The sequence below is a fragment of the Balaenoptera physalus genome (genome assembly GCF_965194825.1).
Source record: "Balaenoptera physalus genome assembly, chromosome: 16".
Taxonomy (NCBI): Eukaryota; Metazoa; Chordata; class Mammalia; order Artiodactyla; family Balaenopteridae; genus Balaenoptera; species Balaenoptera physalus.
The window spans coordinates 51,888,060-52,028,370 of NC_138898.1; the positions used below are offsets into that span (position 1 = coordinate 51,888,060).

General features: G+C 55.7%; 3 protein-coding genes across 3 annotated transcripts; 1 reads left to right on the forward strand and 2 right to left on the reverse strand.

Moving 5' to 3' along the window:
* Nucleotides 1-708: 708 nt before the first annotated feature.
* Nucleotides 709-83,510, reverse strand: LMF1 (lipase maturation factor 1). Its single transcript, XM_082431792.1, has 11 exons — nt 83,303-83,510; nt 71,959-72,268; nt 59,964-59,974; nt 37,167-37,315; nt 18,188-18,253; nt 15,217-15,384; nt 2,891-3,074; nt 2,451-2,604; nt 2,116-2,299; nt 1,319-1,431; nt 709-928 (listed from the first exon to the last, which is right to left on the reverse strand). The coding sequence occupies exons 1-11, from the start codon at nt 83,493-83,495 to the stop codon at nt 754-756; spliced, it is 1,707 nt and encodes a 568-aa protein (XP_082287918.1). The 5' UTR covers nt 83,496-83,510; the 3' UTR covers nt 709-753.
* A 2,624-nt stretch (nt 83,511-86,134) lies between these two features.
* On the reverse strand, nt 86,135-95,112 carry LOC309646011 (uncharacterized protein). Its single transcript, XM_082431936.1, has 4 exons — nt 94,957-95,112; nt 91,027-91,138; nt 88,528-88,665; nt 86,135-88,038 (listed from the first exon to the last, which is right to left on the reverse strand). Exons 2-4 carry the CDS (start codon nt 91,094-91,096, stop codon nt 87,845-87,847), a joined length of 402 nt encoding a protein of 133 aa, XP_082288062.1. The 5' UTR covers nt 91,097-91,138; nt 94,957-95,112; the 3' UTR covers nt 86,135-87,844.
* Nucleotides 95,113-95,262: 150 nt separating this feature from the next.
* On the forward strand, nt 95,263-100,366 carry SOX8 (SRY-box transcription factor 8). Its single transcript, XM_082429774.1, has 3 exons — nt 95,263-95,865; nt 97,197-97,426; nt 98,134-100,366. The coding sequence occupies exons 1-3, from the start codon at nt 95,444-95,446 to the stop codon at nt 98,871-98,873; spliced, it is 1,392 nt and encodes a 463-aa protein (XP_082285900.1). The 5' UTR covers nt 95,263-95,443; the 3' UTR covers nt 98,874-100,366.
* Nucleotides 100,367-140,311: the final 39,945 nt, after the last annotated feature.

Below are 140,311 nucleotides of genomic sequence, written 5' to 3' on the forward strand. Positions count from 1 at the left end.
TGGGCCACAGCCCAGTAGGGTTGCCAAGCAACACACCATTAATCCAGTTCAACCTACAGTGACTGGGCCTCAGAATCGCTGCCCTGGGGACCCCAGCGCCCAGGCTGGGGCTGACTGCTCTGCTGTCCCGTCCTCCCACCCTAGGTCAGGGAGCAGGAGGCTCCAGGTGTGAGACTGGGCAACGTGGTCACAAAGGAGGGGAGGAGGCGCCTCACTCAGGGCTGGGGGGGGTGGCCCACCCAAGGAGGACAGAGGCCCTCTGTCCACATCTTCGGGTGCTGGTCACTGTGGAGAAGAGCACGTGTGGGCGCACATGGGTTCTGAGAGGGAGCCCTGACTACTTCCTCACGCAGGACCCTCCTGGACGTGGTGGGGACCCGCTTGGGGGAGCAGAGAGGAGAGGCAGGCTTTCCTCTTGGCTGCACAGGCAGGTGGTCCTGGGATAGACCAGAGCTGGGTGCAACATCGGGATGCTGGTGTCTGGGGGGTGGGCCTGGTGACAAGGGGCGTGATCTGGGTGGAGCAGGGCTGGGGGCTTTCTGGGGATTCCTCTGACAAACCCAGAGCCAAGAGACTTGGGAACCATGGGGACTGACTGTGGGGAGACAGGAAAGCACAGACAACCACCCAGGACCCTGGCAGCCCCTCCTCTCTGGGTCGGCTTCCCTGGATGTCCTTGTGGAGACCCCACCCAGAGCAGCCAGCCCGCAGTCTTCCCACTTTATTTCTTGGGGCACAAGCCCTGGGCCACCTCTATTCGGGTTTGGGGTACGGCCACTCCCGTGACCTGAAGTAGCCCTTCAGGTCCTGGAAGCTGAGCGGGGGGAAGTAGGGGCCGAGCCTCTTCCGGATCCACCACTTGCCCTCAGCAGCGTGCGTGCCCCCAGGGCGGCTGAACTTGTACCTGTAGTGCTCTCCCCGGACCCACCTGCAGAGCGAGGGCAGCACAGTCAGCCTCCGCCCCCAAGACAGCACTGGAGTCCTCAGAGGGAGAGGCCACCCAGGGGAAGCCAGAGAGCCCCAAGGAGTCCCCGGCACAACCAGGCCCCTGACCAGATGATGGCGGGGCGGGCGGGGCTCTGGAGCTGGGAGGACCGAGCGCTCAGAGCCAATCGGGCTGAGCCCTGCATCCTTTCAGCAGGTGAGTGGTACCTGAGGTTCGCAGACCGTTGTGTCTGGGCATGTTTCCAGGAGGTGGGCCCAGCCCCCAGAGCAGACCCCTGCATTTGGGGAGAAGCCCTGAAAGGCAGCTGAGGCTGCAGTTGGCAGGGGTGGGGTGGGGTGGGGTGTGTGTTCCTTTCTGGGAGGGGAATCTTACCTGGGGGGTGCCTTGCCTGCGAAGGGGTTAAGGGCCAGCAGGGATAGGGCCTGGGCGTCGTTGGCCAGGAGCTTGCCCGCCAGGTGGATGATCCACTCGTTGTGCTCGTAGGTCTGGGGGTGAGAAGAGGACAGGGCGCAGATAGCTAGGTGCCTGCACCGCCACCGGGCCCTTGGAGAGCCCCGTGGATGTGTGCTTTCCGCCCCCTCCCTCGTGACGGTCACCCGGCCTTCAGGCTGTTGTCCTGGGGGCATCTGACTCCAGTGTGGCTGGCGGCCAGCCTCTCTTGGGCGGGGGCTGCCCTGGGGGCCTATGCTGCAGTTCTTTTGTTTGGGACCACCTCCTTCCTGTTCTTGCAGGGCCCCCGGTCCTGCTTGCTCTCCTGGGCGCCATCGCCACTGCTGTCTGCGGGGACCTGGATGGAGCGGGGCTGGGCCTGGCTATCCCAGTTCACCTGTCAGCTTTGTCACCTGCCGGGCCAGGGATTTCGGGCAAGTGACCGAGCCCCCCGGAGGCTATCTTCCTGGGCAAGGTGGGATGGCGACAGTGCTGCAGCCTCGCTCTGGCCTGAGCAAAGATTCTGTGGACACTGGCTGCCCCAGCGTTGGCCATGCATGCCTCGGCCCCTCTGGTGGAAGCGCTCTGAGAAGCTGGTTGTGAGGCCCAGCCCTGGGCACCCACAGATCCTTGTGCAAGGGCCGTGCTGGGAGCCTGGGAAGGTTCCCCACGGGCTGTGCCCCAGCACAGGATTCCCGGGCCTTGCCGTGTCAGCGGGGCCTCCCCACCGAGGGCCTCACCTGGAAGGCGGCGAACCACATAAGCCAGTCCAGGCGGTGGTGGTATGGGGAGATGAGGCATGGCCGCCGCCTCAGGTCACCAGGCTTGCACTTGAATTCGTAGTCCTCCCACTTGGCGTCTGGCGCGCTGGCATTGGGGCTGGCGGTGCCCTGCAGGATGACCTCTGTGCGCTCCTTGGTGATGCTGGGCATGGGGGAGACCAGTCAGGGCTGCACCTCCCCACCCTGACCCCACCCCCCAACCTGAGCAGACCAGGACGAGGCTGGGGGGCTGCAGGTTGGGGCTGGCCTCACCCGCATGTCTCCCCCCTGGGGCCATGGTGGCCCTGAGTTACCTGCCGAAGGCCCCATATGTGTTGACGATCCGGAGAGGGTTGAAGGAGCTGTTCATGACCTGCCGGGGGCTCAGCAAGTTGAGGACCACGGGGACGCTGAGCCAGGCGACCAGGACGCCCAGCGCCAGGTTGACCGTGTGCCGTGCCACGCTGCCTGCCGGGAGGGGGGATAGCGGGTGGGCTCCTGCCCCCAGGCCTGGCCTCTGTTCGGCCCCTTGGGCCCACAGAAGCTCCCTCTTAGGCCCCCCAGCTGAGGTCACCGGGCCTCCCTTCCTGAGGACCAGGACACACCGTCCATACCAAGCAGACAAGAGTGACCCTGACCAGGCATGGAGATGCTGCCTTGTCTCCCAGGCCACTGGTGTGGGCACAGGGCTGGGTGCCATCAACTCGAGACCACCCACGCTGCCCGGCCACATTTGCCTTCAGGTGTCACCCACCGCGTGTCCGTGGGGCCCTGGCCCCTCGAGCTTCCTCTTCCTGCATCCTCAGGACTTGGTCCTTGAGGCAGCCGGGCCCCGAGGGAAACAGGAAGCCCAGAGTGGCGTCATCGAAGCAGGCGAGGCTGGGCACGATGGTCAGCCAGTTCAGGAAGCTCAGATTCCCGCTGATGATGAGGACCATCTGGGGGTGGAGAGAGAGATCCCTCCAGCCACCGCACTTCACGTGCTCCACAGTGATGCGTGGAGTCCACACCAGAGGCATGGGGGCTGGGGGTCCTGTCCTTCCCAGCAGCCTGTGCTGACCCCCAGGTGCCCGGAAGGCCGTGGCCCAGGCCCCACGCCCCCCCCAGGCCACTTGCCCGGCCTCCCTCAGACCAACCCTGCAATGTCTACATCCTAAATGATCTCAGAGGCAGACGCTACCCAGTGCCTCTGGTGAGGACCCCACCTGCTGACACTGTGATTCCGGCCTCTAACCCTGCTTGGAGGCCACTGGAGTTACACAACTGGGAGGTGACAAGTTTGTGTTTGTGGCAACTGTCACAGTGTTAATCAACAGGCCCGGGGTAGCCCCAGGACTCCAGCCGACTGCTCAGTGGTCCACCCAGGTGTCGGGGCCAGGACCAGCCCCACGGCACCTGTGGTGTGTGTCCCTCACAGGGGTGGGGGGCGCTTAGGACAGGCTTATAAGTTGTTTTAGTGACTTGAAAATGGCACCTTCTGCCTGATTTTGACCCTGTTGTCAAGGATGCGGGCAGGAGTAGGGAGTGGGTGGTCTTCACTTGAGGGGAGGAGAAGCTGCAGGGTTCACATCCCGCCCTCCCCACCAGGCGCCAGGCTCTCCTAGAGCAAAGGTGGAACAGAGCAGCCCCGCTTGCCCCCTAGGCAGACGCCTCTGATTGTGGAGCCCCAGGGACCCCAGTGCCAGCTGCACGCAGAGCTTCCTGTGGGCTGCACAAACGCGGGTGAGGAGATTCCAGGTGACCACAGTGGGAGGGCAGGCTGGAGGTTGTGGAGGGCAAGAGGCAGAGCCGAGGGCTTCTGGGGTGCAGCCCAGGACACCCCCATGCCTTACTGAGTTGGAAGTCCTAGCAGAACCCGGAGCCAGTCCTCCGTCAGATGTACAACTGCCAGCTGCGGCCTTTTCATTACGCAGTTTTCAAAGAGGTGAAGTTACGTTTTTAGGAAGTCCAAGTTGTTATCAATTTAAAAAAACTTTACAATTCTGCTTTTTGTGTCCCATCTAAGAAATCTTTTCCTCCTCCAAAGATGTAAAGATCTTCTAAAAGTTTTACAGGTCTGGCTATTATGTTTAGGTCTCGGATCCATTTCAAATTAGTTTTTTATGAAAGGTGTGATGTAAGGTTCACACCAGCCGGCTCTGCTCTGGTCCAGGCTCTGCCCCTGGCTGGGGAGGCGGGGTTAAGACTTGGGAGGGAGCAGGGCCTCTGGGATGACCAGGGTGTCGGGTGCTGGGAGGTGAGAGCACACGGGTCCACGGCGGACGTGTCTACAGGGAGACAAACTGCCTCAAGCAAGTGCCTCAGAAAAGGGGAAACAAGACACCAGGAGCCACAGGTCAGCAAAGCAGAAGGAAATGGGGACCAGCACCACCAGCAAATAAACCCACAGTGAAAATGGTGCAGTCGCCACAGTGACAAGAGAAATAAGGAGATTTTCAACTGTCCAACCAAATGGACACATTTCTGCAAAAAATAAGACCTGAATGAGCAGATAGCCCCCAAGTAGCAGAACGGCCATGTCCCTGTCCAGGTCACTCACGCGCATCTGCCGGGGCCCTGTGGGCCTCCCTGCACAGGAGCCAACGGGTCGGAGCCACGTGGGGGCATCGAGGAAGGACGTGAGACCAAAGACCCAGGCCGGGGGTCCCATGGCTGGACGAGACTCAGCTGACACCCAGCTCCTCAATTTCTGATTTGTAGGTCTTGATCCTAGTGACTGGGGAGAATGTGAGGTCACAGATGCCGGCCTCAAAAGGGTCTGGAGAGAGAGGAGCTAGGCTTTCAATAGGTCAGTTTTATGGATCACGATAGGGTCTTACAGTGTGTGACGGGAGATGGTGTGGATTCACAGCTCTTCCTGGATTAATTTGGAAAACCAGTTTTCCTGGTTCTGAGCCCTAAAATAATTATTTCTTATTCTTCACTGTCTAGGATGTTAACAAACCCCTGTGCCCAAAATGCACCCGCCCTGGGCTGGTGGTCTCTCCTGCAGCCCTGCCTGGCCTGTCGGGGTCCCTGGGCCTCTGGTCTCGAGCTGCTTTGGGCCGACTGGGCTTCGCCCTGGAGTTTGCTGAAACCTGCTGGCTCCTGACGGTCTGGGTTTGTGGTGCCGCCAGGCCCTCTTCCACTGCAGGGGACAGCGGGGGTCCCGTGGCCTGGGCCCAGCTCCCCCGTGGACAGCACTGGAGGGGCCCGACCTTCAATTCTCATCTCCCAGACCAGCGAGACCTCAGATGCTCCACTAGCTCCTCCACTGCGTCAGCAAGGGGCTTAAGGGGAACGGTCCCTGTGCCCCTCCTGACACCTCCTGACAAATGCATTTTGCTTTGGGGTGGGCTGGTCAGCTGCATGGGGGTCCCCTTTTCTCCATGGCTCAGCTGTGCGGCTAAGGCCACCAGGAGTGGTGATCAAGGGTGAGAACAGGCCGCTTTCCCGAGGGCCTGCCATCCTGGTGCAGCTGTCAGGGCCACACGGGTGACAAGAGCCCTCTACTGCCTAATTCTCGGATGAGACGGCGGCCAAAGCTGGGAGAAGCACCCGGCGCATGGCAGCCTCCAGCTAGAAGACACCTCCGCACCTAGCCTGGGGGCTCCTGCCTATGTCGCACGGCCCTTGGGAAGGCATGCGGGGAACAGCCCGCCTTGTTCGCCCATCACACCGCCCCTCAGGGCTGGTCCACACTCAAACCCGGCAGGCAACTGATGGGCAGCCGTGTCCTCTGCAGCCACCAGCCCAAGCCATCAGCACTCACCTCTCCACTGACACTCAAACTGCTGGGAGACATGGCCACCATAACGCTGCAAAGCAGGGCAGCCGGGGGCTTCCTGGGGGGCCCACCTGCCCGAGTTCACCCCAGACGGCCTACTCACCAACCTCTCCAGGTGTAGCTGGTGCAGCGTACACCCTCGCTGAGGCACAGCCTCGCTTTGTGGCCACTCGGGGCTCCCGAGACCCCAGAGGCGTCCAGAGAAACCCAGACAAGACACTGCTGATTTGAAGGACCCCGATCAGTAAACGGCATCTATTCGTCTACGCCCTCATGTGTAACACGCACAACGTTAAAACCCTAACAGGTGAAAAGCAGAATGAATGATGCTGAAGTCTGAATCAGTGATTTAGAAGACTGATTTGAGAAATTCTTCCAGAATGTGGTGCAGAAATGGGAGAACCTTTGAGGGCAACAATACAGATTCAGCAGAGTCAACGGCTACACAATTGACCTTCCCGGATGAGAATGATATAAAAATAGACTCGGCACTCTCGAGGTGGAAGGAGGCCTGGGCCTCGGGGGATGAGGGGTGCAGGACTAGTTACCGGAGCAGGACCTGGGCCCACACATGTTCTGGCCATTTCTCGTTTCCAAGGATGAGTCATAAGTAAAACAGTATAAGCATTTAGACTAAAAAATATAAAAAATGAGAAGGAAAGAAAAGTGAGGAAGGTGGCCCAAGGATGTGGGACCTTTGGAGTAGTCACCACTCACCTCCACGAACAAGAGAAGTAGGCGGGCAGCAGCGGGAACATAAAGGACAACCAGAATGGAGCCGCTGGGCCTGGCCCCAACTGAGAGCTGAGCACAAGGCCCGGTGTCACCCTAGGACCCACTGCCCTGACCAAGGACGAGGCCCAGGGACAACCTGCCAGGCGCCCATTTCCTCCTGCGTCTCCCCCTCCCAGGCATGCACTTCCTCTTGCTCCACTGAGCTGAGTTTCCCAAGACCCAACCTGCCCCCACCGCCGCCTCCTTTACCCTGGAGAAACAGGGCTACCCCTCGGGGCCCAGGTCCACGTCCAAGGCTAAAACTCCACCAGCGACTCCTGCTTCAGGCCAAGAGGGAGGTAGCGGTGCTGGACCCTCAAAGCGACTGTCTGAGATGCAGGCCTGGGCACTGAGGGAGGGCAGGGCAGGGGGCAGAGCCTGAAGCCAGGGGAGCTCGAGGGGCTGGCTTGCCACATGCCACATGGGCGCAGCAGCCAGGAGCTGTGGGTCCTGCCTGGGTACCCGCGGCCGCTGAGCTCGCAGGGTGGGGACTCCGTGAGGACAGGGAAAGCACACGACCAAGGCTGTGCCATCGCTGAGCTCACGTGGGTCTAGAGGACCTTCCAGTCCTGCGAACCCGAGCCAGGCCGAGGCCCTGTCCTGTGGAACTAGGCTGGCCCTACAGGGAAGGCACATTCAGACCTGCCCAGGAGGCTCTGAAACTGATTTGCAAGTCAATTAGCTGCTGTCAGGAGAGAATCAACAACACCAGCGTCCAGCACCCAATCAAAAGTTAACAGACTCCAGGTTGGTAGTTACTAGCCTGCAAGGCAAGAGCAGAGACAAAACAGGCTGGGGGCAGAGTCAGAAACCAGAGACGGTCTGAAGCCAGTAGATAAGAATGTGAAAACAGCTACTATCAAAAATTAAGGGGTTTAAAAGAAAACATAGTCATAAGTAAGAGAAATATGAAAATGCCAAAGAATAACCAGATGATAATTTGAGAGTTTAAAAGGTAATACAGGGACTTCCCTGGTGGTGCAGTGGTTAAGAATCTGCCTGCCAATGCAGGGGACACAGGTTCGATCCCCGGTCTGGGAAGATCCCACATGCCACGGAGCAACTAAGCCTGTGCGCCACAACTACTGAGCCTGCGCTCTAGAGCCCAAGAGCCACAACTACTGAAGCCTGCACACTCTAGGGCCCATATGCCACAACTACTGAGCCCACGTGCTGCAACTACTGAAGCCCGCACACCTAGAGCCCATGCTCCGCAACGAGAAGCCACTGCAATGAGAAGCCCGCGCACCGCAACGAAGAGTGGGCCCCGCTCGCTGCAACTAGAGAAAGCCCGCGCACAGCAACGAAGACCCAATGCAGCCAAAAAAGAAAAAAAAAAAAAGGTAATACAGTCAGTCCCCTACATATGAACCTTCAAGTTGTGAACTTTCAAAGATGCGAACATGTGTTCACATGTCCAATCACGTAAGTTAGTTCACGTGTCTGGCATACATTGACATGTGCGTGCATCCTCTACAAATGGTGTGCTTCTGTGTACTTTACAGTGCTGTATAGAGTACAGTATTACAGTAGCTTTATTTCAAGTCCAGGATGTCTGGAAGCAAGTGTAAAAGTGGTGATGTAGCTTGTACTGCTAAGAAGCACCAAGCACCAAGAAAGGATGAAGAGAGACAAGAGGAAGAAAAAGTAACTGAAGAACCGAAGAGATTCACGGACGATGCAGAAAATGGCAAGGGGATTTTCTTTATTTGAGGAGGCACTGTTAGTTTTTGAGGCACAGGACCCGAATGTAGAATGGTACATGAAGGTTGCAGCAGCCGTTCAGAATGCAATCCAGTGCTACCGTGTCATCTGTGATGAGAAAAAAAGAGCTACTACCCAGACATCACTTATCGTTTTTTCAAGAGGGTAGGTAGAATTGAATCCAGCCAGGAACCAGAATCTGTGCCATCAACGTAAGGCGAGAGTGAAATTGCAGCTTGCCCTCCATCTCCTATTGCTGACGATCCTTCGGCTCTACCACCTCCCACCTCCTCTCCCTCCTCCAGTCAGTAACTCTTCTTGCCTGTTCACTCGATGCCAGCCCCTGTGTGCCTGCTGTTGTACTGTACTATTGTACTTTTCAAGGTACTGTAAGATTAAAATTGTTTTATTTTTTGTTTGTTTTTTAAGTATTATTTGTGTGAAAAGTATTATAAAGCTATTACAGTACAGTACTATATAGCCGATTGTGGTAGTTGGGTACCTAGGCTAACTTTGTTGGACTTACAAATTGGACTTATGAACGTGCTCTTGAAACGGAACTTGTTCGTATGTAGGGGACTTACTGTATACAAAACAGATAATTTACTGGATAGGCTTTTGACAAAACTGACACTGTAAAGGAAAACGTCAGTGAATATGAGCTCAGAACAACAGGAACTTTGCAAAGTGAAGCACAGGGAGAAGCAAAGCTGAGCAGAGCCTGGGCAGCCCCTCAGGGCCTAGGGGACAGCACCCACTGGCCTGACAGACGTGTGATTTAAGCCCCAGGAAGGGAAGGGGGCAGACACAACATGAAGAAAATTCTCCTCATTGAAGAGAACTATAAATGCACAGGTCACAGAAGCCTAAGAAATCTCAAACAGGATAAACTCAGAGAAAGCCACACCTAAGGCACGTCAAACCAAATTGTTGAAAAACTGAAAAAGGGAAAAATCGTAGAAGCAGTCAGAGGGGAAAAGTTGCAGACAGAGGAGCGGGGCTAAGGGTCCCGCAGACTCCCCAGCAGAGACGCTGCGGGCAGAGACCATGGACAGCTGAAGGGAAGACATCCACCAGCAAACTCTGCTAAGAAATGTTAGAAAACCGAATGAAACATCCCTCAGGCAGAAGGAAAATGACCGGGATGCACACGCAGGAGGGCAGGGGGCTGGAAACTGTAAGCCCGTGGGCGATTGTTAAACACAGAAAACCAGCTGTTTAAATGAAGAGTCACACATCGTGGTTGTAGTTGTTGGAATGATGGCTGCAAAGATTTAACAGTGAGTGAGAATACGTAGTTGTGGCTGGGCACACGCTCTCGTGGAGGGAAGACCCCACACATGACCAGCAGGGACCCATGGGGGTCCTTTCCTTCCCTTGTTTCTGTTCCAAACCATAGTTACTTTCCATTCAAAATGAGTGCCATCGGGGGCACTCTTCGTGCCTCTGGACCCGTGAGGGCCACACCCCAGGGGTGCGGGTGCAAGGCCTCGGCCAGCATGGCTCCCACAGCGGTGACGCTGCACAGGCTTCCCCTGGCATTGGTTTGGGACCCTGTCGTCCTGCTGGCTGTAGTCCAAGCCCTCCTGCAGGGACAGACGCCCAGGCCACCCCTGGTGGACCACAATCCCGCCTACCCACCCACAGCGAACGGGGCGGCAGACCTGATGGGGCCACTGGGGACCGAGGAAGAGCCCTAGGGGAGGGGCCCAGCGGCTCAGCACTGTCAGGGCTGGGACCTGCGCAGTCAGCTCGGGGACCTGTGCCTTCCTGAGAGGGCAGCGTCCCCACCTCTGTAAAGGAAAATGGAAAAAGCAGCACCCCGCACCCCCCCCCAACCCCACCGAGTGTGAGCACCGGAGAGAGGCCATCACCCTGTAGCCCTGGGGCCACGTGAGCGAGGACACGGCACAGCCTGAGTCAACCTTCTGAGGTCGGGCGCGATGCTGTCCACTTGGCACAGTGACCTTGGCGGGCGGGGCCTTTGAGTTCTGCTTCCTGAGGAGGCTGTGCTGGTGCGGCCTCAGCCTTTTGCCCAGTGACCCCAGTGACCTTCAGCCCTGGCTGCAGACTCAGGTGCAGAAGCAGCGTGGGGCCAGCCCCAGGGAAGATCATTTCTCCAAACAGCTACAGGAGGGCCAGGCTCACGAGCTGCCCCCACTGCGGGTCAGCGTCTAGCCAGGCTGCCCTTGGCGCTGTCCTCTAGCTCCTGGCTCGGGCTCCCCCACTTTTGAGCTGAGGATGCATCCTCCTGGCACGGCCACCTGAGCGGCCCAGACCCCCTGCATGCGGCAGGAAGAGCTCACGTTGGGATGGGGCTGAGGCCCCTGATGCCTGGTCCACACGCCATGACCTGGAATGTTCTGGCACAACAGGATTCTCAAGGCCCAGCAGTTCTATCCCGGTGAGAACTCAGGAGCCTTTGTCTGAAGGCCACCAAGTGGCTGTGGGGCCCTAATGACCTCTGAGTGATGCCCGGCTTCCCTACACCACCCTGGTCCACTGGGGCCCAAAGACACCCCTCCCCAGTCACTCCACCCTGAGACCAGCTAGGGGGCCCTGACTCAGAGACTAGGGTTCACCAGAGCAGTTTCGGAGATGGAACCCTGTTTCTAATAAAGCCGCAGGAGGCCTGAGGATTCATAATGCCATCTTCGTGCCCTTGTCTGGCACACACTGGCTGTGACCCCATGGTGGGGGCCGGGTGGGAAGACGAGCTGGGAGGTGGGACCCCGGGCCCAGGAGACACCCCTGAAGCAAGGGGCTTGGTGTCTGGGACTCCCCTGTTGGGCTCTGGACTCCCACGGCCTACCAGAGGACATGTGTGCTTGCAGATGATGTTCTGCAGCCAGGAGCCCTGGGACAGTTATGCTGTGACCCCAGCTCCGGGTGGGTCACTCAGGGGCTGGTGGGGGCAGCTCTCTGCGCCCGAAGCCGTAGTGATGTTCCCCACAGCGATGTCCCCTGGTCTGTGGCCGACGTTACAGAGATTAGAAAGAGCAGGACATGGTGGGAGGCTGGGGAGGAGTCTGGAATCTGAGACGCGTCTTTGCACTGACTAGGAGCCACTAGCCTGGTGAGTGCCCGCTCCACGCCAGGATGGGAGGTCCAGCCTGGCCCACAGCGGAAGCCGAGCACTGCCCCTCCAGCGTCTCTCCTTGGCATTAGAGTGGGGGTCTGTAGCGGGGGTGGTGCGCCTCTCCAAGTAGACAACAGGCTGCCTCTGGAGGCCTTGCAGAACCTTCCGGAACAGCTGTGCAAACTGAGCGTGGGAGGAGGTGCATGTGTGCTCACATCCTCAACCCTCTCCCGGGGAACGAACGGAAACAAACAGAACCAGGGACCCTCGGGGTTGCGGGCGCGGAGATGGGAGCAACGTGCAAATCCAGGGGTGGCCAGCGCTGTGGCCTGCAGAGGGCCACGCGCCCCCATGAGACTGCCCTGCACGCCCCACGCTGCCTGCGAGGCTGGACACGTGCAGCTGGGCCAGGGGGCCATTTGTCCTCTTTTCTCTGGACAGCTGAGGCCTGGCCCCTGGGGGGCATCAGACCAGGCCTCAGAGAAGAGCCACAGCCCTGCGCCATGTCCCACCTTGTCCTGGGCATGGTGTGGGTGGGGGAGAATGACGCTGGGGACACACCTGGACTGAGGCTCCCAAGGCCTTGGGGGACAGAAGGCGAGTGCATGGCCTGCCTTTGGGAATAACGTCCAGGGCCGCAGGTTGGCGGCAAGGCCATTCAAGGTCCCGTTCTGGCCCTCCCCCGCCCAGTGTCCCTGTGCCACCGCTGTCCACCCGGGCACCAGACCCAGAATCAGGTGGAGACCCAGCCATGTGGCCTGAGCTGCTGGGAGCCATCTTATACCTGAGTCCCCCCAGCTCGCCCCCGGTCTGCACAGTCCCCCATGGTGGAGGCGCCGGTGCCCCAGGCTGGGACACAGACTCAGCTGGGCTGCGTCCAGTTAGCGGGTCCTCGTCCTGAAGCACCACGAGACTCATGCCAAGTGAACAAACAAGGGCATTTTGAGGCTGCTGGGTCAAAGGTCAATGTAAATATCTTCCCAAATCCTATTTTCAAGTAGCTGAACCCTTTCACCTGCACAGTAAATCAAACTTCCTTCAAATGTGTTTTTTAAGTGATATGACAATTTGCTTTTCTTTACTGCTTGCCAAAGGTGGGCTTCAGATTATCTGGAGAGAAACTGGTAGGTGGTCAGTACAGCCTGAGGGATGTCTGGAGGGTCCCTATAGGCCCAGTAGAGTTTACAGCCCTGAAAGGGTCCCAGTGGTCCCAGGCTTGTAAAAGTGGCTGAAGCAGCAACTAATTAACGCCCCACAGCCTTGAGAGTGATTCTTGGTCACCATGGTGACCACACAGCCTAAGCAGACCTGGATTCCTGCTGAGATTGTGTGCCAGGCAGGTCCTCCGAGTTGCCTCGGGGACTGGACCCATGTTCTCCATCAGCAGAGGAAGGTGGGAGCCTATGGCTGGGCATCCTTTGACAATGGAGGAAAGTCCAGCATGAGGCAGTGTCCACGCTCGTGGACACTCACAAGGATGCTTGAGCCTCTGTTTGGAGCCTCGTCCCACAGCTCAGGATGATGGAGCCACTGGGCTGAAGTGTGCACGGGGCAGGGACAGTGCAGAGCACTCCTGACCTCCTGGGGGTGTCCCTCACTGGAGACTGTTGGGAGCAAGGGTCACCCGCCAGCCAGGATTTTGCCCTCCAGCCAAGTCCGGATAGTTTACGGATAAACTGTGGTGCATCCAGACAGTGGAATATCATTCAGCAATAAAAAACGCGCTCTCAACGCACGGAAAGACACGAGGAACCTCAAATGCATATTACTAAGGAAAAAAGCCAGTCTGAAAAGGCTATATCCTGGATGATTCCAACTATATGACGTTCTGGAAAAGGCAAAACTATGGAGACAGTGAAAGGATCAGTGGTTGCCAGGGGTTAGGGGCGGGAGAAGGATGAATCCAGGGAGCACAGAGGATTTTTAGGGCAGTGAAATGAGTCTGTATGATACTATGATGGATACATGTCATTTTACATTTGTCCAAACCCATAGAATGCACAACACCAAGAGTGAACCCCAATGTAAGCTGTGGACTTTAGTTAACAATAAAGTATCAATATTGGTTCCTTAGTTCTAATAAATGTATCACACTAACTAATGCAAGATGTTCCTGATGGGGAAACTGTGGGCGGGGGGATATGGGAACTCTATACTCTCTGCTCAGTTTTTCTGTGAATCTAAAATTGTTCTTTAAAAGTCTATTAATTAAAAACAAAACAAAATACAACTTAAAATACTGGCAGCAAAAGCAGGTGAGCAGGTAGGGGGAGACAATCAAAGCATTTCGAGGCCACAGGGCCGTAAGGGCAGTGAGGACAGGGATTAAATTTAGACTTTCAGTTAGTTAAGTGTGTACTTGCCTGAAAGAAACAGAGTGTATGACTTGCTAATTAGGAAAGGGGGAATAATGGAACGAGAAAAACCTCAAAAGAAAGCTAAAAAGGGCAAAAAGAATACACAAAGATGTGGAAATAAAATAAAATACAAATGTACCAGCTGAGATACACGATACTTAAAGAGAATGAGCCTCGTTGGAAAAAGAATCCTGCTCTGTGCTGTCACAGAGGCAACACCGAATTAAAGGACACAAATCCAGACTCTGCAAAACAGGAGATTACTATGACTTGATCCTTGGCCAACACATTTGAAAACAGATGAAATGGACAAATTCCCAGGAAAATGTCTGCCATTAAAATTGCCTCCAGGGACTTCTCTGGTGGTCCAGTGGGTATGACTCTGCGCTCCCAATGCATGGGGCCTGGGTTCGATCCCTGGTCGGGGAACTAGATCCTGCATGCATGCCGCAACTAAGTCTGCAAGCCGCAACTAAGAGTCCGCAAGCCGCAACTAAGAGTCTGCAAGCCGCAACTAAGAAGTCCGCATGCCGCGACTTAGAAGCCTGCATGCTGCGACTTAGAAGCCTGCATGCCGCAACTAAAAGATCCCGCATGCTGCAACTAAGACCTGGTACAGCCAACATAAATAAATAAGTAAATATTAAACAAAACAAAACACAACTGCCTCCAGAAAAAAACAGAGACCCTGCCTGTCTGGCAGCCACGAAAGGGTTGTCAGCGGCCACAAAGACCACCCCCCCAGCCCGGGCCAGGCAGTGATGTAGGAGAACCAACTCTGTCTTGTCTACGAGGGTGAGAGTAAAACCTGGAGCAGAATCAGACAAGGCCAGTGTGGATGGAAAACCACAAACTTCACTCACTGACAACATGAAAAACCCAAACAAAATGGTAGCAAGTTATACCCACTAACATGTTACAGTATACACAGCCCGACTGAGTTGATTTATCCTAGGAAGGTAAAATTGGTTCCATTTTAGCAGTGGTAATGTAATTCACACTAACAAATTAAGGGCAAAAAAGTGATCTTCTCACAACTGGTGGAGAAAAAACCATTTGCTAAACTTCAACACCCATTCATGACTAAAAATACCCCAAACAAAACCTACAGAACTTCCTAGTAAAGAAGAAACAAGAGAACTTGGTAGAAATGGCCACAATAAACAACCAACCAAGCAAGCCACAGGCGGCTCCCCCAGGTGTGGGACGCCCCACTCCTGCTGCTGCCGCACCCATCATCTGGGGTGGCACAGCACATGGGCCCCGGACACCGAGGAACAGAAAGATGGAGGCAAAACTAGCAGAGCAATGAGTATGCTGTAGGTCAAACCTCCATAAACGCGGTGAACAGGACGTGGAAATTTCAGGTTTTCCTTGGGAACTGACAAGCGGCTGCTCACCTGGAACAGGATCTGTAGGGCCCCGTGGAGGATGCACATCTGCCGTCCGAGGAAGACGAAGAAGGGCACCACGAGCTCCAGGAAGTGGTTGCTGAGGGTCTCGAAGCGGTGGAACCACCATGGGGAGTGGTGCAGGAAGTAGGCCACGGGGTTGGGCACCGGCTGCGTCTGTGGGATGAAGGGAGGCCCATGAGCTGCGCCTGGAGGTGGGGACCTGCCCTCCCTGGCCCTGCTCTGTGGTGCCCGCTGGTGGCCTTTTGGGGAAGGGGGGTACATGGGGCCGCCCTGGCCGGGAGAGGCGCGGGGAAGACCGGCGGCGTGGCCCACCCTCCAGCAGCTCACACGTCACCAGGATGGGGAATGGTGGGGCCATGGGTCCCGACCTTCTCTATTCGCCTGGCTTCCTGTAATTCTGACACTGACCCCTTCAAGGGGACCCTGAGGGCCCTGGTAACGCAGGAGCTCAGATGCTGGGGAAGAGTCTGTGGTCAGAGCCCTGAGCAGCATGGGCACCGGCAAGCCCCCCGCGAGGGGACAGAGCACAGGCGCAGAGGCGGGACCATGGGACGCTCACACATGGTGGATTTCCTCTTGGAGGACAGTGGAGGCTGGGGGAGCAGGTCCCGGCCCCACGTGTGTGTTCCTGGGAACGGCCTCCACACGTGTGCGGGGTGGGAGGGCACAGCAGGTCCCTGAGGCCCACGTGTTGACTCAGCCGTGGTGCTGGCCGCCTAGGGCCCAGCTGATGGGCCCTGCGCCTCCAACCACAGGCCCTGTCTTCCCCGCTCACGCGGCCGTCCATGCTCAGAAGGGCCAGCTGTGCTGACACTGTGTGGGGTTGGGGTGGCCCCAGTGTGGACAGCCAGCATCGGTGACAGGTACTGTGTGCAGGTGGCCCTCCACGCTGAGCTGGCTGGGGCAGGACACCAGGCCGCGGCAGCCCCAGACCCGGTGGACCCACAGCACCCACCATAAGGCTAACTGTGCCTCTGCCGTCTGTGGAGAGTGAGTCCGTGAAGGGCGCCGTGTCTGCTGTGAGGACAGGGTTGCTCCTCTCCACTCGCACCCACATGGGTGTGGACACGTGGGCTGTCGTACTTGCTGGGCTGTAACCACCCTGAGCGTCTCCCTGTTATCTGGCTCTAAAGATGCTCAGGGTCACCTGAGCCCCTTCCTGCTCCAGCCCAGGGGCAGCCGCTTCTCCAGGAACCTGGTCCCTCTGGTTGGAGACGGGTGTTAGAAACCTGGTATGGGCATTGCTGTCTCCCTGCCCCGCATCCCTGCTGGCCTGGCTCATAAAACTGCGTTTAACCGTGTTCTCACTCTGTCTTGGCTGCAGAGGTTCCCACCTTGTGAATGTGGAGGGCGATCAGACACAGAGAGGCAGCCCCTTTGGGGAAGGGTGTGCAGGGCTGGGGGGTGGGGGGCTCAGTGGGGGCGGGGCCCTGGGGAGACACGGGGTTGGGGGAGCAGAACTGTCGGGGCCCTTTCCGCTCAAAGGCCTGCGTTTCCTGACGCCAGATTCACCACATGACGGTTAATGCCTGAGTGGAATGAAACCACCACAGTCCTAAAACTGGAGATATTCTGGTGGTTAGCAGCAATTTCACTAACAACACAAAAAGGCAGCAACAAATCAGTTCCAAATGTTTCAGCTTTTTTAAACAACAGAGCGTTTCCTGGATACGGTGTGTACACGCATGTATATGCGAGTGTATGTGGATGTGTGCACGTGAGAGCGAGGCTGCCAGAAGGCGCCGTGGCCCCTGGACAGGTGCGTGCTGTGGACGGGCCACACCGTGCGCAGCACTGGGAACGGTGATTGAGCACAGGAGCAGCCCCTCTGTCACATCTCAGGACCCAGCTCTGGAGGCGGCCCAGCCTCGGGCGGCAGAGGGACATGTGGCCCTGCACGCTCTTCAGGGCTGAAGGCCCCACGTTACCTACAGCCACAGGCAGCTGGGGGGAGCGAGGCCTCGAGGGGAGCCCCCCCTCACCCGCCCCCGACGTTGCCTCTCATCAACACAGGTTACGCCCACCAGACAGAGGGAAAGGGGAGCCAGGGATTCCCTGCACTGCCCCCCCGCCAGAGGCAGGCAGGAGCCCACTGCGTACACTGCATGCCAGTGCCCACCAGCCACTCCAGGTGGGAGGCGAGCCGGCTAGACCTTCCTTCTCTGTTCCCACCCCTTCACAGACCAGCCGAGGTTCCCCACCCACCGGGGGACCCTCTTCGCTCCCCGGGGGCTGAGAGGGCCTGGGTGGCAGCCAGCAGGGAACGCAGACTCAGAGCAGAAGCACTCCCGAAGGATCTCCTGTTCGTCCCCCTGCCCCGCACCGACCCCCAGTGCTGGAGACGCCCAGGTGGGAGAGCCAGGCACCAGTGGGTTGGGACCCCGGTGGCCAGGGATGGGTGGGGTCTCCTGCCCATGAGACCTTTGGCCCTTGTTTTGCCCCTCCTGGGATTTCTGCTGGGCTGAGTCCCCAGACCTCCACCCTGGAACCCAGAAGTGGCTGACACAGGCAAGTGGATGAGGCAGGCACGGGGCAGGGCTCCCTGGCACGGTCACTGGCGTGACGGGGCGGCTGAGGCAGTTGTCGGGGTGCAGCGTTGGCCTCCTCGCTCCGGCTCCCAGCGGGTTCAGGACACAGGCAGGAGAGAAGCGTCTGCAAGGGGCCCTCCCTCCTGCAGGGCCTCTCCAGGAGCCCAAGTGGGATCCCAGTAGGGAAGAGACTGCTGCCCGCTGCCCCGGGGAAGGAAACGAGGAAGAAGACATCCTGCTTGACAGGTGGCGCCCCAGACCCAGCAGGAACGCAGGGCCCCACGTGAGGAAAACAGGTAGTGACAGGCACGCGGAGCAAATACAGATGAGCTGACACCACGAAGCCAAACACCCTCGGGGTGATTCACAGGGAAACGATCCCAGCCTGCACCTGTGCCCCCACATCGCTGCACGGCCGCGCCGCTCACCTCGTAGTGGAAGTCCATGCAGGTGAGGTCCCGCCAGCACTGGTCCCCCCGGATCTTGATCAGGCCCTGCCGAGGAGAGAGAGGAATGTGAGCCACCTCCGGATGGACCTGCGGGAGTGGCAGACCTCATGTGATGCCTGAAGCGACATGAAAGGGAAAATCTGAACAAAGTCCAGGAAAGACATGTTTAGGGTTTCTGAGGACTAAAAGTAGCAAACACAGGGAAAAAGAAACGCTTTTTTAAAAATTAATTAATTAATTAATTGATTGATTAATTTATTTATTTTTGGCTGTGTTGGGTCTTCGTTGCTGTGCGCGGGCTTTTTCTAGTTGCGGAGAGCAGGGGCTACTCTTCATTGTGGTGTGCGGGCTTCTCATTGCAGCGGCTTCTCTTCTTGCGGAGAACAGGCTCTAGGCGTGCAGGCTTCAGTAGTTGTGGCATGTGGGCTCAGTAGCTGTGGCTTGTGGGCTCTAGAGCGCAGGCTCAGTAGCTGTGGTGCACGGGCTTAGTTGCTCTGTGGCATGTGGGATCTTCCTGGACCAGGGCTCGAACCCGTGTCCCCCTGCGTTGGCAGGCGGATTCTTAACCACTGCGCCACCAGGGAAATCCCACTCTTTCCTTTTTATAAAGTCAGTTCCTCCTGTGTTTCTTTAAAACCCAGTTTTTAGACTCTGAGCATCACCATAGTAATGCACCTGTGAGGCTTTAGAAAAGGGCAAATTAGCAAAGCACACGAGCACAACCTGACTTAGACGCCAAGGAAGACGTGGGAGGGACAATGTCCCAACTGCTAAGGTGACGATGATTCAGGAGCTCTGGTGGCCTCGGTGAGAATATCCGCCCACCACAGCATGCGGGAGACCCCGTGCTTAGGCCACAGTACAAGGGAGAACCCAGTACTCAGGCCACAGCACATAGGAGACCCCAGTGCTCAGACCACAGCACGTGGGAGACCCCGGTGCTCAGGCTCGGGAGGGGCTCCAGGGAACTCCCGTGCTGCCCAGTCTGCTGGGAAAGTGGCTGCGGAGAGAGGGCCTCCGCCGTGCAGCCTGTGGGCGAGCTTGTCTGCAGCCCTGCCAGTCTCCCTGCCGGGCAGCGGCCAGCATGGCCAATCCACAGTGGCTAGGAGGACAGTCAGCTCACTGCCTGCTGCACTCCCCCGTTCACTTGCCCTTGGGAATCACAGCTCCACGCGATCCCTTCACGGTCAGAAGCAAACTGCTCACCAACGGGAGTAAAACCGTTGCTGGATGCACAGATTCAGCCCTAACGTCTGTCTCACATGACAGCTGGACTGGAAGGTGAGAAACTGTATCGCCAAGAAAGCAGCCTGGATGGCGGCCTGGCTCTCTTGGCTGGTGGTCTCTGCAGCTGCAGCTGCTTGGGGGCAAGTCCCCTCAGCCCATCCTCGCACCTGCCCAGCCTGTCCCGGGCACCCTTCCTCGCTGGAGCCAACCCACCATGGACTTCAATCACGTCTGCAAAACAGCCTGGCAGTCACGTCGAACTGGGGTTTGGTTGAATACCTGGGGTGGCAGCGCAGCCAGACTCGCACATAAAACTGACCTTCCCATAGGGGAAGAACTTTGGGGCAGTTGAGGGCTCTGAGCCAGGGGTAGGACAGTGTGAGTCAACATGTCCTCTGATGGCCACGCTGCCAGCAAGGCAGGATGGCTGCCCAGGGTGTAAGACGTGTCCCACCCTGGACTTGCCTGGACCGTGGAGCCCACAGGATGGACCGAGGGGGCAGCTGACACCTGGCCCGTGCCCCTGTGGGCGGCACAGACGCAGCGACACCCGAAGGAGCAGGGACAAGAAACAACAGGGAAGCTAGAGCCCATGTGGCGGCCATGCTGGCAGCTTCCACAGTGAGACCGAGTGACCGTGTCCTGGCCGAGCACATGGGCCAGGCATGAGCTAGCTGTGCAGCCCAGCAGAAAGTTTACAAATATGTCCCACGGAGGTCACAATTCTCAGCTGTCCTGGGCCCCATCCACACCCGGTGGCTGTTCCGCACCCACCTCTCCGGGGCCTGGCGCCCTGCAGTGGGGCCGACCCCACGTCAGGGGAGCTCGTGTAGCGGACGTGGAGCCGCGCTCCGAGGACCCGCCTGCTCTGTCTACAGACTCACAGAACTAGTCACCTTGAGAAGCGGTTAGTCAAGTCTCTAGAAACTGGGTTTGCTTAGATCACAGAAGTGCCGGAGACAACTTCCAGTGTGAACTCTGCCATACACGGTCGCATCTGTACAGAAACAGCGCTTCAGAAAGCCTATCGTGTCCTGCCGGCATGGATGAACCGCTGGTTTCTGTGGCAACGTGCCTGCTCGTTCGGCAGGAAAACACAGCCACTGTCACACTTCACTCCCCGTGAGTGCAGGCTCTGCTCCCTACATCCCTTGGAATCTGAGAGGCACTCTTTGGAGATTCAAACCAGGCAAAGAAGAAAAAAAACAAAATAATTAAAATGTCATTCAAATTCTAAGCTGGTATGAGACACTTAAAAATCTGAAACATTCTTTTGGGAGTGGAGGATAATTATATTCCTCCCCATCTATTGATTTCTCTCTACAATGCAGATGTCAGATTTTCCACGGATTTTTTTTTTCTTCCAGAGTAAGTGTCAAAGGAACAAAGCCTTCTTTGAGCCTTTTTCAGCCCAAAATTAATTCCGAAAAAATGGCACAGACAGACCAGTAACACACCGAGTGACCTCCAGCTGTCCATACAACCTCTGCTCTCCCTGGGGAAAGGGTGAGTGCCAGGATGCTGGAATATTCTGGGGCAACCGAGGAGACCTCAGGCCTTATGGGCAGCGGGTGGGGCAGGCGCCCGGGGGATGCACAGGGGCTCCTCTCTAAAGCTCACGGGTCCAAGAACATGCTCCTTAAAATTTCCCATTTGGAAATGGGAAAAAGCAAGGCCTTTTGCCACAGAAAGAACATCAATTTCTGTGACGCTGCACAAGTCCCATCACACCTAACTGGGTGGGGGGCTCCCAGGCCTGCAGCCGGGGGAGGGGAGACGGCCCTCGGGTCCGAGCCAGCACAGAGAGCTCCCTCGGCAGTGCCCCCATTTTGCACGTACACTGCACCCCGTTCTCTCACCGTCAGAGTCTCTGTCTCTCTGGAAATCCTCTTCTCCATCTGCAGACACGGGCGATCAGTCCTACACCTGCTCCTTTCCCACAAAGGAGAAGCATCCTCAACCTGGGTTTGCAGGTAGGGGAAGAGGGGCCGTTCCCTCCCTGGAGCAGGCCTGCTGGTCTGGGATGTGCTCACAGCCATGGGGGGTGGGGGTCGGGACGCCTTGGTTCTGCTCAGACCCGGCAGCACTCTGCATCTCCCCTGGGAGCTGAGCTGGACCCACGGGACCCACGTGCTCTGTGAGCAGGTGGACGACCGCAGCGTGTGAGGCTCATGGCTTAGCGCCCAGATCTCACCTGAGTGTGCACAGGTTGGCCTGGGGTCTCTCAGGACTGACCTGTCTCCACATCTGAAGGGGCCCCAGACTACACAGGGTTGCCACCTAGCCCCTTCTCTCCAGGTCTGGGGCAGTGTCTGCACCTTCAGACTCCAGGGTATGATTAGATGGAAATCCACCCTCTGAATTCACCAGTGCAGTGCATCTACGCAGATGGCAGGCACCGCATCAGCTATGGGGGAACCTCTGAGCCGAATGTGCAGGGAGGGAGAGAAATCGTGGATGCTGTTGGTGGGGGGTCTTGTTGTGCCCCCTCCCCAAACCCCAAGAGCTTGTGAAAACTGCCCAGACCTGCAGGGGCCGTGGAGCGGGTGGAGGGGACAGTTTCGGGTCCTCACAGCTATTGCAGGCCTGGGTATGACCGTCCTCCCGCCGAGGCTGGTCAGAGACAAGTGGCCAAGAGACAGCACAAAGAGGGCGCTGAGCCGCTGGGCAGGGGGCAGCCGTGAGGGGTGTGCAGCTGGGCAGAGGTCAGAGCCCGTGGACGGCGCTCCCCAGAGGTTCCCAGGATGCCTCCACCGGCGGCACCATGGGAAGGAGGACAGAGCAGCCCACACTAATGCAATAAAGCAAATTAGAATAACTGCTCTCATTTTGGAGTGGTGATCCCAGGACCCGGCAGGCTTGTCAAGAAAGTGGCAGCGATATCCAGTTGACTTGGTCTTGGGGGTGAGTCACATTCCAATGTTTATTTCATTACGTTAATAAGATTTTACTGTAGGAACTGACTTCCAGAGAGGCCCCGACCTGAAGGCTCTTTCCTACCGAGCTCCTGCTCTTATTTGCTAACGGGTCTGGTGTCTCGTCTCACTCGCTCACCTTTCAGCGCTGCTGCTGCCACCGTGGGGCCGGAGCATCTCTGGGACCCCACATGGCAACACGTAAACTGCTTCAGATGACCTGCTTCACCCACTCAGAGCAGTCCTGGGCCTCCAGGGAAAGCACGCAGACCCAAGTGCAGACTCGCTGGGTTCCAGGAATCCTCCTTCCCCAGCCAGCGAGGGAAGTGGGAGCTGTGGGCCCAGCGCAGACGCTACAGCAGCGACGGCGTTGCTCGGAGGCGGACACAGAGGGCCGTCACCACACCTGGACTCGCTGCCAGCAAGCTCAGGCAGAAATGTGTGCCATCTGGACGGAAAGGGGTGTGGCTCACTCTCGACGGCGGGCTCTAGGGCGAGGCCCAAGGGCTGCGGTGAGCTGTGACCCCCTAATCTCCAAGGTCTGTGGCTTTAATGGGGTTGCATCTCACAGGGATCCTTGCGTGAAAAAGCAAACTCACGTGGCCTCTTAAGTCAAAGGGTTGAGCTACAATTCACATGAAACAGAATGCACACAGATGAAATGTCCAGTTCAATGTGTCTGACAATTGTACACAATCAGGAATCCACCCAAAACAGGACACAGGCTTCCATCCCACAGAACATTCTTCATGACCACTTTCCAGGCAATTCCACATGCACTGGCCAGGGGGCTGCCTCCGCCTCCGCCTGCCCCCGGGGTTTCACACTTGTAGGGGCTGGTGGCCCGTGGCCCTGGGCTCAGGCTGGCTGTGCTCCTCCAGGGACTTCGGGTCTGTCTGCATCACTGCCCCGGGGGGTTGGTTCCCTCTCCCAGCTGAGCGCTGTCCCTTGTGTGGATGCACCACAGGCTGCCCATCCGTCGATGGACACTGGGCTGGTGCCCAGGTCTGCGGTCATGACGAGCAGGGCTGCTGTAGACATGTGTGGACAGGTTTCCTTTCCTGGCAGCGGAAGGCGGGCTCACAGGCGGGGCCATGTCTTGCCTTGTAGGAAACTGGCCTATGGCTGCTGAGCAAGGCTGCACCACCGCACCCCCTACGAGCCAAGTGACGCTCCCACCAGGAATCCCATGGCCCGCAGACCCTCCGACCTGGGGCGCTGATAGTGCTTTACACCCAGCCCCTCCTGGGTGCAAAATGCCGCCCCACAGTTTTCACGTCCTCATCGCCGTTCCCATCCCTTCGAGGGTGAAGTATGTTCAGGTCCTGCACCCACCTTCCTACTGTGATCTGCAGGTTCCGAATGTTAGATTTCAGCTGGACTTGTACACTGCAGGTGTTTCCCAGGCAGGGCTTGCCTATTCATTTTCGTAATGGTGTATTTTGAAGATGGAGAAATTTAATATCAGTGAAGTATAATTTATCAATATTTTTCTTTAATGGTTAGTGCTTTTTGTGCCCTGTCCAAGAAATCTCTGTCTACCCCAAGGTAACTGTCTATGCTATCTTCAAAAAATTTTTATGATTCTACCTTTTAGGTTTGTTAAAAAAAATTATTTTTTCTTGCCCCACTGATTTGGCTTATTGCCTTGGTTGAAAATCAATCAACTGCATCTGTGTGGGTCTGTTTCTGGGAGATATTCTTTTATGTTTTCTTCTAAGGACTTTTTGGTTTTGCTTTTATGTTTAGGTCCATGATTTACTTCATTTTACTTTACCAATTTACTTTGGTATAGATGAAAATTTACCAATTTACCAAAATTTACCAATTTACTTCATTTACATCTATACCAATTTACTTCGGTATAGGTGAAAGAGCACTCAAAGCTCATTTTATTCTTCTATACAGATTTCCAATTATTTTAGCACTATTTGTAAAAAATGACTTTCATTTTCCCATTGACTTGACTTGGTACCTTGGTTGAATATCAGTTGACAGCAGAGGTGTGGGTCTATCTCTGGACTCTCTTCTCTTCCACTGATCTATTTTTCCAGTTTAGATCAATACCATACTTCAGTTGTTTTTTTTTTTAATACTTATTTGGTTGCACTGGGTCTTAGTTGTGGCAGGTGGGCTCCTTAGTTGTGGCTCACCAGCTCCTTAGTTGCGGCACACAGGCTCCTTAGTTGTGGCATGTGGGATCTAGTTCCCTGGCCAGGGATTGAACCAGGGCCCCCTGCATTGGGAGCACGGAGTTTTATCCACTGGACCACCAGGGAAGTCCCCATACTTCAGTTTTAAATTAAGCTCTAAAATCAGGAAGTATAAGTCCTCCAACTTTGTTCTTTTTCAAATTTTTTATTTCTATGTAAATTTTAGAATCAACATGTCATTTTTCCCAAAAAGCCCGCTGGGAATTTGACAGGAATTACCTTGAGTCTACATATAAATCTGGGTGAAAAAAAGACATCTTTATTTATTTATGGCTGTGTTGGGTCTTTGTTGCTGTGCATGGGCTTTCTCTAGCTGTGGCGAGCGGGGGCTACTCTTCGTTGCTGCGCAGGCTCTAGGCACGCGGGCTTCAGTAGTTGTGGCACGTGGGCTCAGTAGTTGTGGCTCGCGGGCTCTAGAGAGCAGGCTCAGTAGTTGTGGCATGTGGACTTAGTTGCTCTGCAGCATGTGGGATCTTCCCGGAACAGGGCTCGAACCCGTGTCCCCTGCATTGGCAGGCGGACTCTTAACCACTGTGCCACCAGGGAAGTCCCCTCTAATGACTTTGTAATACTATATGATGTACAGTTTATTTTTCACATTAACCTTGTATCCTGCAACCCTGCTAAATTAATGTATTCACTTTAGTAGTTGCTTTTTAAGATTCCACTGGGTTTTGTACATGTACAATCATGTCTGTGAGTAAGTTTCATTTCTTTTTTGGGAATCTTTATGGCTTTTTCTTGTTTTATTGCACTAGGACTTCCAATATAGTGTTGAAGAGCAGCAGCAAAAACAGACAACAGGCCTGTTTCTAATCACACATGAATGCTCTCGTTCTATCACCACTGAGGAAGCCTCGTCTAACACGCCCTTGAGTGGGTACTGCATTGTATCGTGTACTTTTTACATCTGTTGAGGAGAAAAAATCGTTCTTCAGTTTTATTCTGTTGTATAGTGAATTGCATTAATTGATTTTCAAATATTAAACCAATCTTGCATTCCTGAGATAAACCATGCCTCTTTTATTGCCGAGTTTGATTTGCCAATATTTTGCTAAGGGTTTCTATGTCTTTGTTCGTGAGGGACACTGGTTTCTGTTTTCTTTTTTGTCCTGTCCTCATCAGGTTTTGGTATCACTCTTATGCTGGTCACAGAAAACAATTTGGGAAGTGTCCCTGCCTCTGTTATTTTCCAAGAGTTTGTGTAGGATTGCTATTATTTCCTCTTTAAATGTTTGATTTCACTGGTGTTTCAAATGTTTTATTTCAAATGTTTGATTTCACTGGGCCTACACTTTCTTTCTGGAATGGTTTTTTTTTTTTTTTTTTTTTTTAAAGTATTTGTTCATTTATTTATTTATGGCTGTGTTGGGTCTTCGTTTCTGTGCGAGGGCTTTCTCTAGTTGTGGCAAGCGGGGGCCACTCTTCATCGCGGTGCGCGGGCCTCTCACTATCGCGGCCTCTCTTGTTGCGGAGCACAAGCTCCAGACGCGCAGGCTCAGTAGTTGTGGCTCACGGGCCTAGTTGCTCCGCGGCATGTGGGATCTTCCCAGACCAGGGCTCGAACCCGTGTCCCCTGCATTGGCAGGCAGATTCTCAACCACTGCGCCACCAGGGAAGCCCTCTGGAATGGTTTTTGATTACAGATTCAATTTATTTACCAGATATGGAGCCCTTTCGATTTCCTGTTTCCTTCTGTCTCAGTTTTGGTAAGCTGCACTTGTCAAGGAATTTGTCCATTTCACCTATGTTGTCAAATTTATTGGCCCGAAGCTTTCATAATATTCCAGGTGACCTTACGGCAGGATCTCAGACAAAACTGCCAGTTATGTGAAAACAGTGTTTTCTCATGGTATCCCTCAATCACAGCATGGCTGTGGCTCCTGGCCCTGCTGAATTCTGACCCCGAAATGGTAGGTCCTGTGGGCCTCTATTTTCTCCATCTTAGCTATGGCTTTTTTTTTGTGTTAACAAGACAGGGACGGTCTGCACACAAGGAGCATCAGGGCCCCATGGGGTGTGCAGCAGGTGTGAGCACAGAGCTGTGGGCAGCACAGGTGGTTAGCAACCGAGCCCCTTCTGATTAGCGAGAAGGGACTTGAGGCCGCTGTCTGCAGCCTGCAGGTTACATGGCGGTTGCCCAGGTACGGACAGGAAAGCACATCCTCGTGCCACCTCTGAGGGCCCAGAGGCTCGTCTTCATGCCCAGAGGCTCGTCTTCATGCCCAGATTCTCCAGAGCCTCCTTTTATGTTGCATCTCCTCCATTTCACATAAAAATGACCTGCTCCAGGGAATTCCCTGGTGGTCCAGTGGTTAGGACTTGGCGCTTTCACTGCTGAGGGCCTGGGTTCAGTCCCTGGTTGGGGAGCTAAAATCCCACAAGCTGCGCGGTGCAGCCAAAAAAAAAAAAAAAAAAAAGAAAATGACCTGCCCCAGCCATAGCAAAGATGCAAATCTCAATGAAAACTGCTGATTTTAGCTGCAATTCTGCTCAATGAAAATTTAGAGTATTAAGTTTTCTTTCTTTTAACATCTTTATTGGAGTATAATTGCTTTACTATGGTGTGTTAGTTTCTGCTCTATAACAAAGTGAATCAGCTATACATATACATATATCCCCATATCTCCTCCCTCTTGCGTCTCCCTCCCACCCTCCCTATCCCACCCCTCTAGGTGGTCACAAAGTACCGAGCTATCTCCCTGTGCTATGCGGCTGCTTCCCACTAGCTATCTATTTTACATTTGGTAGTGTATATATGTCCATGCCACTCTCTCACTTCGTCCCAGCTTACCCTTCCCCCTCCCCGTGTCCTCAAGTCCATTCTCTACGTCTGTGTCTTTATTCCTGTCCTGCCCCTAGTTCTTCAGAACCATTTTTTTTTCTTTAGATTCCATATATGTGTGTTAGCATATGGTATTTGTTTTTCTCTTTCTGACTTACTTCACTCTGTATGACAGACTCTAGGTCCATCCACCTCACTACAAATAACTCAATTTCGTTTCTTTTTATGGCTGAGTAATATTCCATTGTATATATGTGCCACATCTTCTTTATCCATTCATCTGTGGATGGACGCTTAGGTTGCTTCCATGTCCTGGCTATTGTAAATAGAGCTGCAATGAACATTGTGGTACATGACTCTTTTTGAATTATGGTCTTCTCAGGGTATATGCCCAGTAGTGGGGTTGCTGGGTCGTATGGTAGTTCTATTTTTAGTTTTTTAAGGAACGTCCATACTGTCCTCCATAGTGGCTGTATCAATTTACATTCCCACCAACAGTGCAAGAGGGTTCCCTTTTCTCCATACCCTCTCCAGCATTCATTGTTTGTAGAGTTTTTGATGATGGCCATTCTGACTGGCGTGAGGTGATACCTCATTGTAGTTCTGATTTGCATTTCTCTAATGATTAGTGATGTTGAGCATCCTTTCATGTGTTTGTTATCAATCTGTATATCTTCTTTGGAGAAATGTCTATTTAGGTCTTCTGCCCATTTTTGGATTCGGTTTTTTTTTTTTATATTGAGCTGCGTGAGCTGCTTGTAAATTTTGGAGATTAATCCTTTGTCTGTTGCTTCATTTGCCAATATTTTCTCCCATTCTGAGGGTTGTCTTTTCGTCTTGTTTATGGTTTCCTTTGCTGTGCAAAAGCTTTTAAGTTTCATTAGGTCCCATTTGTTTACTTTTGTTTTTATTTCCATTTCTCTAGGAGGTGGGTCAAAAAGGATCTTGCTGTGATTTATGTCATAAAGTGTTCCACCTATGTTTTCCTCTAAGAGTTTTATAGTGTCTGGCCTTACACGTAGGTCTTTAATCCATTTTGAGTTTATTTTTGTGTATGGTGTTAGGGAGTGTTCTAATTTCATTCTTTTACATGTAGCTGTCCCGTTTTCCCAGCACCACTTATTGAAGAGGCTATCTTTTCTCAACTGTATATTCTTGCCTCCTTTATCAAAAATATGGTGACCATATGTGTGTGGGTTTATCTCTGGGCTTTCTATCCTGTTCCATTCATCTATATTTCTGTTTTTGTGCCAGTACCATATTGTCTTGATTACTGTAGCTTTGTAGTATAGTCTGAAGTCAGGGAGCCTGATTCCTCCAGCTCCGTTTTTCTTTCTCAAGATTGCTTTGGCTATTTGGGGTCTTCTGTGTTTCCATACAAATTGTGAAAGTTGTTGTTCTGGTTCTGTGAGAAATGCCATTGTTAGTTTGACAGGGATTGCATTGAATCTGTAGATTGCTTTGGGTAGTATAGTCATTTTCACAGTGTTGATTTTTCCAGTCCAAGAACGTGGTATATCTCTCCATCTGTTTTGTATCATCTTTAATTTCTTTCATCAGTGTCTTACAATTTTCTGCATACAGGTCTTTTGTCTCCTTAGGTAGGTTTATTCCTAGGTATTTTATTCTTTTTGTTGCAATGGTAAATGGGAGTGTTTCCTTAATTTCTCTTTTAGATTTTTCATCATTAGTGTATAGGAATGCAAGAGATTTCTGTGCATTAATTTTGTATCCTGTTACTTTACCATATTCATTGATTAGCTCTAGTAGTTTTCTGGTAGCGTCTTTAGGATTCTCTATGTATAGTATCATGTTGTCTTAGGGAATTAAGTTCTTAACTCAAAATGTGAAGCAATAAAATAAAAACAATTTAGTATCAGGAGAAAAGTAGTAAAAGACATTGGAAGAACTGCAGAGAGAATATACAGGAAAATAAAAGCCACGCTAACAACTTAGTTAATGCAAGAGAAAGCAGCCGTCCAGGAGACAGTTACCCCCACCACCCCCAGACATCCAGCAGCAGGACGGGTTCCCCCGCCTCCCAGACATCCAGCAGCAGGACGGGTCCCCCCCCCCCCCAAGACATCCAGTAGCAGGACAGCCTTCCCTACCCACCTAGACATCCAGCAGCCGGACAGGTTCCCCCACTCCAGACATCCAGCAGCAGGATGGGTTCCTCCCGCTGCCAGACATCTAGCAGCAGGACAGGTTCCTACTTCCCTTGTTTGATGACTCTGAATGTCCAGGCACCGCCTCTTCTCACTGCCACTCTCCCCGTGGGCCCAGGACACCCCTGTGAGGCAGCCCTCACACCAAGCAAGGCTCTTATGGGAAGAGGGAGATGCCAGCCACTGCCACCTGACGGCCACGTGCACACACCCCCGGGGGGCCAGGCTGAAGGGAGGGAGGTGCAGAAAAGAGACAGGTTTCGTTCTTCGACTTCCTGGGGGTCAGACTGACCCAGGTGGTATCCCCTTGGCGTTGTCCAGGTCTGAGAACTCCCAGTAGCACGGATACTGGCTCAGTTCCCAGAATGTCAGTCATCAAGTGAGCACAGTTCTCGGGCCCAGCATGGGCTGGAACCATTGAGGACGCCCGTGTGGAACATCCCCGCCCACTCCCCATGGAGGAAGCACAGGGACCAGGAGCCAAGGACTCTGGCTTCCATGACAGGTGTTTAACATGCTCTGGCTGAAAACTTTGGCCAGTATGAACCCAGCTACAAAAACAGATTGAGATAAAAGTGAAAACTTTTTTTTTAAAATAGTTGTTTGTTTACTTACTTATTTTTTGGCTTGTTGGGTCTTCGTTGCTGTGCGCGGGCTTTCTCTAGTTGCGGCGAGCGGGGGCTACTCTTCATTGCAGTGCAAGGGCTTCTCATTGCGGTGGCTTCTCTTATTGTGGAGCACGGGCTCTCTAGGCGCGCGGGCTTCAGTAGTTGTGGCTCTGGGGCTCTAGAGTGCAGGCTCACTAGTTATGGCGCAGGGGCTTAGTTGCTCTGAGGCATGTGGGATCTTCCCAGACCAGGGCTCGAACCTGTGTCCCCTGCATTGGCAGGTGGATTCTTAACCAGTGCGCCACCAGGGAAGTCCAAAAGTGAAAACTTTTATCTTTAAAGCATAATTAAAGGGCTTAACCACAGTGACTTGGACACCTACACCAGCTACCATTTCCTGCAGGTGAGAGAGTCTCCACTCTTTGCTCTGAGGACGGAAAGGGAAGGAGTGCATCTGGGCCTGGTCCGCCCTCTCCTGTGAGGAACTGGCAGGTCCTTGCTGCTTCGGTCTGGCCCCAGGATGCCAACGCACAGAATAGCTTCACAGCTGTGAAGCCCCAGCGTGGGACGGCCTGAATTCCAGTTCCAATCACACCAATGTGGGGTGGCCACCCTGCCCCCCCGGCCCATGTGGCGACAGTTTGGGGCCGTCAAGTCACCTCTGTATCAGCGGGAATGAATAACGAGAACTCACGCCGCACAGGCCAGGCCCGCAGTTGGCTCGGGCAACAGGTAGGAAGCAGCATCTGAGAGCCTGTCTCAAGCTGCAGTGCCTGGCGGGGCTGATGGTCTTTCCAGGGCTTGAAGGCATGTTGTGTCACCTGGTGCTCAGCCCAGGAAAACCTGGCTCGGTGGGGTGTGCACAACTCTGCTCTTTGTGGGCCCGACTGACCACCTCCCGAGGCTCCCCTTACGGTGACCTCTTGTTAGGTTGCAGGAAATGACTTATGTCCTGTCTTGAAGCTGCGGCTGAGGGGCTTGTGTGGATGTGCATGCCCGTGGACCCTCACCCCATCGCCCCGAGGGTTCCTGCACGCCCATCAATCCCCACCCCACATCCCAGATGTGACAGAGCCTCTGGGTCTGCGGCCGCCTGCTGGCTCCGCCGATTCCAGAACCTTCATAAGGACTCATGCGGGACCCCTTCCTGGCTACTGCTCTCAGCCACACGATGACTGGGGTCTCGGCACTGGGTCCCTGTCCGGCTGGGTGGTTTGCCTTTGGGGGATTTGGGCCAGGCTGCCCCCACCCTCCTGCTGGTGGACTGTGGTTGGTTTCCAGTTCTTGGTGCGTGTGGATAATGCTGCCGCGAGTGTTTGTGTAAAAGGCCTCTGTGACCACGTTTCCACTTCTCCTGGGTTACATATTGAGTAGAAACTCTGGGGGACAGGGTGGGCGTGAGGTCAACTCAGTAAGTAAATGCCAAACTGCCTCAAGCGGCTGCACTGTTTTACACGCCCACAGGCACGCAGGGAGTCCCTCTTGCTCGCGCCCCTCAACATTCATATGTTGAGGCCCTGACCCCCAGTGCGGCTGCATCTGGACCAAGGGAGTCACACAGGGTCAAGGAGGTCATGTGCGGGGGGGGCTGACCCAACAGGTGAGGACACAGTGTGAGGGTGGCATCTGAAAGCCAGGGAGAGTCCTCACCGGGAACAGAATCGGCTGCAACACCGACCCCGGACTTCCAGCCTCTAGAACTGTGAGAAAATAAATGTGGTTTAAGCCACCTGGGCTGTGGTATTTTGTTATGGCAACTTGAGTGAGCCAGTATTTGGTTTGGTCAGCCGCTAAGTTCTGTCCTCGTGGGCGGGTGGGACCTCAGCGTCCATCCACGTGTGTTTCATGCAAGTGCTGGGACGGCCACGCGCATGCCTGCCGAGACCTCTCCCTTTTTCAGAGTGAACTGTCCGTTAGTGACATGCATGAGTTCTTCACATACTCCACACGGAGGTTCTGCCAGGTGTGTGTTGTGAGTGCTCCCCGCAACCTGTGGCTTGCCGTTTTTCCATGGTGTCTTTTGAAGAACCCAAGATTTTCATCGTTTTGACGTACAGTTTACCCATTTTTTTCTTTTATGGTTAATGGTTTCTATGCTGTAAGCAATCTTTGGCTCTCCGAGACTGTGAACGTTCTAAGTTATCTGTGAGGAGTGTCTCGGTTTTACGTTTGCGTCCACCTCGAACTGACTGTCATGTGTGGTGTGGTGGGGGGTGGGGTCCGTGTGCCCGTGTGGATACCCAGCACCGGCGGGGGAAACACTTTTCTTTCTCAGCTGAACTGACTTGCTGTCTTGTCCAGAGGTCACTTGACTGTGACTTCAGTGTGGGACTATTTCCAGACTGACCCACCCCGTCGATACGGCTCTTGGCCTCTCACCTCCCCTGGCGCCTCGAGGGCCACATCCTCTGGGAAGGCCTGAACCCACAAGCAGTGTGATGCCGACAACTTTACTCTAATTCAAGACTAGATCCTGGGCATTTCCATGCACACCTAAGACTTGGTTCGTTATTTTCTAAAAAGAAAACCGTTCTAGGATTATGTTTGGGGCTGCACGAAATCTATCGACCAGTTTGGGGACAACTGACCCTTGGCTGGTAACGAGCCTTCTGACCACAAACGTGGAAGATCTACTTGCCCAAGTCTCCTCTCAGTGACATTTGGTGGTTTTCAGAGCACAAGTGTCACACTTCTGTGAAAACTTCCTAAGTATTTTATGGTTGTGGATGTTAGGGGTATATTTTAAACTTTCATTTTTTTTGACAGTTTTTGCCAGCTCATGGAAATACTGGCTCTGAGTCCTGCACGCTGGTCGACTTCACTCCCTAGTTCTATGGCCCTTGTGATCTTCCACATACGTGATGAACAGAGATAATTTTACTTCCTCTGTTCCAATCTTCAGGGCCTTCACCACTTTTTCTTGCTTTAATGCACAAGCTAAGATCTTCAACACACTGTTGACTAGCCATGAGGAGGTTGGCCACCACTGCCCTGTTCCCAGTCTTAGAGGAAAAATGTTCAGTCTTTCACCATTTAGCATGATGTTAGCTGTAGGTAGTTTGTATAGTTATCTTTTATCAGGTTGAAGAAGTTTCCTTCTATTTCTAGTTTGCTGAGAATTTTTTTTGTTAATTGTGAATAAGTGTTTAACATTGTCTAATGCTTTTTCTACCTAGAATGAGATGAACATATCATTTGATCTCTTTCTTCCTTATATCTGGTAACTTGGTGAATTACATCTATTTATTCATGTCCTACCAGCCTGGCATTCTGGGGAAAATCCCACGTGGACTTAACACCTTTACGTACTCTGGATTCATTTGCTAATAATTCCTTGATAATTTTTGTTTGTGCTCTTGAAGAACAGTATTCTGTAACTTCCCTTTTTTGAAATGTCCTTGTCTTCACTGGCCTCAGGAGAGTGAGCTGGGAAGGGTCCCCTCTCCCGTTTTCTGAATGAGTGTGTGTAGATTTGTTATCACTTCTTCCTTATTTTTTTTTAAAATATTTATTTATTTATTTTGTTGTGCCGGGTCTTATTTATTTATTTATTTATTTATTTATATATTTTTTATTTTTGGCTGTGTTGGGTCTTCGTTTCTGTGCGAGGGCTTTCTCTAGTTGCAGCAAGTGGGGGCCACTCTTCATCGCGGTGCGCGGGCCTCTCACCATCGCGGCCTCTCTCGTTGTGGAGCACAGGCTCAGTACTTGTGGCTCACAGGCCTAGTTGTGGCTCCGCGGCATGTGGGATCTTCCCAGACCAGGGCTCGAACCCGTGTCCCCTGCATTAGCAGGCAGATTCTCAACCACTGCGCCACCAGGGAAGCCCTTTCCTTAAATATTTGATAAATCTTATCAGTGGAGTCGTCTGGGCCTGGAGTTTTCTGTGGGAGGTACCTTTTGTATTTTTTTTTTTTTTATAATTACTGTTTATTTATGTATTTTTTAATTTTTTTTTTTTTGGCTGTGTTGTGTCTTCATTTCTGTGTGAGGGCTTTCTCTAGTTGCGGCAAGCGGGGGCCACTCTTCATCGCGGTGCACGGGCCTCTCACTATCGCGGCCTCTCTTGTTGCGGAGCACAGGCTCCAGACGCGCAGGCTCAGTAGTTGTGGCTCATGGGCCTAGTTGCTCCGCGGCATGAGGGATCTTCCCAGACCAGGGCTCGAACCCGTGTCCCCTGCATTAGCAGGCAGACTCTCAACCACTGCGCCACCAGGGAAGCCCACCTTTTGTATGTTTAATGACTCAGTTTATAAAATGATTCAGCTGCGCTGACCCTCGTGTCAGTGTCAGAAACCTACCTACCTCTATGTCCTCTAACTGCCCACTTCACGTGCATTAAATTGCCCATACTACTTCTTTTTAACCTTTTATTTTGAAGAAAATCTTAGATTTCAGAAAAGCTGTAAAAATGACAAGGAGACCCTGTACACATGTCACTACTACTTCAACCCTACTTGGGCTTCACCAGCTTCCCACTAACGTCCTGGCTGACGGCTCCTTAGGCTTTAACTAAGGTATGACTTGGATACTTGAGATGCTAGTCAGAAGCTGTGCAGAACGTCCCGCAGTTGCGGCATGTCTGATGCTTCCTCATGGTTAGATCAGAGGATGCATTTTGGACAGAGTGATACTTTGTCCTTGGAGCTGCATCCTCTGCACAGATTCCTCCCCTCTGTGCCCTGGCCGCTGCCTCCAGCAGGAAGCCCTCTGGCCATCACTGCCTCCCCGCGGCAAGGACCCCGGCCTCCCTGAAGAGCCAGGCAGTCAAGGGCTCAGCTCGAGAGTTTCCCTCTGGACCCCGGCCCACCTGGCTGTCGTTGGGTGTGAAAACAGTTGTGTCACCATGTGTCCAGTTTCCAGCTGCTTCCAGAGAAGGGTAGCCTGGTGCCACCTCTCCAGACACCTGAGGATGGAGTGGCCGCACCGACTGCACCCTGGGCACCTGGGGGGCCTGGGCCATCAGTGGGCAGAGAGGTTTCTTTCCTTCTGCTTGGGCACCCCCACCCACACGACCTGGGGTCCCCTCTGAGGCTGAGCTCTGAAAGGACCAATCTGTCCTCTGGGGCATGTGAAGCATGGCCAGACTACAGAACCACAAGCAGGTCTGAGCGTCCGGGACAGTCGCCAGTTCTTATCGAGCAGCAGACAATCGGGGCCGGGCTCATCCCGGGCAGCGTCTGCTCAGTTCCTACGGACTGGACAACTTGCTGCCATCACTCCTTTTTATCAAGTCAACTCTGTCGTTCTGCTTTCCTACGAAGGGAGGTTAATAATATCCAACGTACAGACGGAATCAAGTAATTACACCTTTTAGTGCACCTGATAATTTTTTATCCAGCTGGTGCTAACAGTCAATCAAAATGCCATAAAAGGTGCTTTACAACATGCTAATGACTCGCCGCCCCTGTGAGGCATCGTGGGAGTTTGTGCAGCCGCGAACCGTGCTCAGAGCAACCTGACAGCTCCGCCACCCAGGGCTCTGTAGCCGAAGCTACCGTCCCAGGAGGGTCCTGATAAAGTCCTTAGAAACAATGCATATGTTTTTATGCTTTTTAAAGACAGCTGAGAGAGAATCTACAATTGAGTCCTAGACGGACAAGGAACAGCAGCCTTGAAGCTAAGAACACCTGTGCGGTGGTGAGACAGCTCACGGTTTCGTGTTTCATCAAAGGGACCTATGAATACCACGCTCATCTTTCTAATTAAATGGAAAAATGAGTTTAGGGAAAGCATTACACTTTGCCGTGGAATCTGGACCCACATAATCACCCAACACGGCGTTTCCAAGTGTCTGTAGCTGCTCATACCCTGCTGGGTTGGGAACCTTGCCAACCACCCCGGCCTGTCTCCCACCCCCCTGTCACAGAGCTCATCCCTCTGCACCCAGCTGCCTGCAGTGCCCCCAGAGCCTGGCCAGACGGCGCAGACGTGGCAGCTACCTGAACCACCACGGCGTGACGGCCAACAACCTGGGAGTCCAGGAGGGGAGCCTGTGGGAGTGGGAACCCACAGTCCTAGAGGGGACACCCGTCCTGCTTGAGGACCGGCCCGTCCCCCTCGACAGCAGATGCCGTCACTTGCTAGTTCAGTCTGCCCAGCAGACTGTGGCACCAGCCAGGACGTGGGGCGACGGGGGCTTCAAATACGGAGAGCCGCAGAGGGAAAGATGGCGCTGTGCTGCCCGGGGGACGAGGCCCCCCCCTCACGTAAGAAGCCCATAAGTAAACCGAACATTTGACAAGGAAGGGGCAGCATGGCACAGTGGAGGACAGCGACTTTGCAGGAGGACCAGCGCTGGCCCCCACCCCCCTGCAGGCTTGTATTTTCCCCCACGAGGAACGACTTAGAGCAAACAGACACTAGACTGTCTGGACGATATGAAAGAAATGGGTATTTTACATTTTAGTGTAACAAGCAGGGCAGAGGTGGAAGGGAAAGTACATGAAGTCGCCCAGACCTCTGCCTGGTGAACCACCTCACTCCTGATTTTAAGTTTCTGAAAACTCGAAGGTGTAATTAGAACTGAGATGTGCACTTTCCATGGCTGCATGGCAGGTGGGCGTCAAGGTGCCTGGTCCCAGGGCGCAGCAGGAGGGCGTGAGGGGGAGAGGACGTGGCAGGAAAGCGGGACAGCTGAGCACCACCTCAACCACACGGGGAGGCGTCGGCAGAAGGGGCTCCACCGGCAGAGAGACAGGAGGGCGCGAGGCCGGGGTCACAGACGATGTCGTGTGACCCGCTAACACGTTTCCCGACATTTCAGATGTTCCATACACACCAGGAGGGCTGGGGGGGAAGGGGTGACCAGGGGGCCCTCTCCTGAGTGTCCCAGTGGAACGACTCAAGTCCTGGCTATTTCCCACAGAAAATGGCCAGGCCAGAGGGGCCAGTGGAGCATCGAGTGCTCAGAAACAGGCCTCGGATATCATGGAAAGTGGTGGAAGGGGCATGGCTGGCCTGGCTGGCGGGAAGGCAGCAAGGCAGCCACTCGTTTTTAGTACGTTTCCTTCCAAGTATAACAAATAAAAGTTCTACTTACCGCTCCGAGCATGATTCTGAAAATCAGCCACCGATAGCCCCACAGGACGATCCGGGACGTGGGGGTCCCCCTGGGCAATGGAGACAGAGTCCAGAGAGGGCACAGGAAAATCCCCAGGAAGCCCGTCTCCAGAAGCTGGGACTCCCATCCTGAAATGAGGGCAGCAGAACACAAAGGACGAGTGAGCAGCAGTGGACACTTTCCGAGGCAGCAACTGCACCAAACCCGGCTTAACCCAGACGGTCCTTCAAACAGGACAAAGAGCAACCGAGCCACAGCACCCGGCTGAGCCTAGCAGCTCAGGCCGTGGCTCCTGCCCTTCGCAGGGCGCCCACAGACACGGCGCAGCCCCTGAGGAGTCACCAGGGTGGACACGGGCACCGAGCAGGCTGGACGACCCGGACGTGAGTTGCTGAGCACAGAGCAGACTGTGGTCCCATCTGCCCAGGTGAGGGAGGGAGCCAGGGGAGTAGCAAGTACAGGCTCTGAGTGGCTCAGCCCGGCACCGCTGGATGGGGGGCATCAGTCATTCTTCCTGCTGGGGAGCCCATGTGAGAAATGCAGGTATGAGCAGCACACCTGAGTTCTCGCTCCTACCGTGGAGACGGCCCCTCACACTGCGTCCCTGGGACACCCGGAACGTGGAGCTGGTCTCGGGCTGCAACAAAGGAGCCTGCGCTGCACTTTGTGGGCTGCACGACTTCCCTTTCACCCCACGCTGACGAACCTCAAAAACATTCTGCTGCGTCAGAGACGCTTCAGACAAGGGCAAACACTCTACAGTTCCACTAATGTAGGTTCCAGAACAAGCTGCCCCCATGCAGGTGAGAGAAATTAGAACCTGGCTGCCTGGGGGGCTGTGCCCTGGGGGTGGGAGTGCTGGTCATGGTGGTGCACTGGCCAAGACTTACCAAAAGCACCTTAAGGTCTATGCATTTCAATGTTTGTAAACTGCTTTCTCAAAAAAACAGACAAACCTAAATGAATTTTGAACCCCACTCTGAGACACACTGAACGTTAAGATGAGGTGTGAACAGATGTGTGATGATGCCAGTAGAGCCAAGGACCAGCCACGGCAGAATGTAGGTGGTGGGTTTGCAGGTTTTCACTGTACAACTGTTTGAAACTTTCTATGGCTTGAAATTTTTCATAGTAAAATGTGGAGGGAGAAATCCCACTGACTCTCATATGCTCTGGATTTCTGAAGCTCAGTTCCACATCGGTTCTTCTCTGGAAGACAAACAGGTGAGTTTGCCCAAAGGCAGCAGTGCCAACACCGGGGCGGCACCGACGGGTGGGCCGTCACTGCCTGGGGTCTCTGTGGGCTCACTGCATCGGCTGAGCCACCTGTGCTGGGGGATCTGGGGCCACCAGCGTGCGCCCTGCACCGTCTGGAGATGATTCCAGAAGCAGAAAGAAGCCTGGACAGTGTTGGGGAGGAGTGCCCGGGGGAGGGAGCCGAGTGAGGTGGGCGACTGGAGCCCAGAGCGCCACCAGGCTGTGGCCAGGCCACAACCAATGGAGACGGTGGGCCTGTCGGCACAGCTGTCACCGACGGGAGAGGAAGGCAGAGCACAGGGCGCTCTGGCCAAGGCCGAGATGGGGACATCGGTGCCACCCTCCTCTGGGGACCCAGTGTGTGGGATGCCCACGTGGGCTGAGCCAGCCTCCAGGGCACACACCCGGCTTCCCCCAGATGCCTCAAGGGAAGAAATCAGGAAGCCCTCGTGCTCGTCTGCTCTACGAGGTTCCAGACACTGAGCGTCGCTCATTTTGGGTCCAGGTCTCGTCCTTCTGCTCATGGACATGGACGACCTTTGCTTCACAATGTGCTTCAAACCCCCTTCTTGTCTCAACAGGAAGAAGCGGACTCTGTTCCTTATGTGACACCTCTGGTTTTATCTTGAGAAGTCGTTTTCATTAAGCTTGGACTCCTTCCACATGGGGGCATTTTAAAACGTGTGGTTTTATGACGGCAGAACATGGAGTGATGACACGGCTCTGGGAGGACTTATCTGCAGACGCTTCAGATCTGAGAAGGGACCTCAAAGGCCACTGTCCCCACCCCCTCCTCAATGCGGCCCCGCGAGCAGGGCAGGCAGACACGGTGTTCCAGGCTGAGCTGGGCAGGCCCCAGAGGAAGCAAGGCTGGAACAGCCCACGTACCCGCCCAGGAGTGGGGACCCGGCCTTGCTCGTGCTCCCTGGAAGCCCCTCAGCAGCTTGCAGACCTCACGTGGGCGGGCAGAGCAGTCCCCAGAGCCCGGGTCTGCCTTCTCTGTCACCTCGCTCTGCACAGACGCGACGAACGGAATTTTAATGTGCAGTTTGAGTGACACCAATCAAAGCGAAATGCAAATGGCAGAGCCCAGAGACCCTCCTAAGTGCCAGGAAGCAGGTGACGGGGACCCGCTATCACCCTAGGGACGTACGTGTCACCTGGCCCTCCTGCCTCCTCCTGAACTCGGAACCTCCCTCATCCTGCTGGGTGCGTGGGGCCACCCCCGCCCCCCATCTCGGCATAGCCATTTTCCAAGCTGAAGCTGAGGCTACCTGCTCGCTGGCCGCCCCTCCGGCCATTAGTGCTCGCCAGCACCGCTAGGAGGAGAGGGTGGCCTGCACCCACCTGCTCCGCTTCCTTTGCTGGGGTCCCGCCGGCGGTCAGCAGCTGCGCTGCTGGCACAAGGAACACCACTGTTCTCCGCGGCCCCAGAAAGACAAGCCCTCCTCCCAGATGTGCACCCCAGCCTATGCGCAGACCCCTCAGGAGGGCAAGGCGACAGCCCCTTCACGGGGGCCTGGAAGGTTTCGCCCACGGCATGGGACATCCCACCAGTGGCTTTGGGGTGACGGTGAGCAAGTGGCCAGGGGAGTCTCCGTGGGCTGCACCACCTGCTGCTAGAACTTTCACCTCGGCGGCTACTGGTTGGTTTCCAGGAATGCGGCCCAGCGTCCAGCCACGTTTGGGAGGCGTCCTCGTGAGACTGAGGGTCGGCACCCACCCTCCATGCTGGGTGAGGTGCGGCGGGGGTGGCCTTCCCAAGGAGCCGCTTGCCCACTGTCTCTGGGGACGGCTCCGACAGGGACTTGCAGGGTCGTCCAGCCCTGTCCTGACCAGAGCTCAGGGCCGGCCGCAGTCGGTGGCCTCCAGGTCTGAGAGCAGACACAGCCCCTTGCCTTGCAGGCTCTGGGCAGTCTGGGTGCCTGTGGGCTGGACTGGCTGCAGCCGAGCAGACTCAAGTGGTCCGAGGAAGTGGATGCTCTCCATGCTCCCCTCCTCCCGACTTGTGCTTCCGAATCACCCAGCCCGTGTCTGCCGGAGCTGCACACGAGTCTGAGGAAGGCCTACAACATGCTGAATTCGGCCCCTCAGTCTCCCGGCCCGACCTGTGACCCGTGGGTCCCTCACTCCTTCGCCACATGGTGCACCGGCTCCCCAAACAGCTCCGATGTGGACGTGGTGCTGACTTCTGGCTCTGTCCCCGTGGGCCTGTGAAGAGCGAAGACGCTCTTCTATCGAAGACTGGATAATCCACCACTGGACAGCCTGGCATGGGCCTGGTGATGCAGAACACACGGCCACCGCAGAGTGGGCATGGCACTCCAGGATGGACGAGGATGGGGCCGGGCGGCTCCTCGTGGGGGATTCTTGCTGACAGTCAAGGGGGCTCAGAGCGGGCTCACCAGGCACTGTGGTCACCCAGAGTCAAGGTCAGGATGGCACAGGCTAAGCCACCAACCAGAAAGGAAATGTGACCTAAAGCAAGGTTTCAGTGGCAGAGGCCACCCGATGGCTCTGAAAGCAACTGAGGCCTCACACCCTCCTCGAAACTATTACAGTTACTTAGGGTAATTAAATGTCGCAGGCATGGATCCTTCAAAGATGACAGCACCATCCACGTTATGAGTAGGAAACCCATTAGCTTCATGGTTAAAAGCGGGAGAAGGGGAAAGCGCTTCCCTCCTGACGGGCTGTCACTCCTGCCTGAGCCGCCCACCCTGGGAGCACTTGGAGCTGTAAGTCACTCCCAGTCTTCACGGGCAGAGCAGCCCGTTCTGCAGCTACTGACGGCAAAGAACGGCTGTTTTTACACCTTGGGGACAGTTCTGGGGCCACCCTGTCCCCCCAGGTGCCGATGTTCGCTCTGCCACACAGCCCCACACCTCCTACAAGTGCAGTCAGAGCCCGCTGTGATGGGCAGGTGGGGTTCAGAGGCCAAAGCACGAGACATAGGGTGATGGGCCAGCTGGGAGAGTGCCTGGTCCACTGTCCTTGGCCCCATCTGGTGGGAGGATGTCACTCTGGCATTGGCGGGGATAGTTCTGGGTCTCGCCCACAGCCCTACTGGGGGCCTCGCGATAGGCACAGTGGCTCCTGGGTGGGGGGTGGCCCAGGCAGAGACCACAGTCGGAAAGGTGGCAGGACAAGGTGGGCAGCCCCGACTCCATTTGCTGTGACACTGGCTGCTGCTCGCCACATGCCCTGGGCCCCCTCGCCGACCTCAGGCAGCAGGAGAGGTGCTCAGACTCTGGGGCTAATAAGCTAGAGGGCCGCCTGGGCCTGTGTCCAGAACACGGGGCCTGGGTCACGGGACACGTCCAGCTGGCGTGGTCCAGGAGCACGGCCTGCGGACCCCGCTCCTCCCTGCGTCTTTGACTCTGGTGACTTCCGTGCTCAACGCCTGCAAAGTACGAGTTTCACAGAAGCGGGCGACCTTGGAATGGCCTGAGCAGCAGGTGGAGAAAAAGCCCCTCTTCTCAGCAGAGCGTCAGAGGCGGGCCAGGGGTCCAGGCCGCCCGGGGCTGAACTCCTGTGTTCTCCTCCACATTTCTGATCTGCAAAGCCATGCTTGAGAGTTTTTATCACGGCCACTTGGCATGTGTGACGCAGACTCCACTGGAGGAATTTGGCGTTTTGAGGGCAGAGTGCCAGCCAGGTGCAGGCGGAGGAGCTCCTGGGTTGCATGGGCTCTCGCGGGCCAGCTGGAGCCCCGATGCCCACCAGAGCGGAGCCACGGGGTATTGAGCAAAGGGCAAGCCTCGCTGTGTGGTGTCGGGCCTTGGGGAGTGGGGGCTGCACGGCAGCCGGGAAATCAGGGGGGAGGTCCCGCTGACACTGTTCCTGAACCGTCTGCCCGCCCGTCACCCAGAAGGGACTAGGGAGCGCTGCATGCTGCTGGTGACTGCTGCAAACACTGCCATCCAGACCAGCACGCCCTGCCCAATGACTGGCTAACACACTTTCCTCTTTTGTTGAGACACGATATAAAATGAGATCAGGTAAAAAACACAAGGGAGGCTACAACAAAACTTGAAAGAAAACTCTCGCTGGTGTTTAGAAACAGCCGCCCGCTGTCCAGCACGTCACGGGGAACATGCGTTATCTGTCTGTTCCCCACCTGGATGGGGCGCCCGATGATTGCGTGCACCTGTCCAGCAAGGTCAAGAGCCCCGCCCAGCCTGCTCACACCTTACATCCACCTCACACCCCCTCCTGCAGTCACCACGGTGCAAGGGGCCTTGCCCAGGTCCACCAACCCCTTCCGGCCATAAGAACCACCTGGCAGAGCTGCCCTTGCCCTAAGGGGACAGACTGGGGCCTGTCCTCAGGGCCCAGGAGGTACTAATGCTGTCCTGCCCCAGAGGTGCAGCCACGCTCCTGCTCACCTCCCCAACCTCAGCCCCACTCGTGCGGGGCCTGGTCTAGAGCCTCCCGTGCCCCCTACCAGGACCCGCTCAGAGCCACGTCTGCCCAGGAATCCTCCAGAACCGGCGTGAGCTGGGCAGGTCTCTTGGGACAGGAGCCCCGTCTGTCCGGCTTCCTGGACACTTCTCACATATTTGAGGATTTAAGCCAGAGATCAGATGGTAAATGGAACACGTCTTCTAGCAAGAAGACGTTTTTGAAAGACCTGGTTAAATGCTTCACGCTTTAAGTAAAATCATTTTAAATTGCATGCTCTCAATTAGGAAGCGCTTAGCAAATTGCCAGTCTGTGTTTTACGGATGTCCTTGGGCGCTGCAGAGAACGGGAAGTGACCTGTGTGACCCGCACAGCGACCCTCCTCCCACTGCACTTTGTCACGGTGCTGGTTCATACTCGGTTGCTGTGGCAACCAGACTTCAGAGCCCCAGGTGTCCCCTGCTGCTCAGATCCACACAGGTGTCACCAGCTAGCCTGAAAACAAAATCCATAGTAATGATCTTAGCTGGCTTTACTGGTTTGGGATAAACATGAGAATGCTTCCTGTCAACGGAAATGAGACTTGGCAACAGAGATTTTTCAGGATTAACATATTCCAAATATTTAACATATATCTGGCTGAAGGGCACAATGCCTTACCATTTCTTTGTCTTTTGTTTCCTGTGCATGAAAATTAGCTGATGGGACTTCCCTGGTGGTCCAGTGGTAAAGAATCCACCTTACAATGCAGGGGACGTGGGTTCGATCCCTGGTCAGGGAACTAAGATCCCACATGCCACGGGGCAACTAAGCCCGCGCGCTGAGCTTGTGTACCTCAGAGCCTGCATACTGCAAACTACTGAGTTTGTGTACCTCAGAGCCTGCAATGCTGCAAACTACAGAGCCCATGCACCCTGGAGCCTGTGCGCCACAACTAGAGAGAGAAAACCTGCACGCCACGACTACAGAAGAGGAAAAAAACCCCGCATGCCACAACTAGAGAAGAGAAAACCCGCACGCCACAACTAGAGAGAAGCCCGCGCACCACAACAAAGAGCCTGCACGTCTCAATGAAAGATCCCGCGTGCCACAACAAAGATCCTGTGTGCTACAACTAAGACCCAACGCAGCCAAAAATAAATAAATAATAAATAAATCTTTAAAAAAAAAACACAAAAAAAAACAAGAAAAGAAAGTTAGCTGAAGCTCGTCTCAAAGTGCCTTGAGACCCCTCACGAGATGCCAGGCAGTGCTGTCTTGGGGTTGCTCAAGATGAGGGGAGGTTCTGACCTGCCTTCTGCCTGTGCAGCCCAGGCCCACTAGCCATGTGGGGCTGCTGAGCTTGAAACGCGGCTGGCGGTGGTCGGGCAGACCTGCTCTCTGTCAGCCCAGGAGGCACGTGTGTCCACAGGTCCTGCACGGAGCGGCCACGCCCACCCAGCACCACAGCAGGGCGAGCTCCTGTCCCCCACCCCTGTGCCACGTAAGTGGGGTAACCCTCATCCACATAATCCTGGAGGATGACCCACTCACCCACAGCCCTCAAGAGCTTCCCCACACTGGTGGACACGGTTCCCGGCGTCCTCCTCGCTGCCCATGGGCAGGCCCTGTCATCTGAGGGAGGAGAGGCCAGTGTGTCCACGCTCGTCAGAAATAACAGGGAGGGTCAGCTCCTCTGGAAAGGAGGGAATCACATACACTTCTCCACCTGGCAGGCGCCCACGGTAGAGGTCAGGGCAGAGGTCGGGCCATCCCCAAGGCCTCTGCCCCACGTGGACACCGTCTCCGCTGGGGCCATGGCACGGGACACACCAGCCTTCTTCCTGCCCTCCCCATACCTCTACTTGTCCATGCCTCTTGGATGCTCGCTGTCTCTGGCCCTCCGTGAGGTCAGCGTGATGGGCAGCTCCTGGGCCCAGAGGCCGGGATGGCTGAGGGCAAGGCGCCTCACAGACCCTCTCTGTGAGGGCACGTACACCCACGGAATGAGGAGGGGAGGGAGGGCGTCTCGGCCACAGAACCAGGACCCAGTGGGCTCCGCCAGCTGCCACAATCTTGCTCAGGGGTCATTTGCAAGGGAGCCTGGTGGTGGTTCAGGGACTCGGGGAGGGGCAGTGATAGCTTCTGGCATCATGTCCTCGATGCCATTAGAAGAGATTTCCTTTCTTCTAGAAGGATCAGTGTATGGCAGAAGGTCAGGTTTCAGCTAAGTCAGCTGACGCAAGTCATCATGGGAAAACACCATGGGTGACCCACAGAGAGACCCACAGGGAGAGAATGAAGCTGACCAGGGCCCCCCTGACTGCCTCACCTGTTCCTCTGCTCTGCTCAGGGGTCTCCTCCCTTGCTGGCGGCCCAGGCCCGTCAAGTCCCTGCCCCCAGTGCCCATCCCTATGGCCCTTTGGTCAGGTCTCTGCTCAGATACACCTTCCCTGGATGTAACATTTACACCTGGGCCTCAGTCCATCACGGCACTGCCTAGCCTGCAACACTCACCCCACCACATGCTGCTCATCTCAATTATTTCCATTCTCCACTCATTCTGCACCCAGAACACAAGCTCCAAGCAGACAAAGTAAAGCATCCATAGTAAGAATTCTCAAGAACATTAATGAAAATGTGATCGATCATAAGACATAAACAGATGAGAGAACTTGGAAGAGAAACAGAACTATAAAAAAAGAACAAACATTCTAGAACTGAAAAATAAAATATCTGAAATTAAAATTTTACTAGATGAGCTTAATAGCAGATTGGATGACAGAGAATAAAAAGGTGGTGAACATGAAGGGAGCTCAATCAAAGTTATTCAATCTGAGGCAGAGACTTAAAAAATTGAATAACAAAAGAACAGACTTTCAGGAACTGGTCGGACAACATCTAAAGCTCTAACATACATGTAATTGGAATCTTAGGAGAGGAGAGAGAAATGGGGCATAAAAAACTTTGAAAAAATACTGGCAAAAATTAGCTAAGTTTGGTAAAAGACATAAATTACAGACTCAAAAACCTCAGGGAATCATAAGTAGGATAATGCCACATGCAGGCACATCATAGTCAAACTGCTGCAAACCAAAGACAAAACCTCCAAAGCAGTCAGAGAAAAGAAAGACATTATGTTCGGAGAACTGACAAGAGGAACAGCAGCCGAGTTCTCGTCAGCAACAATGGAGATGAGAAGACAGTGAACTGAGTGCAGAGTCTTGCACCTGACGGAACTGTCTGTTCCGAGATTAGAGCCAAGAATCCAGAAGCTTTTCAGACAGCAAGAGACTCAAACTGCTTGCATGAGGACAACGTTGAGCATAATCAAAGATTTAAAGGGGAAATAAAGCAGTGTAGGTGTGGAGGGAGGAATCACTACCCCCACCAGGGGATCTATCAGGCTGTCCGTCCAAGCAAGGAGAGACGGAAAGCCATGCATCACCACACACTATGCTCAGAAGGCACTCAGTAAAAACAGGCCGTTCTCTCTAGGACATAAATCAAAGAGGTAAGATTGTGACTTAAGTGCCTTACATTAATAACAATAAACAGAAAAAATACTACCCATCCTTATAAAAAACATTATAGCCTATAAATGAGAAAGCAGGTGAAACTTCTCTATTAACTAAGATATGCTTTCATTTCAGGCATTTTAATTTCACTTGCCAGATATGCAGAATCCTCCAGCTGTCATTCACAAAGCTAACCACGCCCTTCCCCACCGGCCACTGAAACCAAGGATCTCTTGTGTGGAAAGGACAGGGCATGAGGGTTTTGAGGAGAGATATTAACTGAGCAGGTCCTTTGGAAAGTTAGGCGAGGAGCTTGGCATGAAGCAAACCTTCCCTCCTCATGAGGAGCATCAGGTGCAAACAGACAAAAAGTCCTGTAAGTTCTCACATGGACTCAATCTTAGAACAGAATAGATTCAGTCTTTTTTCTTAAATGGGAGCGGTGACTAGTTGGGGGCATGAGGGAACTTTCTGGGGTGATGGTAATTTTCTATGTCTTGATGGGAGTCTAGATTACACAGGTGTATGCATTTGTCAAAACCAACAACGTCCACTTATGATCTGCACATTTCATTGTGTGTGAATTCTTCATCAAGGCAAAACCCTGAACGTGCGCTGAGCTCTTGTTAACGACCTGCCCATTGAGTCTTTAGTATTTAGGGGCAGGATACTGACAACTGACATTTACTCTGGATTGCATCAAAATACATGAAGGGTTGGTGGTGGATAGAAAGATGAACACATGAGCTACCACCACCACGACAACAAAAACTAGTAAAATATAAACTGTAGAATCTAGGTGGTCCATAGATGGGTTTTTTACTATACAATTCAACTTTTTTTGTATGCTTGAAATTTTACATAAATGATTTTAAAAGTCTATTCAACACTGCCGTGGAGTTCTTAGACACTGCAAAAATAAGAAAAAGAAATAAAAGTTTAAGGTCTGAAGTGGAAAAAAATATGATTGCCTATATAGAAACAAAAAAACAAAAAAAATGAGTATCTACAGGAAACGAGCTCAACTACAGAGTGGTGGTAACAGAGTGACCGGAAATGACATTAAAAGGAATTCTCTGCCGGACTTCCCTAGTAGCGCAGTGGTTAAGAATCCGCCTGCTGATGCAGGGGACACGGATTCAATCCCTGGTCTGGGAAGATCCCACATGCCGCGGAGCAGCTAAGCCCATGCACCACAACTACTGAGCCTGCGCTCCAGACACCGTGTGCCTAGAGCCTGTGCTCCGCAACAAGAGAAGCCACTGCAAAAAGAAGCCCATGCACTGCAACAAAGAGTAGCCCCCGTTCGCGGCAACTAGAGAAAGCCCGCACGCAGCAACGACGACCCAACGCAGCCAAAAGAAAAAAAAAAAGGGAATCCTCTGGGGTGCTTGGGAATCAAGTTCTTCTGAAAATGAAGTAAAGGAAAGGGTGAAGGGTTTATTCTGACATCCCCAGAGAAACTGCATTTAGAGCAACCGAAGAGTTGATGAGGGAAAGTTACTTTGATTAAAAAAAATCCCCAATAACAAATGCAAACAGAACAACAGAATTAGAACATCGCCAGCTTGCAGGCCCTAGCGGATGAGTCCAGGCAATGAACACCGAGGCTGCTAGGGCCCAGCAGTGCAGCTGGTGGAGAACTTTCTAATGACAGATCAGGCTGGGAAGGCCTGACCTCAGCAATCTCACCATTGCAGAGAGAGATGGGAAAGGCAGGCTGTGCCTCCTGATTGGCGGCAACAGAAAGTCCCAGCACCCAAGAAGCATCTTTGCCAGAAGCAAAGCTGACTGGTGCGGCCTGGAGCTCTCCTACCAGCTCACAGTGAGGGCGGGGGGCCTGGCACTCCCAGAGCGAGAAACACCTTGTCCGGGAGCATAAAGGAGGAGCCTCTAGAGAGGTGATAAGGGCACATCAGTGAAATGTGTCAGATCCCTATTTGGACAGAATGTAGAAAGGGCATTATTTAGGAGACAACCAGGAACATCGGAATGCTGACTACATATTTGATAGAACTTGTCCTAAGCTTTCAGGTGTGATGCTGGTATTGTAGTAACATTGTTTTAAAAGACCTCATCTCTCAGAGGTGTACGACGAAGTATTTCTAAAGGCAATAACGCAACGTCTACGGTTTACTTTAAATAGCAGAGTGGAAGGGGTCACCCGCACATGGAAGACAGGTGCGTCTTGGGCACTGAAGCGTCTGAGACGCTTGCCGGGGCTCACAAGGCCACTCTGTTTACTTTCAGATTTGTTTGATGTTTTTCATATTCAAAAATTAAAGAGGGGCTTCCCTGGTGGTGCAGTGGTTGAGAATCTGCCTGCCAATGCAGGGGACACGGGTTCGAGCCCTGGTCTGGGAAGATCCCACATGCCATGGAGCAACTGGGTCTGTGAGCCACAACTACTGAGCCTGCACGTCTGGAGCCTGTGCTCCGCAACAAGAGAGGCCGCGACAGTGAGAGGCCCGCACGCCGCGATGAAGAGTGGCCCCCACTCGCCGCAACTAGAGAAAGCGCTCGCACAGAAACTAAGACCCAACACAGCCAAAAATAATAAATAAATAAATAAATAAATAAAAATTAAAAAAAAATTAAAGAAACGTTTAAAACTGATCACTGGCATTCTCTCTGAGTGCAAGCAAATTGCGAAATGTTTTATATATATATATATATATATATATATATATATATGGGCTGTGTCGGGTCTTTGTTGCTGCATGCGGGCTTCCTCTAGTTTCAGCAAGCAGGGGCTACTCTTTGTAGCGGTGCATGGGCTTCTCACTGCAGTGGCTTCTCTTGTTGTGGAGCATGGGCTCTAGGCACGTGGGCTTCAGTAGTTGCAGTGTGCAGGCACTAGGGGGCAGGGGCTTCAGTTGTTGTGGCACGTGGGCTCAGTAGTTGTGGCTCGTGGGCTCTAGAGCACAGGCTCAGTAGTTGTGGTGCATGGCTTAGTTGCTCCACAGCATGCGGGATCTTCCCGGACCAGGGATTGAACCCGAGTCCCCTGCATTGGCAGGCGGACTCTTAACCACTGTGCCACCAGGAAAGTCCCTGAAATGCTATTTTTACACTGCCATTTGTTCTAGAAGCCAAACTTACAGTGAGTATGGGAATAAGTCTTTAAAACTCCCAGCAGAATGAGCACTCACTTTACAGAACAGCTGCAAGTCATCATCTTGGGAGCTGCAGTAGTGAGTCTGATCAAACTATTCAGGTGTAACTCTAAAAACAAAACTTTTTTCCAGAACAAAACAGGAGGTGTGTTTTTCAGAGTGACTGATTTCCCCAAGGAGGCTAAGAGCTAGAGGCTGAAATGGGATTGATGAAGCTTCTTTGAATGTGTTCCCTCCCACTCCGAGGTTGTCCAATTGCAGCCCGAGGTGGGAATAAGGTGGAAGCAGAGCCACGTGCCCTGCACGCTGAACTGCTCATGCCCTGGGCTCTTTCCACACAGAGCGAGGCCTTATGAGGGCCTGAGGGAAGAAAAGTAGGACCCAGGATTCTGTGCAGACAGCCACGTTCTCTAAGAAAACTGTAGGGCTTTGCTCTAGTTCAGTGTTCAGGAAAGAAAGAAGGGGCACCCACCCAAGGCCTCCTGTTCCCAAACCAGAGAGCTGGCCACGCCCCATCCACAGCGCACCTGCTGGCTACCTGCAAATCCCCTGACATTTCCCAGCTGTTATTTTCATTGGAATTATGACAAAATTGCTGATATTGGCACAATCCAAAAGGGGAAAAAAGGAAGAGAGCTGTCCGGTTACTGAAGATGAGCCAAATGTTCAATGGTGCCAACTGTCCCAAATCTGGGTCCTGGACCAAGTGGTGGTGGCGGGGGCAAGGTTTCACCAGTGAAAACCGCTTAACAGTGTTTAAGCCGAAAGGCTGACGCTTACCTCACCGTCCTGCGTAAACGGACCAGGGTGAGACCCACTCTCTCCATCCTGGAACAGCGCTTTTCACCAAATTAAAGCCTGGGACGCACTGACGTAGTAAGACCTTCACGTAAGCCTCTCAACTAAACCACACACGCATGCTTGGAACGCAGGAAGAAGGGGCCCGGACCACGGAGAGTCCAGAAGGTCCGAGGCCTGGAGAGGTCCGCTGCGTGACGAGAATCGGGTTTTGTTTCCTGTGTCACTGCTTTCATCCCTCAAGCCTCCTGCCTTTCTTGAGGCAGATCAAACAGCTCTTCCTCAGATGAAAGAAGATTTCTTGCCATCAAAAAATACAAAACCCAAGACACAGCACAAAGGCGACGGGTAGAAGGATATTGAACTAGCCAGGCCCCGATGAAGCGCCAAGTGCCTGGCGAGGGCCCAGTGACACCCCTGCCCCACGTTCTGCAGACCCACCCAAGCACTCGGCACAGCAGATGAAGAGGTCAGGTCAGAAGCTCTTTGCACCCACACTCCTCCTCCTGCTCAGCCTCCACACCCGCAGCTGGGTGTCCTTGAAGCTCAGACCTTGAGACCGTCACGTCCCACCCTGCCTGCTCGACACCACCTCACAGATGGGCCCTCCTTTAAGGACTGTCTCCATGACCATCTGTGGGATCCAGGCATCCCTGGCCAGTGCCTCCTGCTGGGCAGCGGTGCAGAGAGCAGGTCAACCTCGGGCCTGGCCAGAGACAGGTCCCTACTTGGTGGCTTGACCCCCTGCTACCCCCCCAGCCCCAAAGACCTCCACCCTCCCAAATCGCAACAGGCTGGGTCCCTGCCCCCAACCCAGACGGGGCCTGAACCTTGCCTGCAACCCACATCTGCCTAGCTGAGACCTCATCCCAGGGAAGGAATCGCCTTCCCACAAGGCAAGTCCTGCGGCCTCAGTAAGCCCAGGGCTTTTAGAAGCCTGTTGTGAACACAGGCTCCACGTGCCCTGGCCCAGCTCACGTCCCTTCACCTTTGATTTCCTTTATTAAAACTAACTTATTAAAACTAACGTATTTATCCTTAATTGAAAGCAAAAATGTTTAGTGAAGATAATCGGAACCAGAGAGAAGAAGGAAGTGACCTGCTCACCCAGAGGTAAATCTGGTTAACCCCTTAGTCATGGATTTCAAAACAGATCTGCTAGATTTTTTTAGAGGCAAAATGGAATACAGGACACACTGCTTAACACGTCATAAACACGGCTTCACTCGTTAAACAGCACTGTGGTCACTGAATTCTATCATGCAGTAACCCAGAGCAGAGATGCACATTACTTAACCAGCTCCCCACCTGAGCCTCTGACACACCTCCGTTTCCATCCCCAACACAGTAAGGAGCCCTGTCCCAGCCTGCCTGCACCTTCCCGGTCCTGCAGTAGGAACCCTGAGGGGAGCAGGCCATCGGCAGGCGCGTGACTGCGCTCCAGGGAGGTCGCAGCAACTCACCTGCCCCGTGGTACCCAGCCCCCAACACCCAACCTGTCCAGTCTTGAGAAAACACCAGACAAGCCCATTTTGTCTGCAGTCCAGCTGTGGTGGCCAGTGCTGGGTCAGGAAGATATCTATGGGGGGCTGGGCGAAGCGCCCCCTGGGCTCTGAACCGACTTGGAAGCTACGTCGAGATCTTTTTCAAGGTGCTGTTGACACATTTCACCAGGACAAGCTGCCTGAAGAGGACAGACTCAGGGACTCTGCCTCAGACCACCCGGGAACAACACGTGGCCGTGGCCGCCGCCCATCCTGCCGCTGCCTGGGCCCGGGCCGAGGAGAGCAGAGCCAGGCAGCCCATGGCCCTCGCTGTGCGGTTGCCGTTGCTGGGGGCGAACTGACTGCGGAGGTTCTGCTCAGCGCTCTCCCGGGTCCGCGCCAAGGCCCAGAGCGTGGGCTGATGCCAGAGGAGGCCCCATGAGCCTCACTACCCGCGATCGCCCAGACACCAGGGCGCACACGCACTTGTTTCACAGACAATCAAAGGAAACAAGGACTCGGGTTTCTCAATGTGCGTGTGCACCACCAGCATGGTCTCCTGAGCGGGTGCCCGGAGCAGGCATGAGGCTTCCCTCCAGGGGGCTGACCGCCTGCCCGCCCCCGTGCCAGGTCGGGGGACCCGGAGTCCCCATCCCACACGCAGGCTCTGAGCCGTGATCAAGTTCCTCTTGGGACCAGGTCTGTACACTGCGGGGAGGGGCACCAGTGCACAAGGAAGATCCACGTCAGGAGTGGCAGGGATTTGGGCCCGGGAAGGACAAGGCCGGGGCGGCAGCTGGAGGAGCCCCTAGGGATGTGCAGGATGCCGGCGGCAGGGGAGCATGCGGCTCCAGGGGCCACGTCCCATAGCAGGAACAGCCCGTACGGAGGCCCATAAGGGTCAGTGGACATCACACAAATTTTACCCCTGAATCCTGTTTGTATGTCAGTCTTCTAAATGCTCAAACGACAGGCATTGAGGCTGCAAACGAATGGAAAACCCTGTCAAACGGACATCAATCTGAGATTAGCCAACATGTCTGTAATAAGTACAGGATCCTGCTTTAAAAGAGGTAGAACATTCTTGGTAAGAGGAGGACACAGCCATCAAGAAGAGATTTGTCTGATGCACTTGGGAGCCATTAATAGTACTAAAGCTTCATCGGTGTCTGTCTCCATTCAATGAACCCACACGGACAAGAGCTGCTATTGTAACAGCAACAAAGCATGGTTTCCTCGTTTAAAATTTCTGTTTTAAAATATCAAAGCATTTACAAAAGAAACTGGCACACAGCTGCTGCTCCAGAGCTAACCTAACAATGCCTCTCCCTGTTACTGTGCTGCCAAAGGTCAGGCTTGCCGACGCTGTGTTCCTCCCGCACCCGACAATGGGGCATTGCAGCCAGGAAGCTCCAGGGACACACACCAGACTCTGGAGGTTCCAGGCCAGCCAGTGGCTGTGATGGTGTCCAGTGAGACCAAGAGCTCTTCTCTGGCTCCTCAGTGCTTTTCAGGATTCAGGACACACAGGTGTTTACCTGGCAAGGAAGCAGCACTGGGGCAAGGTGAATAAAATCAGCCTATTCACCTTGCCTCAGACAGGTGACTATTAATGCTGGAGAAGTAAAGAGAAGCACCCATCTCGCCAGATGCTTTTAGCTGTTTTATATAAATGTGATCAAGAAAACGGCTTAAAAATGATCCTCCCTGAGAATACTGCTCCAGAACACAACGGGGAGGAAGGCAGTGGAGACATGGATGCATCTATGGCCTTACCCCCAGCACAACAAGCCACCTGCCCTGTGAACCACAAGGATCCCAGAGATGGGGAGAGGGACCAGTCAGTCAGTGGTACCTAATCTGGCAGAGTTAACCTGCCCACCATCTCCAAATCCAAGGCCTCAAAAGCATGCACTCCAGGTGGTAACAGCACCCAAAGAGAAATCTCTATGGAGGGGAAGAAGGCACTGATAGATTATCTAATGTGTCTGATTCAGTAAAAAAAAAAAAAAAAAAAAAAACAGTTATTGGGAGGGATCAAGCAGTTGTGCTGTTGAATTGGGAACAAACTGCTGAATGAAACATGATCAGAGATGAAAAACAAAGCAAACCAAAAAAAGAAGAGGCAACTAAGGAATTCCCTGGCGGTCCAGTGGTTAGGATTCCATGCTTTCACTGCCCGGGTTTAATCCCTGGTCGGGGAACTGAGATCCCGTAAGCCGTGTGGCATGGCCAAAAAAAAAAAAAAGCAAGGAAAAAATGTGTAAAAAAAAAACAAAAACAAAGAGGCAACTATTAACTCCAGGAAAAACAAAGAGTTATTAGGGAATTCCCTGGTGGTCCAGTGGTTACGGCTCTGTGCTTCCACTGCAGGGGGCCCAGGTTCGATTCCTGGTTGGGGAACTAAGATCCCGTAAGCTGCATGGCTCCCCCAAAAACAGATATTAGAGGGACTTCCCTGCTGACGCAGTGGTTAAGAATCCACCTGCCAGTGCAGGGGACATGGGTTCGAGCCCTGGTCCAGGAAGATCCCACATGTTGTGGAGCAACTAAGCCCGTGCACCACAACCACTGAGCCTGCGCTCTAGAGCCTGCGAGCCACAACTACTGAGCCCACGTGCCACAACTACTGAAGCCCGCGTGCCTACAGCCTGTGCTCTGCAACTAGAGAAAAGCCTGCATGCAGCAACGAAGACCCAACGCAGCCAAAAAAAAAAAGTTATTAGAAAAAAATCATTATACGTCACTATCAGCTCAGCAATCAATAATATTACATAGTTGCAATAATGTAAAGACTGAATATTAATTTAATAAAAATTACATTTGTGACAGCTGAACTGAGATAGAGGAAGAGCATTAGAAGTGTGAGAGAGCAATAACAGGAAGTACACGGATAATGTCTAGAGGTGATACAGTAAGAATAATCTATATAAACATGTTAGTCAGAACTGCTTGAGGAGATGAAGGAGTTACCCTGAGAACAGGATGGGGTGAGTGCAGGTAAAAGAAGGGAAGCTGTTTTTGTTAGAAGCTGTGTAATACAACTTGAATTTCTAATCTACTCTCATGTCTAACTTAAAAAAAATAATAATTAAAAGAACAATCGGGCTTCCCTGCTGGCACAGTGGTTAAGAATCCGCCTGCCAATGCAGGGGACACGGGTTCGAGCCCTGGTCCAGGAAGATCCCACATGCCGCGGAACAACTAAGCCCGTGTGCCACAACTACTGAGCCTGTGCTCTAGAGCCCGTGAGCCACAACTACTGAAGCCCGCGCGCCTAGAGCCCGTGCTCTGCAACAAGAGAAGCCACCACGGTGAGAAGCCTACGAACCGCAACAGAGAGTAGCCCCCGCTCGCCACAACTAGAGAAAGCCAGTACACAGCAATGAAGACCCAATGCAGCCAAAAATAAATAAATAAAATAAATTAAAAAAAAAAAAAAAAAAAGAACAATCTTTAGGCCACGTTATCTGGCCGTAGTGTAATAAAATCAGAAATTGACCAACAAAAGATAACCTATAAAAGCTTAAGCATTTGACACTCTTCTCTAAACAGCACTTGGGACAAAGAGGCATCAGCATCTGAAGGTTATAAAACTACACTACCTGCCACTGTCGGGGACACTGGGGTCAGCTGCCAGGGTGGCCAGGGACACATTCAGAGGGGAGTGATCACCCCTCTCCATACTTTCATTTGCAGGTAAGAAGAATGGACAATTAATGAGTTAATCAACTCAAGATCTTAGAAAATATTAAACCCCTTCCTCCCAGAAGGAGGAAGCAACCTGTAAAAAGTAAAATTTAATGAGCCAGAACACATTTTTTAAAAATCTGATAAATAAAGCCAGTTCTTTGAAAGGACCCATATGGCTACTGTGATGTGGGGGGAGGGAGGAGCCAAACACGCACTTGGCATCACAGGAGAGTCGAGGCAGCACCATGGCTGGGGGAGTGGTGAGGCCAGGGCATGAGCAGGAGGGCGGCTGGCCAGCAGGCAGACCCTGGGCTGCAGGACTAACAGCAAGTCTCTGGAAAATGGGTGGTGATGAACCTGCCTTCAATGGCCAGGGTGCTGGCACCCAGGAGCCTCCACAGTCAACTGCGATGCTGTCATTATTAATTATACTGTGAACTGAAAAGGCAATGCTAGTCCAACATCTACACAATTTAATAAAAATAAAAGGTTATTTAGAAGATTCCAGACAAAACACCCCCAAAAGGATTCAGGACTGGAACTATGAATCACAGCCACAAAATGCTTCTTTGGTATTCTAGAATTCTGCACATTCTGTTTTAGAAGCAGAAACGGGTAACTAGATGGGAAAAATTTAGAACAAGCAAAGTGTTAATAATCATGTGAACAAGAAAAAAGTCTTTAAAATATATTTTCTTTTAGGTTCCACTAAGCAATTTTCACTGGATATTACCAAGTGAAAAAAAGAGAAGGGCAGAAATGCATATACCACGGCGCGCCTGGTCTGTGCTTGTGTGCAGATCCGAGCGGGCTCCAGGGTAAGGAAGGCATGATCAGGTAGGTGGTTACCGTGGGGATGGCACCTTCAGTCTCCCCCGGCTCCAGCCCCTCACCTGCTGCTCCTTCCCCTCCAGCAATGGACAGTGACCTCTGGGCAGCACGTCTCCTGCACTGCATTCCCCGTGACCGGGAGGGGGATGGAGAGGAAAGAGCAAGGCCACACTGGCCCACACCAAGGAGGAGACTCAGACCAAAGGGGGCAGGTGGGCGCCGGGAGCCCCCAGTGGGGAGGGTCACCAAGGGCCACTCACAGTGAGAATACTAATGGCGCCTGTTTCTCTCACTTTGGAAATGACCACCTCTGCTGGGTCACATGGCGGCCCTGAGAGTCACCCGACCCAGGCTCTCTGTCCTTTCTAAGAAGAACACAAGATATGAGATCAAGACCGACACTGCCTAGCAGAGCTCACATTCCAGGGGGTAGGTTGGAGGGTCGGGAAGGGGTCAGCAGGGACAGGCTCCCCGGAAGGGTCTGCAGCCTGGTGAGCTCACAGGACAGGGCGGCTGCGGCTGCCTCTGATGACGGGAATAATTTAATCACAAGAAACTGCTTTATTGGACATGGGGCTGGGGGGAGAACTAGATGAACCATGAATTAAAGTGGAGGATATGAGAACCAGGCAAAGCTTGGAGCCGGGGCCGGTGAGGGTCTGGAAATGGTTTGGTGGCCCTGCTGTGGCCAAGGCAGCTCTGAGCCATGAGGCTGGCTAATCGCTTCCTGCAGGCAGGCTCCACTCCAGCACCAATGGGTTTTAATAAAAACTTCCAATTGGGCCAGTAAACCCTTCATTAAGCTGTTTTCAAAGCATGAATTTAAGAGAGGTAAAGGTCACAGGGAGCATTTAATTTGCAACAGCTGGCAGGAGGTGCGGCTGTGACAGGGGACGTGGGGTCTGGGGGTCCAGGCCGCGTAAACATCTGACCTGCCCTCGACCTGCCTGGAAACAGACTTAACACACAGGAGTGAGGGTGGCCCACTCGGCAAGAGCACAGCAGAGCACAGCACCAAGGTATGGCGGCAGGTGACAGACCTAAACACAGCCTGTCTGCTCACGTCCTGCCCGCAGCCCAGGCTCGCCACGCCCCGCACAGGAGGCGTGGCCCCACTGCACAGCAGCTCAGCTGCCAGACACCTACCTGCCCAGGATGCTGCTCGCCTGCCCTGCCTCCCCGGCCTCACCCGCATGGGCCACCGCAGCCTAGGCGTGTTTATTTTAAACGCTGCGACCCACTCCGTGCACCTGCCGAGAGGACCTGGTGTGCTCCCGGCTCACATGGCACAATCCGAGTGGTCAGCCCTCACCGTCTCTGTTGTGGTCCTGTTCCCTGACCCTGCAGTTTGAGGCGGGACCCCAACACTTGCCCAGTCCCAAGGAAGACTATGCACTAGCTGACACTTAGTTTTCACGTTAGGCTAAATCAAAAATTCATCCACTGAGCTTCTCAATAAAACCAAGGATCCCTAAATGTCCCATTCTTAGCCTGATGGGCCTGCAGTAAAACAGTGAACACTTATCCTCAAAAGGAACATCCTGGGCATGGAGCCTTTCGGAATCCTTCCTTAAAATTCCCTCTTCCCCCTCCCTCCCAACCAGAGTTGAGAAATAGGGAAATATGTCCCTTAAGAGAAAACTCCTAAGGAGTGAATCAAACGTACTTATGTTGTGCCTGTCGGGACAGCAAGGCTCCTGACAGATGAATCTCAGTGCTGAAAAGTGGAGACAGGGATGGAGGTGCCTGGAGGTCACCTGCCGGGAGGTCATCCCCTCGAGGTCACCTGCCAGGAGGTCACCACCTGGAGGTCACCTGCCAGGAGGTCATCACCCGAAGGTCCTCACCTGGAGGTCACCTGGAGGCACCATCTGCACACACTGAGGTCCCTCAAGATAAAATCAAATCAAAGAAGTTACAAAACACTCCCAAGGCCTCAGGAGCCATGAAAGAAGGAGTGAGGTCTCAGGAAAGCACCAGCATCCCCATGTCTGTCTGTCTGTCTGTCTGCCTGGGCGTGAGGACCCTGGGAGATGGCCAAGAGCCGGAGCCGAGGAGACCCCGACCTGGGCTTGGCCAGCGTGCATCACCCGTCCTCCAGTGGGTTGCCCTGTCCCTCTGGCGCTCTCGCCTGCCCAGGCCTGGGAGGGGCCTGCCTCTGAGCGTGGACTCTGCAGAAGCACTTGGAGGGAATCACAGGTCGGCCCAGAGAAAACGACTGAGGTGACCCTTCACTCACCCTGACCTGAGCACATGCGGGCAGAGGGGAGTCCCTTCCTGGAGCCTCCCTCCCTATGGCCCCACCTAGAGCCCCACAGGACTCAGCCTTGGGCCAAGAGCAGCCTCGTCCTGGGGGAGAAGACCAGAAAGCCCTTCCCGGAAGCCGCAGCTAAGCCGGGCCTGCCAGATTCCTGCATGGTTTTCAAATACACAGGGACCAGCATGAAGTTTGAAAAAGGCTCCCAGCCCCAAGCTCGCAAATATCAAAAAGCACACTTCCTGCAGGGGAGCAGGAAACGGGCCACACTTACAGGGCACAGAATTTTAGACCTATTTTTTAAAGTAAAAGTTGCAACACTAGTGGCCTCCAAAGTGCACAGCAGAGTGCATGGTGGTGGGCACCACGGTCTCCTGTGTTCACACAGCCTCTCCTCACCCAGAGTCCCCTCCGAACAGAACTGAAAACAAATGCTATGCACTGCTTTGCCTCTTGTTGATGTAATAACTGTGAGACAGTCAAGGAATCCCGCCTCCAGCCCCTGGTCTAGGCCACAAGCTCCAAGTCACCCATCATACTTGTCACAGGAGACCCTGCACAGCTGGTAAGGGAATGACCTTTAAGGAATGAAGCGCGAAGACAGTGACCTCTGATGCAGGGGGCATGCGCCTCAGAAGCCAGGCGGAGACAGTGAGGGGGGCAGCCCTGGACCCCGACTGCCTACCGTGCATGGAGGGAGAGGTCAGCGTGGGAGCAGGAGGGGTGGGAGGGCACTGGGCTCCCATCCCACCCAACATGGATCTTGGTGCCCCGGGGAGCCCCTGCTTCTGCTCCCTGAGCCCAGGAGGACGCTTAAGACGCGTCAACCGACAAACCCGCTATGTCCCCAGGGCCGCCCAGAGGCCTCGGGGTTGAGACCAGCCGCACGTTCAGCCCACCTGACCACTCCCGGCCACGTGCCCAGAGCCCTGCGCCTCTGCCGGCTCGGGAGCCTCTGGGGTGGTGCTGCCCACAGAGCACGGGTGGGACCTGAACTCTCCCTGCAGAGAACCAAGCAAAACCCGAGCCTGTGGGGCACCCAGGAAACTTGTGCTGCGTGGGGTGTCCCCGGGGATGCCTGGGAGTGGAGAGCAGGCCTGCAGGACACTGCAGTCCTCATGCCACAAGCCCCTCCGTCACCAGAAGGGTACAACCAATGACAATGTCCTGGGACACCCTGCTGGGTGCCCATCACCAGTATGAAAACAGATGTCAGCACATGAGGGCATGACAGATGGAGGCATGACAGTGGCATTAGTCCCCCATCTGGTGGAAGGCCGTGGTTGAGGATGCAGGTCAAGGGCAAATGGGTTATCAGAAAGAGACGGTGCAACCACAGAGAACGAGAGACGCCAGCACGAGAAGCCAGGATACGTGCAAAGATACATACCCTAGATTACCTCTAACATGGTAGGCTATCCTAAGTGTCTGCCACTTACCAAATGAATACCTGAAAGACAGAAGGGGAAGAATGTATTAATTTAGAACGGCTTTACCAAAAACTTCTAATTTAAGCATCATTTTACCCCACTAAAGAAAGATTAACACACTGTCTCCAAACAGAACGGGGACAAGTTACAGAGGTCACATTACTGAGGTACAAGGAAAAAGTGAGGGGAGACATGCACTCAGGTGACAGAGTAGAGGGGAAGCTGAGGGGATACCTGCCCTCAGGTGACTGAGTGGAGGAGACCTGTACTTGGGTGTCTGAGTGGAGGTGAAGGTTAGGGGAAAAGCCACCTCAGGTGTAAGAGTAGAGGTGAAGCTAAGGGGTAACCTGTCCTGAGGAGTCTGAGTGGAGATGAAGCTGAGGGGAGACCTGGTCTCAGATGTTTGAGTGACATGAAGGTGCAGGGAGACCTGCCCTCAGGTGTCTGAGTGAAGGTGAAGGTGAGGGGAGACCTGACCTTAGGTTTCTGAGTGGAGATGAAGATGAGAAGAGACCTGTCCTGAGGTATCTGAGTGGATATGAAGGTGAGCGGGGACCTGCCATCAGGTGACCCAGTGGAGAGAAAGCTAAGGGGAGATACACCCTCAGGTTTCCAGGTGGAGGTGAAGGTGACGGAGACCTTCCCTCTAAGGTCTAAATGGAGGTAAAGGTGAGGGGAGACCCTCCCACAGGTGTCTGAGTGGATGTGAAAATGAGGGTAGACCTGTGCAGAGGTGGGCGAGTGGAGGTGAAGCTGAGGGAAGACCTGTCCTCAGGTCCCTGAGTGGAGGTAAAGCTGAGGGGAGACCTGCATTCAGGTGTCTGAGTGGAGATAAATGTCAGGGGAGACCTGTCCTAGGTCTCTTAGTAAAGATGAGGTGAGGGGAGACCTGCACTCAGGTGTCTGAGTGGAAGTGAAGCTAAAGTGGAGACCTGTCCTGAGGTGTCTGTGTAGAGGTGAAGAAGAGGGGAGATATGCACTGAGGTTTCTGAGTGGAGGTGAAGCTGAGGGGGCACCTGCTCTCAGGCATCTGAATGGAGATAAAAATGAGGGGAGACCAGCCATCAGCTCTCTGAGTGGAGGTGAAGCTGAAGGGAGTCCTGCCCTCAAGTGTCTGAGTAAAGATGAAGTTGAGGGGAGACATGCTCTGAGGTGTCTGAGTGGAGGTGAAGCTGAGGGGAGACCTGTCCTAGTTTACTGAACTTGGGGTGCATGCCTTAGGTACCCAGGTAACTGTCATTGACAGGAGTGTTTCCTATTTGCCCCACTGTACAATCACACTATAGGGCCACGCCCACAACAGGGTATCAATAAACATGTTTGGAAAAGTAAATGTAATACTGTTCACCCTTGAACAATTTGGCATTTAGGCGGGCTATTACTTCTGCAGTGGAGTTTTTTTTCAGATCGGCCCTCTCACTGCAGGTTGAGTGGTTTTCTCATAGGTTTTAGTGAGAAACCTGTGTAGAAGTGGACTCAACGCAATTCTGACCCATGTATTCAGAGGTCAACTGTACTTGGTTTTACTGCAGTAAATAATTTCCTTCAAACATCATGAAAATGTCCTACCCTAGAATCTTTAATTTCAAAGGACACCCCATTATCACGAGCACAGGTTATTAGAAAAGCAACCCTAAATGGAGGATGTGTCAGACATGCCTTCCCTGTGGAACCTGAGGGAGTTGGGGGTCTTCGCCCACAAGGGCTTCCAGGACGCACTCCCGGGGAGCACAAACATGTGTATGGACCCCGGGTCATGGAAAGGAACCCCACAATGTAACACAAGTGGCCCTGGCTGGGATCGCAGTGGCTCCAGAACACATTCCTCACACCTGTGAATCCTCTGCCCAAATTAACACAACACCCACCAGGAGGACCCCAGAATACAAAGGACACAACTGTCTCTAACTGACTCTGCAAGTGATCATGAGGAGTGAAAGGAGCAAGGCAGCAGTCCCAGCTACGCTGTGGATGAGCCATGCAGCGCCTCCTCGGTGACGGCAGCGGCACACGGAGGCCGCGTGGGGTGACTCCATCCGTGTGAAGCAGCCGGAGCAGGCATGTCGGCACAGACAGGAAGCAAGAGCGGGTGCCAGGGGGTGAGGACGCAGGCCCAGGCTGATGAAATGTTTTACAGGCAGATGGTGATTGTTCTTGCACGTGTTAAATGATTACATTTTATGGTTTGTAAATAAAGATGTTAAAAAAAAAAAAGTTGTCTGATTAAGGAGGTGTGAATGAAACGATACAAAGTCTGAGATTTGCTGGAAGCCCCCAGTGAGGGGAGGGAAGGGCAGGGTGCGGGGGCGCGAGGAGGGCCCCCTGACTGCCTGTTTCCCACACGAAGCAATTTCCCACCTGAGAAGGCAGGACACAGACCCTGCAGGCCAGGCAATAAAGAACACAGTGAGGCCAGGGCCCTTCCTCACTGAGTAAGGGCGTTTTAACAATCCCACCCAGAGAGATGCTGGCTTCCTACAGGGAAAGCTGCACGCAGGAGCGAGGACAGAACGAGCATAGAACATGGGCCTGAGCGCTCTGCGTTACTCCCTCTGCTTCTGAGCAGGATTCTGAGTTTCCATAATAAAAACCTATGAACAGCCAGTGCACACACTGGCTAATGCGAGAAATAAGTTTACCCAGTAAATTCTCCCAATAAATAACCTTGGTGAGCAGAGAAAAGGGAAGGGGCTGACTTTTAAAACCTCACAAACAATGGACGTTTTACATTTTCATCAGAACCAACTGGAAGAGACTGAAAGCTAACAGGACAGAGGTGGCCTGGCCCAGCTCCCGCCCACAGCCTGGCCACCAGAACAGTGTCCCCGTGGACACCGGCGACGGGCTTGTGGCATCACCGCTGTCACATATGCTGAGGGCATTTGGAAATGCGTTCTCTCGTAACTTCACCTGTTTTGAATTTTAAATTTCAAGGCTGCTTGATATAAGATTTTAAAATATAGGCAGTTATATCTAATTACATGAAAAGTTACAAAGTATTCATTAGACTTTTACAGCTTTTATTATATTTTTAACAGCTGGAACTTATTTTAGAAGAGATGGCCGTCCACAGAACTACTTTCGGGGATGGTCTATTGTTTTGTTCTTTAAAGAAACTCAAGTCCTCCCTGGTCTAAGAGTTCCAGATTTTGCTCCCAAATGGTCTGTATTAACGCCTTACCTCCAACTGTCTGTTAGCGACAGGCCCTACCCCCCTCAGAGGTGGCCCACAGCCCACCGACCACTCATCTCCACGAGAAGGAAGCCAGAGAACCAAGAAGGGAGGGGTGTGTGTGTCGGGCCTCCTCGCGCCCATGTCTGCAGCCCTCGGCCTTGAGCCACCCCAGCGACCTCTATGCGAGGCTCCTGTTTTACAGAAAGCCTCTGATTAGAAAACTAAAGCAGTTCCCAGCGATTTTTCACTTTGTAAGAAGGCATCATGGATAAATATTCTTATTTTTTAAATTTTTAAAAAAGATTTATTTATTTTATTTATTTATTTTTGGCCGTGTTGGGTCTTTGTTGCTGTGCACGGGCTTTTCTCTAGTTGCAGTGAGCGGGGGCTACTCTTCGTTGCGGTGCACGGGCTTCTCTTGTTGCAGAGCACGGGCTCTAGGTGCCCAGGCTTCAGGAGTTGTGGCTCGCGGGCTCTGGAGCACAGGCTCAGTAGTTGTGGCGCACAGGCTTAGCTGTTCCGTGGCATGTGGGATCTTCCCGGACCAGGGCTTGAACCCGTGTCCCCTGCAGTGGCAGGCGGATTCTTAACCACTGTGCCACCAGGGAAGCCCTGGATAAATATTTTAGATTGCTCTCCCCTGGCTGTGGAGGGGCAGCTGTGAATTTGTAGAGTTCTCCCACTTTCTTGCCTGGCACAGAGTGCTTCTCGAAGGCCCACTCGGGAAGCAGGTGTATGGGAATTCATGATAAAGCATGTTCTTCCAAGCTGTGCCCATGAGTGCCACGTGGAGACGGCTGAACAGAAGCAGGGCAGGACAGAAAGGCCAGAGGGGGTGAAGCAGCGGCCTGACCGATGCAGCCAATGGGTGACTGCCCCCCGCCCCGAGTCCAGGAACACGGTCTGTCCTGGGACCCGCCACGTCTTGGCACCGTCTGAGAGAGCAGAGAAGGCCCATGTCAGTGTCCGATGACCATGGGCAGCGGTGAGCCACTCCTTCGACAAGGACATGGGGTTTCCCCAGGGGACAGGGCCCTGCTGCACGGCCACACGGCGGAAACGGCACCATGCTGCTGCCCGGACCTCGCAAAACCGTAGCAGGAATTCATTTCTACACATCAAATCTATCTACACCCTTAAAAGCACCTGGGGCTACGGGCAGGGGCAGCCGTGGACATCAACTGCGTTTAAGGCCAAAATAAAGTTTTCATCCTCAACAGTCCGAAGGCGGCCGCTATGCAGGGGTCCCCCCCACACCTCTGCAGCCCTCGGGCATCTGCTGCCGGCACTCTTTGAAGTTGATACTCTGTCCCTTCTGCCAGAGGAAAGTGCCAAGGCGGCTTCCTCTGCAGGAAGGGACCTCCGGAGCCCCCGACCTCGCTCCAAGTTTCTAGAGATTATCCTTTCTTCTTTGTGGGGGCCGGGAAGGTGGGAAGAGGAAAGGATGGCCACACGGCCATCCTTAAGAGCAACAAAGAAGCCCTTTAGGATTCCTGCCAAAGCAAAGCACAGATAACAGAACCAGAAATTCAACTTTTTGGGAAAGTTGATAGTAACTGAAGAAACTGAAGAAGGGACTACTCGGGCTTCCCATGTCATTTGAGCAGGACAGCACTGGGCCGGTCCGTCTTCCGTGAGGTCACTCACATTTCACGCAACAACAGTCACTGAGCTCTGGCTCTGTCTCTCTTCAGTGTCACTGACCCCAAGATGTTTCAACGCCTAGAGCAAGAGGACGGGCACCCAGGGCACCAATAAACATGCTCCAGTCCACGGCGACTTGGCCAATGACTGAGTAAACACGGGGATGCCAGAGAGACCTGTGGGGAAGAGCCCATGTCACCGTGTGTGTGCCCCCCTCAAGGAGGGGCTGACACCACCACCCCCTCCATATGTGGACTGTGCTGTGATGACCTCCAATGAGGACAAGGTGGAGACTTGGGACAGTGGAGATGCCTGATAGGCATGACCCCGGCCAGAGGTCAGGGCAACGTTAGCAGACAGGTCATGCTGAGGGCAGAGACTCCTGATCCGATGTGTTGACAACAGCACTTTACCTCTGATCTTCCTCTCAAACCCATCACCACGTCAACAATGAGAAAAACATCAAACAAATCCCGCCGGAGGGACATTCTACAAAACCCCTGACCAGTCCTCCTCAACAGCGCCCAGGCGTCCAGAACAGGGGCGTCTGAGCCACGGTTCCAGCCCAGGGGGGCCCAAGGAGATGCGGCAACCAGATGTCTGTGGGGCCTGGATGGGGTCCCGGGATGGGAAGAACTGAGAAGCGGTGAATGAACAACAGTGTCAACACTGGCTTGTTAAGTGTGACAAATGCACCGTCTAATGCAGAGGATAATAACGGGAAACTGGGAGTGGGGCACACAGGAACTCCGCACTGCTTCTGCAGTAATTCAGTAGGTCTCAAACTCTTCTAAAAACGAAGTCTGTGAAATTAAGAAAAGTCGAGGTAGCTGGGCAGCAACAACATCTGCACCTGTCAAGAGAGCTGCCTCCAACCCCGCAAACAGAACGCATAGAACAGCCATCACCTCGAGACCAGCCCAGCTCCCCTCCTGTGAGTGCAACACCCGGGGGCTCTGGCAACGGCCAAGGGAGGTGAACTCAAGTTCTGGCCAGAACAGGACAGACTCGCCCTGCACCTGATGTGCCTGGCCCAAAGCTCCTTGTTGCAGACCCAGCGCCTGGCCAACCCCCACCCTGTCCTGCCCGCCAGAGCTGCGCCCTCTGCCAGCAAGGCCTCCTCTATGAAACCCAGACATGGAACCAAGCATGTCACGGAGCTGGCCCTGGCTGTCTGCCCTTTGGGGACGACTATGACTCCTGCTGTCACCCAGTCCCCAGGCCCCATTAAATCAGAACCTACTCCCGCCACGCTTGATCGAGACTCTGGGGGGCAGTGTGTGATCCCAAAGCCATGCGGCGCGGCCACACCTGTGTCCTTGGAAACTCTGGGCCCCCTGGGCCGGCCCTGCACCTCTCCTGAGGGACCTGCTGGCCTGGTGGGCTTCTTACTGCCCGCTCTCGGTGGCAGCACTGTCCTCAGGGAGGCCCCCAAATGTCCAGCCCCCGGGCGCCAAGCCTCTGCCTCGCTTCCTGTCTTGAAGAACCGTCTGGCGTCGTCTCCTTCCCATGTCCGGAAGACACAACAGGTGTCAGGAAGGTGTGCCCCTGCTGCCTGCTGCACCCTCTCTCAGAGCCTCTCAACCAACCCAGACAGAACAGAACCACAGCCTAAGGAAACGCCACGACGGCAGTGCATCCGCTCCTCCTCCTCCTCCCTCCGGCCAGCGAAGTCCAAGGACTCCCTCACCCACCCCATAGCTCCAACCCGCCTGGCCCGCTTTGTGAGTCTGTGGCACCTTGACCCTACGGGGTCCCCTCCTTCGGGCCGTGGGAGTCGTTCCCATTCCCTGAAAGGAGGCTGAAAGCAGCCCTGGTCTAGAGGCAACAGTGCCCAGCTTCCAAGGCCTGAAAACCCAAAACCATGCCTGCCCTGCTCTTCAAGACGAGGTGGGGCAGGTGGGGAGGGCAGTTGTGGTCCTCCCCTTAGATCTGCCCACATGTGAAAGTACCGCCTTCTAACTGCCGGGCCTGGAACAGCAGAAACCCAGAGGAAGCTGGCACATGTGTCCCTGACAAACCACAGGGCGTGTGAGGGGCAGAGCTGACAGCCACCATGGACTCAGGGCCACACTGGTGCTGGCAGCAGAGAAAGGTTCCGGAGATACCTTGCAGGTGAAATCAGGAGGATGTGGAGGTTGATGAAACACGGGGGAAGCAGGAAGAGTCACGAACAAGTCCCAGGTCTCCCCACGGTCCCACCTGGGGGACAGGCCGAGTGTGGACGTGCTGATTTGTGGAGCTGGGGACACAGCTAAGGCAACAACACAGCCCGGGTGTCTATGGGGTCAGGGTTGGGTCTCAGCATGGCCATGGCTGGCCCCAAGCCTACCCATGCACTGCGCCGCCTCCAGGGTGCAGCTCCAGGAGAGGACCCCAGAGAGCCAGACCCTCACCCAGGGGCAGACCACCCCAGCTGGCCCTGTCTCGGTTCCCTTGTTCCTGCTGCAAGGTGGGAACACTATGATCCTGCTCTCCCTCCTGCCACCACTAGACAAGCAGTTGATAACACCAGTCTTTTCTGGCTCCTCTGAAAGCATCGCTGCCCGAGTCTGAGGACCTGGGTCATCATCCTACAAAGCACCAACTGCATGACTAAAGCCACTCTCCCCAAAACGAAGATCTTTGACCACTGCCGCCATGAAGTGGATTCATCAGGTTCCTGCTAGCCTCACCGCGCATGTACTAGGACCATGTCAGGAGGGCGGGAGAAGGCCGGGCACGGTCCCAGGATCCCAGGACAAGCAGGCTGTCTGGAAGGCTGCCTGACTCCACCCAAGACATCGACGTGGGACCCCACCAGCTTCGCTTGGCAGCAACGCTGCATCCCAGATCTGCTGAGAATGTTCATTTCCAACGCTGGGGCTTCATCACAGATGCCAGCTGGAGTCAGCAGGAGCAGAGGGGACACCCACTTAAGAGAAGGGAGTGAGCAAGGCTTCAAGTGAAGCAGCGGCCATAGTGCACACAAGCCAGGCTGGGCAGGCGCCGAGCCACCACCACGGGACCCCAGGGCAGGGGCCTCGGTGCCGGCCAAGATGTGCCCTGTGCACCTGCCTGGTGCCTCCTCGCCCCATGGGGGCTTCCTGTCCCCACTGCGGGCCACTAAGCTGGATGACACTTGAAAGACATCCAATCAACAGTGTCCATTATCTGAGGATCTCACCCCAAACAGATATCCTTTTCCCTCAACTTAGAATAAATGGGACGTGAAAAAACAGAGTGTGTCTAACTCTCATGCTGGGGCATCAAGAAAAGGAAAGCCCAATATCCACTTAAGGGGGCCTCACTCTCCCAGTAAGTTTCCAGCATCACTCTGACAACCTGCAAACTATCATCCATCAGGGAGCCGCGAGTCAAGGTGACCTGAGACACCTTCCAGATCGAGCGGCCTGCCCAGCCTCGCCTGGGGCCCCACACGTGGGCCACAGCAAGCAGCCTGCAGTTCAGCTGAGAACACAGATGTTTGGCATCAAGAACGCGGTAAATAATCCACTGGTCTCCACTGACAGGTTTTTTTTTGTTTGTTTTACATTTTTCACCTAAAACATCTCGTGTCATTTTTTTAAAAAATAAATTTATTTATTTTATTTATTTTATCGTTGGCTGTGTTGGGTCTTTGTTGCTGCGGATGGGCTTTCTCTAGTTGCAGTGAGTTGGGGCTACTCTTCATTGCAGTGCACGGGCTTCTCATTGCAGTGGCTTCTCTTGTAGTGGAGCACAGGCTCTAGGTACGCGTGCTTCAGGAGTTGTGGCTCATGGGCTCTAGAGTGCGGGCTCAGTAGTTGTGGCGCATGGGCTTAACTGCTCCGCAGCATGTGGGATCTTCCCAGACCAGGGCTCAAACCTATGTCCCCTGCATTGGCAGGTGGATTCTTAACCACTGCACCACCAGGGAAGCCCTCATGTGTCATTTCTGAGAAAAGAGTTTTATTTTATTTTCCTTGAGTGAGCTTAAATTAATTCAAATCACATTTTTAAACACATCCAAGTGGAAGGGAGCAGAACATCTTTTCCACTGAAAAAATACAAGACTATTTTTGGCCATGTGTACTCAGACCAGTTTTCAAAAATCTTCCTGACCAACACATTCTAGATGTGACTAGAAATTACTGTTTAAAATTGACAGTGGAGGGGCTTCCCTGGTGGCGTGGTGGTTAAGATTCTGCATGCCAATGCAGGGGACACGGGTTCGAGCCCTGGTCTGGGAAGATCCCACATGCTGCTGAGCAACTAAGCCTGTGTACCACAACTATTGAGCCTGCGCTCTAGAGCACACGAGCACAACTACTGAAGCCCGCATGCCTAGAGTTCGTGCTCCGAAACAAGAGAAGCCACTGCAGTGAGAAGCCCATGCACCACAACAATGAGTAGCCCACACTCGCCGCAACTAAAGAAAGCTCGTGCACAGCAACAAATACCCAACACAGCCAAAAATAAAATAAACAAATTTATTAAAAAACAAAACAAAACAAAACTGACAGTGGAGGGGCTTCCCTAGTGGCGCGGTGGTTAAGAATCTGTCTGCTGACACATGGTACACAGGTTCAGTCCCTGGTCTGGGAAGATTCCACATGCCGCAGAGCAACTAAGCCCATGCGCCATAACTACTGAGCCTGCGCTCTAGAGCCCGTGAGCCACAACTACAGAGCCCGTGTGCCACAACTACTGAAGCCCGTGCACCCTAGAGCCCACGTGCCGCAACTACTGAACCCACGTGCTGCAACTACTGAAGCCCGCATGCCTAAAGCCCATGCTCTGCAACAAGAGAAGCCACTGCAATGAGAAGCCTGCGCACTGCAACGAAGAGTAGCCCCTGCTCGCCACCACTAGAGAAAGCCCACAAGCAGCAACGAAGACCCAACGCAACCAAAAATAAATAAAAAGAAAAACCCAAACTGACAGTGGATACGATTTTCCCGGTTGCTGGGCGAGGTTCAGTATGTCCCAAGCCCCGTGTTACAGACAGGTGCGTCCTCTGATCAGGACACTGGAGCCGGGCATTGTGCTCCCAGTCTCTGTAACTCCAGCTGTTAAAACGGGACAAACATACCCAGAATTCTCCCTCCTCCTCTGACATGCACTAAATCACACGTGCCAAGAAACAGCAGCCTTTTAGACATCACAGACAACCCCAGCCAGAGTCCTCTTGTGCTGTAAACATCCACTGACCAGAGAGACTAGAGGTGGGCAGTGAATGCCTGTGGCCGCCGAGGTGGTCAGACAGCCCGTGGTGGCAGCACCCGTGAATCCCAGGTGGGGAGGAGCAGACAGGAATGAAGGACGCTTCCCTCGCCTCACAGCTGCCTGACGGGCACGAGGCACATTCCACCTACCGGGAGCCAGCCCCTATTTCCACCCTCACTGCTTGGGCCTTCAGAAAAGAAAATGCCATAAATCAGATGTAAATATCATTTGTCTAGGAACCCACACAGTTTCTGTATGGAACTGGACACAGGATGCACCACCACAGTACGATGTTGCCACCCACTTGGTGACCCCTGCAAAACCTGGTAACCGACGCCCATGGCTGTTTCTTCTGATCCACGCAGCTCACGCCACAACACCAGGGCACTGAAGTTTCCCAAAGTCTCTGAATAAATTCTGGCTCTGACTACCAGGGTGCTGGCTGGTCAACAGTTCAACATCAACATGAAGGCCCCAGGAGCAGGGAGGGGAGCCAGGGTGACTGAGACGTCAGCCTTCTTTTCCATAGACTGGACAGGGAGAGGTGCCTTCAGCTCACACACTGAGTGTCACTTACACTTGCTCAGGGACCAGGGCCAGACGACAGGAGCTGGGAGGGGACCTCTGATGGCTCATGAGCTGAGTAAGTGACACTGAAGGAGTCTGGCGTCTGGGTTAAAACCCATTCATGTCGGGCTTCCCTGGTGGCGCAGTGGTTGAGAATCTGCCTGCCAGTGCAGGGGACACGGGTTCGAGCCCTGGTCTGGGAAGATCCCACATGCCGCGGAGCGGCTGGGCCCGTGAGCCATAATTACTGAGCCTGCGCGTCTGGAGCCTGTGCTCCGCAGCAAGAGAGGCCGCGATAGTGAGAGGCCCGCGCACTGCGATGAAGAGTGGCCCCCGCTTGCCGCAACTAGAGAGAGCCCTCGCACAGAAACGAAGACCCAACACAACCATAAATAAATAAATTAAAAAAAAAAAAATGATCAAGTCCTTTAAAAAAAAAAAAAAAAAAAAACCCATTCATGTCATGGTCCAGGACCTAGCCAGCCCCTTTGATTTGGGCCAGCAGCCAAGAATGTCAGGCCACCGAATGAACCTTTCCTCCCAGAAAACAAAGGCTCCGGTGGGAACATGGCAGGAGGAGCCCCAGAGGTGCTTAACCTCCTGCTCCTCTACACAGACACCACCCCTCCTCCACTTCCTGCTCATCCACGCAGACACTGCCCCCTTGTCTACTTCCTCCATGTCTACACAGACACCCGCCCCGACCCCAGAGCTTTCTCTCAAGGCTTCACCTTCTCTTACAGAGTCCTCTGTGCTTCCTCTAGTAGGTGATTCTTCCCCAGGGCCAGAGCCCAGAACTTGAAGAAGAGTGGCACCCCCTCCTCCACTGTCAAACATGGCACAGTACTTCATGGCCCTCAATTTTCCTCCAACCCTATCCAAGCCACACGCTGCACTGATGCCCCCATCCGTGTTTCCATGTGACTCTCCCTCCATGGAGCCCAACGCTGCCTCTGACCTGTCCGGCACTGGAGCCTATTCCCCCCAGCAGGGCTGGCCTGAACTGTGACCACTGGCACCAGTTCCTCTCGAACAAGGAAGGAGCAGGTGGGAGCAGGAGCAGAGGAGTAAGCCTCCAAATCAAGCCCCACCACCAGAGTGCTCCCAGCAGCCCACCCAGCAGCTTCCACCTCCATCTCATGGCCCCCCAGCACAAAAGGCTGGCAATGCTATCTCAGGTGCGGCCATGATACTCCCAACAGAATCGCAATTACACCCAAATAAGGAAGCTCCTGGATTTTGGTTGAATGCGACCAGCAGTGTCTACCACAGCCTAATTAAAAGGGTGATATTTTCCAAATTAACGTAAGAAGGAAGCTCACTTGCTTGCTCCTGTTGCCAGGAGGCCTCGTTGGGCTCTGAGGGGTAACACCCCTAGAACCCTGAGTTACCACGCGCCTGCATTATAGGTGCCCCGTCCTTCCCTCTTACCAGATCTGCCCCACGTTGACCAGGGATGTGTAGAGGACCCAGAGAGCAGCCATGAGAACCATATTGGCACAGCCGGAGACCAGGATGAAAGAGGAGATGCCCAGCCCGAGAAGAGCCAGCGCATCCAGGTTGAAGTCCATGTGAGACCAGTCCAGCAGCCAGAGGACGGTGGGGGCATAGCTCACGGTCTCCCAGCTGACTTGCCCACGGAAGTGCTGCTGCACACTCCTCAGGTACACTCTGCAGGGCAGCAGTCCCCTGTCTCCAATCAGCTGCTTGTTCTGATGGAAGGCCACCAAGAATGCCACAACTGGAAGGAAAAGAAGACAAAAGGAACATGAACAGGAATACAGCCCTCTGTAGATACTTTTCAGACGTGCAGGGCCTCAGCTAGGCAAGAAGATGAGGCAGAGTCTGACCAGTGGTTTGGAATCAAAGCGTGGACTCAAGGGGTCTGAGTATTTCACAAAATCTTGGGGGAGATATTAGAAGATCCAACCTGGAGACGTCACAATGTATGTGTATATGTACACATAGCTATGTGTGTTGCATCTACTTATACACAATGTATACGTGTATATAAAATAGACACACATTTATATAAAATATGTGCCTGATTACATAAAATGGTTAACTATCCCAGAATGAACTTTGCTTAAAGAAAATTTACAGTAAAACACTCATGTTAGAAAAATAGAAAGGCCTCAAATCTAAACTTCTACTTTAAGAAATCAGAAAAAAGAGTAAATTATATATAAAACAAGCATCAGAAAAGACTTTTTTAAAAAAAATTTATTTATTTATTTATAGCTGTGTTGGGTCTTCGTTTCTGTGCGAGGGCTTTCTCTAGTTGCGGCGAGCGAGGGCCACTCTTCATTGCGGTGCGCGGGCCTCTCACTATCGCGGCCTCTCTTGTTGCGGAGCACAGGCTCCAGACGCGCAGGCTCAGTAGTTGTGGGTCACGGGCCCAGCTGCTCCGCGGCATGTGGGATCTTCCCAGACCAGGGCTCGAACCCGTGTCCCCTGCATTGGCAGGCAGATTCTCAACCACTGCGCCACCAGGGAAGCCCAGAAAAGACATTTTTAAAAAGAGGTGAAATCAGTGAAATTGAGAACAGGGAAAAAAAATAGAGAAAATCAATAAAACCAAAAGTTGGTTCTTTGATAAAATCAATATAATTGTTAGAACTCTAGTCAGACTAACCAAGCAAAGGAAAGAAGACACCAATATCAGGGATCAAAAAAAGAACACTGCGGGCTTCCCTGGTGGCGCAGTGGTTGAGAATCTGCCTGCCAATGCAGGGAACATGGGTTCAAGCCCTGGTCCGGGAAGATCCCACATGCCGCGGAGCAACTAGGCCCGTGAGCCACAACTACTGAGCCTGCGCGTCTGGAGCCTGTGCTCCGCAACGAGAGGCCGCGGTAGTGAGAGGCCCGCACATGGCGATGAAGAGTGGCCCCCACTTGCCGCAACTAGAGAAAGCCCTGGCACAGAAACGAAGACCCAACACAACCAAAAATAAATAAATAAATAAATAAAATTAAAAAAAAGAAAAAAGAACACTGCTACAGATCCCACAGGTGTAAAAACATAATACAGAAATACTATACATCTCTCTAAGATCTTAAGTTTGACAACTTAGATGAAATAGGCGAATTAGTTGAAAGACGCAAACTACCAAAACTCACAAAAGAAGAAATAAAGATAATACATCACAACCAGCCAACTTCATCTCAGAAATGCAGGGCTGGTTCAACCCTCAAAAAACTATCCATGGGGACTTCCCTGGTGGTCCAATGGCTAAGTCTCTGCGCTCCCAATGCAGGGGGCCTGGGTTCTGTCCCTGGTCGGGGAACTAGATCCCACATGCTGCAACTAAGAGTTCACACGCCTCAACTAAAGATCCTGCATACCGCAACTAAAAGATCTCGCATGCCACAACTAAAAGATTCTGCATGCCGCAACTAAATATCCCGCACGCAGCAAGGAACATCCCAAGTGCCGCAACTAAGACCCAGGAAGCCAAATAAATAAATAAATAAATAATTTAAAAAAAGAACAATCAATGTGACCACCATACTAACAAACTAAATTAGAAAACCATAAGATAGTATCAACAGACCCACAAAAAAGTACATGAAATAATTCATCCATTCATGGTAAAAAAAACTTCCAGCAAATTAGGAATAGAAGGGTACTTCATCAGTCTATAAAACGTAACTATGAAAAACCTACAGCCAAGATCGTACTTAAAGATTAATGACTGAATACTTTCCCCTGAATATTTGCAACAAATCAAGACTATCTCTTCTCTTATTACTCATATTCAACACTGTACAGGAAATCCTAGCTAGTGCAATAAGGCAAGTATAAGAAATAAAGGTATATAGGTTAGAAAGGAAGAAATGAAACTATCTCTATTAATAGACTGCCTATGTAGAAAATCCCAAAGAATCGACAAAAAAGAAAGAAGAAAAAAAAAAAAGCCCTCATAGCACTAATAAGTGAGTTTAAGAAGGTCACAGAATACAAGACCAATATACAAAAGTCAATTATATTCCTACATATCAGCAATGAACAACTGTAAGCTGAATGTTTAAATATTACAATAGCCACCAAAAAAAGTGCCTAGATAAAAAACTAACAAAATATATGCAGAATCCGTACGTAGGAAACTACAAAACATGATGAGAGAAATCAAAGAAGATCGAAATAAATGGAAAGATTCATTGTGTTCATGAATTGGAAGAAGAGTCAGCATTATTAGGATGTCAGTTCTCCCCAGTTTGATCTATAGATTCAATGCAATCTCAATCAAAACATCCAGTAAGCTTTTCCATAGATATTGACAAGCTGATTCTAAAATGTATACATAAGAGCAAAGGAACTAGGATAGCCAAAATAATTCCGATAACGAACAAAGTTAGAGGACTCATTTTACCCAATTTCAAGACTTACTACAAAGCTACAGTAATCAAGACAGTGTGGTATTAGCAAAAGTACAGACACATAAATCAATGGGAGACTAGAGAGCCCAGAAGTAGACCTACACAAAGACAGTCAACTGATTTCTGACAAGGGTGCAAAGACAATTACAGAGAAAGACAGTATTTTCAACAAGCGGTGCTGGGAACAACTAGACGTCATATGCAAAAGAATGAACCTTGACACATAACTCACACTTTGTACAAAAATTTATTCAAAAAGGACCAGAGACCTAAATGTAAAACATAAAAGTATGGAACTTCTAAAATAAAATATAGAAGAAAATCTATGTGACTTGGGTTTGGCAATGAGTTTTTAGATACAACACCCAAAGCATGATCCATGAAAGAAAAAACTGATAAATTCTACTTTATCAAATGAAAAACTTTTGCTCTGTAAAAGACATTTTTAAGAGAATGAAAAGACAAGCCATAGACTGGGAAAAATACCTGCAAATCACATATCTAATAAAGGACTTGAATCCAGAATAAAGTACCATTAAAACTCAACAACAAGAAAACAAACAACCCAGTTTTTTAAAGGGCAAAAGATCTGAACAGATACTGAAAGTCATCTGCTTCACACAAAGAAGATACACAGATGGCAAATAAGCACATAAAAGATGCTTAATATCATTTGTTAGTGGGGAAACGCCAATTAAAACCGCAATGCAGGGGCTTCCCTGGTGGTGCTGTGGTTAAGAATCCGCCTGCCAATGCAGGGGACATGGGTTCGTGCCCTGGTCTGGGAAGTCCCACATGCCGCAGAGCAACTAAGCCCGGGAGCCACAACTACTGAGCCTGCGCTCTAGAGCCCGCGAGCCACAACTACTGAAGCCCACGCGCCTGGAGCCTGTGGTGCTCTGCAACAAGAGAAGCCACCACAATGAGAAGCCTGTGTACCCCAACGAAGAGTAGCCCCCGCTCACCGCAACTAGAGAAAGCCCAGGTGCAGCAACAAAGACCCAACGTAGTCAAAAATAAATAAATAAATAAAAATTTTTTAAAACTTTAAAAAAAATAACGCAATGCAGTATCACCACACACCTATCATAACAGCCAAAATCCAAAAAACTGAAAATACCGAATGCTCCAGAGGATTCAGAAAAAGAGGAACTCTCATTCATTGCTGGTGGGATGCAAACTGGTACGGTCACTCTGGAGGACAGTTTGGCAGTTTCTTATAAAGTTAAACATAGATTTACCATATGACCCAGCAATTACACTCTTACGTGTTCACCCAAGTGAACTGAAAACTTACATTTACACAAAAGCCTGCATGCAAATGTTTACAGGAGCTTTGTTCATAATTGCTAAAACTGGAAACAGCATAGATGTCCCTCAGAGCCTGAATGGATAAAAACTGTGGTGCGTTCATAAAACGGTATGATATTCAGAGAGAATATCAACGGAATGTTGATTCACTCAACAGCATGGAAAGACCTCAAGTACATTTTACTAAGTAAAGGAACCCAGACCCAAAGGCTACACACTGTAGGATTCCATTCATCTGACACACTGGAAAAGACAAAACCATGGGGCAGAACACAGACCAGAGCATGCCAGGGGCTGCAGGGGGAAGCTGATTACGTGCACAGGGTAATTTTCAAGAGATGTAACTATTCTGGTACAGTACTAGAGTGATGGATAACTATGCATTTGTCAAAACCCATAATTGTACATCATAAAAAATGAACTTTAATGTACATAAACAATCAAAACAACCCAGCCAGGAGGTCAGGGGATGCCAGGATGGAATGCAGACTGTGACAAATGAATCAAACTCTATCACAAATGTATAACTCGTTCACACTGAATGCAAGGAAAGAGGGAGGGCTGGCCTAAGAAACTTTGGAAATTGTTCTGAGTAAAAACTAAGGACAAAGACAAAAGTAACTGTATAGAAACACCGGAGTCTAATTGGGGGTAGGCGAACAATTCTAAGACTGCTTTGCATGTGCATTGGGGTTTAGCAAATAAACCATGGGGGATGGTGGGGCAAGATTTCTCACTAGTGGAGAAGGAGGTTCCAGATAAGCAAGAAGGGAAGGCCAACACACACCCCACGTATTGGATGAGAATCGGAGATGCCAATGAGAATTCATGTTTACCCTAATATACATTCAAATGGATATGCAGAGAAATGACCATATGTGAGTGAGCACACCCACCTATGTAACATAGCTCTGTTTGCTAAGAGTCTGGAAGCAGTGACACCCCAGTAGCAATGGGCACTCTCAGCACAGCACCCAGATCTGGGTTCCTAACACCACTCTCCAATAAAAGGAACGAGGGCTCCTGGAGAAATGGCTGGTTTTAGGGCTGGGAAATGAAAGGAGCCTGCAGCATCCTGTAGTACCACAAAGTAAGGAAGCTCTCGAAAAATAAAGAATGGAGGCATGTCACAGGGATACGGGAGACAACTGGGAAGAACCACCACTGACCAGAGCCGGACAATTTGATACCACGAGTAACACTGCTGGACCACAACCCACAGTGTAAACAAATATGACAATTGCCAAATAAATTCCTTACAGAGGAGATCCAAATAACATGTGGAGATGCCCCCTCGGGGGGTCCCTGGAGCATGGACTGGACCCCATGACTGGGTTCCAGAGGACAGAGAACAGACGGAAAAAGGAGAACCTGACAGAGGAGACACCTGGCAGACACACCTCAACCAGGTGATCCAGGTCAGTATCACCCATGATGTGAAGGGCACCTCTCCTCTGTGGCATTCTCCCCAAACCCAGAACCTGTCCAGTCACGAGAAGACACCAGACAAGCCCAATTTGAGGGACATTCTACCAAACACATGACCAGACCTGCTCAAAACTGTCAAGGTCATGAAGAGCCAGGGAAGTCCAGAGACTGCTGCAGACCAGAGGGGACAGAGGAGCCATGACGGCTATCGCAGCGCGGGGCCACCGGATGGGAAGGGGTGCTGGTGGAAAACCAATAAGGTCTGGAGCTTGGTTAATAGTTTTGTTTTGTTTTTAAAGGCAAATGTTTCTTGAATACTACGTGCGGCTCACTGCAACTGCAGGAAGAAAATTGAGATCTGATCCCCCCATGACAGCAGATGTCCAGGATGTCATGAATAAAGACAGAGCACCGGACACCAGAGGGTCAGCAGGGAGGGCTCCCCTGGTCTTCTCCTCACACCCCTCCTGCTGCCTCCATCACTGGGCAAAAGCTGCCCAAGTCCACATGCCACCGACTTTCCTGGTAACGTGGAGGCCACCCCCACAGTGGTGCCCACCCAGCCCTGGCTGTGTGTGTGTGCACATCCACACACACGCACCCAGGTGGAGCCTGTCTCTCCCGACTCAGACTACATGGGGACCTAATTAGCAATGGCTGAACAGCTGGACATCTTCCCTCCCCACAACCACAGTCCAATGCCATGAAAAAAAAACGAGATTTGGTCTCACTAGTTAAAAAGTAAATCTACCAACAACACGTTAAAAGGATCATACACCCTGATCAAGTGGGATTCATCTCAGGGATGCAAGGATTCTTCAATATATGCAAATCAATCAATGTGATACACCATATTAACAAATTGAAGAATAAAAACCATATGATCATCCCAACAGATGTAGAAAGAACTTTTGACAAAGTTCAACACCCATTTACGATATTTTCAATTTTTAATTTAAAAAAATTTAAAGTTTTAAATTGTGGTAAAATACACAAAACATAAAACATACCATCTTAACTAAAAAAAAAAAAAAAAGTAAATCTAAGGCAAGCATCATAGGAAACTTCCTACTTTACAGGAAAAAATGAAAATAGAATGGATTTAAATTTCAGAAGAAAAAAACCTATTCATTTTCACGCCTATTATAGAAATGGCTAAATAAAGAAAAACATTTTCAAAAACTCATAGGATCTCAAAGCTAAACCAAACAACCAACCTTAGAAAGGCTCAGTCAGCCCCCACCCCGCTCTAGGAAAGAGTCAGCCCTCTGCCCAGCTCTAGGAAGGAAGGCGACATCCCCCGACAGCTCTAGGAAAGGAGGAGACAGCCCCTGCCCAGCTCTAGGAAAGAAGGAGACACCCTCTCCCCCCCCAGCTCTAGGAAGGAAGGAGACAGGGCCCAGGCATGACACTCTCAGCTGCTCCCTGGTGGGGTAACCCACAGACTGACCTAGGAGAGGTTACCAGGTCACCTAATATGCATTATCAAGGATGTCTGCAAATATTTTCTTTAAAAAATCAAAAAGAAAAAATTTAGTTTTCTCTCCCCTTCAGATAAAGCGCTATAAAATTAAAACAGAATCATCTCCGAAATGTCACTCTCCGATGGGTGGTTTTATGGACTGTGGCTAAATTCTGGGCCTTAGAAAAATAACCTCCAGTACTTTTTCTTTAAAGGCGTGTGCTGTAGAGAGCTCAGAGGTAGGGCAGGTTTGTTCCTTAAACAAACTGGAAGCATTTTACAGAGAAGCTTGTGAAACCAAGCAGAGCATTTCATTAGCAATCGAGGGGCCTGGAGGGAAGAACTAACTTCCCATGAATCTTGGAAGCGCTGAAAGCTCAGAACAACAGAAAATGAAGCAAGATTCGAGTGCTCTTTTGGTTCCATTTTCTTCCTCAAAATTTCCAAAGAACACCTAAGAGTTCAGCAAATGCAGGTGTGTGTGGTTCTGCTGGGCTGCGCCAGTGCTGGGCCTGGACGCTGACTGGCCTCAAGGCTAAGCTACCAGACCCCAGGTGAGACCTCTTGACCGTGAGTGAGACAAGCTGCCGCTGTTAGAGGGTGCAGTTTAGGTTCACCTCAGACGCTCCAACAGTGACTGGCAGCTGGGAGGAAAGACCTAATAAACTCCACTACACGTAACGTAAACAAGGAAAGACACAAGCATGACACTGCACAGCAAATCTGAACCAAAAGGATAGTACTGTAAACTGGCAAAGCCAGGAATCAGAGTTGGGCTGAAACTAGCTGTGAGATCTTTTTGAAGTAGGATTTTAAAAGATATATTATCCTGGGGACTCCAAGGTACCGTATGAAACTGGGGAGATAAATAATTTTGCTGATGTGTCAAAAAGTCCTCCATTCGCTCCAGTGCTCGCAGTTCCTTCTGGAGAGCACCATGGCAGTCACCTACACACGGTTACTCAGACGGTCCTGGCCATCACGGCGGTGGGTCCCATATGAGGGCACAATTCCTGGGGCCTGGGAGGAGCTCACCTTCTCCATCAGATCCTTGTTTAGCTTCAGGCTCTGGTCTGAGCTGGGAGCCTCAGTGCATTGGTGGTCCCCAACGGGGTACATCTGGGACCCACTGGGGTGTCTGGACAGACACGGGCCTGGAGTCAGCAGACTGGGCAGGGCCAGAGAAGCTTGTCCAAAACTAGGGCAGGAGTCTTAAGTCTGAGTGAGCTCACCTGGGCCCTGAGAAGGAACGAGGAAGGGAGCTCAGAGCCACGCGGTCACATGACAAGGACCCGGGCCAGGATGGCAAGGCAGCAGACTCGAAAAGCTCCCAGAGAGGAAAAAAGGTCCCTGTGGTATTGTCATATCATAAGAAATATTTATTTGGTCTTCGTCCAGGTTCCTGGCACAAAGCTCCTAAAACCCCGGGGATTTCCTGAGTGATGGGGTGAGAGGAGCATCTGTTATTCATAATAAGCCCCTTTCAACCTTACCTGGGTTTATACCAATGAGGTGATTCTTGGAGGATGGGGGCTGGTTGCCAGAGGAAATTTCAGCCCCACTCCTGACCTCTGACCTCTCGGGACGGGGAGGGGCTGGAGACGCAGCTGATCTCCAACAGCCAGGGATTTAATCAGTCCTGCCTGTGTAATGGAGCCTCCGCACAAACCCCAAATGGAGGGGTTCAGGGAGGTGCTGGGAGGGTGGCTCCCGGGGAGGGCGTGAGGGTCTACACCCCTTCCCACACCTTCCCTGGGCATCTCTCCCATCTGGCTGTTCCCGAGTCATGTCCTTTATGATAAACCAGTAACATAAGCAAAGTGTTCCCCTGAGTTCTGTGAGCCGTTCTGGCAAGTTATGGAACCTGAGGAGGGGGTCGTGGGAACCCCAATTTACATATGGTTGGTCAGAAGCACAGGTGACGGCCTGGACTTCTCATTGGCGTCTGCGGGGGGCGGGGAGGGTGTCTCGTGGGACTGAGCCCTCAGCCTGTGGGGACGCCGGGCAGGTAGGGTCAGAACGAACTGACTTGCAGGACACTCAGGTGGTGTCTGGACAATCAGACGATTACTCGGTGTCAGAAAAAACCCACATCTGGTGTCAGAAGCATGTGAGCAGAAGAAATAAAAGTGTTTCCCTTTAGTCACCTGCAAAAGAGCGGGAGTCAGACTATGTAAAGACCCCTTGACACCACAAAATTCTGAGGAAAACTGCTCTGAGAGCCACAGACCCAAGCAAGTGGACAATTTCTATGTATGCAAGGAAGGACACAGAAAGTTCACCTTCTCTGTATCCTTTCTTGGAAAGTTGTTTTGGGATATGCTCCAGTAAAGAGAGAGAATAAACCCCAAAACAAGACACGAGATCTGAGGAATTACAACTCAGAGAGAACAAGGGGCCTCTCGGGTGGGCAGTCTCTGACCTGAGTGTCACACCCAGGGCCTGGGGTGCTGAGCCGGGGAGGGGGAAGGACACAGTTGGAAAAGTATCCTGTGGTGGCACAGAGCAATGATAAAGACTGCAAAACGTCAAGGAAATTTTATGGAGCAGGAGCTGCTCCTAGAAGACAGAGGACAGAGGTATTAAACACCGTCCCTGGCTGCAAGGAGCTCCCAGGGAGTCGCACAGACGGGTAGACTAATGACACTAAGAACTCTGTTAGATGTGCAGAGAGTGAAGGAAGCATAGGCTAGGGGTCCATTATTCAGCCTCGTGGTGGGGTCAGCAGTCCATGAGGGCAACTGTAACACTCAACATCAAGTGAAAGCTGTGGACAGCCTGTGGCATTGTGGGAAATTCCTGGGACTTAAGGGACTCTGAGGTAGCTCACAGTCCCCAGGAGATCTGGAACCCTCCAGAAAGAAATCAGTACAGGGCGACTGCCTACTCACCGGAGCCATCTCAGCCAGGGACCCTCGTCCCTGAAGACGGTAAACTGGTTCCTTCGTGCGGCTGAAAAACACTGACTCTACCCCAAATAGCGAGAAAAGATGGGCGGGCAGGGAATGCATTTGCCAAAGCAAATCATTCTGTGCTCAGCACCGGCCTTAAAATATCTTCTTGACCCACTGGTTCAAAACGGTTTCTTTCTTAACCGAACTGAGAACCCCTGTGGAGATCAGGCAGCCCCGCACACTGGAAAGCCGAGCTGAGTTTTTTATAAGCTGTGCTCTCTGCGAGTGAAGCCACCGGGGTTTTTCCACTGTCATGGCGCCGGTTTAAGGGTCTGTTAAAGTCTCGCAGATTGACTTTGTCTTGACTCCATCTTTTGCTAAATGACAGCTCAAACGTTTAGAATGACTAATCCCGTGGAGAATAAAGCAATACTGGCAATAAGTATTTTCTATAGTAACTTAGAGCGCACGAGAGTCGTAAGTGAATCCCCCAGCGCCGCACACCAAGCCTCACCGCGCGCTGGGCCCTGGTCCCCGCGGCGCCCCGCTCGGTGTTTGATGACGGTCGCTGTGCAAAGCGCGGCATTTCCACCCCCTTGGAACGCATGTTCTGAAGACGCAGAAATGACGCCGGGACGGCCGGTGCCCGCGACGTGCAATCCCGGCCGGCCCGCCGGGTACCAGCGCCCTCCGGAACCCTCTAGAAGGGGGACTGCCCACTGGCCCCAGGCCATCTCAGCCGGGGGCTGTGCCCCATCCCCACTGGCCCCCGCACTGCCACGTCTGTCTGAGAAGCCCAGTTTGGCTTCAGGCACCGCTGCTCGGCTCAGGGCGTTTGCGCCCCTCCAGGCGTGGGGACCGGGGTGGAGGGGGTGTGCACTCCGCGCGCGCGCGGAGGGGGGGCGTCCGGGTGTCCAGCGGTGTTCTGGGGGGCGGCCTGGGGCGAGGGGAGGGAGAGAGGGAGGCTGGGGCAGACCGCGCGGTTCTCCGCCTGGTCAAACCTGGCTCGCACAGAACTCCGCAGGTGAGGCCGCACCTGCTGCTCAGGCCTCAAAGCTGCGGAGCCGCAGGGAGGGCGGCGGGGCCGCAGCTCGTGGAACCTGCAGGCGGCAAAGCGGAGTCACCGCCTCACGAGCTCCTGGTCAGTGCGGGGTCGGCGTGGGGGCCCCCCAGACCTGCAGGACGGAGGGGCGCGCAGGGCCAAGGCTCGGCCGCGAACCCGCTTGGGGGTGGGCCTGAGGGTGGGGGGCAGGGCGCGAGCGGAGGGGCCACACTGGGGCGCCTGGCCCCGCGGACTCACAGTAAACGAAAGCGAGGGCCTTCAGGAGCACGATCCTGGTCAGCCAGAAGGTGCCCGCGCGGAGGCGGGCTGGGCAGCCCGCGGGGTCGCGCCCCGGCCCTGGCGGAGATTCAGGCGCCAGGCCCGCGGCCCCGGCCTTCCGCCTTCTCAAGGGCTCCTCCGGCGCCGCCATCGCCGGGCCGTCGGAGCGCATGCGCGAGGAGCGCCGCGCGCTGAAATGCCCCCGCCCACGCCGAGAGACCCCGCCCACACGTGGAGGTCCGACCAACTCCGGCCAGCCACGCCCATGCGCGGGGAGCGAGGACCCGTCCTGATACCGCGCGCGCTCCCCGCAGGTCGCTCGGGGCGCTGCAGCCGTGAGAGTAAGGGGGTGGGTTCGTGGAGAACGGCGCGACGCCCCACCTGGAGCGGTCTTGACCCACTCACTCATTCATTCACTCGCTCATTCATTCATTGAATTAGCCAAAGTTGCAGAGGCCCCCAGTGCACTCCCCTACCTAGGCGCCTACCCTCCTGGACCCTCACACTGGAGAGGGACGGGTGGCACTTCAGAAGCAGAAATGCAATGTGAAAGAGATTATTGGAAAGCACGTATCAGACCACAGGCCTTCTCCGCGTCCAGGGTGGCTGAGATGTGGGCAGCCAAGGACCCTGGAGGGTACTGCGCTCCTGCTGCACACCCTGGCTGTGTGTGGACTCGCATTCCTGCAGAGGAAAGGCCAGAGCAGCAGCTTCACCCCAGGGCTCCAGGCTGCCACTGCCTGAATGGGGTGTGTGGACCAGTACCTCACAGGTGTCCCCTCCCAACTCCCCATCTCTGCTGTCTGAGGAGGGTGCTGGGGTGATGATCACACAGCTAGTGAGGGACAGTGCAGGCAGCGGCTGGGCCCTAAAATTCAGACCCTCCAGCTTTCTTCCCCTTTACCCCCCACCAACCCCACAACATCTCTGCACAGGGCAGCAAAGTCCCCTTAGACGGTCAGCGCTCCTATTGGCCCTCAAGACTGGACCTCCAGCTGCAGGGGAGAGTGGTGCGCTGAGGATTCAGAGTAGGGAAGAGCTTACTGACCAATGACCCAAGCATAACCCCAGTGAGGATACAAGCAACTCTACATTCTGAGGATACAGGAGAGGTGTCTCTAAGCAGGTGGAATGGTAGGCATTCCTCAGAGGAAGGAAGAGCTGTGTGAGAAAGTGGAACTTAGGGGTTACTGGGTAAACTGTGGGGCACTTGGAAGGAAATGATTGAGGTAGGTGTGGTTTTTTCTTATTCATTTGTTAGAGCTCTTTACATATTAAAGATCCTCTTTTTTTTTAATATTGCTTGGGATTTTATCTACTTTAAAATATCTTTCCATTTCAAAGTGGAAGTAGATCAACATTCTCATTTTATAGTTTAAAAGAAAAAAACATTAAAGTCCATGAGGTATAGTTTTCATTTTAACTATACCATTTTCATTTGTGTTGGCCACTGAGAATTCAAAGGTAAATATGAAATAGTTTTGATCCTGAAAGAATTCACAGTCTAGCAGGGGAGAGACAACCACTGAGTCATACAATGTGAAATGCACCACGCACAAGCCCAGACAAGTGCGTGGTGAATTTTGTTAAGAAAGATCTTCTTCTTGTCTGTATATTGCAAATGTTCTGGGTTTTTTGTTTGTTTGTTTGTTTTTACGTCTTGTTCCTAGTCTTTGGTATGTAAATTATCAATAGTTATGTGGTCAAATGATCCGTTTTTCTGGCATGTTTACTTATATCTTCACCTGTAGTGTGAGCCCCATGAGGGCAGGGGTTGCCTCTGGACATAGGCTCTCCCAAATTAGGCTTGACCAGGAACTTCTGGAACCACCCCCCTCCAGCCCCCAGCTGCTGCCCCACCCTCCCATTGTTGGGGTAATAGCATTTACATGTATTTTATAGTGTGATTTTTTTAAAAGCTCCCTTTTCTTGTCCATGAAAAACCCTCCCTCGGACCCCATCTCTAAGACCTATAAGAGATTTTCAACGGAGGGTGCCAGCATCTTCTGTAGGCTGGAGAGCCCCTAGCAGGAAGTGTGTGCCCGAGGGCTCAAGCCTTGGGGAGACCTGGCCGTACCCTGCTTCTGGGTCCTTCCACAGGAACCCACAACCCACACCTACCCCCCATACCCGCTGTTGTCCGGGTGCCACGTTTGGGATGAGCCCACACAGCCACTTGGGAAGAGTGGGGAGAGTCCAGGACCCCCAGCCCAAGCCTGCCTGAGCTTCCCTGGGTCCCCGCCTGGATGTGGGAGCTGCACAGGGGACGGAGGCAAGGAAGGATGGCTCTGCTGTCAGGTGTGACCCCGGGTGCTGCTTTTCAGGTGGGGACAGTTTTCACAAAGGGCCCTTTGTCCTCAGCTTCCCCTGGCTGGGGCTGCATTGTTCACCCCTGAGAAGGGCACAATGGGACATTGTGCAGAGCAGAAAGGGGCCCCTTGTCCAGCCTCCAGCTCGATGGGCTCTGGGCTCCCTCCCTGGGTTTGCACAGGGTGGGCGAGGCCATCAGAGGGTCCACCGGGAGCTCATGTTCTCATGTCTCCTCCAGGGTCCTCCTTTGAGCTGACTGCAGAGGTCCAGTCCATCTGAGGGTCTAGAACCTTCACGGGAATGAACCCCATCGAGCAGGGCTTGGCCATGGAAAGGCTGGCCAGTGGCTCAGTTCGTGCCTGTTTCAGCCTGAATTTAATCAAAAGTGCACTGGTGTATTGTTCAGTCATAAAAAAAGAGTCATATTGATACATTCTACAACATAGATGAACCTTGAAAACATATTCAGTGAGTGAAGCCAGACAGACACACAAAGCCACATATTGTACAATTCCATTTATATGAAACATCCAGAATAAGCAAATCCACAGAGACAGAAATTAGATCAGTGGTTCCCAGGGGCTGGGGGAGGGGGATGAGGAGTGACTGCTAACAGGGACAGGGTTTCCTTGTGGGGTGATGAAGATATTGTAGAACTAAATAGAGGTGATGCTTGCACAACATGGTGAATGTACTAAATGCTACTGAATTGTACACCTAAAAATACTTAATTTTATGCTATGTGAATTTCACCAAAATTAAAAAAAAAAAAAATCTGCTCTGGTCCTTGTTCCAGAATCACCTAAAAAGGCATTGCTTTTACCTGTTGGAATAAGTCATGTCATTTATACTTACATCTTCATTTAAACTTGTATCTTCATCTATGCTAGAGAGCAACTAACAGTTTTATTTATTTTTTTTATTTTTTAATTTTTTAAAATTTATTTATTTTATTTATTTATTTTTGGCTGCATTGGGTCTTCATTGCTGCGTGTGGGCTTTCTCTAGTTGCGGCGAGCGGGGGCCACTCTTCATTGTGGTGCGCGGGCTTCTCATTGTGGTGTCTTCTCTTGTTGCAGAGCATGTGCTCTAGGCTCACCGGCTTCAGTAGTTGTGGCACATGGGCTCAGTAGTTATGGCTTGTGGGCTCTAGAGCGCAGGCTCAGTAGTTGTGGCGCACGGGCTTAGTTGCTTCACGGCATGTGGGATCTTCCCGGGCCAGGGCTCGAACCCGTGTCCCCTGCATTGGCAGGCAGATTCCCAACCACCGCACCACCAGGGAAGCCCAACTAACAGTTTTAAAATAATATTTAGACATGGGTACATCTTGTGCCCCACGAAGATGCCCCACTCTAAAACAAACCTCTTCTGCAAACCCCAAGCCGGAGGGCTGGGGCCTGGTGCTGGGTCGGGGCACCGAGATGCTTTCCTCTCGCCCCACCGCTCAGCGCCTGCATGCTGGGGTCTCTACGAAGCAGCTGTTCACCAACACCAGGAGCCTGGGGGAGGCTCCTGAACCTACATTTTCAAGCAAAAAACGATATGAAAACAAGCCAAGACACGGGAGAGGCCAGAGGTGCTGAGAGGAGGCCTGACCCCTCCGGGCTGGTTTCAAGAGACCTGGAGCTGAGCCCCACCTGGACAGAGCCAGAAAGGGCCAAGAAGGGGAGGGGAGGGGAGAAAGGGGTCTCCCCTGAGAGGAGCTATCAGCTCAAGATGGGCTAGTGTCCCAGGAACCCCTAGGTGGGCCCGCCTGCAGCTCCCCCAGCACGGCCCTGGAGCCGAGGCTCACAAGCTCACAGCTGGCGGCACTCCCAGCAGCTGCGGGACGGCTTCAGAGGAAGGAGCCCCGTGTCAGCACCTCGTCCAGCTGTCCCCGGGCACACGGGCCTGGCAGCCCCCACCGCATCAGGGTGATTGTCCCTGACGTGCCTTTGCAGCTGTCTCTGGCACCCACAGGAACCCAGCTTGGGCCCAAATCTAATCGTGCACCCTTCATTTACCCCAATTTTTCATGTCTTGACATCTGTTGATGGGGAGGGCAGGACCTGCTGGTGCTAACATCTGTCACTTTCTTCTGGAGGGGTGGTCAGTTTGGGCCGGCCCCACCCTGACTGTCCAGCGGCCAAAACCCCCTGGTGAGGCTGGCAGGTGTGGGAGGGGGTGGGTGAGCAGGTGCTGGCCATTTGCTGGTTGTTCTGGAACCATGACTCATGGACGGCTGTTCTGCTTGGCTCGCCCGTCTCCTGTCCCTGCACCTCGGTTCTGGGCCACGAGCACTCCTACCCCTGCTCCCCAGAAGGAGATGTGACCCTGTGTGGACCTGCAAGCTGGTGAGCCATGACTGCCAGGCAGAGTGGAAAGCAAATAATCCCAGTGCAGTGACATTCTCTGGTTGTAGAGCCCTATGGGGGAAAAGAGTGTACAGTTATGTTTTTCTCATGGAAGCATATTCTGAACTGGAAGAAGTCTTGAAAACTGCTGAGGTCACAATCAGGAGGCCTGTAGGTGAACTCGGCCCACAGAACTGTATCATTTACCAATCACCACGATAATGCCACGTAAGAAACAGCCTCAAAGCCACAAGTTGTTGTGTCGCTGGGCAGTGCTTCCCATCCAGCCTGGCTCAGGTATGCCTCTGCAGTCAGCTGAGGTCTGGGTAGCAGCAGGGCCCTGGCTGGCCATTAGGGCCTCTCTCCGGCCACCCACAGGCCGCATCACTCCTTACAGCCTCGCCCTCAACAGCTTCCACATTCCCCTCCCTGCCTGGCTCCTGAAGGCACCTGCATCCAAGACCCCTGATTTGGTCCAAACCTGGGGGGTGCTGAGGGCTGGGCTGGGGGAGCTTGTGCCCAATGCCATCCATCACCAGGTCTTACCTTCTTAAGACTCACCCGTGATTAAAGCAGACGATTCATTTCTGGAAAGAGAGGGCAGCATTGCTGTTACGGGTTCTCCTGTAGGACACCCAGTGGGCCTGACAGTGGGAGATGTGCTCAGAACTCTGCCAGCTTCGCATGATGGTGAGGTCACTGAGAAAATGCAGGACACATCAGGTGTTGTCTACAGCACACCCAGAATCCTATGGACATCAACTCACGCAGGTCTGGTGGGGCCCCCGGGACAGACAAGTACTCCAGACCCTCTGCTGCCCAGAGTAACCCCGTAACTTGCCCAAAGCTAGAGGCCACAGAGAACGGCCTCAGAACCTGTGACCTGGAGACGCCCTCCTTTCTAGAACTCCAGCACCTTCTCGGGGGAGCCCCACAACTCCCTCCTGTCCCTTTCCACAGCCCAAGGGCAGGAGGCAGGGGCAGGGACCACCGTGCAGCCCCAGTTCACAAACCAGCTGGGAAACCTCCTTCCACACTTTATTGGAACGCTTTGCCGGCATAAGCTTCTACAGGGCAGAGGCCCTGTGAACGTCACCCACTGTCCCAGCACCAACACAGGTCTGGCCTGGAAGCCCCAAAAGTGTTTTCAGAATGAGCTACAGAATACAGAACGCTTACTTCCCCCAACCCGATCTAGTCTAATGGACCTGCACAGCGGCCATGGGGGGCTCTCCATCTCATCGTGGTCACAGGGAATGTTGAAAGCTGCCAGAAATTGCTTCTAACCGCTCCGGTTAATTCATTACTGTACTTCCAGATAACGCGCAGGGGTCACATGATCAAGAGCTTTCAGAGCTGGCTCATCCAGGCCACTCCGGCACCCACCTCCACACAGCCAGCTCAGGGCCCCTCTGTCCAAGGGAACGGAGAGGGAGCAGCAGGCCCCCAGCCATCAGGAGGCTCTAATATACCTGCCCCTGGGGTGCCAGCTACCTCCTCTGATGACCTGCCAGGCTCCTGCTTGCACCTGGCCAAGCAGCCCGTTCCTTCTCAAACCAACACCAGGTGACTGGGTGGGAATCACCAGTTTGAGTGGCAAAGTTGGCCCATATCTTGAAGTCCTCAGGTCCTGGGGCTCGGGAGCAGGTGGCTGACTGTCCTGTTCTACACACGCCATGTCCCAAGAGGAAGGAGACGTTGGGGTTTGCAGCCGAGGAGGCTGGGTTTGCTCTTGCCAGCGGCTGCCCCTCCAGCTCCCCGTGCCAGGCCCAGAGGGACCAAGGGACCCACGAAGAGAAGACCAGGAGTTTCCTGCACCTCTGCCCCAGCCCATCGCCCCCAGAGGCAAAGCTTTGCCACACCCATGTCTGAGCTCCTGCAGGCTGGCTCTCACCTCACTGCAGAAGAACCCCAATGTGCCCGCCTGAGAGCATCTTAATTAAACCTCCTATTCTGTGTTCAGAAAAACAAGTACCTGGGAGACCTGGGTGGAAATCTTTTGACAGTGTGTGTTTTAACTTGCCTTTGACACTAGTGGGTCTCTGGAACCTTCCACTGTGGTAGAGGCAGCCAGGTCCCTGCCGGCCGGAGCCCCTTATTCGGAAAGGGATTTTCTCTGTGACGTGTCTACTTCCAGCCATGTTGGCCCGTCCCAGTCACACTTTGAGGGGTTCAACTTGGACAAGAGGCCTCGTTAAATCTGAAAGCCAAGATTGGAAGGACAAGCATAGCTCTTGGCAGCCTGTTTGGGCTCAGAAAGCTGATTTTCTGAAGTGAGAGTCAGCTTCAACGTCCTGGGTCCCCTCCTGCAGGGGGGCTGAGAAAGTCTCTCCCAGCCCCATCGCTGGGGTCCAGGGGGCGAAGGCCCAGAATGAGAGTGGGGTCTGGGAGTTCAGGAGACTGAAGAAGACCCAACATGAGGGTGGAGTCCAGGGCCCAGGGGAGTGAGGGCCCAGCATGGGGCTGGGGTCCAGGGACCCAGGAGTCTGGTAGCACGCAGAGCCCTTCTGCAGGGACAAGGAATGGAATTTACTGGCTGACGGGGGAGCCAGAGGAAGGCACACCCCGATGCCGAAATGCTAACACCTCAGCACTCAGTTGCTCTGTGGAAGACGCTGCTGGTGCCTGGCCTGGACCCCTTGGTGCTCCCTGTACCCCCGGGACCCTGCCTGGAGACATTTTTGGCTGCAGAATCACCCTCTTCCCGCAGTCAAAGAGACCTAATGGCTGCTGGTGGAGTCAGCTCCAAGCCCACTGGCAGGAGAGAGATGGATGGGCACAGCCGGAGGCTCGGGGACCACTACCAGGAGGGGGTGAGTGGAGGCCAGAGCAGAGACCACAGCTGTTCCGACACATCTGTGCACACACATCTCACTGGGCAGACAATGTGCTTTGGGGTCCTTGGGTTAAGCACTGCCCCCTCCCCAGAGAAGAACAGCCACAGCAGGGGGTCCCACCGGCAGTCAGCAGTCACCCCCAGGCAGTATGGGTTTACTTATCAGGAGGCCTTAGAGCTGATGAAAAGGTGCAGAGGGACAGCCTGGAGCAGGTTCTCCCTACCTGGAGGTGGGGAGGCATCCTGAGGAGGTGTCCACTGGAAGCGGTGACAGGGCTCAGGAGCAAGCTGCATGGGACCAGCACCTGCCACGGGCTGGCCCCCAACACCCTGGCCCTGCGGGCAGAGAGGGGAGGAATCCGGGCGTGATCTTCCAGTGTCCTCTGCACAGGACAAGGAACAGCTACGGCCAGCTCCCGATGGGATATTAGCCCAACCAAGGAGCCGGCTTCCACCCAAACCAGAGCTTCCACACCAGCTGGCAACTATGTTGGGGAGGGGAGTTTCAGCAAAAGGTTTGGCCCAGAGCCCCGAGAGTCTGTTACCGGGGGATGCTGGACCCCTGGCACCCTTGGGAGCCCCCTCTCTTCTCTCTCTGGAGACCTGGTGGGCCAGGACGAGGCTGCCTTTATGGGGCCTCTGCTCAGAGCTGTCCCTTCATCTTTGGCCTGGAAGTTTGGTTCTGCAGACCGGCCAGTAATTAAAAGTACCAATTAATCCCCGAGGTTGAGCCGGGGTTCCCAGGATGTGATGCCAACTGCCTCAGGCTGGCTTGCCAAGAGGCCCAGGCCAGGGCTGCGGACACACAGGGGACACATCGGCCTGGGGCTCATGGGCCCACATGACCTGCCCCCAAGGCCTTTCTCTTAAAGACTGTACCAACTACAGACATGGCTGCCCTGACTGTCTGAGAGAAGAGCCAGGCAGGGCACGGGCAGAGGATGGGCAGGTGTCCTTCTCCGTGGTGATCTGGCCCTCAGCAGCCCCTTCACACGGACTTCCCGAGCCGGCCTAGAAGCCAACAAGTGGATGGGCTGGGGGGTGTCTCTGCACCTGGAAGAGGTTTCCCTGGAGCTCTCCAGCCCTCCACTGGCCAGGTCTCATAGGCACGGGGGGTGCCTGGCAGCCCACACCTCCTTCTTTGCAGGTCCCCTTGGGGCCTCTGCCAGGGGTGTGGGTCTAGAAACCTTGCTTACATCAGCTTTCCCACGTCCCAGGCTGATAGTCCCGGGGCAGGTACCTGGTCCAAACTTGGCCAATCAGATCATCTCCCTGAAACTGCAGAGCCCACAGATGAAGGCAGAGGCATGTGGACTGGGGTGGGTGGGGACAGAAAGGAAGAGCTCAGAGAAGAGGGGAGCCGGGGGTGGACTGAGAGCCGCCCCTCAGCCTCACTCTGTTCTCAGATAACCTGTGCTCTTTGCTGCCACAGAGCCTTTGCACATGCTCCCCCCCACCCCCCGCCATGCTCTTTCCTCTCTCTTCGATTGGTCAGAAGTGTCAGGCCTCAACTTGTCACCTCCTCAAAGCCGCCTTCCTGGACCACCCCACCACCACCACCCCCTGCCGCCCATGGTGAATGTCTCAGCCCCTTGGTGTGTTCACTTTTGGCCCCCTCCTCAAACGCCAGCATCTTCTAGGCTAGGATGGTGTAGTGTGGTTCTGTGCTGTGTTGCCCAGAAAAGCCCCGGTACACAGCGGGCACTTCATCAGTACTGGTAAACACAGGAACTAACTGTGGCCACCACCTCCTCTGAAGGCTACGTCCTGGTGTCCACTCAGGGGCTGCCTAGCAGATGAGGATATGAATCGAGGTCAGCACTAATGGGTGGGGCCAGATAGCACACGGCAAATTTACAGCCTTCAAGACCAAGAGGGAGCTTTGGGGCACTTCTGGGTGCCACCCTCCGTGTCAGCAGCCAGCCTGAGCCAAGCCCTGGCAGGGATCTGCCTGCCCATCCCCTGGGAATGGTGGCCTGCACATATATGACAGAAGCTGCCCACCAGGACCCCATCAGTCCCTGGGGTGGTCACTGCAGCCCGGTAGAGCTGAAGGTGGGGCCTAGGACCGCACATGTCACACACTGTGACCTGGATCTGGCACTGGACTCTCCTAGCTCAGCCTCTTTTCCTCCAAGGGTCCCAGCGATTACCTGACTGTGTCCTAGGGGGCATAGCTGTGTGGTGCCCCACCATGGGTCAGTGGGGAGCGGGGAGAGGCTGCCCTGCCCAGTGTACCCAATGCAACCTGTGCTCCATTTTCCCTGGCAAAGCAGAGCTCTTCATGGAAACGCAGACCTGGTGCCCAACGGCACGCCCAGTGCAGGGAGGGGTGGGATCTGATCCCCAGGACAGGGCTGGAGTCAGGACAGTTTGGGCCAGGTCTGTCATCCTTGCCTCCTTCCCCCCACTTCAATCCTGAATTTATTTGCATGGGTCCGTATGGGCCAGGAAGTCCGGTGGATGCCCCTGGGGAAGCCCTCACTTGGGCCTCCCTGGTGTCCTCCGACTGCAGGGTGGGACTTCAAGAGAAGGGCAGGACCTCCGAAGGGAAGCCACTGCAGACCAGCGGGAAGGATGTTCCTGGCAAGTGACCTTGCAAAGGCAGGCAGATGACAGGAGGGGAGGCAAGGGGACAGGCCACTCTGGAGGCCAGCTCTCCCGCTGGTATCAGGGCGTCCTCCCAGCACACTGTTTCGCCTTACAGCAAGGCTCCTCATGGTGCTTTCCTAGAAGATTGGAGGTTGGGTTCCCTGACCTGGGCCAGGGGGGTAGCCCTTCCATCACCCGAAGGTGGTGGGGAACAGGGCAGCCTGGGCGCTGGCCCCTGCCTCTTAGGCCCTGTGCCAGCTGTTCCAGATGCAAGGCTGCGGGGGTCCCGGGCATCCCCGGCATCCCCCAGAGCCCACTCGACGTCTGGCAGAAACTGGCTCCAAGGCCTAACCAAGGAGTTCACAGCCCAGGCGATGGCGCACTCAGTTGCAAACTGGCTGGAGCCCTGTCTCACGTGTGGGGGCGGGGTGAGGGCAGGAGGCTCTCCCTGCGAGGTCAGAGCCTTGGTGGCAGCCCCTGGGTTGGTAAAAGCACGTAGGGGAGACTCTTCAGCTTTGGTGTTTTCTGCTAACAGACCCGCCCCTTCTACTCCTTAGGCTGCCGTGGCCACTCGCGCGGGAATCCATGACTCGGCAGGAGGTGCGTGGTTGGGGAACTGGGCGCCCTAGACTAGGGTCACCCGGGTCACAAGGTCGGAGACGCGCGTGTTCCGAGTTGGCTGTCTTGGGTGGTGGGGGAGTCTGGCGAAGTTCTGGGCGGCCGGGCCGTCGCCTCTCGGCGGGTTTGGCGAAAGAATCTGAGCCGCCCTCCGGGACCGCCGGGCCCACGGCCAACTCGCGGGGGCGGCCTCGGGCGGGGACTCGGAGCCGCGGCCCGGCGCTTGCCTCCGGGGAAATGTCCCCTCTCCGACCCCGCCGCCCCCAACAGGGCGGCACACCCCGCCCCCTTCTCTCCTTGGCTGGCGCGCCCACCTCCTCCACTCCAGGCGCCCGGAGCGGCCTCCGCCTCCGCCAGACCACCCAGGACCGCCCCGCCGGACGGCCTCGGTGCCCCCAACCCCCGGGTCACGCCCGGAAGGCCCTGGGCCCCCGCGTCCGGCCACGCCATCCGCCGGGCCGCCCTAGGGACTCAACAGCTAGGGTCAGCCCAGGCCCCGCCCAGCGCTCCCGCCCCCTTCGGCTGCCGCGACTCCTGCGGCAGCGCCCCCGCCGCACTTTCCACGCCCGGACGGGATCGGGGTCCTGGGATCGCCCAGCTCCGAGCCGTGGCCCCTGGACGCGCCGTTACCTGGACGTGCGCGGCGTGCAGACTGGCGCGCGGGAGGCTCCTGCACGTCGCGCCGGCCCTGCGGGCGGGGAGCCGACCCCCCGCCCTGGGCCGCAGGCTGGCAGCAGTTGACCCCGGCGCCTCTGGGCTGTGGGCAAGACATCGGGGCTCAACGCAAGCTGTGGGGGAGGCTCTTGAGGACCCGCCTCCTTGCGCAGCGGGAGGCCGAGGCTGGGTAATGGGACCGGGGCCCGGACGCACAGGAGCAGCTATGAGCCAGCAGAGGGAGCGCAGCGGAGAACCCCAGCAGGCAAAGGGCACCCCGGAGCGCCCACCTCTACCCGTCTCTGCCCCGTTTTTCCTTCCCGCCCCTCCTGGAAGGGGGGCCCGCGGCGTGCTACACAGCCCGGGATCCGGTCCTCGGCTGCCGGGCGCGCCGGCCCCACGTGGTGCGGCGCCAGGCGGGGTGGGAGGGGGCGCAGGGGGAACTGCGGCGCTTTCTTTAAGGTGGGGGGAGGGGGCGGGGGGCGGCCAAGCTCCGCCCCCGGTGGCAGTGGGTTGCGCGCCGGCCAATGGGGAGCCGGGCGGGGGGAGGAGCCTTGTGGCCGCCGCTTAAAGAAACTTGTTGCGGTGTAGCCCAGCGGGGACTGAGCTCCGGCGGCGGCGGCGGCGGCGGCGGCAGCAAGAGGGCTGGGGTTGGGAGGCTGCGGGACGCGGGTCGGGCCACCGCGCGACAACCTCGGGTCCCAGAGAGGCTGCAGCGCAGCCGGGCATCGGACTCGGTGCACCTCCCTGGTGCGCGCTTCTCCGCGCGCGGCCCCGATGCTGGACATGAGCGAGATCCGCGCCCAGCCGCCCTGCAGCCCATCTGGCACTGCTAGCTCCATGTCGCACGTGGAGGACTCGGACTCGGACGCGCCGCCGTCGCCTGCCGGTTCCGAGGGTCTGGGCCGTGCGGCGGGCGCGGGGGGCGGCGGCCGGGGCGACGCAGCCGAGGCGGCGGACGAGCGCTTTCCCGCCTGCATCCGCGACGCCGTGTCGCAGGTGCTCAAGGGCTACGACTGGAGCCTGGTGCCCATGCCGGTGCGAGGCGGCGGCGGCGGTGCGCTCAAGGCCAAGCCGCACGTGAAGCGGCCCATGAACGCCTTCATGGTGTGGGCGCAAGCAGCGCGCCGCAAGCTGGCGGATCAGTACCCGCACCTGCACAACGCGGAACTCAGCAAGACGCTGGGCAAGCTGTGGCGGTGAGTGCAGTGTCCCCAGGCCGGGGCGGGGAGCGGGTCCTGGGGTGCGTGGAGCTGGGCGGTGGCGCAGCGCCCGGCCTCGGCCCTGCTCCCAGTGGCTGTTCCCAGGGCGAGTCGTAGTGGAAAAACCCGATCTGGCCAGACGGATGGGACGCGGGGTACAGGACGGCCTGGGCACGCAGAGGGCAGCAGGAGCAGTGTGCAGCCCCTAGCACATTCCCTGAGCCCAGAAACAGCCTTCTCTAGGCAGTGAATGGCAGGCCGAGTTGGGGACGCCAGCTGTGAGTGGCCGCAGAGCCTGGAGGCTTGTCCCTCCCAGAGGAAAGTGGCCTCTTTCTGGAAGCAGGACACAACTCTCTGGAGGTGCCCTCTCCTTGGAAAGGACTCCCCGACCACCCTGTGGAGGGAGTCCAGAAGGCAGATGGAACGGTGTGTGTTTGCCCCACCGGCACCTTCGGCACCTTCCCCGCAGCTTCTCCCAATGCTCTGCCACCTCTGCACCCTCACCAGGGAAGGAGGGGGATGGAGGGGGTGTTCAGCACTGGTGTGCACTTTGGTGTGATGAGGCTGGCCATTTTGCAGAAAGTAGGACGGCAAGCAGTAGGCAGCAGTGACAGGGTTGCTGCTTGGGACAGCCCATCCCCACCAAACGCTCTCTGCTGGGGTTTAAAGTGAATGGCTCTGGGTCCAGGGCGCTGGTCTTCTTTCCTGCTCCTCACCTCATGAGTGGGCACTCAAAGCTTGTGTTTATGTCTTCTGTGCTCCGGCCTCTGTCCAGTCGGGGTGCTATGGACCCATGGCAGCCCCGTGCCTCTGTATCCCTAGACCCTGTCCTGCAGGCAGACATGAGCTTCTGGAAGGGTATGGGGGGCCGGTGTGTGTTCTGTGCCTCAGCGAGGACCACTGGGTTTTGCCAGTGTTTCTGGAAGTCTGGGAAGCCCAGCTGCCCACAGAGTCCCGGCTTGGTTCCCGGAAGCCTCCCTTTGTCCACAGTGTATTCTCAGCTGGGTCCTAGCCTCTTCACCCACCTGCCTTAGAAAGTCCCAAAGGGAGGGGACAGGTTCAGGGAGGGGGGAAGTCAGAGGAGGAAGATGGAAGCCGGAAGGTTTGGGTCTTATTCTGGCTTGTTCCTCTGACCTCACCTAATGCCCTCACCCCCGGCTTGATCCCTCCCGTCCTCAGAGAAGGGGAGCACCTGCCTGGTGCCCACCAGGTCGCGGGCATGCACTCGGGCTTCCCTGGTCCTCCCCAGTGCCTCACCTGATGCGCGGGCCAACTCCTGGGGTGGTGCCGGCCCCCTCGTCATCCTGCTCCTGCCCTTTGCCCTGCAGCTTGCTGAGTGAGAGTGAGAAGCGCCCCTTCGTGGAGGAGGCAGAGAGGCTGCGGGTCCAGCACAAGAAGGACCACCCAGATTACAAGTACCAGCCGCGCCGGAGGAAGAGCGTGAAGACTGGCCAGAGCGACTCAGACTCAGGCGCCGAGCTGGGCCACCACCCGGGCGGTGCCGTCTACAAGACTGACGCCGGCCTCGGTGACGCACACCACCACGGTGACCACACAGGTGGGCTCCTGGGGGTGGGAGCAGGGGCTCACTCTCGGGGCAGGCGCCCTCAAGAGAACCAAACCTTCCCCGGGTACCTGGGAAAAGGCCCCATAGCCCCAAAAGGCAGCTGTTTCCGATGCCCACGGGGGCCTGCTTAGTCCCCTCTGAGACTGAGGGCCTGATAGCTTGCCCTGGTCCAGCGCCCTGTGACCTGGGTGTTTTCTGTCCTTCCCGAAGGCGTTTCTGCTCCGCTGGCCTTTTTGCTGCTTCTGACCTAGGATTCACTCATGCCACCGGCCTGGTGGTTAGCAGCCCAGTTTCAGGATTAGACTGACCCGGGTGGAATCCCGGCCAGCTGAGCAGTCTTAGTCACGCTGGCTACAGCCACGGGCCTGGGGAGACAGGTTTTGTGTGGACTGTGTTGTTGCCGTGGGCGAGGGGCTGGGCACTTCCTCTCCTCCCCACCCCTCCAGCTTGCTCTTCACCATGGGGCCTCCCTGGCCCCAGGTCTTACCCTAGAACAGTGCTTAACGGAATTTCCTCGGCCGAGGAGTGAGGTCTAGGTCTGGCTTTGCTGGAATTTCTGGGAAATGTACAGGAACAAAAAGCCGTTGATTCCTACCTGCGGCAGTTAGCGGGGCTGGTTTTCCTCCTGTGTGCACGTCACCAGCCTGGCTGCCCCCTACAGAAGGGGCATTCATCCCTGAAATGTGCTCTGTCCCCAGGGCAGACCCATGGGCCGCCCACCCCCCCCACCACCCCCAAGACTGACCTGCACCACGGGGGCAAGCAGGAGCTGAAGCTGGAAGGCCGCCGCCTGGTGGACAGCGGGCGCCAGAACATCGACTTCAGCAACGTGGACATCTCTGAGCTGAGCAGTGAGGTCATCGGAAACATGGACACCTTTGACGTCCACGAGTTCGACCAGTACCTGCCCCTCAACGGCCACTCAGCCCTGCCCACAGAGACGGGCCAGCCCGCGGCCGCCAGCTCCTACGGAGGCACCTCCTACTCACACTCCGGGGCAGGTGGCATCGGGGCGTCCCCCGTGTGGGCCCACAAGGGAGCCCCGTCGGCCTCTGCGTCGCCCACTGAGGCAGGGCCCCCGAGGCCGCACATCAAGACGGAGCAGCTGAGCCCTGGCCACTACGGCGACCAGTCGCACGGCTCTCCGGGGCACACCGACTACAGCTCCTACAGCGCTCAGGCCAGTGTCACCACGGCCGCCTCCGCCGCGGCCGCCAGCTCCTTCACCAGCTCACAGTGCGACTACACCGACCTGCAGGCCCCCAACTACTACGGCCCTTACCCCGGCTACCCATCTGGCCTCTACCAGTACCCCTACTTCCACTCGCCCCGCCGACCCTACGCCTCGCCCCTGCTCGGTGGCCTCTCCGTGCCGCCTGCCCACAGCCCCCCCAGTAACTGGGAGCAGCCCGTGTACACCACCCTGACCAGACCCTGAGGGTGCAGCCGCGTGGACGGGCTGTGGCCGAGGACAACCTTGATCTCGGCAAAGATAGACAGACCTCCGAGGGCTTCCAGAAGGTGTGTGACGTGGGGAGGAGCCGCGGCTCCATCAAGTGCCTGCTGAGGTCCGCGGGAAGCCAGGCTTTGTAAACGAGTCCCCTCTGCTTCCAGACTTCCAAACTCCCGTCCATGGACAAAGCCCTCCTTCCCTTCTCTCTCTCTTTTTGCGGGGACTGCGACTCTGACGGACAGTCACTGGGTCCCTCTTCTGAGCAGACGCCAGCGTCTGGGTTTTGCATCTCAGTGTCTGCAAAGCAGCAGCCACAGCACAAAGGACAAAAGGAGGGAAGAAGTGTGGGGTCCCCAGGCCACCTGTGTTCCGAGGTCCTGGCCAGCCTCGGCGCTGAGAACTCCCCAGGACCAATGGATGACGTTCCTGAGGCCGGTCATCACCCGTCACCCACAGCCTGGCGGGGATGTGTCCGCGGGAGCACCTCTCGGGACCAGCCCTTTAGACCTGAGGTGTTCCTTGTAGTTAGGGTTCTTCCGAGCAAGGTTTGGCTGTGATTAACACTTCTCTCTTTTTATTTTATTTTTTAAATTTTTATTTTTGAAGCTTCAATGTGTTTGATTTGTTTTGAAAGCTGTTAAAATGTATTTATGTTCTGTATTATTTTATCTTTAATTAATGAAGTAATCTGTGCAGAGAGCAGAATTTAAGACAAAACGGAAGCCGCAGAGCTGAGGGTGAAGGCCGGGGGTGGAGGCAGATGGGGTGGGGCCCTTGCTCCAGGCATTTGGGAGCCTGGCTTTTTGGGAGGCATCAGGCAGAGCCCCAGCTCCAGGCCCCCTGGAGGTGGCCGGAACCCCGAGGCAGGAGAAGGGATTTGTCTTGTGGTGTCTCTGATCAGCTTGGGGTGCCCCTGGCACCCGGCATTAAGAAGGTTTAGAAGGCAGGGTCGCTGAATTTCATTCCTGCTCACAACCGTGCCAAGTGGTGGAGGCGGGAATTTCCTGGGACGTGGTGGCTCCAGAAATGCATTAATCTCGGCTCTTAGGAACCAGGCGCCACCTACAAGCTGTGAAACTAAAACCTCCACTAAGCGCTTTTAGATTCTTAGTTTTAGAAGAATAATACCTGATTTCCCTGTCCTGCTTCCGCTGTGTGCTGAGCGATGATAACCGCCTACTTCATGGAAAATTGTGCCTTTAAAACTTTGTAAATTTAAGTACATCTGAGATGTTGCTTCTTTTTACTTTTTCTACTTTTTCCTACCATTTTCTAGAAAAAATTTTTTTGTTTTGCATATCTCTTCCTGGGGGTGGGGGCAGGGAACTACAGCAAACTCATTTTTATGCAATCTATTTTTCGGTGTCAAGTTTGGACTTTCGCTGTCACTTACCTGCTGTGTTTCGCTACTTTCTGACCAAGCAATGCTAACTTTTGTACAGATCAATTTGATAAAATTAAAAAATGCTTTTTATCTACGTGGGCTGCATTTTGTGTGTTGCTTTCCATAAGCGTGGGGGCTGTGGGTCTCCGAGACCATGGGGGTCCTGTTTTGAAGGGGCTTAGCCAAGGCAGGAGTGGGCTCTGTGAGGGTTAACCCCAGGCTCCCCGGGGGGGGAGGGGCCGGCTGGCCAGACCACCCTCCCTCTTGGGTGCTGCATCTGAATTTGAAAAGGATAGATCTCAGAAGCCTCCAGGAAGCCGGGGATGCATCTTCCTCCTGGTGTGTGTTGCGGGGCGGGGGAACCTCCCCAGTGGGCAAAATGGGTCCAGATGGGCCAGATTTGGGCCGTGGTTTCCTCCCAGGCGAATCCCAGAGCTGGTTTCTGGGTGGCTGACGACATTTTTTGGGCACTGGCTCAGAGCCAGGCTGGGAGCTGGATAAAAGCCGCCCTGCAGGCCCCGGGCAGGACTGTCTGGTTGGCAGAAAGGGTTTCTAGGAAGAAACGGTTGTGGGAGCGACAGCAAGCGAGGGGCAGCCTCACTTCCCGGCTGGGCCTCCCCAGCACATGGGCCTAGGGGCAACCACCTCTGAGCTGTGCAGATGCATCTGGGGGTGAGAGGAAGATTATGCTTCTCAAGAGAACCCAGATACGCAAGGCAGCTGCCTATGCAATTTTAATGGGGTGGCCTGGGTATGGGGCCACGCACCCATCCCCTCGCCTGCCCAGCCACTCGCGTGGCTGCAATCCAGGGCGCGTCCCTCACCCTGCACTGGGGAGCCACATCCAGGGCCTGCCAAGAGCAGCGTTTGGGAAGAGCTGCCCGGATTTATGAGGGTTCGTGAGACCAGTGTGTGCCAAGCTTCCCCAGTGAGGCGGGTCTGGGGTGGGGGGATGTAGACATCCAGGCTCACGGAGGCCCGCGGCCTTCACAGCCGGCCGCCTGCGAGGAGCCAGCCCAGCCTGCCCTGCATGCAGCGAAGGGCTGTCCGGGTCCATATGGCCCTCTAAGCCCTCGCATTGACACCCCAAACCAAGGAAAGCCTCCAGCGTCCAGCTTGCTGACAGAGGGAGCAAGGCCTCCCCTTTGCTGTTCTGGGATCGCTCAGGCCTTGCCAGGTTCCCGAGGGCTGGAGGCTCTGCCAGCTTTGTTTGGAGTTGGAGGGGCTCCTGCGTATTAACTCCCCAGGTCCCGGTCTTTTCCCGCTGACCCACCCTGTGTGACAGCCCCCATGGCCCCGGGTTCTGGGCAAGGTTCCCATGGGTTTCCTACATCTGAGCTCGTGACGCTCCAGGGAGAGGAAGGACAGCCACATGGTCCTGGTGCAACCACACCCTGCCTGGCCGAGGGCATGGAGACCCAGTGCCCTGCACCTTGTCCCTGCCCCTCCAGGGCCCCCTCCCCTCTTTGGGGCCTGGGCTGGTGGCTTCCCCGCTGGGAGCATTCTCAGGCAGGCATCGCAGGCCGAGCCCACAGCCAAGGACCCTAGAAGTGGTGGGGACTCTGTCTCCCCAAATGCGGGGTCCCTCAGTGACACTCTGAGAAGGCAGCTGGGGCGGCCCCCCGGGGGGTCAGGGCTGCTGAGAGGGTTCCCTGGGCTACCCTGATCCTCAGGCTGGTGAAAGATTTTTGAGGAGAGCCCAGCTGACAAGGTTACTCCCAAGGTCGGCCTCGCCCCGCCTCGCCCCAAGTCTAAGAGAGCGTCTGCTCAAGCTGGTCCGGAGTCCTGTTCTCATTTAGACTGTTCCATTGGCCCATCCCAGGGCCAGGCTGGCAGGAAAAGTTCCTCATTTTTCATTTCCTCATGCAGAACAGAGAGCGTTGCCTCTGATCTCAGATGAACAGAGTGCCCTGTTCAGGGAGAAAGGGGAAATGGCATTTATGATCTAGCCCTGCTCTGATGGGTTGGAAAGGCCCCTTCTGGTTCACAATCACTCTTCCTAGGATGATATTGGCTTTCAGAAGTGGATTTTCTGTTTGAATGGGAGTTCATAGCCAGTGTAGCTGTCAGCTTCGGGGAAGGCCCGTGTCCTCTGAGCAGCTGCCTGGGAGAGGCCCAAAGGCCCTCTCACCCGGCTGATCCCGAGGGTCAGATACAGGACCCACCCAGCCTGCTGCAACTTTGGGCCACATTTAGGGGGACAGCACTCAGGATGGGCATCACAGACTTAGAGTCCTCGCCTGGTATGGAACCCATTCTTTCCTCCCCAGTGTGTAGCTGGGGTCTCCAGCCCAGCCCAGGACAGAGGGTCTCTGTGACGCCATCTCTGGCTGACCAGGTTTGCAGGGGCTGCGGTCCATGGCATCAGGTGGGGCTTGGGGGATGTGTTTCCAGGTGGTGACTCGATGGCCACCAGACACTAGGCAAGCCCTCACACCCTGTGTGGACGGCCTCCTTGGACACATTCCAAAAGGCTTCGTGGAAAACCTGTGCTGACCAGGACCTAGTCTGGAGGCCACAAAGCCCGTGATGCTAAATCCCCCAATCTCACCCCAGAGACAGTATAGACCCCAAGACAGGTGAGATGGGCTGCTCCGCCAGGCACTGGGGGTAAGGAATCATTCTCGAGGAAGGAGACTTGTAGCCGCACTCTGCCCCCAAACTTGGGCCCCCTGGCCCGGGCACTTCTCCTCCAGGAGGGAGCAGATGTACAGATGTCCCCAAGGATGGGGCTGCAGGAGGCTTCCAAGGGGAAAAGTCAGGGAGGGAAGGAGCAAAAGGGGAGATGCACATGGGGCTCCAGCCCCCCCTTCATGTGAGGAACGTCCTGGAGCAGAGAGTGGGGCCAAGGACTGGCCCTGAGAGCCCAGCACTGCTCACCCCTGGCTGCGTGCCTGGGCAACCAGGCTGTGAAGGGTGTCCTGTCTTCTGCTTCTTCGGGCTGGCTTTGGGGTACCTGGCCTCCCTCTGGGAGGGAGGAAAGATGGAAAAGACCCCCTGACATATTGGGGGGACTCAGTGAGATTAGGATCTGCCCGCGATGGAGCATTTGCACAGATGCCTGAGAGAACTCTTGGTGCTATTATTACCACCTTCAATCACATGATGCTGCTTCTTGCTCATCTGCAGAATAAGGTGGATTTGCCGGTAAGAAAATTAAGTAAAAGTGAAATGGGCAGAGAATGTGCACTCAAAGGCCAGGGGCCTGGGATGCCCCCCTCCCAGCCTCCGCCTCTGGGACCCCTCCCGCTGCACTGAGGTGTCCTCCAAGCTTCCCTGCAGTAAGGCAGACTGGGCCGGTGGATAGAAGCTCTGTCACTTGCCCGTCAACCCCTCTGTGCCTCAGTTTCCCCCCACGACCATGGGGTGATGATGGTCTCACCGAGGTGCCTTGAGGATTTACTTGGTGAGCCTGAGACCAGCACTTGGACACACGGGACGGGAACCTTCCTGCCCCATCCTGCTGGCAGACTTGTCCCCGGACCCCTGGGGTCTTCCCTCCCCTCATCTCCCCCAGCCTCATAGTGACTTCCTCAGCTCAGCCCCAGAATGGCCAGCGGTGGAGGCCTGCACAGCCTTCCTGCCTCCCCTGCCCAGGCTGGGCTGTCCCCAGCAGGGTCCTGTGCACAGCGGATACCTCGCCCCCGCCCCCCCAAGCTCTCCATAGCCCCTGCCGTCCCCAGGGGGCTGGGGCCAGAATGCAGGGCTCGGTCTGCTGAGGCTGCTGCTGGGCCTTTCCAAGAGGTCCCTAACCGGGTCAGGTCAGCCCTGCTCGCCGGCTCCCTGTGCCAGGGTGCCACCTGCAGGACCCCGCAAAGGGTTAAGGTGCTGGAGGCCTGGCGGGAGTGCAGGCGGCCGAGCAGAGCAGCCGGGCTGGTGCAGGGCCAAGAGCGCCAGCGAAGGCGCTGCATTTTAATGAATCATTATTGCCGGGGAGGCCTTTGTCTTGCTTTATCCGGTGCACAATAAAAGAATTAATTAGACAGAAAATGGCAGGGCAAGGAACTGACAAGTCATTAAGGGCTGCTGAATGACCGATGAGATGCACGCCGGGGTGGATTTCGGCTCCGGAATGATAATGGCCGGACGGGTGCTTTGTATGCGCTACCAGCCGGCCTCTGGGCAGCATTGTGGGCGCTGCTGTTGTGGCGGGCAGGACGGGCCAGCGCCGGCCTGACTCTCCAGGGGCCAAGCGGGCAGTGGGAATCGGCTGACAAAATCGATGTATTAATTTTTGTGTGCAGACACAGTGTAAATATTTGGATACAGAGGGGACTTTGGCGGGTGGGCATCCTGGCCCCTGGACTCTACTTCCTGGGCTCAGGGGACAGAGGCCGGCAGTGGGGGTGCTCCCTGCATTGTGAGAAGCAGAAGGCAGGGACGGGGAGGGGGGTGAGGAGAGAGACTGAGAGGAGAGGAAAGAGGAGACAGGTGAGGTGAGGAGGGGAGAAAAAAAGAGAGAAGAGGGGAAGAGGAGTGGGGGAGGGCAGAGGGAGCCTGGAAGACCCAGAAGAAACTCTTCCGAGAGCCAGGCTCCGCCATCCTTTGCTGCTGCTGTCATGGTTATTTAGACGTCACCAGGAAAAAAAGTGCCACCCACAGATCTAGCTCTCCCACCCAGAAAAATTGAGCCTGTGACTTAGGAGTGCATCGCGGGGGAGGATCAGCCGGCTCCTCCCTGCGACCCCCTGGGGGGCTGGATTTGGAAACTGCCTGGAGGAGCCGGTGCCTGGCTCCCTGGTTTCCTGCTCCTTCACGGCATGTCTTGTGCCCCCTGGGTGTCATCTCGGGGGTGGAAGGGAGGGGGCTGAAATGCCAGACAAGTTGGGAGAGGGGTCCCCCTGCCGCGGGGCGATGGGGATGTGGGAGAATAAGCAGGGTGTGTGACCAGGCAGTCAATGCCCCTTCCCGGGCTGGATGTTAAGGGACAGGTGACACCACCACTGGGACACTTGGACCAGCTCCAGATCCCAGCTGATGGAGGATGAGGGGCTGCTCTGTCCAGAGGACAGCCCCTCGTGCAGGCAGAGGGCAAGTACTGGGTGTCCCTGGGTGGGGGAAGCTCCATCAAGCCAGGGCTGCATGGAGCAGAGGCCACATCCATTTCCAGATAACAAGTGTCCCATCAGTGGCAGGGCGTCTGGACACCACTGGGAAACATTGTTGATGCTTCTGTACCCTGTACCCCCGATGGTTGTGTGTGCGTCCCCTCTCACACACAAGTATGGGGCTAAGGCGGGCCTGGACACTCTGGGCATCACCCCCAAAGGGGGGGGCCTCCCCTTCCTTCTCCCCAGTTTCCTGGGGTCACATGGGTCTTCTGAGGAGCTTGTTCACTAAAGGGAGAGGGAGGGGTGGGATGAAGGTGGCCAGAGGGCCTGGATGACCGACCCTAGCTCTAGAAACCTGAGTCTTCTACATTTTTCCAAACAGGAAGGGGGTTATCAAGGCAGGGTCATGGTGCCTGGCGTCTGGTAGGCCTCTCTGGCTTCTGAGGTCCCTCGGTAAGATGGGAAGGATGGTGTGTACCTCCCCAGGAACGGTGTTCAGAAGCATGGGAGATGAGTCCTTAGCACAGGATTTGGTTAGGAGCAGCCACTAAATACACATCACCCAAAGTTGTCATTGAGCTGGAGTTAAGACTCACACCTCAGCAAGGAGTCGGCCTGCTTGCTGGACACGGCCAACATGCTCCCCATCCATCCCTCCATCCATCCAATGACCATCAGACACCAAGTACCGGGCTTTAAAGGAGAAGGAGACTAACCTAGCCCTGCCCCCCTCTCAGTGCAGCAAGAAAGGGTCACACAGGACAAGTGAAGGGGACTGTAGGAACCTACACAGGGGCCAGCCTCCTCTGCGGGTTGTCATGGAGGCGTCTCCCTGAGATGTTTCCACCGAGTCTTTTTTTTTTAATATTTATTTATTTATTTGGTTACGCCGGGTCTTAGTTGCGGCAGGTGGGCTCCTTAGTTGCAGCTCGCAGGCTCCTTAGTTGAGGCACATGGACTCCTCAGTTGTGGCATGCAAACTCCTAGTTGCTGCATGCTTGTGGGACCTAGTTCCTTGACCAGGATCGAACCTGGGCCCCCTGCATTGGGAGCTCGGAGTCTTAACTACTGCACCACCCGGTAAATCCCCTCCACAGGGTCTTGCCTCTGAGCAGGGATCTGTGACCTCAGCCTTGCCTAGTACAGATCCTGGTAAATGGCATCATCCTTTGCTCCTTCACTCAGCCTCAGGAGCCCATCTGGGCAGCCCTGGCTGGCTCTTTTCTCACTGGACCTGAGTGGGCAGCAGCACTGAGAAGACACAGGGGCAGACCTGAGCCATGCCCAAGGCAGGCAGAGTGTCTGGGCCAGGACCCAGGTGCAGGCCCCCACAACTCTGGGTCCATACTCACCCCAATTTCTCCAGACATTTCCAGCTTTGGCACTGACTGTCATGTATCCTGGGAGGCCCTCTGTCCCTGGAGAACCAGGACGGTGGTCACCCAATAAACAGGTGTGGGAGGTCCCACACTGCCCACGCCTCTCTGTGGAAAACACACACTTTGGGTTGTGGGTGGGGGCAGTGTTGGGGCGGCAACCCCATCCCAGCATGGGCAGTGTGCCCCTGGGTGGCCTTACGAGCTCAACAGGGTCAGGACTGTGGCTGTGCTTGAGCCTCATCCATGACATAGGCTGTTCTGGACACAGACCAGATGCTCAGGGAGTATTTGCTGACTGTGAATCCGTGAATGAACAGAGGAAGATGAGGTGAGTCTCAGTTCTTCCAAAGCCTCAAGCCGGACGAAGGCCCAGTGGTCACAGAAGGGCAGGGCAGCAGCATGGCAGGATGCCCGGGGACTCACTGTTTTCTCTTTCAATATGTCTCAGATAGTGACAGTATTTGTACAGGAGTGGCAGGGAGTGAAAAGGGGTGGCTGACAGGGCACAAAGGAGGCCTTGGGAGCCCCGGGCACTCTGGTTGGCAGTCTGGTGGTCCATGCACGGTGAGTTGTTGTGAGGGGGGTGCTAAGCACACAACATGGGGAGGGCTGGTCTGCTCTGAGCTATTTACTCTAGAACCGTGAGTAACATTGAGGATAGAGACCTTGAATTATCAAGAAACAGCTGAAGCGTGTGTGAACTCCCTTCTCCAGAAGGGGTGGCATCTGCCAGAAAGGCCAAAATTAAGAGGAGGGAAAACACCAAGTGCTGGAAAGGATGTGGGGAACCAGGGCCTCATCTCTCCAGACGGCTTTAGTCCTGTCTGCAGGTGACACATAGGTGCCCTGCAACCCCACAGTCCCGCTCCTGGGGTGTGCACACCCAGCCAAAAGCTCTTGTGCTCACAAGACTAGAAGGTTCTCTGTAGGCTGCAAACTGGGAGCCTCCCAAGTGCCCTTTGAGTAAGTAAGTGAATTATGATCTTTACACACATTGGGGTCCAGCACGGCTGGGAGAAGGAGCCAGGCATCGCGGAGCCTCCCAAGGCATGGATCACCATGAGATTCCATTCCCCCGGGAGATTCCATTCACATCCAGGATAAGGGCTTTTGTGTTTTGTTTTGTTGTTGTTTTTTAAGGTAGGGCAGTGAGAAAAACATGTAGGAGGATTTCTTCCAAAATCAACCCAAAGTTCTGCTGATCACTCTATGGAAGGTGGGGTCTCTGGAACTTTTCTCCCCAGAGTCAGGGGACCCACGTCCGCACGTTTCCACATTGTGGAATGTTCCACTCTATTCAGCAGACAGAAAGAAAATATCCTGAAACAGGTAAGTGATGGTGAAGACAACGATGGTAAAAGGGAGTCCAGAGCGCCTTTCTCCTGCTGAGGGTGAGGAGGGCAAGGCGGGCGGGAGCCCCTCACAGCTGCCCAGGTCCCCGGAGAGGAACGTCTGGGGGTGGGGGGAGCGTGGTCCTGTTAAAAGAGGAAACCTACATGCTCTGTGAGGACCTGGGGAGGCATCTATTCGTAAGGGGTTGGGGGGGCAGGCGGGTGTGCAGAAGAGAGTAGGGGTCATGAGGACAGCGGCGACTGTACAGTGTGCGCTGGGCACTGGGCTGGCCTGTGCTCAGCCAGTGTGATCTCAGCAAAGGCCTGAAGGGTCTGTGATTCTCCCGTGGTCACTCTGCTGGCCGGGGCCCCAGGCCAAGCCCTGGGCAGAAGAGCAAATTGGGGCAAGGCCCCAGTGGCAGGACGCGCCAGGATCTGCTGCCCTAAAGAGGGACACCCTACACCTGTCTGCCCTCTGAGCAGTGTGGGTTTCCTCGCTGGGAAGGGAAAGGGCCTTCACTCTGTCAGCTGGATGGAAGGGGCTTGTGGGCTCAGATGCTCCTCCTGGGTTCTGCCTCGGCGGGTCATGCCGGAGGTGCCCCTGCCCCATCAGCCCCCAAGCTGGCCTGCCAGGGGACCCGAATGCTCTGGCATCACCCACAGAGGGAAGCATTCTTGGGTGTCCTAGTTAGAGGACGATCTAAGGCTGAGAGAAGGTCTGGACCCCTCTGGACACCCCAGGAGGGCGGCCAGCACATTTGGATGTTCAGGCTGGCCCTGAGGCCAGGGAGGCCCCGCAGGCACCCTTGGGAGCTGGCTTGAGTGGTGGGTGGGGGTTGGGTGCACACTGGGGGCTGCTGGACGCGGAGCCTGGTCCAGCCCTGCCTCCGTGACCGCCAGGCCCAGAGGGAGCGGCAGGGACAGAAGGCAACCTGAGCAGGAAGCGCTGGCTGGAGTGTTTCCTTCCATGAAACACCAGCCCCAGCCCCACCCGCCCGCCGCTGGGCAGATGGATGTCACAGGCCAGGCTGAGCGGGGGTTTTCATCGCCTCGGGAATGCCCGCAGTGTGGATGGAGCAAGCGCTGTCGTGGAGGAAGACAGAGCTGGAGCTTTGGGGAGGTGGGTGTCCTGCTCCCAGCTGGCAGGAAAGTCGTTTTCTTGCAAAGCAGGGATGCAGCCAGCTCGGTGCCTTTGGAAAGGAGACAAACTACATCTTGATTGTGATGGGTTGATGGGGTCGCGAGCCCTCGCCCCCGCCTGCCTCCCGCTCCGCACACCCGGGTGTGAGATTGGCGGGGCTGACTCGCCTCACGCGGGCTCCCTGTCACCTGTTCCTCCCATTTGCGAGCTAATTCCGCAGGGTCTGTGGGCGGCAGCGGGCGCGGCAGATCCGGAGTGTGGGCGAGGCTGTTACAAAACAGCCCCAGCGCAGGCTCATTTGCATGAAGCCCCGGAGAGGCCCCACCCAAATCCTCCTTGATACTGAGCCCCTGGAGCTCCAGTCTGCAAAATGCCCTCCCACCCCCGCCACCCAGATGGGTGCTGGGACCCCAGCAAGAGGCCGCTTCATGGTCCCTGCTGGTTCCCCTGGGCTGGGCATATTGGGAAGGCTCAGACTCGGTTTACCCATCTGGGAAATGGGCACCCAAGTCCACCTGCCTGGGCACCTCAGAGCAGCGAGGGAGCCAATGGGGAAAGAGAGGAGCAGCTTCCCCCATGGGCAGCCAGGAGGTCAGCTTGAGTGAACAGAGGCTTGAGCCCCACGGAGCCTGAGCAATGGACTAAACTGGGAGATTCCTGTGCAGCCATGGGGTGGATAAGCCAGAGCCATGAGTGCTGGGGCCAGGCTGCGAGGCTGGGTGGTCCCTGGGGAGGAGGCCCACGAAACGGAGACACACGTGCCCAGCTGCCCCAGAGACCTTGCCCTTGGGTCCTTGGGGGTGCACACAGACTCCGGGAGCTCTGGAGCAGGCAGGGGGCAGCCTGGGGGAGGTGTGTGGGTGGGGGCTCCCAACAGCGGTAGGAAACAATTAACCAGGTATAGCGCCTGGCTCCTGGGTGGGTGTCAAGCAGGGATGCAAATAGCCTGGCCTGGTGAGTACTCCAAGGAGCCACCCCTGGGTGGGGGCTGCAGGGGAGGTGGAGGAGATGGGCAGGGAGGGAGGGTTCAACGAGGGGAGCCGGGCTGTCTTGCCAGAATGTCCCTGCACCAGACTTAAAGAGAGAGAGATGGGGGAAGAAGGAGAGGCCGGAACGGGCATTGCCGCTTCCCAGGAGACTTGACGGGAACTGAGTGGGTTACCTGTTTGCTTCCACTGTCGGGAGGAAGGGGAAGGTGCACCAGCCAGACCGTCCTACAAGTTGCTGCCATAAGGGGACATCTCCCCTCCTGGGAGAAGTGGGGAGTGGTGCCCTCAGCCCTAAACGTGCCTGCCCTGCCTCTCCCTTGCTGGCCCCGTCACCCTCGGCCCAGATGCCTCCTCCTCCGAGAAGCCTTCTGCACTACCCCACACAGTGAGCCTATCTGATTATTTCCCCAGTAGCCCAGGTCACCGTCAGCTGTCATCGCGACAGGTGGGACTCCTGCCCACACACCATGAGCCCCGAGAAGGCAGCGGCGGGCCCACTGTGGTCACCGCTGACCCCAGCGCCTCATGTCAGGCACATGAGCTGACCATCAGGGGTGGACAGGGGCTCCGGAGGCAGAGTCTGGGTGGGTGGGGGGCGCTCGGGTACCTCCCAGTCCCATCCCCCGGCTGAGCCCTGGAACTTGTCGACCCCCTTCATGATACCGCTCAGACTCCCTGCCCGGCGGGGGTCTCCCCGCTCTGCCGATGGGGAACTGGGGTCTCCGTGTTACAAGGCATCAGAGACTGGTAAGGCCTCTTGAGTTGCTCTCTAGCTGATGTGGGGTACAGGGAAGTGAGTAGAACCCTAGGGACCCCTGGGAGCAGGAGGGCCTTTTCCCCATGACCTCAGCCCCAGGAGGCCAACGGGTTTCCCCCAAAGTGCTCCTGTGGACTTCCAAGAGTCTGGCCTGGGAGAGGAAGCAGGAGCCCCCCACAGACCCTCTCCATGGACTCTGGGTGGCCGGACCCTCCCTGCTGCCTACGGGCTTGGGATCCTTCAGCCAGAGGTGGACACAACTAACACCTCTGACCTCAGACAAGAATGGGCATGGGCGCTTGGGAGGACCTCGCCTCTGTCCACGTGCCCAGCTCATGTGGTTGCCCTGGCAACCTTCTTGCGCAGAGGAGCTCACTACCTAGCTGGACAGTCCCAGGTAGGAGGAAGCAGCTGTGAACCCAGGCTTGGTCGGGATGTCCTGGAAGCCCCATGGGGTCAGCTCTTTCCCTGCCCAAGTTTCTTAGTGACCTTGAGAAGTGACCAGTCAGAGCTCAGACGCTGGCTTTGTCTGAGGTGAGGCCGGAGGGAGCAGCACCCTAGGACAGGAGCCCCAGGCCCCGGGGAGAGGCCACCTGTCAGCAAGCTCCTGCTCAGTGACGCGCTGTGTCTGGCTGAGAATCGGAGAGACTCGTGCTTGGGCCACGTGGGCTGAGTTTGGGGGCCTGGCTGCCCCAGAAAATCAAAACCACATTTTCTCTCCTGGAGCTTCCCAGAGTGTTTTCAACCAGACTCGGAAAACTCATTTGGACAGATGCCGTTTCCACCCAGGAGGATTGGATTTTCCTCGGAATGCCAGCAGGAAAGTCAGCTGGAAGCTGAGCTCAGGAGAGTGGAGAGGGAAGGTCTGGACCCTGGGCGGGCTGGGGGGCTTGGCCTCCCGCTCTGTCCATGGCCATGTAGCCTGAGATATGCTTCTTAGCCTGTCTGGGCACTGCTCCTCACGTGGGGGCTCTGTGGTGATCAGGTGACAGAACACAGGTGGCCCCTTTACACCAGCCTCAGAGCCTGCTTCTGGAATGATGGGGGCTGCCCTTTGGTGGGGACGGCAGACGTGAGTGACCTCTGTGAACAGGGAATTAGTGTCTCTGCACAGAGGGGCAGCTGGTACGGCCCTGGGGCCCTGATACGCCACACCGGGGCTGATTAAAATGAGTGAAATCCAGGGACTTCCCTGGTGGTCCAGTGGTTAAGACTCTGCACTTTCACTGCAGGGGGCACAGGTTCGATCCCTGGTCAGGAAAAACTAAGATCCCGTATGTCGTGCGGTGCGGCCAAAAAAAAAAAAAAAGCTCACTTAAAAAATTAGTGAAATCCAACCTGTCCTTGGAGAGCCTGTCCCCAGGATAAACCGCTGCAAAGCCGACACCTGATGTGTGGTGGCCGGCTATGTGGGCTGGGACCAAATGTGGAGGCTTGGCAGTGCTTGCTCCCGTGGTCCTGGGACAACGGGTGACAAGGGCCAGGCCAAGGGATAAACAAGTGTGGTCCATCCACATTCGGAGTATCACTCAGCCATGAAAAGAAATGAAGCACGGACACTTGCTACAACACGGATGCACCTTGAAAACATGATGCTTAGTGAGAGAAGCCAGACACAGAAGGCCACATAGTGTGTAACTCCATGTATGCAAAACGTCCAGAACAGGCAAATCCACAGAGACAGAAAATGGATCAGTGGTCACCAGGAGCTGGGGGAGGGACATGGGGAGTGACTGACGGGGCCGGGGTTTCCTTCTGGGTGGTAGAAAAGTTCTGGAACTCCATAGAAGTGGTGGCTGCACCGCATTGAGAATGTACATTTAAAATGGTTAATTTTATGTTATGTGAATCTCAACTCAATAAATTAAAATAGAAAGATTCATGGCAGCCAAGATGACCCAGGTTTGGGGGTGACTCATCCAGACCATTTGTATTGTGGTCATTTAAAGACAAATCCGAACTTTTCCAAAAACTGAAAGACCAAAGTGAGGTCGCTCGGACCGGGGAGGGCGGAGGCACACTGGCTGAGCAGGGGCCTCACCGGCCAGGTGGCTGGGTTTCCTCCTAGGCAGGAGGGGACTGAAGCTCAGGTGCCATGTCATGCAAGCAGTGGATGCAGGCTTGGCCCTCCCAGGTCAGGGAGTGGCTTTGAGTTTGGAGAAATGAAAGTCCTTGTCAGGGCTGGGCCCAGCAGGAGGCGCGGGGGGCCTGGGCCAGGCCGGGGGTGTGGGCCCAGGAGCCCGGACAGCCTTTGGCCTTCCTGGGAGAAGCCGGCATGGAGAAGACACTGCAGAGGTGCAGGAGGGGATGTGGTCCCCCTGGGGATGTGGACGGGGCCTGCCCAGAGCCGCGGACTGTGGCTCAGAGTGAGGAGCTAGTGCTCCTCGTCCGGGCCCCACAGGTTGCGTGCACACATACCCTGTACTCGTCCATGCGGTCCTGTGGGGCCCAGGGGCTCACCCTCCTCCCCAAGTCACCCACCACTCTCTGGGGAAGGGGTGGGCCCCAAGGAGATTTTCCAGGCTTCATGGAAAGTGCTGCCCATGGCTGGAGTTAGGGGTGGGCCCCTCACACCGCCCAGCTGGGCTAGAACCCCAGACATGCCCCAGAAGGGGCTGGAGTGGCCGCTGGTCACCCAGGGTCCCACTTACCCCCCCTCCCCAGACAGCACACGAGGCAAACTACCCACTGAAAATCCACCTACATACTGTCCCCTCTCATTATTTGTTAGCTATCAGGCCCCATTAACGGTCAGGCGGAAGGCTGGTGCATCTCCATGGGGAGCGGGAAGGCCTTGGTCCCCCAGGAAGTGCTGGCCCCAGGCAGTGGCCCCTGGTGCCCCCAGAGGCCGTGGCATCTCAGGAGGCCGTGCTCCTCCGTGGCCAGGTCCCACCTTTGCTGGGGCGGGCGTGTGGGGGCCGGGCCCGTGTGTCAGGGGTACGCACAGGCAGCAACCTTCCTGGGGGAGGTGGGGAGGAGAAACTTTCCAGGGCACCAGTCGCTCAGGCCCATCTGGGTGCTGCCTCTGGCAGGAGCTGTGTGCCCTCTGCCCACCTTTGCACCTGGATGTGATTTCCCAATCTGTGGTGTCGTTGGTGGTAATGACAGTGGCCATGGAAAGGAAACCTTCTCCTCCAGCGCCAGCCAAAGCGCTGACACACGTGACCTCCAGGTGGGGACTCTGGTTGTACCCACTTTATAGATGGGGATACTGAGGCTCAGAGAGGTGATGCGCCTAGCGTAGGTGTGGCTTCAGGACTCCTGGGGGCTGCTCAGAGTAAGCTACAAGTCATCTCCAGCCTCTCCACCAACTCTGTGGTCCTGCATGTCCCCTGGGGTTCCCATGGCAGAGGCCTGGGACCCCTGGACAGCGAGTGTGTCCCCATCTCCACACCCCACCCCTGGGCCTGGGAATGGGGGGATCACGGTGCCCCTGTCTGTGGGGCTGAAGGGGGATGATGCACCTACAAAGCTCTGAGCGTCTGGGCAGTGATTTTTATTTTCACCATCACCCCAGGGCGATTGTCAGAGACTGAAGCTCTCATGCGCAGAATGTGTCTCCCAAGTTCCTGTGTTGAAGCCCCAGCCCCCAGTTCCTCAGGATGTGACTGTATTTGGAGAGGGGGTCTTTACAGACGTGGTGAAGGTAAAATGGGGTTGTTAGGATGGGCCCTAATCAACGTGCCTGGTGTCCTTAGGAGATCAGGACACAGACGCGCACAGGGGAGACCATGGAGGACACAGGGAGAAGGCGGTCGTGTGCACACCGAGGACACAGGCCTCCAGAGGACTCAGCCCTGCCCACACCCTGATCTCCACGTCCAGCACCGGGACTGGGAGGAGACACATTCCTGCTATTGAGTCCCCCTGTCAGTGGGGCTCTGTCCTCTGACCACCTGAGCAGACAAAAGCCACTGAAATACTTGCAGGTCAAGTGCAGTGTGACTTAGGCAGCTGTGTCCACATCCTGGGAGAGGTTCCAGAAGCTTCTGTGATCTTGTCTACCCATCAGGGTTCCACGCTACCTGTGCAAGTCCCCCTTTGCAGGAAGCACAGCCTGGACACACACAGTGCCCAGTCTCTCACTGGCCCTCCCCCAAACCAAACCTTGGCATCAGTGCTCTGAGGAGAAGCCGCCCTGGAATGTTCCGCCCTGGCTCCACGCCTGCCGGGCCTCGTGGCAGGCACAACGGTGAGGTTCACACTCCTGGTAAGTTTGATACCAAGTTTTCAAGGTTTCTTTCCCCTCCAGAAGCCATTAACGAACTTTTCATGAAAAAAAAAAAAAAACCTGTTATTTTTCCCAATGTAAATGTGGGGCCCAGGGTGGTTTCCAACTTTCCACAAACATTTCAGGGGCCCGGGGAGCACGGCAGGCATGACTGACTCTGCAAGCCCCCTGCGGGCCATCGGGCCCCCCACTCCCACCGGGCTGGGTCAATATTGATGCAGAGCAGAGGTGGCACCCGCCGCGCCTCCAGGGTGGAGGGAACCTGCAGGGTGACTGTGGGGATGCTGCCTGAGGCCCCAGGGCCTGAGCTGGACAGAGCCCTCAGGCTGGGCAGAGAAGGGGGCTGTGGGCAGAGATGGGGCTGAGGGGAGAGATGGGGGCTGTGAGCTGGGAGGGGGCTGCAGCACCTGCATGGGCACCCCCCATTTCACATAGGTCGATTCCTTTTCTTTGCAAAACCAAGTAGGGGAGAATTTTCCTAACTTATTTCAATTAAGACTCAGATGATGAAACTTCAATTTCATGAGGGCGTTCGGGCAGTGAAAGTGTCCCCATTTCCCTGAGTGCCCTGCTGATCCCAGACCCTGTAGCAGCCCCTGGGGGCTGATGGCCATGGAGGGACAGTCTCTCCATGGGATGGTCATCGGGCCCTAATCGCACTTTGGGGCCGAAAAGTCAGAGTCTCACAAAACCCAGGGCCCTGAGGTGATGAGCTGGGCCTCTCTTGGTGAGGGGCTGTGTCTCCAGTGTGGTCGTGTGTGTCGGATCAAGTTCCCACCTTCCTGGTCTGCCCATCACCTCCTTCCAAATCCTTGCCATTGGCAGGAAGAAGCAGCTCTGCCCTGCGGCTGCAGACCCAGGCCCACGGAGCACGCTGTGTGTGAGCAAGCAGGGAGATGGGGCGTTCCTGGAGATGCCCAGCCCACTCTCTGGGGTTCCCCAGCCTCTCCTTGCTTACGACCAGAGCCGGGGGACTCACCCTCTGTGAGGGCCACTCGCATGTGCTGCTCGAGGGGCAGCAAAGCTTCTTGGGACCCTCCTTCTTCCTTCATCCCTTCCTCCTGGGAGTGTTACAAAACTCCCCGCTCCCCATGGCCTGTCCCACCATGTCAGGGCAGACCAGGGCTGGGGGCAGTATCTTCATGGTCCTGTCCAGCAGCAGGCAGCCTGGCTAGAGAGCGAAGTTGGCCGTGAATGGATGAATGAATGAACAAATGAACTTATGATTAAATGGTTTGCTGCAGAGACCCGTGAGGCTTCAGAACCTTTTCTGAGAGAGGAGCCAGCCGGGGAGTGAGCCCACCCCTGCAGCAGCTCCTATTGGCGGGTTTTCTCCAGCCTCCCAAGTGGACTTGCCAAGCGTCATAAAAATACCTCAGTGCTCTAGGCCGCCCAGTGTCACACTTATTGTCGGGGGGGGGGGGGGGTGATAGGTTAAACAAATTCCACCTCAGAATTTACTGTGCCTGCTCGTTTTTTGCCTCAGAGCAGGGACCGTATTTCATGCAGAAATACCTCCCTAAGTGTCCAAGGGAGAGGGGCCCAGCTCACAGAAGGCAGCTTCCAGATTTTTATATGAACAAAGGTAGCTGTATAAACTCTCCAAAAACAAGTCCTTTACAGAAAGCCGTTTGTGAAACTTGCTTTCCAGTAACCGGTACATAGGGGGTAGAATGGGAACTGCAGCATGAAACGGGCAGAAGCAATTTCATTTTCTGGGTTCTGTGCATATTTGAATTTTTGGAAAACATGGTGGGGACGAAGGGGAGGTGGCAGTGGGGGGGGTCCATGTTCAGCTCTGCCCCGTGTGCTGAACCCCCTTGTCGGGAACAGGGGTGCTGGTGCTCACAGCACATGATGTATGGGGCTTCTGTTAGGTTTGGGGTCGCTCTGCAGGGAGCAGGCACATGCGTTGTGAAGGGCTTGGCATGTAGAGTGGCATTTTGGATTCAGGACAAGAACCCCCTCCCTGCACCCAGCCAGGTGCCCGTGAGGGCTGGGGTCTTGGTACCACCAGTGTGAACTCACCCTGGCCCCAGTGGGCGTAGACTCAGACAGTCTTTGGTCTCATCCCCTGTGGCATGGCATTGGGTCCAGTCTCAGCGTCTGACCCTCCCACTGTGGCCACAGCCCGGGAGCTGGTCACTCCTGCCGCCATCCACAGGGAAACCGTCACCCACGGTTGTCCCGGCCCCTTGGACCTCAGCGGTGGGCCCTTAGCTCAATCACCTGCCAATGTGGGGGCTTTGAGACCTGGCCCAGAGCAGGATGGTGTGGTGTGAGGTGGGGGGGTGGTGTGGACCCCAAGGGAGTGTGAGGATGGCGGTGGAACTCTGATTTCTCCCTTCCAGGTGGGGAAGTGGCTCAGTGCCCAGGGGGCAGAAGGCTGGCTTGGGACCTGGAAGGAGAGGCCCGGTGGCTGCAGCACAGTGGTCTCCCTGCAGTGGAGGTTGGGAGAGCAGAATCCTTGGGGGCCACCCTGCCCTGAGATGGCTGGTGGCCTGATGGTGGGCATGAGTCACCACGGCATGCAGGGCCAGGGCGCCTGGGCAGGGAGGGCCCAGTGGGCGGGGACCATGCCCCTGTCTGGCCAGACGGGTCGTGTCTTCACCAGGCGCCTGAAATAGCCCTAGAGGCGTCCAGCAAGGGAGGAGAGCGTGGATGCCCAGCAGGATGAATGTGCCCGGAGCTTCGGGCAGCTCTGCCAGGCCAGGTAACCAGAGCCTGGCCTGGGACACCCCTCTGGCCCTGTGCAAACAGCAGGGGGTGGCTGGCTGTCCCCACTCCTCCCCATGAGGCTCCACGTCTTCCTCCCACCCCTGCGGGCTCTGCCAGGCCCTGGCAGGGAACCTGGCCAGCTTCTGCCGGACTTCCTGTAACTCCCTACTGCCCCCTTCCCCGGGGCCCTGGGATCCTTGAGGCCCTGCAGCTCCCCAAAGGCCCAAGGGTCTCCCAGGCCCCCCGACTTGGGCCTGCAGACTCTCGGCAGGGACCTCCAGCCTGGCTCCCGCAGACCCCGTCACCCAGGGCTCCCGTGTCCACCCACGGCTGGGACCTCATGGCTGGCGTCCTGCCCTTGCCCCCGACCCAGCCCGCCCGAGGGAAGGCAGGACCTCGTTGCTCACAGACTGTCCTTCAGGGTGGGACCATGGGGCCGGTGGGCTCTTGATCCCCATGGGAGAAGGGGCAGAGATGAGGTGCCTGTGTCAGTGTCCTGGGCATGGGAACCACCCCCCACAAACTGGGCGGCTTAGAAGAGCAGCAAACACTGTCTGCAGGTTCTGGAGGCCAGAGCTTGAGGTCAGAGCCCCTCACCCCAGTGTGACTCCCTCTTCCCTCTGTCTGTCCTCTCTGCTTAGAAGGGCACGTGTCAGACCATTAACTCTCACCCTAATCCAGGACCACCTCTTCTGACTTAATTACATCTGTGAAGTCTCTATTTCCAAATAAGGTCTCATTCTGAGGTTCCGACGGATGTGAATTTTTGGGATGCTACCCGCCCAGGGCAGCGCCTACTTTAGCTCAGGCAGTTGATGCCCAGAGAGGTGGGGGAGCCCCCAGATCCAGGCCAACTCCTGTGGTGGGGGCTGCTCTGGGGGGCACAGGGGCCTGTGGATGGGAGGGAACCCCCAGGCGCTGAGGGGAATGAGCTGGTTGGAGGTGGGTGCCCAAGGAGCTGCCAGACAGGGAAAGAGGCGTCCAGGGACCTGCCTCCTGGGGGACTGGGGGGTCTGGGAGGCGGGGCAGCTGGTGGGTCCCAATAGACCACGCAGAAAGGCAACCCCAGCACCCATTCTGAGGTGTGATTTGGCCTGTGATTTTAATAGAGGAAGGGGGGTAGTTGAGAACAGAGCCTCCCTGGGGATGAGGGTGGGAGGTCACAGGTCCTGTCGGGGATGGGAGGCCGGCGGGCAGCACAGAGGCATTCTGGGGCCGAGGCTGAACACAGAGGCTGGTCTGTGGGCTGAACGCACAGTAGGTGTTCAGACAATGTCCATGGAAAGGGCTTTGCAGAAACAGGACTGAAATGCCATCTTGATGCTGGCAGAGGGAGACTCAAGGCCGCTGTCTGAGCCTCCGTCCTCCTAGCACACCCTGCAGGTTATGTGCCTACTGCTGGGACATTAAGGACCCGGCCTGGGGGGCACCCACAGAGGGACAGGCGGGCACAGCATCCACCAAGCTGGTCTCCTCGTCCATCAGGAGGGAGGAACGTGGGGGCTGCACAGGTGGGGGCCCTGGCCTGGCTGCAGGGCACCTGGCTGGCCCGCCTGTTCCAGGCCCGACCGGGCTGCCTTGGCCAGCAGTTGCTTCAGGCACAGCTGTTGGCCGGCAAGGCCTGGCCCGAGTCATGCTTCTTCAGGCAACCGCCGCCCCATCCTGCGCCCCATCCTGTGCCCAGGTCCAGCCTCCCTGGGGTGGGGTGGGCGGGGGCATCCAGCATCTCGAGTGTGAGGCCATAAATAAGGCCGGGTGCAGAGGAACCTCGGAGGACTTCCTGCTGTAAATTTGAGGTGCTGAGTGCTGGACCATGGTATTAACCCCGAATTTAAAACCTGCCTGTTAACAAGCAGGGCAGCCTGAGCCACGACATGGAAACCAGAGGGCCTTTGGCAGTGCCGCGGCTGGACGGGGCTCCAGGCATGTGGGGGCGAGTGTGCAGCTGCGGTGGTTGCCATGACACTGCTAGGCCGAGGCTGCTTCTGCTCGGGGTGACCAGCTATGCGTCCATGTGGCCCATTCATGGGCAGGAGACCCTCACCTCCACAGGAGGAGAAACGCAGAAAGGTGAGGCAGGTGTTCTCCACGTGAGCGTCTTGCAGCCAGCATTTCCCCTCAGTGATCTCCGGGTATCGAGGGAAATGGCCTGAGCCCAGCGTGTCCGGAGACAAGGGTTCCAGGAGGACATGATTCCAGGAATGCTGGGGAACAAGCAGGTTAGCGCCATGGGCACCGGGCTCCGTCCCGTGGGTAGGACTGGGCATGGCCCGGAGTTGCCCTACCCTGGCAGACGTTAAGAAGACGTGGGGAGAGGACGGCTGTGTTAGGACGGAGGCAGAGGCTGGGGCACGTGGTCAGGAGCCCAGGACGGCCCGGGGCCACCAGGAGCTGGACGAGGCAGGAAGGATACTCCCCTGGAGCCTCAGGAAGAATTCAACCCTGTTGACACATTGATTTTCGACCTGGCCTCCAGAGCTGTGAGAGATTACGTTCCTGTTGTTTTAACCCATTTGTGGTCCTGGGTTACTGGACCCTTGTCTGCACTGGTTTCCTGCAGCCTCCTGGTTGCCGGCAATCTGTGGTGTTCCTGGCTAGTGGCCGCATCCCTTTGGTCTCTCCGTCCATCACCGGCTACCTGATTGTCCCACATGGTAGAGGAGGCTTCCGCAGGGGTTGACTCTGTCCTGATTCTGACGGACCACAACCCCCTGGGGAGGAGAGAGAAGCTGGTGAATGGAGAGAGCAGGAGTGTGGTGCCCGGCGGGCCCGGGGAGCTGGAAGAAACCATCTCCGTGATTGACCAGCCGGGTGTCCATGAGGCCAGGGACACGGCTCCTTCCCCCTCCGGCCAGTGGCCTCACTCTCCTCCTCCCGTGGGTCAGGAAACCCCAGGGCTTGTCCTGCCCCTGCCCCTGGCCCACTCTCAGCGGGGATCACAACTCCTGGGCCTCAGGGATGACGCACTTCTCTCTGCTTAAAGATACTCAACTGGTGGGTAGCGTGGAGCTGGGTGCATAGTAGGTGCTGAAAGACACCTGTTAACCCGATTTATCTACCTGATACCTGTTCAGACGTGCGCGCACTCAAGGAGGTTGTTGTCAAAACTGTTTGCCTTGCTGGACCCATGGCCACCTGTGCCGCTAGTGACCTACTTTTCTTCAAAATAAATCCACTTGAGCTTCAAGCCTGTTTGAAAAGAGGTTTTCTGAGGCAGGTCTGTGATGCTGGTGGAGTTCTCTTTCCAGTCCACACACACTGGAAGAAGCACAGACCTGCCAGCAAGAAGGGTTCTCACCCAAGGCACCTGAATCCTCAGAGTGGGGCCCATTGGGGGGCGATGGGGGAGCCACACCCTTCAGCTCACTGACACCCAGGAGCCCCACACAGGAAGGCGGGGCTGGGGCTGGGGGAGGGGGAGGTCCAGGGCAGCCCTGCCCAGAGCATGGTGGGGGCCACGCTGGGAGGGACAGAGGAGCTGGCTAAATCGGGTGGAAAATCAGTCTTCAGGGCTCCCCGGTGGTCACCGTGTCCCCAGGAAGGCGTGGATTACCCCGGCTCTGCCAGGCAGTGTCTGTCTGTATTTCCCAAGGTGATTCAATAGCCGAACAGCTGCTCTGGAATCCATACTTTTGGGAAGGCAGCCCAGGGTCACTGCAGAGCGCTGGGAGGGGCTGCCCTGGGTCCTGGGACGCCTGCGCTCAGGCCACCGTTCTGGTCCTGGCTGTTCGGCCTTGGGGTGTCCCACCGATGCTGCCCAGTCTTGGGAACAGGCTGCGCTGGGTCCCACCTCCCTGCCTTTGTCCGCGCCATTGTCCTGCCCGACAGTCCCTCCCCACAGTCACAGAGTGGGGGGTGGGGGGTGGGGGGGTGGGCATCTGAGGTGGGAAGGGCCGAGGGACCTGCTCAGCTCCACCCCAGGCCCAGGGCCCGGCTCCAACAGTGTCCAGGGAGGACAGATGGCCGTGGCCCACAGGGATCCTGGGGCTGGGCTGGGCTCTTCATGGCTCCCAAAGCTCACAGGAGCACCCCACAAGGTAGATGCACACGTACAGAAGTGCACACATGTGCACACACTGCCGTGCTCGTACACACACAGGGACGTGCACGCGGACATGTGTGGTGCTCATACACATGCAGGTTGCAGGCACAGGTTCATACATGTCCTCTTTGCCCCCTCATCTGCCTGTGAAGCAGGTGCCGGGGTCTTCCTGCTCGAAAGCCCCACCTCCCCTGGATCCACTCTGTGTCCGGACCCCTAGTGGCTCCTTGTGGGCTGTTCCAACCTCCACTGGCTCCAGTGCAGTCCCGGCTGTGCTGGGGACACAGAGCTGCAGGAGGAGCTGGCCGGGTGCTTGGGGAGTGGAGGCTGGTGGGGCCGAGCCTGGCCCAGGGCAGCGGTCTAGCTCTAACTGGAGTCCTAGTGGCCGGGGGCAGGGGGAGCTGCTGCCGGCCAGGAGCCCCTTACTCCACCTGCATCTGACAGGTGTTTAGGGAGACTCTACTGTGTGCTGGGCTCTGAGCAGCTGTGCCAAGAGGCGGGGCCCTGGGTCTGGGGTGAAGCTCTGTCTCTGAGCACCTGTGAGGTCCTAGGCGCCGTGACCCCGGAGGACCCTGGGGTGAGCAAGATGGGCAAGGGCTGCAGGGATGGCCAGTGGCTGGCTTGAGGGACCCCATCCACACTGCAGGGCCCCCAAGGGAGCTCCTTCTCACTTGATGAGGTGTGGGCTCTGGAGACCCACCCGGGCTGCACTTCTTGGAGGGGGATGCAGTGGCCCAAGGGCGGAGATGGGCCAGGGGCTTGGGGTTCCTCCAGGCCTGACAGTTCTCGTGGGCTACCATTCCCAGCTCCGGGAGAGGTGGGGGCCGAGGTCCAGACGCCCCACCCCAGTGGCAGCCTGAGCTCCAGTGGGTGTCTATTCCCCTCCTGGCCCCTCCCCAGGTCTGTCCACAGAATAGGATGGGTGAGCTGTCCCTTTAGGGTGGGGGTCTGGGTGTGGGCTTCAGAGCTGGTGGCCCCTGGCCCTCTGAGCCTCAGTCTCCCTGTCTGAGCAGTGGGGTGGCACGGAGCACTGTACATGCTGTCCAAGTTTAGGGACAGTGTTTGGGGGTGGCACAACCCCACCAGTCTCAGCGACGGAGACGGCGCTCTGGACAGCTGGCGGCCGCTCCCACTGGGCGGCTGCTCTCGGCCAGGGCTCTGGGCTGTGTGTATTGGGGCTGGGCCCACTCTCTGTGGCTGCGTCTGCTCGGAGCAGCTGGACAGGCCGGCCGCTTGGGCCGGGGTTGGCAGAGGACAGAGGCCTCCAGGGCCTGGGGTGGGACGGGGGGCACATAGCCCTGTCAGGGTCCCTCAGGCCTCCCATGAGCTCCAGGTCCCCCAAGGCTGCCCCAGGCCTTAGGCCACGAGGACAGGCACATTCAGAGCTCTGGTCGCCCATCAAAGTGAGCTGTCCTTCATCGAGGTGGAGCTCACAGGGCGGGGCCTTTCGTGGCATCAGATGTGCAGCGTCTGTCACAGGGGTGGCCGTACTGTGTTCCTTCTCGTCCTTCTGGGGAACTCTCCGTGGCGCTAGACCAGCATCAGTCAAAAGCCTCTGTGGCTGGTTGGCTGGATCCACCTGGTGGCACAGGGCTCTGGGCCTCGTTCCTGGAACCCCCTGTTCCGGGGTGGGTAGGGACAGGGGCGTACTGGTGTCCTGTGGCTGCTGTAACAAATCACACAAACTCAGTGCCTTAAGACGGTGACATTTTATTCTCTCACAGTCTGGTGGTCGGGAGTCCCACGCGGGCTGAAATCACGGTGTCTGCTGGGCCGGCTCCTCAGAGGCTCCAGGGCAGAATCGTTTCCTGCATTTTCCAGCTTCTGGAGGCGCCACGTCCCTGGCTCAGCCCCCTCCTCCATGTTCACTCACATCTCCTTGGCCTCCTCGTCCACTTCTGAAGACCCCTGGGATGACACTGGGCCCACCCAGATAACCCAGGGTAATCCCATCTCAGGTCAGCTGGTGGGCAAATTCGTAACACGGCCCCGGGCCCCACGTGGCAGGACCCCAGGGACCCCACTCTCTGTGCTCTCTGTTCCCAGTGCAGCCCATCGGTCCTTGGAACCCCTCGGAACCACCACCCCTTCCCCCAACCAGGCCCTGCAGAGCTGCCCCCACACCCAGAACCTGCACCCAGGCCAACAGTGTTGTCGGGTGCGGTCCACTCCCCAGCACACATTTCAGCCTCACACGAGTCGTGTTGATGGTGGAATTCTGTTGGGGATGTTAAGGGTTGAATTGTGACCCTCTAAAATTCCTGTGTTGAAGTGCTGACCCCCAGTAGTTCCAAGGGGGACCTCATTTGGAAACAGAGTCATTGCAACTATAGTTAGTGAAGGTAAGATGTGGTCATTCCCGAGTGGGGTGGACCCTAACCCAATGGGACTGGAATCCTTCAGAGAAGGTGTGGACACAGCGCACTCAGGGAGAGCGCCCGTGAAGACTGGCAACTCGTTGCCCGGCGCCCAGGAACCGCCAGCAGCTGGATAGAGGCCGGGACAGATCCTGCAGTGCCCCCGGGGGAGCCCCCTGCACTCCTGTCCGCCCCAGGGGCCCTTTTTGGAACTCTGACATCAGAGGCAGGGCCCGACCACCTGTCTAAACTCCAGGCAGGGTCACTGCAGGGCCGGGCGCCCCCTCTTCCCGGGGTCCAGTACAGGGAAGTGAGGCGCAGGCAGCGACATGGTTCTCTTTGGCAAAGGGCCTCAGGATTTGCGGGGGTTGAGACTCCCAGCCCCCGAGCTGAACTCTGCAGGAGACCTGAGCCTGGCACATCGCTCCCAGGACTGCAACGCCGGGCATTTGAGAATCGGGCAGAGCCCAGTGCGGAGGGTCCCAGGAAAGAGCAAGCCAGGCACAGGCTGCAGGGACCCCCGGGCCTCCCCCTCTGTTGGGGCCCCAGCCAGGTCTTCTGAGGGGCCGCTGGCCGTGGGAACTGTGGTCTTGTGGCGCCCGCTCCCCCCCTCAATGTGGCCCCAGGGAAAAGTGGTAAAGAGGAAGACACCACCGAGACCACAAGCCTGGAACCCCCAGGGCCTGGGGCCTTGGAGAGACAGGCATGTCTGGAGCATTGCTCAAATCCACAGGCGTGCGTGCTTCTGTGTGCACATCCGGGGGGGCCAGGCCGACAACCTCGGGAAGCAGGGTCTCCCTGCCCAGGGACCAAGACACTCCCAAAGGCCCTCAGGAGTGGGCCTTTTCATAAAATCCTCAAGGCTTCAAACATTCTTTAAACTTTAGTCATGGTGGTGGCCAGGATCCGCCTCTCTGGCCAGCATCCTTCTGTGGTGAGCCCTGGATGTGCTCCCCGGGGCTGCCCCCAATCCTGCCCTCTGTCTGCAAGGGACACCTGGCTGGTCCTGGTGTGTGTTACCCTGTGGGGGTGAACCCCCCCACACCCCGTCTTCAAGAACAGGTTACAGAACCTCCTTTGGAAAGGCCATGTGTGGCCGCTCTTGCTTGTGGTGACTGCTCACATCTCTGTGGACACAAACGGGCAGGTGGGGAGGCAGTGGGGAGTGAAGAGTGCCTGGGTGCCTATCTGGTCTCTGTCATTCGCCAGTTGGTGACCTTGGCCTTGCCTCGGTGCTCTCATCTGTAAAGCCAGCCTCCTGCCTGTTTCTGCTGGGGATGAACTTGGCTGACAGGTGAGAAGTTCCTGGAATGTGATCACGGAGGCAAAGGGCATCATTGTGAGTGCATTTCCATCTTTGCTCTGCCTACTGGGAAGCTCCAAGCAGAGAATGTGACCCACCTCAACTGCCTTGGGGGCTCTGGGCACCTTCTGGACTTCTTGGTTTCTTTTGGTACTTCTTCTTCCTTTCTTCACTCATTATTCATTTTTTTATAATCACTTTTCTTAGATTACTTAACCTGCAGTAATATTTGCCATTTCATTATTATTTTTTGAAATATTTATTTATTTGTTTGTTTGGCTGCTCCGGGTCTTAGTTGTGGCCGGTGGGCTCCTTAGTTGCGGCAAGCAGGCTTCTTAGCTGTGGCATGTGAACTCTAGTTGTGTCATGCATGTGGGATCTAGTTTCCTGACCAGGGATCAAACCCGGACCCCCTGCATCAGGAGTGCAGAGTCTTATCCGCTGCACCACCAGGGAAGTCCCAAGATTTGTCATTTTAAAGTGTAGGATTCAATTGTTCTTAGGATACTCACTACAGATACTGGAGTTGGGCAACCAGGATCACAATCCGTTTCGGAACCCCCTAAAGGAAACCCCATACCCCTCGGCCATCCCTCCCTCAGCCCCCATCCCTAGACAACCACTAATCTACTTTCTGCCCCAGTGGATTTGCCTGTTCTGGACATTTCATAAAGGGACAATCGTACAGTGTGTGTCTTTCTGTATCTGGCTTATTTTACTGAGCGTGATGTTTCTGAGGTTCATCCGTGTTGTAGTGTGCGTCAGTACTTCCTTTTTATGGCTGAATCGTATCCCGTTGTGTGGATAGACCACATTATGCTCATCCATTCCTCTGTTGGACATTTGGGTTGTTTCCACTTTTGGCTGCTGTGAATCATGCTATGAACATTTGTGCACAAGTTCTTGTGTGGACATATGTTTTCAATTACCTCAGGTGACTACCTGGAAGTGGAATTGCTGGATCTCATGGTAATCCTGTGTTTAACCTTTGGAGGAAGTGCCGTACTATTTTCCCTGGTGGCTGCACCATTTCCATTCCCACCAGCAGTGCACAAGCTTCCACGACCACATCCTCCCCAACACTCGTCATTTTCTGGGGTTTGTTTGTTTTGTTTTTTGATCCTGGCCATCCTTGTGGGTGTGAGGTGGTATCTCATAGTGGTTTTAGTTTGCATTTCCCAGATGAGTGATGATGTTGAGCATCTTTTCATGTACTAACTGGCCATTTGTGTATCTCCTTTGGAGAAATGTCTATGCAAATCCTTTACCCAGGACTTCCCTGGTGGCGCAGTGGTTAAGAATCCACCTGCCAATGCAGGGGACATGGGTTCGAGCCCTGGTCCGGGAGGATCCCACATGCCGCAGAGCAACTAAGCCTGTGCGCCACAACTACTGAGCCTGCGCTCTAGAGCCCGCGAGCCACAAGTACTGAGTCCGCGTGCCACAACTACTGAAGCCCACACTCCTAGAGCCCGTGCTCTGCAGCAAGAGAAGCCACCGCAATGAGAAGCCCACACACTGCAACAAAGAGTAGCCCTCACTCGCCGAAACTAGAGAAAGCCTGCATGCAGCAGTGAAGACCCAACGCAGCCATTAAAAAAAAAAAATCCTTTACCCATTTTTTAAAGTAGGTGATCTGTCTTCTTATTGCTGAGTTGTTCGAGCTTTCTCTATATTCTAGACACTACTCCTTTATCAGATACATGACTTGCAAACATCTCCCGATCTGTAGGTTGTCTTTTCCTTTTCCTGATGGTGCCTTTGCAGCACAAAAGTTTTTAATTTGGTGAAGTCATTTATCTATTTTTTTCTTCTGTAGCCTGCAGTATCTTTCTTGGTTTTTTATCCGAAGGTAATGGACACATTTTGCAAGGTGCTCAAGTCCTTCGTGGGTCCTTCCCTGAGGGTGGTGGGGACGGCAGGCTTGGCGTTGGGTACACGTTGTGGTTGTTGGCGGAGCCCGGGGAGGCTGAGGCAATCAGGTAAGGCTTCCTGGTGGAAGAGGCTGGTCCTTCATGCTGCAGTGTTGGGACCCAGCCTCTTCAGCCTGGTAGGGCTCCCTGGTGCGGAAGTGGGACACCAAACCCTCCTCCACGTGTGGGGCTGTCTTCCTCTCCTCCACCTGCCTGCCTTCCGAGCCCCACCTTTCTGAGCCCAGCCCTCGAACGGTGAGCAGAGGACTCGGGGCTGAAAGCACACAGGGTAATTAATTCTGACTTACAGAAGCTGTATTAAATTGGATAGAAACTGGCGAAAATAGGATTAGGAGGGAAGCTGAGCCAAGAGCAAACAGAAGGAAAACTCCCAGGGCCGGGCAGCCCAGCAGCGCTCTCAGAGGCAGGAGGTGGGAGATGGCCTGGACATTTCTGGGCGATCGCGTCATGTCCGAGGCTCGGCCTCCCCGCGCCGGCCCACCGGAGGGCTGCCAGCCCCGGCCCGGGGAGATGGGAACGCGGCTGCTCCCCTCCCGGCGACCGGCTTATCTGTGCTGAGCTCACTCAAGTCCGAGGATTAATTTGGAAACAATTAAAATTCTGTGCAAAACAAGCCACAGGCTGGGCTGCCAGGGGGCTGGCACGCACGGCACGGGGCCCTTTCGCCACCAACGCAGAAATCTAATTAGTGTGGGATTAAGTCGGCCACAAATCAGCAAGCAGGGGACCGCTCTCGGAAGGCAGCTGAAACCCAGCAAGGCACGCCGCGCAGGGCCGGCGACAGACAGGGCAACGGCCCGACTGGGCTGGCGTCTCCAGCCCCTGGCCGTGCAGACGGCTGTGCCCACAGGCACTGCCTGGCCCCTCGGTTCTCCCGCTGCCCAGCCCACAACCCTTGGCCATTAGCACCCGTGTAAACGGATGGCAAAGCCATCTGAGTCCCAGGCAGAAGGTGCGGGAGGGGCTGAGGTCACTGCAGACTGCCCGGCACTGGGTCTGGCTTTTGCAGCTGTGCTTTGCTGGAGTAAATCATGCACTGACTGGCCTGTTGCTTTCTCTTTAACTGCATTTTTAGGGTTTGTGGGGACCCTGTCACTCTTTGTTGGGCCACTGAGATGTTCACGGTTGTTTGGCTGGTGTCTGGAGGGGCCAGGGTTTGGCTGAGATGCAGCAGAGCCCAGAACTTTCCCAAGGGCGTGTCAGGTGGGTCCTCAGGTCACCTGTCATCCAGGTGTGTGAGGTCGGGGCCGGCCCACCGTGCAGACACAGCCAAAGGGATGCCGGAGCAGCTGTCCTGGACCAGCCCTTCTGGTGGCCTCTGGGGGCCATGGCAACTATTCCCCATGTCCTGGAAGTCCATGGGGGCAGCGGCCCTCTCCAAGGTGTGGTCGGCACCTGCCCTGCACTGCATTTGGACACATCACAGGTCTGGGCTGGGGGTGTGGAAATCATTCTGCTCCGTGTATGAGAACCCCAGGCAGCCGTGTGTCCACCCTGCCGAAGGGGTCCTGACTGTGGTAGAAACCCTCTGAAAGCACAGACCCTCCTCCCAGGAAAACGCCTGCCTGCCCACGGCTTCTCTGTTCCCTCAGGCTCTTCACTGTGTCTTGGGCAACCCCTGGCCAGAAAAACAGCCTCTGCACCAGGACTAGCAAGGCAGATGCAAGGACATTTGTCTGAGGGCTTTTGCAGCTCTGCTCTCGCCCTGTGCTCAGAGCAGGGCGTGTGCACGTGTTTGTGAGCGTGTGAATGCGTGAGCCGCCGAGTCGGGGGCCAGTGGGCCGAGGATCTGTACGCAGATGTCTCCCTCCCCCTCGGGGACTTGAAGGCGCCATCTCCGGGGGGCTTTCCAGGCATGGTGGATGAAGGCTGGGGGTGCTCTGGAGGGGGGATGAGCAGTGGGGGACCCGGGGCACCGCGTGGTGCCGGGTTCTTGCCTCACCTCCAGAGGCCACACAAAGCCAGTGGGGGACGCTGCTCCTGGTGGCAGGGGACCAGGGCCTGGTGACATCACAGCAACCGGAGCCGGGTGAGGAGGGATCCTTCACCAGTGGCGATCCTTCACCAGTGAGAGATAGGAGGTTGGGAGGTCAGGGCAGGAGGACATCCTTGGACTCCCGTTTTGCGTTTTGCGTGTGCTAATGAGTTTGAACTCTGGCCCTGGCTCCAGCCTGCTGGTGGGGTCGTGCTGGGAGGGGCTGCATTATCAGCAGTCCCGGGGGCTCCAAGCGAGCGTCTACTTGTCCCTCTGCTGTTTGGAGCCAGGACACACCAGGAACTGATAGATTAACGTGGCCAGCAGCCCCTCCCCGGCAGGCCGGCCTGGCGCCAGGGGGGCGGAGGGCGGACCCAGCAGACGTTGCCCACAAGCTGGGAGAGGGACCCAGTTAGCTGGGGTTTGCAGCCCGGCTGACGTGGGAGCGGGGGGTGGCGGGGGCGGCACGGAGGCCTCAATCACGGGCTGGAACACTCCATCTGTGACCCGGTGTCCCCTCCATCCAGAAGGAAAACGGCTACGCCATCGAGACCTCCAGGTTTTGCTTCCAAGCCGGGGTGTTGGAGGTTTTCCGAACTTCCACCAGTGACTTCTGTGCCCAGGGGCCTGTTTAGGGGCGTGGCACAGAAAGTTGCATGTCCCTCACCCTGCAGTGACCCTCACCGGGGTTTCAGGTGATCTGAACACACTTCTGCTTCTGGGCGAATCCCTAGCAAAGTGAGGGAAGCGGGGTTTTCCTGGCTGGAATGCAGGGTGCAGACAGGGATTCTGATGGCTGAGGCCACCCTGAGTGGCTGACTGGCTATGGGGTACGGGCAGCAGGCATTGTGTTGACCTGCATCCAGCCCCCTGATTCTGATCAAGGGGCTCAAACTCCAGCATGGTCCTCCATCCCAGCCTGAGCTTGCTGGTCAGATTGCTGCCCCCAGAATCAGGGTCTCCGCATGTCCCTCGGGGTCTGACTTACCACTCACCCTGCCCAGCCCTCACTCCCGCCTCAGCTAGCTCCACAGGGACAGGCCACGCCCTCGAAGGCGTCCTTTCTCCCCCACCCTCCACCCCCAGGAGCGGGCGTGGCGGGCTTCCTGCCTGCCCAGTGCAGGGCGCCTGGCCACAGGACGATGGGGATGGCGTCCAGGGGGTGCAGCTGTAGGGGCCCTGGTGAAGGTGAGCCCGTGGGGAAGGGTCTGCTCTCCCTCCCTGGGGGCCAGCCAGGGTCCCTGCCCCCAGGGCTGGATGAGGAGCGATTTCACTTCCTGATCTTCCTGGAAAACACCCTGGAGTCCACTTGGCAAGCGGCCGAGGCACCTCTGCAGGACGTTCCTTCCACTTCTAGCGAGAGCAACTGGGCCCAGAGGCCCCACCCTGCTGGATGTGTGGGTGGAATTCCCTGGGGTGACTCATGGGTGCCTGGCTCCCAAAGTGATGGCGCAGCTCTCAGCTCTGCGGGGCTAGGGGTGGGGATGCAGAGCTGGTGGCCAGGCAGCTTCCCCCGGTGGGCAAGGGCCCTTCGTCAGGACGTACTGGGCCAGAGACGCTGGTTCCTGCTTCCTGGGGGGACGCAGTGCAGCTGGGGAGCCCTGAGTCCCACCTCAGGGCATCTGGGTTGGGCAGGTGGCTCAGATTAGACCACTTCTTGTCCCTCAGCCCTGAGACTGCAGCGGGGGCTGGAGGCCGCTGACCCTGAACGTTGACTGGCAAAGTTGAGGCCCAGCTGCGGAGGACCCAGCCTGGTGGAGAAGCTGTGGGGATGGTCCTGAACAGCAGCTCAGTCAACGCAGGGGGTAGGCTGGCTGGCTGGGCGCTCCAGGGCCCTCCCCAGATCTCGATTTCCTCCCTGTCAGACCTGCCCCACCACAGTGTGGGGATTCCACCCCCTGACCAGGAAGGCCACTGGGAAGGTGGGCAGGACCTGCCTCCCAGCTGGTGTCCCCAGCGGATCCCGGCTCTCTCGGAGCCTCAGTCCTCACATGTGTGAAGTGGCCTCACCTACTTCCGGCCTTGCTGAGCTTGGCTCTGCACCCCGTGTAGAAAGGGCTCCGTGCCCCGTGCGTGAGGAGTGGTCACTATGAATATCAATGAGGAGGCAAAAGAGACAGGAGCCAGAAACCCTGGGTTTGAGTCGCAGCCCCACCCCACCAAGTGGGGGTGATCCTGACCTGACACCGAGCCTGTTTCCCCATCTGTAAAAGGGGGTGGCAGCACCCCAGCTGACGTGGGATCCAGACTCAGTGGAGATTGGAGTGCTGGGATGGCATGGGGCCTGGTGGGAGAAAGGGCCTCTGTGCCCACCCCCAGGTCACAGCAAGATGCAGAAGCTCCCATGGCCTGGCTTCCAGGCAGGGAGCAGGAGGACACGATGGCATCCAGCAGGTAAACTGATCCCATGGGCGAGGGCTCGGCTGGGAGCAGCTCACCGGCTGGGATGCCCGGCACCCCTGAGAAGGCCACCTTCCCCGGGGCATTGAAGGCCAGGGTTGCCATGGACACGGCTGAGGGCCCAGGAGGCGCCCTCTGAGAAGCGGTGCAGGCAGGGTGTCTGTGTCGCTCGGGGAGCAGGATGGTGGCTGCTGGGCAAGGGTGAGCCTGCCTCTGTGCCCCAGCCCCTTTGAGCAGCAGCAGCACAATGTGGTCAGGATGCGTCACCCAAAAGGATTTGGCAGGTTTCCCACCTACCTTCCCCCAAACATTCAAGCTTGTTCCGATAGAAAACCAAATGCAAGGAGCCAGTTGGAAAACTGGAAATCTTCAGAGGACAGTCTCCTTTTCTTTCTTTCTGAAACGTCAGAGCCGTTAACTTTTTCCTCGTTTCGGTGCAAACTTCCTAAGGTATATCATGGTCGACTGTCGGACAACCGGGGCTCAAAGGGGCCACTCGGGGTTGCTGACCGTAAATGTGGCTGGTCCAAGTAGAGATGAACCGTCAGTGTAAAATGCTGGCCAGATTTCCAAGACCTAGAAAAAGAATGTAACGCGGTAGATCCATGTAACAGAATATTATGCAGCCATAAAAGAGAACGAAGCACTGACACAGGCCACCACATGATGAACCTTAAAAATGTGATGCTCAGTGAGAGAAGCCAGGCACAGAAGACCACATCGTGTGTGATTCCATTTATGTGAAGCATCCAGACAAATCCACAGACAGAGAGTGGATCAGTGGTTGCCGGGGCTGGGAGGGGAGGGGGGCATTGGGAATGACTTCTCTTTGTGGGGATGAATATGTTCTAAAATTGACTGTGGAGATGGCTGCACAGCTCTGAATATATTAAAAGCCATTGAAGTGTAGACTTTAAGTGGGTGAATTGTATGGTGTGTGAATTATATGTCAATAAAACTGGTTTTAAAAATGTAAACCAGGCTTCCCTGGTGGCACAGTGGCTAAGAATCTGCCTGCCAATGCAGGGGACATGGGTTCGAGCCCTGGTCTGGGAAGATCCCACATGCCGTGGAGCAACTAACCCCGTGCGCCACAACTACTGAGCCTGCACTCTAGAGCCTCCGAGCCACAACTGCTGAGACCACGTGCCACAACTACCGAAGCCCGTGTGCCTAGAGCCCGTGCTCCGCAACAAGAGAAGCCACCGCAATGAGAAGCCTGTGCACCGCAACAAAGACCCAACACAGCCAGAAATAAATAAATAAAAATTAAATTAAAAAACTGTAAACCACCTCATTAATAATTTTGATATTAATTACATGGGGCAATGATAATATTCTGGATACACTGAGTGATGGCATCTCAGTTTGGGAAGATGAGGACGTTCTGAGATGGACGGTGGTGATGGTCGCACAACAATGTGAATGTGCCTAACACCACTGAACTGTGCATTTAAAAATGGTTAAAACAGTAAATTTTATGTTATGTGTATTTTACCACAAAAAAGTGGAAAAAACCCAGTCACGCAGCTCTCTGTCACCAGGCTCTCATGCAGGTGTCATGTCTCCGAACAAGTCCTTATCTGTTTTCTCGGCCCCGCAGGGGGGCCAGTCTCCTGCGGTGACACAGGGAGCTGGGCCCATGTTCCTCCGCAGCCTGACTGTACTGCCCGCTGCCTTCAGGATGAATCCGAGTGACAACCGCCAGCGGAAGGGCAGCCCCCTTCCTAGGGGTTGGAAGCTCAGTGCCCCAGAAGTGTCGTGCCGAGGGGCTCCCCTGGTGGGGCAGGGACCCTTGCATGCGGCACAGCGGCTCCTGCCTGGATGGAAGCCCAGCCTCTCAGGCTCCGTGGGGCGCCCTCTCCCCACAACGTGGGGCCCTGAGAGAGACCCCAGGCCCCACGTGCAAGACCCTGGCCAGGGACAAGCTGGCTGGTCTGATGAGGGGCCAAGGGGCCAGTGAGCTATTATGGGGGTGGGGGCACCCTGGAACCTTCTGGAAGTCTCAGCCTCCTTGCCCAGTGGGGTTTAGCGAGGACAACAGGGACAGCCCACGTTACGCACGGCACAGGCGGCCCAGCTGCCGTGATCATTCTCCTATTTCCACACGTGGAGGGTGGGGGCAGGTTTGCAGGATGCCCCCACCTGGGAGGGCGGCCCCCAGGCCGGAGAGGGGCAGCCCCAGACTGTCTGCCAGACGCAAAGCAGATGGCCTCTCTTCCTCTGGAGCCTGCAGACCGGGAGCCCCAGGAGATGCTTGGCGCGGGTCCGGGGAGGCCGGGACCCCCTCTCCAAATTCCAAGACACACAACTGCTTCCTATCACGGCCGATGCGCAGAGTTTCCACCCCAGGAAGGAAGTCTGCGTGCTCCTTGGCCTCCCTACGCCTTCCCGCCAGACAAGCTGCCGCCCCATCCCCAACACAGCTACCCTCTCAGCTGACTCTCCCTGTGAGCCATCCCCCACCCCACCCCTGCCAAGGCCCTCAGAGGCCTCGGCACCCTCACCCCACCCCCAGGGAAGCCACAGCCCACCCACCCCTCGCTGGCTGCCGGGAGGTGTATGAGCTCTTCTCTGCTCAGCACCATGGACATCTGTCACCTGGGAAGGCCGACTGTGGCCACCAAGCCCCAGACACATGTCTGCCCCGAGGACAGCCGTCTCTCCCTCAGACTCTCTCCACCTCCCCTCCGGGCCCCGACATTCCCCCCAAACTGCCTGGGCCCCGACGACTCATTTTCTCTGACTCGGAGCCTTCTTCCTTCCACAATCCTGCTGCCCCCTCACTCCTGGTCACTCCATGAGCATCTGCTGACCACTGCATGTGCCAGCATGCACAGTGAGCCGGCTGCAGGGCCCGGGCGGGCTCCCAGCCCCGGGGTCGCACGCCTCTCTCTCCGCTGCTCCCCCCGCCCCAGCCAAGCCTGCCCCAAAGCCTCCAGCTGCTCCTCTGACACCCGGCTGCGTTTTGGCCGCAGGACCCCGGTACTGCCTGCCCTGGTGCCGCATGGCCCATGCTCTGTAAGCGGCTCCTCATTCGTCAGACACGGTTTCCTGACGCAAGGCCTCTGCTCACATCCTGGGACACTCTACAGGTCCTCTCAAAACTCATGTCCGCCCACAACCTCAGAAAGTGACTTTATTTGGAAATAGGGTCTTTTCAGATTAATCGAGTTACGATGAGGTCAGACTGGCATGGCGGAGGGAGGGTGGCTGGTGTCCATGCGGGAAAAGAAAACCTAAACACAGACGCAGAAGGACGGCTGTGTGACGACGAGGCAGAGACGGGAAGGACGTGGCCACAAACCCAGGGACACTGGCAGCCCCAGAAGCTGGACGAGGCAGGAGGGAGCCTCCCAGGAGCCTCAGAGGGAGCCGGGCCCTGCAACACCTTGATTTCACACTTCTGGCTCCAGACTTTGAGAGATTATTTTCGTTGTTTCAGGCCATCCAGCCTGTGGTCCTTTGCTACGGTGCCCCAGGACTGAGTGGCTGCCCCACTCACCCCTGTTCTGTCCACACGGCTGGCGGGGCTCCCAGACCCAGCCCAGATCTGGGCCACTGGGTTTGAGTATGGCCATGCTGCCGCGGGCCCTGTGAGTGTTTGTAAGATGGGGTGAACGTGGGGCCGAGGGTGTGGTGTCACCCGACATCGGTGCCAGAGGAGGCCTCTCCTTGAGGGGTGCCCCGCCTGGCCCTGACAGCCCCCTCCCTTGGCGGCTGACGGGCTGCGCCTCCTGGTTTAAATTGCTGCCTGGTCGGGTTCCCACTGCTCCCCAGCGGCCCCCCTGGCTTGGCAACGAGATGTCCTGGTCTCTTTTTCCAGCGGGTGTGGGCCGAGCGGAAAATGACCTCAGAGGGTGGGGAGGCCGGGGAGGCCTGTGGAGCTCAGAGGGCATCCTGGGGGCTGGGCTGGGGGTCCCCCAGTGGGAGCCCTGCCCTGAGCACCATGCCGGCAGCCCAGGGCTCTGCAGTGAAGTGGGACCCTTGCGTTCACAGCCCCTGAGAAGACCCCTTGCCATTCAGCCTGGCTCATGTCGGCCTGTACCCAGGGCTTGTCTGGGAGGAGGTGGGAAGGGGGCTGAAGTGGGCGGCACTCCCATGACCTGGACACCAGAGCACTGGCCACATGGAGCAAGAGGGCTCAGCCGGGGCTCAGGTGTCCAGCAGGGTTGTCTGCAGCCACCTAGGTGGGGGGCGGGTCAGAAGTTGCAGCTCTGGGCTGTGGGTGGGAGCACGTGTCTTCACAGCAGGATGGCCCCTCAGTCAGGGGTCTGCCAAGAAAGAGAACCCCCTCCTAAGATCTTTACACCAGAGGGAGCTGAGTGACTCTTGATGGGGGCGTGGAGGAGGGGTGAAGCGTGCAGGGATGGGCAGCAGCCGCCATGGCCACACCTCGGCTGGAGGGATGAGGAGGGGGAGCCAGGGCTGTGCTGCTGGTGAGAGAGTGTATGCAGAGACGGTGGGGGGCCCACAGCCTCCCTCCAGGTCCACCTCCCCAGGGACTGGGGGACTGAGAGGGGAAGGGAGGGAGCTTCTGCACTGTGGGCCTGGGGCTCAGAGAGTCTGGGGAGACACCCAGGACAGGTGCCGGACGTGCAGCCAGGTGACCCAGGTGCCCAGCCTCCGTTGCCGGGGGCCCCGGCTTGGTGGGCAGGGAACGAACAGCCCACCCAGGTGGAGGGAGGTGGCTCCCTGGGGTGGTGGCTGGCAATCCTTGGTGCTCCTTGGCGAGTGGCCAAATCACTCCAATCTGTGCCTCTTCCTCAATGTGTCTTTTCAGTCTCTTATAAAGACTCAGCATTGGGTTTAGGGCCAACCCGGCTAATCCAGGCTGACCTCATCTAGAGAACCTTAGCCTAATTGCATCTGCAAAGACCCTTTTTCCAAATATGATCCTATTCACAGGTTCTGGTGGACATAAATTTTGGGGGGGTGTTACCGTTCAGCCCCCTGCAGCCAGGCACACAGATGGGTCCAGAGAGGATGGGGATTGGAATCCACCCACGCCCTTCCTGTCCCTGGTGCCCCTCAGCATTGCTGGACAGAGGTGGCTGCCTGACCTCTAAGTCCTTGCAAGAAATAGCCCAGGCGAGCTTTTGGGTCACATGGAATGTGCCCACCTGCAGAACCATCCACCAAATTCAGAGGGCGGGGAAAGGATGACTCAGGGTTTGCGTGAGTCCCTCAGGTGAGGGCCAAGTCTGGGCTCAGCCCCCAGGCTGGTGGTTCTGCCTCTATGAGCCCCTGAGAAAGGAGCTGAAGGCTGTTTGCCCTCCCAGGCCCCGTTAACTTTGTTCATTTATCCATTTGTCCATCCATCCAAACATCCATCTGTCTACCTGTTCACCCATCCATCGATCCATCCATCCGTCTGTCCATCTGTTAACCCATCCAATCATCTGTTTGTCTGTCTGTCCATCTATCTGTCCATCCCTCTGTGTGTCTGACCTTGGGTGACTGATGAATGGGCGGGGGGAGCCCCAGACAGGTCTCACAGTCCACCCTCCTCCCAGGGCCTTGGCTTTCCCACCGGCCACCAGGCAGACAGCCCAGCCACAGCTGCGGGCTCTGGGTGGGGGTCTGGACCTGCTGGCCCCTGCCACTGCAGCTGAGAAGTGTTTCCAGTTTATAGCAGTGTAATTACTCACCCTCCTTTGGACTAGGGAAAACTCAGGGCGGGAAGATGTGTCTGCTGGGCCAAGCTGATTCAGACCAAGGAGAGGACAGAAAGGCTGGACGAGGGTGCTTTGGGCAGGAGTGTAAGGGCGTGAGGAGGTGGCTGGGAAAGGGCAGGGGTTCCAGGTGGGAGAGGCTCCTGTGTGCTCCCAGCATCCATCAGTCTAGACTTGGCTGGGGCCTGAGGGCACAGTGCCAGCCTGGGGGGTGCTGGGCTTGGCTGAGGAGGGGGAGCTGCTGGCCAGGGTGGCCAGGCTGCCAGGGCCCTGGGAACCCAGCGAGGGGGGTGCTGGGCCCAGCATGGGGCTGGCTTCACGGTGTGGATCCATCACCAGTGCGACTGGACAGAGGCCTGGAGGGGCCTGGACCCGAGTGGACGTCGCCTGGGGTGCAGTGACTGACACTCTCTGACCCCGACTTGACACCATCTCCACCAGGCTCCTGAAGCCAGCAGGGATGAGCCAAGGCTGCCGGCCTTGGAGGTGACCCTCGGGGTGCCCGGAGGGCTGGTCTGGAACTTTGGGAGGAAGGTTGGCTATAGGCAGCTGCAAGGAGTCCGGTGCCTTGGTTTCAGATGAGACACTGGTTTCTGGAGGAACATGAGGAGGAGAGGACGTTTTCCACCCACATGGCCTTTTCATGCTCCCAACTTCCCTGCGAGATGCAGGGGTGGAAACCAAGGCTCAGGTCCACGCAAGTGGGAAGTGGTGGGGCCCACATTCTCGGCCGCCTGTGCTGCCACTGCGGACAGAGGCCAGTGAGGGGGCAGGGCCCGTCAAGAGCTCCATCCTGGAGGCTGTCAAGCCGGCCACCAGCCCCAGGAGCTCGGTGAGGGGACAGCGGCCTCTCCTGTGGTCCTGCCAAGCCCACGTGTGCTCGGGGCAGTGGCCTGATGTCCCCCGCCTCCAGGCGTGTGCCTTGGTGGACAACAGAGCCCTGTTTGGAGCTGGATGAGTGGGCACGGGGGGAGAGGAAGAGCCCAAAGGGCGGGGATGGACCAGCATTGGGGGGGCCGCCTGCCAGCCCGCCATTAACCCCTTAAGGCCTGGCTGCGAGCCAGGGAAGGGTGGGCCAGCTCCTGGGCACACAGTGGTTCCCGGGGCAGATCTTAGCTCAGCACCTACTGTGTGCAGTGCAGGCCTGTGCTGGGGCTGGAAAGGGAGCAGGGTTCCCTCATTCGCTTTGCCTCTCCCTCCCAGGAGGGCATCTGCATTTATTAAGCACCTCCTGTATGCCTGGGTGCTCAGGAATTGTCCCCTAGCCCTGGTCTCTGCCCTGCACAGGGGACCCAGAAGGGACACAGCCAGCCCCACTGCGGTGCTTCCCTCCACTCCTGCTGCAGCCGGCCAGCCTGGGGACCCTCTGGACACTGGAAGGACCCCAGGAGTTGGCACATAAACATCCCAGGTTCCCACCCTGCAGACGGAGCCAGGAGCCCCCTCGCTGGCTGCTGCTCCCTCTCCACCTCCTCACAGCCCTGCAAACAAGCTCCGGGAGCTGGGGCCTTGCCTGGGGTCTGACTCTGGGTGGGGGATGAGGCCCACCTCTGGGACTCCCGCCCGGGGGCTCACAGGGCCGAGCTGGGGTCTCCACTGTCCCCCGCGTGCTCGTGGCTGCTTTGCATGGGATCTCAGAGTGGGAGGGGGGCTGGGAAGCTTTGCCTTCTTCTCCTCCTATCCGTGGGTCCCCAAGTTCAGGGAGGGGTGTGAGAGACCACCCCTGGCAGCCCAGGGCTCTGTCAGGGTGTCCCCCTACCCCGGGGAACCTTAAAGCTGAGGGAGACGGTCCCAGCCAGGAAGGGGGCTGTATGTCCAGCAGCTGCCCCACAGAGGGGACCCCTGGAGCCGAGTTTCCAGGGGAAGTCGCCCAGTGGCCATAATTCATTTCAGATCGCCGTCTGCAGCATTGCCAGCCCCGAGCATGTAATCGCCCCGTTTCCGACGGCCGGCGATTTCTGCACACTTGTAATTAGGAGGACTCATTCCCCTCGCCGCGCCAACCTCAGGCTCCAGCCGAACAACTTCCGAAGGAAGCCCCGGCCGTCTGCGGGGACCGTGCGGCTTCCTGCGGGAGAGCCCGGAATCCTGGAGGCGCCGAAATGAGGAGGGGGCAGAAGGGGCGCCAGCCCGGAGGACGCCTTGGGAGGGGCTGCCGCTGCAGCCCACCCTGGGGGCCCCGAGGGGACTGCTGAGAGACAGGATCTGCCTGAAGGCGCCCCTCGTCCCTGGGAGGTTTGTGTGTTCACTGCTTTGGGGATTTGGGACAATTTTGTGCAGTCGTTTGTGGTTTTCTCTGGTAATTGCTGGTTACAGCCCGTGACTGAGAGGGACTGAGGCCAGAGGGCTGGAGGCTGGTGGCACCTGGCCGGTGGTGCCAGGAGGGTCCTGGTGCAGGCTGGGCTTCCCCCCCCACAGGTGGTTTCTGCTGCAAGCTGGGTCTCCCATCCCATCTGGTCAGCCAGGTGACCCCAACATGCCCCTGCACCTCCATGGGGTCATGTGTCCTCCATCAGCCAGTGGAGGTTCTGGGAGCCCCTGGGGCAGCGGCAGTAGCGACACGTCTCATAACTCGGCCACTGTGTTGGGGTTCAGGGTCAGGTTGGGGGGCTAGGGAGTATAGGTGCTAATCCCCGAGAAGTGGCACCCCGCATGTGCCCTGGGTGCCCAGTGTGCTCAGCCCTCTTTCTGGAGCTGCTGTTGTGGTCACCAGAGGATGTGACCCCACCAGGGTCCCCTGAGTGAGACAGACTTCC

What these genes read in the sequence shown, in the direction of transcription:
- LOC309646011 (XM_082431936.1), bottom strand. Translation starts at nt 91,096, where the DNA reads ATGCAGCTTGCTCCTGAGCCCTGTCACCGCTTCCAGTGGACACCTCCT. An exon ending in GGATGCCTCCCCACCTCCAG is followed by an intron (nt 88,666 to 91,026) that starts GTAGGGAGAACC and finishes GCATTTTCTCAG; the next exon opens with TGACCTCACCATCATGCGAA. An exon ending in ATCGTCTGCTTTAATCACGG is followed by an intron (nt 88,039 to 88,527) that starts GTGAGTCTTAAG and finishes TTTCCCCCATAG; the next exon opens with GGCTCTACAACCAGAGAATG.
- SOX8 (XM_082429774.1), top strand. Translation starts at nt 95,444, where the DNA reads ATGCTGGACATGAGCGAGATCCGCGCCCAGCCGCCCTGCAGCCCATCT. An exon ending in ACGCTGGGCAAGCTGTGGCG is followed by an intron (nt 95,866 to 97,196) that starts GTGAGTGCAGTG and finishes TTTGCCCTGCAG; the next exon opens with CTTGCTGAGTGAGAGTGAGA. An exon ending in CCACCACGGTGACCACACAG is followed by an intron (nt 97,427 to 98,133) that starts GTGGGCTCCTGG and finishes CTCTGTCCCCAG; the next exon opens with GGCAGACCCATGGGCCGCCC.
- LMF1 (XM_082431792.1), bottom strand. Translation starts at nt 83,495, where the DNA reads ATGCGCTCCGACGGCCCGGCGATGGCGGCGCCGGAGGAGCCCTTGAGA. An exon ending in CCCTACAGATCCTGTTCCAG is followed by an intron (nt 3,075 to 15,216) that starts GTGAGCAGCCGC and finishes CTCCACCCCCAG; the next exon opens with ATGGTCCTCATCATCAGCGG. An exon ending in CAGGGCCCCACGGACACGCG is followed by an intron (nt 2,605 to 2,890) that starts GTGGGTGACACC and finishes CCCTCCCGGCAG; the next exon opens with GCAGCGTGGCACGGCACACG.